Source organism: Vanellus vanellus (genome assembly GCF_965231255.1).
Source record: "Vanellus vanellus genome assembly, chromosome: Z".
Taxonomy (NCBI): domain Eukaryota; kingdom Metazoa; phylum Chordata; class Aves; order Charadriiformes; family Charadriidae; genus Vanellus; species Vanellus vanellus.
Genome location: NC_138908.1, coordinates 45067421 through 45211599, shown reverse-complemented (window position 1 = coordinate 45211599; position 144179 = coordinate 45067421). Strand labels below are relative to the sequence as shown.

The window sequence follows — 144179 nt, the reverse complement described above, 5'->3', positions numbered from 1 at the left end:
AATCACAGGACCATGCTACTGCTTTACCGTTCTCTCACCTTTACTTTGTGTCTTTTTTGCATAGGTTATGAAATAGTAATTCTTTTTCTTCTCTGAAGTAAACAACTCTCATCTGTGATTATTTAACAGTTTCATTAAACTTCGAGAATTTCATCAATATTTGACTTGTGTGAGTTTTCACACTGATTGGAATTCCCCCTTTAAAAAATAATCCCTGAGTCTCTCATTTGCCACTTTCATTTTAATTTCATTTTAATTAGAGAATTAATGTCCTGACAACACACCAATATATCTCCTTTGCCATGACTGAAATATATGATATAGTCTAGAAGCATATTGTATCATATCAGAAGCATATTGTATCAACTATGCTAGAAGTATAATGCATTTTCGTTATACGAAAAACAATGATAATTTGTATACCACCACTTCTGTACCATGGCTCACAATTTTGCTAGTCTTCTAAGCAGACATCTTCATAACAATTTCTAATATCCAAACTAGAGGAATTACAGTCCCATTTTTTGGTTTGTTCTGACATAATTTTTGTTGCTATGAAAGTTTAAATTCTATGTCTAGTGACTGTAAAACATTTTGCAGCCTCTCACAGGTAACTCTTGAAATTACCTCCAGCTGAATACTAACATTTTCAAGTAATGTAAAAAGCAGTGTCCTATATTTCTTTGCTTTTGCTATTAAAGTAGTGACCAATAATTACTCAGAATGCAAATCACCCAATGCACCATGTCAGAATTGTCAGAAGACTGCATTGTTTTGACAAGGGACTGAAACAGCACTTGGTTCTAGACCAGCGTGGCTTGATTATCGTGCACTCACCAGAATCTTGTACCAAGTTCCTCACTCACCTTGTATAAGACATTTCACTATTTTAAAAAGCAAAAAGAAACAGTTGTAGACTTCCAGTTAAAAGCAAGGAAAAAAATAATAACAAATAACTAGCGGTTCCAAGATGGGAAATAAATCAAGTACAGCTTGTCAAACATCAGTATAACTTGCCATTTGCTTGACTGGTTCATCCTGATTTGTCTCTGAAGAACCCAGACAACATGGAAGAGCAGTCCATTTTGAAAGAGCTGGTCTGGGAAAGTTAGTCTTACTACCATGGGAGGTAGAAAGATGAAATAAGCAGGATAAGGTCAACACATTAACATTTACATGAATTCAGATCCCATATAACTTTAATCCTCTTCAGTGACAGGCAAACCATCAGAGGGGTGGAAATTAGACTTCAACATTAATTCAAAATGCCTGGTTTAACCTTTAGAAAATAATTCAATTTTCTCTTTCTTTCCCTTTCGCATTCCCCTGTTTCCATACACCATGAAGGCACTTTTCTGTTTCTTCAAAATTATCTACGTCTTTTTCAGGCTTTCAATTAAAATTTGGTGAAACTGCCCATGCACACTTTATGAGACCTAGAGCACACATGAGGGACTTAAAGTCCTTTCAAACTCTCCTTGCTTCTTTCCTGTAGATTTAACTAACAAAGAAGAATGAGTCAGGATTAGCTTCTATTCAACCAAAATACCAGTGGACAAATGTTAGCAGTCACTGCCTGCGAGTTCCAGGTGAACTTTTCAGTAACAAATCACCTGACAACAGTCAAATGAGACTAAAGTTACAAAGAAGGGCACTCACAAATTATTTTCGAAAGAAGCATTATGAATGGAGGAACACAAAGCGGGGCGGGGGCAGGATCCCAAATCTTAAGTAAATGGGACTTGAAAATATTTAAAAACAGTAAGAAACTAAACCTTTAGAAAGTATTTTATTTTGTATGGTTCCACAGGGCTACCTAGGGCAACAGTTGTCCTTCTCACAGGGATCCTTCACGTTTCCCCAGGCAGGTGGGCTGCAGCTTGCAATGTCTAGAAAACTGCAGCTCTTAAAAGGATCAGTTTAAGTAATCTGGCTGTCCTAGATCAGCAGGATCATGATGAGATAACACAGTGTCTTTGTCTCAGGCAGCATATCAAAGAAGGTAAAATATACTGCCCAAAAGGACTGAACACGCTCAGACCCAGACCCAAGCTGGTAGAAGCCAGCTTGTCTTGCTGAGAGATAGTCTGCAAAGATGAAAATTTCTCCAATACAGTGATATCACTATACCTGACAACATCAGCACAGGTCCTTCTTCTTTTCTAGAAAGGATTTCTGTTTACCATCACGTGGGTTAGTGTGAGAGTGCATATTAGAGTCTCTCATCAACATAAAACACCTTAATAGCTTCAAAACAACAAAACTTTTGTTAAAGACAAACGTCTGCTATTTCTTTTCAGATAAGGCACTGAAATTTTACCTACAGACAAAAGCAAGGACAGCCAATCCCCACACAGGATGAGACACAGGAACATTACTGAAGTCAAATACGTGCAGAAGCTCTGGAAATGTGATCATGCTCCCTAAAGACACTAAACACTTCATGCAGGTCCTTCAGAGAATTCTCTCTCTTTACTCCTCTGTGCTCCCAAGGGGAAAGTGAACTTACCCGTGTGGTGAGGGCCCCATGAACACAAGTGGCAGTGAGCTCCAGGCTACTCCCTGGAAAAATCACAAGTGCTTTTGTATTTTTGTCTACCTGGCATCACCCCTGGGTGATGTTGAATGTCATGTGAAGCAGGACAACACTAGAGAAGTGGTTCTTAAACTCAAAGTTGCATGACAAGAAAAAAAAAACACAACCCCACAGAAAACAGTTCTTGAACAGTAAATAAAATTATCTGTTTATTCCACTTAATTTCTATTACATTTCTATTACAAAAGGAAAAAAAAAAAAAGCCTGAATCAAAGCAATCTTTCTTATTTTATTTGCTTCCATCGTCACTGTGGTCAAAGAAGTTCCACTCTTCTCATTTCTTGCCTGGCCCCGACTTACTTTATTTTAAATACAAACCACTACTGTACTCAGTTGCCAATTGCTGCATTTTTAAACATTCTAAATAGGACATTAGTTCATAGCATGAATGTTTTGAAATCTGATCAACAAGCCGTTTCTCAATACATTAAGCAAAGCAAGCAAAATTAGGCTGTTTTATGTCAGGTACTTAGCACAAATCCCTTAATAATGTGTTTGAGTGCAGAAACCATTAATAAATGCATAATTCCCTAAGACAGGCTTGATTAATTAAGTCATATGTGTATCCTTCTAATTAAAAAAAGAACATTAGGCAGATGAGTGGAATTTCTGAGTACAGAATTCAAAGGCTGTTTTCCTTTTATTTGAACAACGAAAGAAAAGCTGCTCGTTAATATAGCTGCCAAAAAAGCAGCAAGAGTGCTGACACAACCCCCCCAAACTCTGACTTATTCAAAACAACTAAGTATTTATTTGCTCATTTGTAGTCCAATTTTTAATCAGGTAGCTGCTTGATTAATCCAGGCAGTTCAGATTACAATGGCAGCTGGTGCTAATATATACATAAGTAGATGATATGTTGGTTGCATTTCTTCTCAAACAAATTGTGTAAAACCAAAGCCTTAGAGGTTTTTGAACTCTCAGGGAGAATTATTTTATGAAAAAATAACAGTCTAATGTTATGCTTGCTTCCCAAGCACTTACTTTACTGTTATGTGGACTGCAAATTTTGGTATATACCATAATTTGCAGCAACATTGAAGTAGTAACTATTTTTAAATGCATAGCTCTTCTGTTAAAACAATTAGCTTTTTGAGGTTCCTCTTTAAAACAAGTTAAAAGAAAAGAACAGAAAACATAATGTTCTAAGGCATAACAGGAACATAAAAAATTCTGCTAAGCTAACAGATACTGCTAAGCATAACAATTTTGCCAAGGTTATTTTCACAGATATGTAGGATTGATAACAGTCAGCACAATTTGTTATAACAATGCTAGTGGATAAGCCACACGTGGTAAGGTCTGAGTCTCAGAAACAGGAACCTGTTGAAGCCAAAAGGGTAAAGTTAGTGGCCTGTAGGTAGGCGAGGCTGGTACCTGTCAGGCCCCAGTACCTGTCGGCACAGAAAACAGACTGATCTGTGGGATTTGTCCCAGCTGGGGAAAGGACTCCACTGCTTTGAACAGGGGATTGAAGTAGATGATCTCCAGAGATCACTTCAAACCTAAATCATTCTGTGACGTGGGCCTGTAAGGCACTGACCTACTTACAGGAACACAATGTCCTATGTCTGTTTAATTACAGGGAAGTGCTTTGATTTTGATGAGAAAACAACCAGGTGTCTGAGAGCAAGAGTGAAAACAGTAGGCAACAATGAGTAAGCAGCAGCAACTGATAGACTTGATACAAGTTTGACAAGATACACTGCACTCATGGAACAGGGAGGGGAGAGGAAAGCAGAAACAAGGGCACAAGAGTGATTTGACTAAGATTTGTCAGCCTACCAAGAAACGCTTCCGGGGCTCAAAATATCTGACAAAGTTCGCCTGAATCTGCTGACCTGAAAGAGGCTAAAAGTCAGACACCAGATCCATTTATAAAGCCACTGAATTGGTTTCTCCAAAACCAACTGATGAGTCAAAGGCATTATGTCTTTCAATTCTTCAGCTGCCATATCCTAGACCATCAACATAAGCAACACTCCACAATAACAAGCAAACCAGCTGAACATAAAACCAGCCAGACAGCTGCTGTATGTAGTCCTAATTGGTTGGGGCAGCCAGATTTCCAGGCCTTATGCCTAGGCAATTGAATAACTCCCAACAAGAGTGACAAGAGCAAAAAAAGCCCCACTATGACTGCTAGTCTTTCCCCTGGGTCTCCATCTAAAAGAGAGTTGGCTCCAACCACCGAGTGGTCTGAAGCTTAGTCAGACAGGCTGAGTCTGTAGCTATGAAGCCAGTACATTAGTACCACATCAACAAGTGCAGATGACTTGCTGCATTGGATGTGTGAATGAAGTCACATGAGGGCACAACTTTGGTGCAATCTGGAACGCAACTTTGAATTAAGCAGCAATCCACTTTATTAGACAAGTAAGAACTGCATACAGCTCATCATTTCAGTCCCAGCTCCCAAATTTGGTTTACATAGCACCTGTGGAGAGGCACAGGAGGAGAGGAAAAAGATTTATCTGCTGTACCACTTCTTTGGGATGGCTGTTTATCTGAATCCATGAGACTTCCAGAAACAATTCAAGGACTTTAAAGCACTAAATTCCAAGACAATGCAATTGGCACCAGCGGTCTTCTTGACTTGAGGGGAAGTCTGAGATCTTCACATAGAGAGAGATGCTTAAGTACCTCTATCCAGAAAGACGCACAGCACTGCCCTTACCCTTATCCTCTTTTGCCCTAACATACATGCAGGCATCTACCAGACTGTCTGCTTAGTAGACTGATAAAAGGCTACCACTCTTCAAAAGCCAAGTAAAGAAAACTTAAGCCAACAAGACATCCAGCATGAGAGAACAAATCCTGTTCCTAAAAGGTTAGACAATTATGGTGGATCTACAGAGACAAGATGCTGGAAGGGACCAAGAAGAACACGTACAGTAACAGTCTGGTTGGAAAATGTTTAAATCAGGAGATAGGGAGTGTTGTTAGAAGAATCAGACTTGGAAGTTTCTTGCCCAATGGCAAGGTCAATAAATATGATAGGAATGACAGAGAAAACAAAGACAATCAGTCTGGATTTAAGCGTTTAATACTAAATACTGAAAAAAAAAGGCTCCAGATTGGCCCCAGCTGGAGACAAGAAAGAGAAAATAAGGTTTGCATATTCTAAAATGGCCTGAGTTTAATGGAATGGATTTTTAGCATGGGAGGAAGAAATGTCCATCCTACAAATCAGCCACCTTTTCCACCAGTCTTGTTTTCCAACACAAACTCAGGGTGCCTTCCTGGACTGCAATTAATTCCATGCAATCATTTCTTTCTTCTAGGAAAACTGTCTTCTTTCTAAAGGTTAGTTACAAGTATAGTTTCTCCTGTTATTCTGAGCCCTCAAGCTTGTTCTTGTGCTGTCTGCCATCTCCCATGCCCTTTGTCTGCTGCCCTCCACCCAAGAAGATTTGCCAAACTTATTATACTCTCAGGAAGACACAGTCTGTCTCATCCCCCACTCATCAAACTCCTCCTTTCCTCTCTTTCTTTCTACTGTTCCATACACAACCTTGTCAAAAGCCTACATATTATATTTTGATGGTTTGGGCTGTGGGAGTTTTGTTTGAGTTTGTTTTCGAGAAAAAAAACATATTAATCAGTTATACTGTGTATTGTACGCATGAAAATGAGAGCTGGAATGGTCTGGAACTGGACAGTTTGACTGATGAGGCTATTCCTGATTTAAATGATTTCAGAATGTGATTGAAGTCATCCTGATATCTAAATGGAAATCAAAATCAGGCCTTGCTCTGAAAACAGGCATTGCAAAATTTCCAGTAGGTTAATTTGTGTCAATATTGTTAGTTTTCCCTGAGCATTTGTTTTCTGTTGTTGCATGCCTTTGGCTCCTGGTTGCCAATACACTGGAGTGCATGTATATTGCCTGAAGATCAGCATTGTATCACAGCTCATCTTTCCTTGGGACTCAAGTCAGATGAACATCTAGGTCTGTATAGTTTAATCGTTGAAGGTTAAGCATCACATCCCACTAATTCTGTAATTAAAAAACCAAAATTACAATTGTTGATATACATAAGTTTTCCTCACCTTCAAAACCTTCCTCCCTCCACTGTTTCTCTCTCTCCTGGATCAAAAAGCTAAGAAATCTGGAGAATATGAGCACACATCTTACAAGATGCTTTTTCTTCTCTTATTTTTTTAAATCTTATTTCTCGGTTTTGTAGAAAATACTTACAGTCCAAATATACACTCCAGGAGACCAAACTGGCTCTTGTTTTTCCATTTCCTATAAACATATAGTGAACCAGCATTTAGACTACGTGTGCTGACATACGTCAAAAACAAGGGAAAAACATTTGGCAGTTATAAACTTTACTAAGAATACCACCTCTGTCTTTGTAAGGCCTCACTCTGGTGGATCTCAGGGACAGACGATAGAGCATGGCCTTCTAGAGACATGTTTCCTCCACAATCACATTTTCCTCCCTTGTACACAATCCCAGTGTTATTAAATGTTTGCAGACCATTCGCTGCAGGAGACAAGGGCACAGCCAATTCAGACCGAAGCCTGGAACAGAGATAAACACTGAAAATCTGGAACCCACCTAACGGCCGAGGGTCTGGAGCCAGGGCCAGGATATAAGCCAAGGCTGAAGCCAAAGACAGGAACCGAACAAGCTGCCAAGAGGCAGGAACCAGAGCCAGGATATGATCTGAGGGTTGGGAGCCAGAGCCAAGATACAAACCAAAGGTCAGAAACAGCTGCCAGGGGCTTGGATCAACAACAGACTTCAACCGTTCAACAGCTGAAGAGCAAATGCAGACACTGCTTTAACACCCAGCAACTAACTACATGGGATGACCACACGTGTGACTGTGCTGCTGAAAAGCACCAGGCCTCCCTCACCCAGCAATTTCTAACAAGCCCCAGCTCGCACTGAACTCAGGCCAAATCCAGCAGTCCAGACCCAAATAAGCTGCAAACTATTGCATCACAGCTAAGCATCAGTACTGGGACACCAGGTAAGGTCTGAAAGGAGCATCACAGTTTTCTTGCTCCCATAGGCCTGAACCAGCCCGATAACATGGTTCATTACATGTAACACATGCCTGTGGTGCTGTATCCTTGTGCCTCTGGCAGGGTGAGCTACAACATAAATTACTGCCACTGTGCATCAGGAAATGGGATGACTAGATGACCAAAGTGGAGCTCGAAACACAGAAAAGTTACAGGTACAAAGCTACTTTTGAGGTCAGTTTCACCAACAAACTTGTGGTTGTGAAAACAGATATTCCAATAAAGCCAGTTGGAAAGTTAACCCCTTAATCAATAATCAGGCTGTCATACTTGAGAAAACAAAACTTAAAAAAAAAGCCAATGTATAAATACATCCTCATGCGCAGCCACCGACAAATAGCCACGGAGTCATAATTAACTCACTCTCTCCTATAAAGTCTGTAAAGTCTGAACTGAGAACTAGAAGCTTCAGAAATGAGAGCAGAAGAACAGCATGAAATATCTTATCACAATCTTTGGCTAGCCAAGGGAAAGGAAAACCATTAATTGCATCCAAGCTGTAGATGTAACAAGAGGGCTTATCTAACCAGTAAGATAATAAGCCCAAGTGGTGGAGAAATGAACCAAGACAGATAATCAGAGCCCACTGAACTGACGCATCCAAAGCTCATTCAATTAGAATTAGAAGCACTGATAAATATAGTTGCCTAATTTGCCTTGATTAAATACATGGCATGTCCCAAAATCCTCTCTGTATCATGTTTGAAACAAGTTTTAGTGAGATACAAACATTTTTCCTTTAAAATAGTCTTTGATTTTATTTCTGCAGATGCCAAATTACAGGATGCATAGCAAGAAACAAGTTTTACATTATCAGCATCCAAAATCATCAAGAGTCATGGTCTTCATTCTCTTCCACATTTACATCTTACATCCTGCTGACCCAGGTCAGGTAAATACCTGCTTATAAAGGAAAAAAGTGATGTTTTCACTCCATTGTTTTTTACAGAGAGTTTGTAAATGCATGAAAAGCTGAATTAAGTTTGGGCTAGAGTTTATATTAGCTTCTGATCTTTGCACTCATTATAAACACATACATGCATGTGAAATTATAAACATGTACATGCTTGTGAAAAGCTGTAAGAGGTGGAGGACAGGAAAGGGTTCCCTGGGTAGGAACAAGGTGAGTGGTGGGGTTGTGCACTGGGATTCATAACAAAGACAAGTCCAACAAACCTGATTCATCTCAGTTATTTGACATGGCCCTTCTTTGTCCTAGGTACTACACATGATGTCCCTATGTTGTCATATGATGTCATCAAATGCAAACTCATCTACAGACATTCTTCTAAGAGTGTGTGTCACTGGTTTTGGTGGAGGACAGGAATAAGAGGGCAAAAGTGAAGAAGAAAGACATTTTGTTCAGCTTTGTTTGCAAAGAACCACACTGCCAAAATATCAATGAGCTTCTTTTCTATGTGAAATAACAGTTTGTGATACTAATATTTTCCTTTGCCAGAATCTCTGTAGGTGCATCTACTCCTAGTTAAATTCCAAAGACATTATTTTTTAAATAAAAATCTATTTTTGGAAAACATCAACATTCCTGTGGGATTACAAAATCTGCGCCTTGGTATTTGAGCCCACCTCAATTTCCCTTGGACTGGAAGAGTGGAACATGAGTCAATGATCCCAATGAACTGCATATTCAAGTTGCAGGCTAAGAGAAGGGGAAACCAAAATAACATAGATGTGTAGATTGATCTAGAAAAACCTCATTGCTGACACACTGAGATCAAGAAATAGCAGACTTCAATGAGCTTAGAGATTGCCCCATTTTATTGTGTTTAAGTTTACCACATTATTTTTAAGAGGTAGGATAAGGAGAAAAAAAAAAAAGAAAAGCTTGATACATGGTTTCTAAATGTTTTCAAATATTAACAAGTGCAAGTGATAGGGCCATATCAATCCAAACCTCTCAAAAATGACGGTTTCTCTAGTCTGTTAAAGAAACCAGTAGTCAGGCTCCAGGACATTTAAAGCTTTAGGCTTTCCTATGGCTGTCCTCACCAGGAAATCAGCACACACTCTAAGAGAAGCTTTCCTCAGCAAAAGAGGCTGTGAATTAATATCAGAGAGGGTTCCAGCTAAAAGCCTTGGGGGGAGGGGAGAGGGGAAGGGCAGAGAAAAAGAGCAATAATTTCTCTGATTTCTGTGGAGATCTGCTGAGGAGATGGATGTAATATTTCTCAGCACTGCTCAGATACCATTACTGAAGTCCCTTTCTTTTCTTTCCATGAAGGTCTAAATCTTTCTAGTTGAATGTTGAAAAATATCTACTATCAGTAGTGGTTATATAATAATTCATAATGCATTTGTTACGTAGGTGTCAAGCATCTCCCAAAGAAGATTGTTAAAACTTAAAATGTGATTTTTTCACAGACTAAATAAACAGCTAGTCATTGATAGGGACAAGTCCTATGGAGTAGTTAATATACTTTAGAACAGCTAGAAACCATTCACTTAGACCACCCCTAAAGCCAAGAAGAGTAAAAATAGCTTTCAGTCTGTTATTTAGCCTGAGGACTAAAAATACTTTGTGACAAGGTTTTGACATATGTCCTACAAGTAGAAGCTCACTTCTCTACAGGGGAAGTACCTGGCTGCTATTAAAGCTGGATGAGTTGTTAACAACGCAGGTGTCCCTGTAATTTCACAGCTGCCTGGAGGGTTCATCAGGTATCTCTTCACTTAAACATCAGCCAGTGCCCGGAGGCAAAACCATATGGGATGAAAAGGACTTTCCCAGTAAAGTAACTTCTTACTTGTAAATCCTACTAATTTATGACCCTATGTTAATGCCTCAAGCTCTTTGAAGAACTATTACATAAATCTTTTTTAACTGCATTATCATCTCTTGCACACAAACCATAATTTATTCTAAGGACTTCAAAGGTCATCAGTTATCCTGGCTGCAGCTCCAGCCTGACATAGCAATCCATTAAAAACAGAGACTTTTCCCAACAAAGTTTTTCACTTTAAATTGCCAGATGACTGAAACTGTTAAGTGCTTACTCTCAGACAAATAGTCATCATATTTTTATCATCTTTAAGAGCTTCTGTTCAACTCTGCAGTCTATTAAGACATCAGCCGTCTTCCCCATGGCCTGTATTTTTCAAGGATTACTCAATATCCTCACTATTATATGTTAATCTATATTTGACCTTGACGAGTTCCATCCCCAGTATTATCCCAAATAAACTCTTAGCAGAGAACAAGCTTCTGCTTTGTAAATGTATTCAGAAGAAAGGCACACTTTTCCAAGTATTTCAAGCAAGATTTCTTTCGTGTTCAATAAAGACCTGCCTGCTTCATATCAGTTTATACTCATGGTTTGAATATCCTCTCTGTATCAAAAGGATAAAAGTTCTGTAAAAATATTTTGAGTGTTTATCATAGAAAGACCAAAAAACACCTCCAGAGGAACTGCAGAAATATACAACTAAAAAAAAAAACCAACCCAAAACAACAAACCCAAAACAAATTAAAAAGGCTTGAAAGCAACTCAAACAAAGAGGGATTTACCAAATGGAAAAGGCAGCTGTAATGGCTGAACTCTCTTTATCAGTATTCTAACAAATAACACCTCCTGTGCTTTAAATATTTAATGTGAAATCCATGGATTTATATAGCTTACAAAATGCCGGAGGCTTATTATCTTTACAGATTGCATGACAGGAATATTCATATCATTTGATTCCACTGTTTAAGACAACAGGAATTCCTCCAGGTGCTAATGGTAGATAACTTATGTGCTGTTTCAATAATCTACTAATTATAGAATCCCTCAGGTAGAACAATGTCATTAATCTGATTAAATTATTTATATTTCTGGAAAGCAAAATCTTATTAGGCCCTTCGCATTTGACTGTGTATGTTATGTAGCTGTGTTTGTAGTTCATGGTGTAGAGGAAAAGGTCTGTATTTTACCTAGCCATTACCATAGCTGGAAGAGGACCAGAGTGTCTTATCCTAACTTACAGTGCCATTCATAAATTCCAGAGCACACTCTGCATTGCATAGGTTGTCCGTTTTGAGCACTATAACACTTCTGAACGCGAAGGTTTGTTGTGAGGAATTTATCAAGCACCTCGTCTTCTCAAGAGCAATAAAGCAACAGACATGGATGGATTCTCGTTCACCCTCTACAGGGCAACCACATTCACCTAGTGAAATTATCAGACACACTAATGTAGATCAGAATCAAACCAATTGCCAGAATTAAAGTGACAGTTGTTTTCTATTACATACAGCAGGCAAAACACAAATGCAACATATGTTTGCATAAAGCCCAGTGAGATCCCACTTCAGTAGCTATGATTTTAAAAACAGGAGGGAGCATAGAGGATCAGGAACTGACATCTACCTGAAATTGTAAATTAACACATAATAGTGGCACAAAAACTAGACGCATCATGAGTTAGCAAAACCTGAAATTTTGCTAAGTACTTGCAGCACAGAAGATATTTTCTGCAGCACCGTCACATCGTATGGGGTAATGAGTTGATTGTTTGTAGATAAGTGACAAATTTCGCTGTCATTTCTGTACGCCATTGTGCAGTATGTCTAACCTCTATTCTGCCACACAGCTCCATTTGAAACTTGTTTTCCTACATTTGCACGACAATTAGAACACCTGTAGTCAACATAAAGATGTTCCCATAGTAAAGAAATAAAACCAACAGTACATTTTTAGTCATTTAAATATTAAGGTATTTAGAGAACTCTTAAGGTATGACTTGATGTTGTACCTGTTTCAACTGCCACATCAGACAGCTTATGTGTACAATAATTTACGGAACAGTATCAAGCTGTCTCTGTAGATCATGATTCTGATAACATCTATTTACAGGTATCCTAAATTCACATCCATTTAGGGCTAAGAACAGGATTAAATGTTAGTAGTATCCCTTCAAGCAAAAGATTGCTGTTCTGCTTTTTAAAAAACAACAACGGATATGAACATCCAGCTTTTTGCCCTTCTAAACATCTAGAACATTTAAGTACAAAATGGACAGCATAGAAAAAGTTGAGAACACCAGTGTCCCATTGGGTGCATAGTAAAATACACGATCTAACAGTCTTTTCTTTGAAAACCTATGAACTTTTACATTTCAGATTTTTGGTATAATATTCAGATTTAAGACTAGAAGTAACTCATAGCGTACATACTGTATGTAGTCAGCCACTCTAAATGTTATAAAGCATTACAAGTATTAACATCACTAGATAAGCTACAGCTTTTTATTCCTTTATACAAATTACCAAAGACTCCTTCCGGTACATTACTGGCCATCTATCAAACACCAAGGAAATTAGGAAAAGGATTAGAAGGAGCAGTTTCACATATTCAGCTGATTCTGCTAACCAAAAGTAATTTTGTTTTGTGAGTCATCTTACTTTCTGGCAACAACAACAAAAAAAGCGAAAACACATTTCACCTCTGTCCTACGCAAATCTGGTCATATAAGACGTAGGATGTTCATCACAGTGAAAGTGAGAAAGAATAGTCCTCTCCACCCTCCAGTAACAGCTCCTGCAATGAGTCATAGCAAAAAGTCACCTTGTATAAAACACAGTATCTCTGTCGGGCCAAACTCTCTGCTAGTTGATCTGGCACAGTATAACTGAAATTAACCAGCAATGATTTGTACCATAAGAAAGTTCAGTGCTCTTTTTATCAACAGGTTTCTGATGTGCTTCTTGAGAACAGACTTTCCCAGGGAATCCTGGTTTGCATAGCACAGATCTGAATGACAACACATGCCTGCTGATACCACCATGTCAGCAGACATCCTTAAAGCCTCTTAAGTGAGAGAAATGTCCATTCTTTCAGACACATCCACTTGAGTCATTGCCAGAAGAAATTTACAGGCCATCCTGGAGATGTGTAAGTGGTGATTCTTCCATCTGCCTTGAATCAGAGGGGTACTAAGCATGCTCCCACAAGCAGTTCACTGCTCAGTTGGACAAAATGCTCAAGGTTCAAGGCTTTCTTATGTTTAAGGAAGTCCTCTGCGCAGAATGAGGTACGTAGATACAAGCACACTTTTCTTGTGACCAGCCTCAGGCCAGGCAGGTCTGATGCATGTTTGCTATATACGGTAAGCCAAGTTTACAGAGAAGAGAAAAAACATGCAATATCTTACCCTCAAGCTTAAAAACCTCATTTTCTCCTACTCTACAGCTACTGTCGTATCACAAGTCATTATCCAGCATATGTATTGTTCCAGCAAAGTAGTCTTTACCAGGTGATGAAAATCCAAGTGGGTGGAAAAATAACAAGATTATTCAATGTTGAAGGAGCAGTAAAGACCTATTACAAGCTCTATGCTGAAGGATTTTAGCATTTTCTCTGGAGGATATTCTGATTTGTTTCCCTATGTCCACTAGCCATCAAATCCCAAAACAATGACTTTTTTTCCCCACTGTAAAATGTTATATCACACGTCAGAAGACAAATCTAGATTCAGAAGGAAGTAAAAACAGCACTGGTTCCTATACCTGTTAGTGGGAAGGAGAAAATGAAAAGAAATTACAGCATCAGCTGTATGTAATGCTGCCACCTTATTAATAGTCCTCAGTGCACAAAGACTTTGTGCCCACATACATTCAGGGGACATTATGCTCTGCTCAGGGATGTGAGGGATAAGAAGTGGCTTAAACTATCATGTCTTCACATCTAATGTACTACAGCTCTCTTCCAGTCTTTTGAAGGAGAGAAAATGAACTTCACTAGGAGGGTAAATATGAGATTTCCAAAAAAATTCTTTCCAAAAGACTTCTACAGCTCCACTTTCAAAATCAAATTTGCTTTTGCCCTATACAAAGGACAGTTTCTACTTATCCTCAAAAACCAGAAAACTAGTCAGAAAAATTATTAAAGATTAAATTCCTATATAATATTCTTCTTTTTTTTTTTTTTACTGCAATTTAAATAGGTCCTAAGTTCTTATGCATGTGTACTCCTTTCCTGCATAAAATTAAACTGCAAAAGCAGATGAAGAGCTCTTCTGAACCAGATGCAAACAGAAACACTGGGAGAGCAGAGCAACTACTGGGCGTGAAAAAAGTAAGGGAATGCAAGATAGAACAGCTAAGGACAGGAGGAACAGATTATCTGTTGTTGTAAACTGCAGAAACTTCTCTGGCTCCAGTGGACTATGACAGTTTGCGCAGCTGAGAGCTGCCCTAGGGTGACAGACAGGGAAGACAGATCGGACAGAACAACAGCATGTCAGAAGACTGGGTCAAAACTGGATTATAGGTGTTAACCTTTGTATTAAGAGATCTTTTGTCTTCAGGCTATCCAAGATGGGAGTGGAATGGTGGTGATTAGGGAGGTGAACAGGTAAAAATGTCTGCCTAGCCAGAAATCTCCTTTTGTAATGCTAACTGTCTACTCATAGTGGGTGTTACAGATACACTCTTTGGCTGGGGGTGAAGGTTGCTATTTTGTTTTTTCTGCATGACTGCGTACTTGACTATGGTTTTGTGTTTACTATTATTTTTTGACAGATTAAATAATTGTATGTGTAAATAGAGGATATATAGAACTGTGCATTTTAAAAAATAACTATTCTTACAACATCAGCAACAGGCACATAATTCTTGTACCTCTTACTCATTCAAAATTATAACCTCAGGTACAAAATAATTCACATTTTAGTCATTGAAAAAAATATTAAAGAATCTGATTCTCAAAATTGGAATATTCTCAGGCAGCTCTGCTGCCTCCAGTGAAATGACACCTCATGTCCTTTATAGGATTTAACAACAAATATCTGCAAGCATGAATGAACTCATTAGATATCTGGCTGTGTTCTTTTCTCCTCCATCATTCTTCAGACTTCTTCTCCACCCAGAAAAACATTGATACCAGTATCACTCAGATTTGCTCTTAGGTTTTATGTGTTTTTTTTAATCCATAGTATATATTGTACTTCAGTCTACTTCATTGTTTCTTTAGATTAAACTGGTATGAAATGCACTAAACACATATATACTGGTAGCCCTAGCAAATGAAATCTGTGATCTCAGATAGCTATAGCCCATTACCTAAAAATCTACGAGGTTATAAATCCAATGACCATTTACAATGAAACCATTATATCACAGAATTATAGAATCGTATAATGCAGAGACAATGCATTGCCGTATGAGTTGTTATACACACTTGTGTATGGTGGGTAAGGTAGGAACACTTACCTTATTTCTAAAATCCATATGTGAAAACTTAGCTCAAAAACATTTCCCTAAACAAGCTTATAAATTAGAACAGCTTTGCTGACAATTGAGCTTCTATAGAAAATTTTGAAATACAAATATCTACCATGCTGAAAAAGATGTCATTTCATTATACCTTCCTCCAATTTACATACCTATCCAATTCACCTTTGGACTCAGAGTACAGCATTTAACCAAGAGCAGAAGAGCAGGCTTCATTTCACCGTTCTCTCAGCACAGGCACAATAACCTATATATACATCACCATGTAAACATACCATCCTAGCAACGTGCAATACTATAATTACAGCGCACAGAAAAATACACCTCTTATCTTTTTATTGCTTGGTTTAGACCCTACACGCTGGATGAATGTAACAGTTAGTAGATTTGGGGAAAATAGAGGGGCTAGTCTGCCCTATCTGCCAAAGGAAGGAGGCAACTCTGAAGCAGTTGAAATGTGGGCTACGTATATTCCTAGTAGTTCCTCTATCTCTAACTTTCATAGTGGGATGATCAACTATTGATAAATATTTTATTATCTCATAATGCCCTCAGCAACACGTAAATATAATTTTAATTGTATGGTTCATTCTTGGTGCTTCAGGCGATTCAGCAGTACTCCAAGCCCCAACTCCCCTTGTGTCACTCACAAACCTCCACCAGGGGATAGCAGTACGTACATGGCATACTGTAGAAAAGCTGAACTGCCTGCACTACCACCAAATACAAAGACCACCTTACCACCTGAGTTGTTTTCTAGTACTTCAACTGAAGTATAGAAACATAAATAAGGATGGCAAATGAAGCCGAGATAAGCAATGAGGTTTAATTCTCTGACATTAATGCTCCCCAAGGGTGCATTATCACCATTAAAAATAAGTGTAATTAATCCTGCTCAGAATTTGCATATCAGGAACAGGCCTAATCTACTCTGGAAAAATGTAACATACTGTGTATCTGTCGGTCACTCTGTGTCTAGCATTTGTCACACCCATGAACATTATTCTTCTTCAGAGTCCTGCGCTGTTTGGGATCATTTCTGAGCAAGTCAAATGCTATATGGTAGAACTAGTTCAGAAATTTCCTGATTAGTTTTCTGTTCCATAAACCAATTCCATAAACCAGCAAAAGACCTAAGAGTTTTCCTGACACTTTGTTAAAACTGATGGCTACCTCTGGTGGTAGCTGGTGAGTTTAGGCCTCAGGAATTCACTTCTCTAGCATAGTTCTGCCATGAAGGTGGGCTGGAGCATGGAGCTCCCAGTCTTCAAGCTCCCCTGTATTCTCACAGCTACTGCAAAACCACCAGTGAGTCATTTTGCAGATTGTGTGGCCAATGTGAACAGTCTGTAGAGGCCGAGGGCATCCCTTATCACTTGCTGCAGACCGAGAGGTCCATGTAAACCATCCAGCCATAACAAGCATTTTATGACTCTGCAGGAACCGAAGGCATGCAAGAATTTCAGCCAAGAAGATAACTAAGAGGTTCGGTGCTCTCACTCCATTTCATCTTGAAATTTTCCAAGTAAAGTCATCAGGTGTTTTCCAAGATCTTTACTTTTCCTTTCTGGGGGAAATTTTGGCATTTCTACTTCTGGGTCTAGAAAGCCAGAACTTTTGGCTGTTGGATCAGCTCTATCATCTTGTTGTCTATTAAAGCAGACAAATCATCATCACGGGAAAAGGGGCACCATGGAAAAGGGAGAGCACTTTCTGTGCAAACAACCTTCCTGTATTCTCTTATGGGTCCATTTGATGTTCTCAGGGTAAGAATTTTAACATAAAGGTCAGACCACATCTTTGCGATCTTCTTTACCTCCTTCTAACGGCTACCTGATTGCTAAAGGCAGCTAAGACCTCAGCAGGTGTTTGATACAAGGGGAAATTGGGACCTGTTCATCTGCCACCCTGTCTGAGGGAAGAGGCAGATTTTGCCCAGGCAACCTGGCTGAAGGCAGGCCAGCAGCAGCACGAGCTGCAGCTCAGGAAACCAGTGCTGGATGTGCCACCAGCACCATCAGAACCAGGAGGGACCCACAGACCATTCGTGCAGCTCAGCTCTCAGCAGAAGGCAATGTCTAGCTCGTTCAGCTGCCCTGCCAATTCCTCCCAGCTCCCTTGGGGCAAAGGTGGCACCCCTCCTCAAGACCTCCTATAGCTGCTCACACCAAACTGATGCAACCAGTATGCTCAACTTGAGAAGGGGCGTTTTAGGCAGCAGTCACCTCAGGGATGGGATCACCTCACTGTGGGATACAGAGACGCCCAGTTAAATACTCTGCTCCTGGTCTATTTCCTGCAAAATGTCTTTCCGCTGCTCCACTGCTGCTGTCCATTGCATATCCCAGAGGAGATGAGAGAGCTGCCAGCTGGCACTAAGCTGTCTTACAGCCAGTGGTGGCCATCTGGGGACACATGAAGATCCAGGGACAGCTAGATTTAGTCATAAGATAATTTTGGTGTTTATGACCATATGTCTGTGATGGGCATTACTCAGAGGTACAAGCAGTGCCAAAAGGAAAGAGATCAAGATTATTGTGAAGCCCAAAACAATAAAAATAAATCCAAGGTTGAGGCGGGAGATGCACACATTTCATCCTCGCCTAGACATGACTCATCAGTACTCTCCTCTTCATGCAACTCAAAGAGCTGCCCCAGCACTTCCCTCCCTCCTCCTCCACCCTCTCCACTGTTCACTTACAAACCACATCAAGTCACAGATTTACAGCTACATCACTTTCCCTGCACACAGCTGGCCATATTGCACATAATAATTCAAGGACTATCATTATGCTACTGTTAAATAACTTTTTGTCCGTTAATCAGGATGCAATTGAATTAGCTTTCACTGCCTGACCTCACAGCCACACTACCGGGCCACTTAGAAACATTGCTTCATTTTCATCACAACGTTGATGCAACAAGGAATTATTATAACCATTTTATAGAGGCACAGAGTGATTAAGCTGTTTGCTCAGAGTCAGCAGCAGAGTCCACAGCTGAAGTCATAAAACTTAAAATCCCACAACTTGAAAAACACTGAGTCATCTATCGTCTGTCTCCTTGATAACTCCGATGCTATATGGAAGAGTTTCCAGGGATGGTCATGTTCCACTGCTTCTCTCTGACCTTAATGACCGTGTCCCAGATTTGCAAATAGTAGAACAAGAGACAGGAATTATTATAGAACAAGTTTATCTTTCAGCTTAAGAAAAAACTGCAGACTAATTACACAATAAAACCTCAGGGGATTATACAAACAAGTACCACATTGTATACATTGAAGCAGAAAGGAAAATAGTCTCTGTACAAAGGAAAAAATACTTTAAAAGTACAGCTATGGCCAAAGAACTACAAATAAATTTATTTAAAGGCATTTATCGGAAATTTTCCTAAGAGATCATCCTGGAGACATCCTCTTAAGGGAATTTCCATACTCCTCTAGCCTTTAAAAGTAGTCTTGAGCAGGAATTTAAGAGAATGAGGCCTTTGAGTGTATTCCCATTGCTTCAGATTCACCCACCTCTCACTCCTGCCCTTGACAGTACATGTCTTCCTGTAAGGCATCTCCCCGTTCAGAAGAACAAGATGCTAACTCACTCTATGTCTTTCATCTCAAAAGAGCAAGTTTAAGCACCCAGACAACACCTAGTTGCCAAACAGAATCTCAAACCTGAAGAAGCTGTTTTCTGGAGAAATGCATTAAAAGCGGGCCAGAAGGATCAATTTTCTGGATATACAGGATCTAACTTGAAGAATCCTGCTGTTGTACCATGTCCAAGGAAAAAACACCTCTCTTCCTCCTGTTCCCTTTACAATTAGAAACTATATGAAATGAGGAGTTACACGTGAGCTACACAATTTCAAAGTAACTATAAGGTAAGCAGGAGAATTTCAATCCTCCTTTCCTCCCTTATTTTTAAGGGGCTAACCTGTTGTTGCAATATAGCTAGTATTTCAGAAACTTATTAAAAGTTTGCACCGTTTGATTGTGAAATAGCTACATGAGAGAAAAATATAGTCTTCTGGCTATTTATAGATTCTTTCTGCCATAAAAATAAGTAAATTGTTTTTATAGATCTGTCATTTTAAGGTAGTTATTATTGCACTTGTGTTGTATAAGGTGATGTGTTCAGTTAAACACTGTGTTACAGTGAATAGTGTCACTGTTGGATAGACTTCAATGTTGACAGTTTAGCCTGGCTGATCTCTAGTGATTCATGGAGGTAAGCTCATTATAACCTCAGTAAGAAAACTATACATCACATGAGCAAAGCAAAGGAAGATTTAGCTGGAGTGTCAGGAAAAATTGCTGTAAGAATACAGAATAACTGCATTACAAGAAAACAGCAAAGGAAAAATACTGTTCTCTAACAAAAGAAACACTCCTTTTAGGATATTTTGATGTGTTAAGGGCAAGAGGAAAAAAGGAAAAGGATTAGATAGATAAATATTGCATAAACTATATTTCAAGGCTAAGTGAAAATTTTGGCAAATAGGATAAAAGTTCATTATCCCTCTTCCCTGATTCTTTGTTTTTCTCTAGGTAGACAACTTTGAAATGCTTATGAACTGGAATCCAGAAACCTTTCTTTACATAAATCTCAATAGAATAATCTCAATAGAATAGCCTAGAAAGAACAATGGAAAAGACACCATAATCACTGTCCTGTTAGTGGGGCTTTTTCTATTATTCTTGTTCAGGGATGAAAAATGTCAAGGTACGAAATTTATGATTGGAAAGGAATCCCACTTACTGCACAGTTCCACTGCTCAGGAGGAGGTTCTGCAGTATCTGCAGAAATACATGCCTCAGATGGTGCAGCTTACATATCCCCAGTATAAGCTTCCTTCTTTTCCTGTGTGAAACAGTTTTCTCTGCAGTCTTTTCTGGCAGTTGTGCCTAAACCATATTGTAATCTGCAAACCCTTCGTAGCATAGCTGAGAGCCTGCCTCGCGGTTTGCAGGCTGCTCACTCACCTCTTGTCCTTTGTTTTCCTCTCAGTGCCCCATGCTTCTTCACAGCTGCACATTACTACCACCACCCCAAACACCTTCTGCTGTCTTTCATACAGGGCACTTTCACCTTCTTGGAGTCACCAACTCTAGCAAGGTACTTGTTTGCTCAGGGATTCTTCAGTACTTGGTCGACATCTTGCACTTTCTTGTAATCAGGCATTTCACTGTTTTTCCATCTTCCCACAGGTAAACCCAGGTAAATCCACAGGTAAAAGTCAGTTGAAAATGATGCTGTTTCTCCCTCTCTATATTTTTTTTTTTTACTTTAATCAGAATTTACAAATCCTGACAAATGCCACTGCTTACAATGGACGCTGATGGGCCCAGCTTTCAGCACTGTTGTGTACAGAACTTCCCACTCAAGCCAGAAAAGGGCATCACTTACTTCATTTTGGCAACGCATCAACCGAAGAACTGTTTTCTCTCCCTCCCTCCAGTTGACCTCTTTCTCACATGGGCACTTCTCTTGTCCATGTCACAGACTCATCAGGAAAATCTCATGGCAAGGAACACTCCAAAATGAAATTGTGCTAATGCACAGGTTTTGGTGCGTGGGCATTAGCTTGTTTCTTTTCCCATAGGGAGATAGACATATTCTTACCCTACTGTTTCCTTCACTTCCTCCAGAGAATAAAAAGTGTTCCCGGGGCTTGAACACATGCACAAGCATTTCTCCCCCAAGACCCTTTAAAACCACCGTTTGTCTTTTAGTCTTGGATCTTTAATGAAACTTTTTCATTTTCAGGTAAAAGCAGCCTGAGATGCTGTAACTATAGACCTCAGATGTCCTCAGGAAATTCAAAGTGCTTTAGCTAAGCTGTTCTCAGTTTCAGTAACGTGGGTGTTTGGAATTAGCACTTGTCACATTTATCTTATGTTAGAGTGGTTACAAATGCATCACTGAAACCATGACACTTTAACAAGCTGCCAGCATAGATTAGTACTACCTAGCTTTTACATGGCATTTTAGCTGTGAATCTCAAAGCACGCTACAGAAGATAGTAAGCACAATGCCATTTAGCAGACAGAAAAGACTGAGAGACAGCGTGGTGAAACAGCCTGCCAGAAGAGGCTCAGGAAAGCAGTTCCTGGCCACTGAAAACGGGGTTGGTAACATCCTGAACAAGGGTGCGCCCTGCCTGCCTGCCGGCAAACCTTCAGGAACACCATGCGGCCATGCATCTGAAGAGCAGGGTTTCCACGCCACATTATGGATGTCGAGCTCTGGTTGCTGTAAAAGAGAAAAGGCAAGTCATAAGGCTCCCTACAGGAATCCATTTCCACAGATTGGCCTTCTCCTAAAATGTGTTTTCAGTCGATTGTTCACCAGGAGCGCTTTTCTGTTTTAGCACAGGCCAGTGCCATATTTTGAGACTCTATTCAAACCCAATCCTACTGCTGAAACCACTAGAAACCTTCCCTTCAAACCGAAGTAATATTCTAACCAAAATGTGCTCCCATATGAAAATGCCAGTAACCATTTTAAACTGCAATATGTTTATTTAGCAGATGATTACAGATGATGCACCAAACTGGCTTCCTTCACTAGAGCTTATTGAGTTTTTTTTTTTTACTAATCATGCAGTCTCCAGCACTGATGAAAGACAGGTTAAGTAGCAGGAAAAAAAAAAAAAAAAAGACACCACACCCAAACATATTTAAAAATCCTTTTGACAGAATGCAGCAAACTTAGTTTATGCCAATTTAGACATAAGGTGGCAAACCCAGCAGGACCCTAGTTTTCAAAAGTCAACACCTTTTTCAAATGTTTATTTCAAAACATCCTGGTGAGAAGGCTGTGGCTTGAACAAACAAAATTCCAAATACAGCTTTCAGAAAAGAGAAATAAGTGAAGCAGAACTAGATATCCAGAGCTGAAGTTCTTGCCTACTTATAGTAGGAAGCAAATGCACAGCATGCGTAGAGAACCATGCTTAAGCAGCTTTGAATCCCTATACATCTGACATCTTTGAAGAATACTCAAAAGGCATCTCAGAGGGGACCACAGCACTAACATCTTTACATAGGTGTGTGAGTGTCTCAGCACCACCTCTTCTATCTCAGCAACACCTAAACAATTGCTAAGGTTGGAGAAGGGATTGGTGTGTCACAGTATAGGCAAATTTCTGGAATTAATCATTATAACAACAAATAACAAATTATCTAGTTAGGTACTGATACGGAAGTAATATACACGTCTAAAGGAATTACTTTGAAAATGAGCAGGTTAATATATTTTCTGTACTATAATTTTCAATTTAGCAGCTTGACAGACAATGCACACAGAGAATATTATCAATTCTGGTGTCCAAGAAATTCTGTCCCCCCCTTGATACTTACTGTATATACACACAAGTGCACGGACTCATTCAGTAAATCATGCTTAAACTTCATAGCCAGAGTATCCAGTATTTAATTTTAAGCACTAGCTGTCAAAGAAGTAGTGAAAATATCTGTTGATGTTTGTATCTGTGCTTTGGTAAATTTATGCATTTGCTGCTGGGAGAAGGGTTTTTGTTTTGATTTACATCATGTAATTTTTTAATTATTTTTTTTTCCCCAAAACTTTGAGAAACTGGCAATAATGCTAACCTTTTTGGCTAAGAAAAGAAATCTCCATATTGTCTAGAGGAAGAGCTGAAAATAAACAAAAGATAAAAGGAAGAATGTGGTATACAAAGGCACATAAGATGGTACTCAAGCCATCCCACTCAACTTTATAAAAAAAAAAAAAAGAGAGAGAATGGAAAAAACAATAAAAGTATTCACAAGGACTGTGTAGGATTATTTATTCCAGCAAACATGGGAGTTCACAGCCATGTTATTCCCTGAGCTAATATTTGGAAAACACTGTATTCTAGAAGCAATTCCTAAAGCCCTCTACATCTTCTTAAGACAGAGGAGGAGGAGGGAAGGGAAATTTAAGCCAGCATCATGACCCATATAAATGAAATACAGTAAGTAGAATTACTAAAATGATGCTCCAGGGATTACTATACTGAATAGATGCTCGCATAGGCAAATGTTGGATTTTTGTCTTAGAGGACAAGGGTTAAGAAAAAGTGGTTCCAGGCTCACAGGGTAACATTCACACTACTTTGAGTTACAAGTTCCATTTTCCTTTCTATGCCCCAAATCCAGTCCTATCAAAAGGCTCAACTTTTTGTTTCTAGTTTCTTCATACTTTCAAGGCTACTTTCCTCTTTCTCATCTTTTTTCCTTACCAATTTCTTCAAATCCTATTGGAGATGGGTAGGAAGAAATTATTTTTCTCAGCTAAACTAAAAGTTGGAAGCATTTTTTTCATAGAGGAATGACAAATTTACTCTACATCACAAATGGAAAAAAAAAAAGAGGAAATTCAAACATAATTATGTGCACTTGGTTTGCAAAAATATCTTTTTTCCTATGCTTTCTTTAAAAAAAATAAAAAAGTTTCAGTGGAAAGTATGTACTGAACTTAATTTTTTAAACAACAAGAAACTCAATCAGTTCCTACCAATCTCAAAAAGTCTCAAGGCATAAAAGACTAAAAAAAAAAGCTAACGCAATCCCACAAAAAAACATGAATCCAAGAGCTTGCCTTCATGAGAACATAACCATCTAAAACAACAAAGTAGCCAACAGGAATCACTCTCCTGCAGTTTCTTCCTTCTGACTGCATAAAGAAACCTCGTTTTTTTGTCGAGTGTCCTTTCTTCTTCCCCAGCTCTCTCCTCATTGCCTTTCTTTTCCAGAGCTGTTTAGTTTCAGCTCAAACCCGTTTAAACAGAGCTGGGGGTAGGCTGCAGGGAGTCATACCTGAGGCTCACTGCCTTCAGATACATAGCTTGGACAAGGTGAGCCTCTTTCTTGTTTAGAATTATGTTCAAACCTCTGACTCTTGCTGGAAATGAGGATTGAGGATGGGTGGCAACAATAAGGGTGGCACTTCATACATCTTTTTCCCTTTTTTTTTTTTTTTTTTTTTTTTTTAAGTCCTTCCCCAGCCATGGTGAAGGGATGCATATAGGGAAGGAATATTTGTGCCACGTACCTTTGCTCCCTGGGTAGGCAGCAGCTCAAAGCCAATGCAATCACCAGAAGTGGCAGACACTGAATTTTGGCTTTCTGGCCTTTCTGGTCTCTGGGAAGGGGCGTTCAGCAGGATTCTGGTAACGTCCACAGCCCCTGCTCCTCGCCCACTTCCCAGCAAGCTCTTCCCATTTGCAGAAGAGCAGTCTCTAGGCCCTGGAACTTTCTACTGTTCTTTCATCTGCCGAATGAGGCAGCAGCAGGCACAAAACAACTATGTCAAAAACAATTGCCAGATTAGGAAGAGTCAATTGAAGCAAGCGTTTACACTGTCCACACTCCTGTCAATGCTGGGAGTGCCACCTTGCTTTCAGATATCATTAAATAAGGTCATTTTTGTATTGGCTGAAACAATGAAATTTTAATAAGTATTTCCACTATTAAAAATGTCACATATATTTCCAGTGTTATTTATCTTTGGTTTTGCTAAACACAGCTAAAATAATATACACGATCACTATCATATCCTTGTTCCCAAATTATTACATATATATTTGACAATAACAGTTCTTGCCTTTTGCCTTATGTTATCTTCAATGAGAACTATGGTTGCAATTAGCAAAAGCCTTGTGAAAGCAGAGCCATATGCATGCAGCTTTTGCAAAACAAAGCTAAAGTAGTGCTGATGCACTTCAGCTTCCCTTCTGGAGGCTGACAGCTGTGTAAGATGCCTTTCAACACAGTGAGAACAAGTATTTCCCCTCCTCACTCGTACTGAGTAACCTGGAGATGTAATTTATGATGGATTCACAAACAAAATGGTCAATGGTTCAGTACAAACCAAACATAAGCAGACACATTTCTAAACCCGTCCGTCATGCTGCTTACACAATCTGTTGATCCATTGAACAAATATATGTTGAAAGATTAGTCGGGAGTTGTCTGCCATTCAGTAAGATAAATGTATACTAGACTCATTTTCTGCCTGACTTAACACTTAAGGATTTGTATTAAAGGGGAGGGGGAGGGAATTCCAGCCACCTAGATCTTTGGAATGAGATTACCCTGCCAAAGACCTCACACAGAGGTCCCTACCAGCCCTCTTTCACATACTGAACCATCTGTTTTGTGAATAAAATTGCTAGGCAAGTGAACTGGTACTCAAGGAGCACTAATTCTGGCTATTCAGTTTTTCTCCTGGCAAAGAGAAAAAAGGCAGAAGGATGAAGTTGTATGGGGTACAGTTGTAAGTTAAAAGCGCTAGCTGTGCTGTCATGGTCTTTGTTATACTGTTGTTTCACAAAAGAGTTGCAGGCTATCGAGCCAGAGAGAAAACTGAAGACCATTGAGTGGGGAAAAGCATTCATGCTGCCTAGGGTCATCCCCTGGCATATAGTAAACCTAGTCTTTACTCGGCTTCTTCTTAGTGACAGCCTCTCTGAAAGCAGCAGCTTTCCTAGCAGAAGACTCCTTGGGTTTTGCCAGAAAAATCCTTCATCAAAAGAGACACTGCTTTTTGGAAGTTGGGTCCATCAAGATTTTGTTTAAAGCATGGTTTGTTGAGATTAGAAGTAGCACCTGGTGGGAAAAGAGCTTGTTTTATGACTCACATTTCCCATGAGAGCTGGGAAACACTGCCATCCTCAGCAAAAAGGGCTACTGACAGTTTAGATGGGCGAGTTGACAAGTCTAACAGGTTTAAACCATCTCAGGTAATTCATCATCATGAAGCATTTCCTTTTCTGACAAACCAAAAGATTCCAACGATAGAAGAAAGGTTCTCATGTCTCTTCATAAACTTCTGACACACAACCCTGAATATTTCAGGCAGGTCTGCAACAGACCCCTGAAGACACTGTCAAGAGATGGTTGATACAGCTGTTTTGTCAGGCAGACCCGGCTTTTCAAAACATGGCATAGAAAATGTGGTAAAATTCCAGGTTCACTGAAGTCTTTGGAAACATTTCCGCAAGTTTCAATCTTTGCATGTTTCCACAAGCTTACAAAACCCATCTCTCTATCAGGTGTCCAAAGTTTGAATCCCACATGCTTCTGGGAATGTGCCTGTAATGATCCCAGCAACCTATACCAGGTGCCTATCTTGTGCTCCTAGATCTCCCGGCAGAGATAAGTTACTCAGCATCTCAGAGCTTTCCATCCCATGACAACTGAAATGCACTTGTAAAGATTTTGTGATAAGTGACAATTTTCTAAGCATCTTGATTCTAACCTCTAACTCTTGCTCCATTTCTCACACAAGACAAGGTTTGTCAGAAGCAGGCTGGATACGTATATCATTACACAACCCCTTGTCCCACAACACTATCTTGGACTGACACTGGCGTGTTCCACTTGGGTATTTTATTATGTCACAAGTAAGAACAAACATCTTGCCTGCATCAGTGCTTTTTTTCCTTGTGTTATAGAGAAGCTATTCTTCCAATTTTTTTTTTTTTTTTTCCAGAAGGAAGCACTTGTGGTATTAAAATACGCTTAACTTAGGCCACCTCTCCACCTTTTTCAGAGTTTGTTTAATTTACTCTTTCTAAAGCAGATCCTGTGGTCTTTATTATAGGATGCCTTTCTGTTTGTTTGTGTCAACAAGTGGAGGCTAATGGAGTGCTGATCCCTACTGGACACTACAGTAACACTGAAAGCAGCACCTCAGAAAAATAAGCAAGCCCATTGTATCAGATGATACAGCAAACACTGTTCAAGCATTACTATGGTTAATGGAAGCTCACTGTCTCTCTCCTGTGCAAACACTAGTCTCTGCCTATTTAAGTTCAAATTCAAATTTACTGTAGAAAATGAAGTATTCTAAATTAGAGATGGTTTTGCTTAATAATCACCTAATACATATAATAACAAAACCAAGCATACTCACTTTTCTAATACATTTGATGGTACTATGGTAGTCCCACTCCACTCATAATCTGTTCATCCTTTGATCTTTGACTCGCTGTTGTAGTACCATGTACACGGCAGATGGTTTATGTGGTCCTGGGTACTACTGTGCTTTATTGTCCAGCTGTGTTGTTACCACAACACAATGCAATTCTGCAACAGAAATAGACCAGACTTTGGCCCATTACTGGGCTGTGAACAGTCCTGAGATGATGCTCTGCTGCATGACTGTTATGATGCATATGGGGCACAGTAACTTTGCACCTGGTATATTCAAGGGCATTCAGCATGAAAAAATAGCAGACAGTGGCCGATAGCCAGAGTCTGAACTGGACTGACAGACACCTTCAAAGAGGACGTGTTATACAGCTGCTGCATGTGTTTTGAGAGGGTGAAAGCAACTCTGTTTCCAGCACTGAACACCTTTTGTTAGAGTCTGATCTACTAAAGTAAACAAATGGAAACATCATCCTATGACTTCCAGTTTATATATACTTATTTGATGTTTTGTCAATGAATTAATTAATTCAAATTGGGTAGTTCATGGCATACCCCTTTCCAGAATTACTTCCTTATAACTAAACAAAGATCAGGACGAAAACAACATACAACCTATTCCTTTTGGTTCCTTGTCATCCTGCATTAGACAACATCAGTTGACTTGTTCATGTCAGCACTTCTCCCCTACATCCAGGGAATAGTCATGCTATTTACTGTAAGCAACTTCGACAATAAGTTCCCAAAAGAAATGAAGGGCTACAATACTATTTACATACTGAGAACTGCCCTCTGCAGGAGCTCTTCTCATTGTAAATGGACAGAGTTCAGCTCGTTCATCTTTTGGGAGGGATGAAAGCTAGTTTTATTTTAAAAGTGTTTAAAAAAAAAAAGAGAAAACCTACAAGGTAGGGATACCTAGAACTATCTTTACTGCATAGTTCTTTCCCAAGTTTAAAAATAAACACTGTCCCTTTACAGATGAGTAAATAGGATAGATCCTATTATCATCCCAGTATATGCTTGTTTTGTTGCATTAGACATTTGATTTCCCGGTTTCTCAGTAAAGTCTCTGTCAGAAAATATCAGTAAATAATAGCTAGTGCTCTTCCATGAGATATTTGGGTGCAAAGAGCTCATGGGTTTGTGTTTTCTTGTTTTTTTACTCAGATGGAATTTTTTTTGACATCACTAGTAGTAGAGTTTCTTTAAGGATCTAATTCTATCAGAATTGTTGTGTATAAAAACATTTATTTAGGTTCTTAGAATTGCTTCAGCTTTATCCCACTTGGATTAAACAACTCAATAAGAACACCAGTCCCAAATTTTGTGTACTTTTGAAAAATTTAAAAAACAAATTAAAAAGAAAATTCAAAACAACAAAAAGGTATAGGAAGAGACAGTCTGGAAACATGGGTAGACAAAGACATCTAGCATATTTGGGACTAATGTTTCTTATTCAATAAGAGAGCCAACCATGGTAAGAACAAGGCAGACACCCTGGCTGAATACATTACAATTACAGCTCCCTGTTATTCAAACATCTAGACTAATTCCAGACAAAACCAATGTATTAGCTATCTTTAGATACCCCAAACCAATGATTCACAGGGTTGTACACTTGTTCAATTAAGAAAAATAAAATAAAAAAAAACATAGGGGGAAAGGACAGGGAAAGAATGATTTGCTGAACAGTTTAAAGCTTTTAGAAAGAAAATAATCAGGCACTTGAGATTAGTTTGGCAGTCCCAGGCTTTTTAACCTAGCTGCTAAAATTATACTAGAAAAGAAAGCTACAATATGGTTCTAATGAATTCACTGGAGACAGTTTGCATTTTAAAGAAAACATAAACTTGACCATCTGGATTAAGTTATGGCAGATTGCTGAGTATTTTTCTTCCTTCAGTCCCACATATATGTCTAGCAACATCATATTTGGCACAGCAGTAACCTGTGATAGGCTCCATGGCTCTTTTGAAAGCCTGCTGGTACCTGCTCCAAACTTGTAAAGTCAAATGGTAGTCTTTGTGATAAATGACAGTCAAGGAAAGCCTCATTTTATATTTCTTTTGCTTAAGATAGCCACTACTATTGCTCTTTCTTTTCTTGATGCCATAACATATACTCAGCAAGTAGCACGTACAGACAGCCAAGTCAGTATATCAGACCAGTTAGTGTCTAAAATGAGTGCTTTACACCAAGAAAAAAAAAAAAAAAACAAGATAAAATTAGTACCTGCCCATAAGACCCCTGTTATTCATGAGCTCCCAGGAGTGCAAAACATGCATAGTTCAGAAGAACTTATTTAAATTCATCACGCTTTCTCCACTCTCCTCAAGACAGATGCATGTTCCAGTTTTTATCCCTACCCAGCTAAAAGGAGGAACCGACAAGCTGTTTTTTATATTAGAATTAACAAGCAACAGCACAGAAACCAACAAATAAAAGTACCCAGACAGCACATAGGAAGTAATGGGGAGGGGAAGGTTCAACAGCTACTGAAGTAGCTCAGCACAAGGTACTTGTTCTTCATCAAACTCAACAAAATTTTGTACAGCTTACAGTCAGATCAAGCTCATTTCTCTAAAAAGCCTCTAATTTTCCTTCCTGGAACTGGCAGACGGATTTGCCAGCTGCCAAAAGCAGGAATTTTACAGGCAGACCCTTACACTGTACTACACAAAGACTTTGAAGCTTCAAACACACTGAAATGCAACTTTTCAAGGATAACAAAAAGAAATCCTGTTTGAAACACAGGAAGTACATACTCAAAGTTTTGCCCAGAGAAGGAATCCCACAGTGTTTTAAAATACTTGATTCAGCAGAAGGTAAGCAGCAGCATGAAGAATGTATTTATTATGTCTTGAGAACACAGCACAGGTCACCCCTGCTTTCTGTTTACACTGCAGTGACCCCTGAAGCTTCTGGAGCAATTTGTTCAGCTGTGTCTACAAGCCACATTATGTGCTGCATTTCATCTTGTAGGCCACATTTTATCTTACCATCAATATCCACACATAGTTTTTGATCTATGGTCATTACACTAGAAAAACACGGTTTCTGCCTCACAGGAACTTTGCCTTACAATTGATAACCAGCAAATATAATCTGTGTATCTCAATGCCATGGTTGTCTAAACGGACAAGAACACAGTGAGGCTTTTACAATAGCTGAAGCTGCAAGTAGCTGAATAAGGAGTAGGAGGAGAGCAGCTCTCTTAGGATGTCCTCTAGTCCATCATACATGGAGAGACATACATATCAGACTGCACCAACAGTAGAGCTGAATCCTCCCAGGTCTTCCCCAATAAGTATGCCCAGAGGAAGATGGTTACACAAAGATTGCTATCTTTTTGAATCCACGTTTTGTATTATTATCACTAGCCAAGCTCATTCCAGCGCATACGACGTTCCTTTGACTGCTCAGGTTATACATAGAGCTTTTAGGACAACTTGGACAATAAAAGCACATAACAGCTTTCTAGTGCTTTTGCAGTTCACCCAAGAATAAGTCCTTCTCCATAAAGTCAGTGCTGCATGCAAGTGCTGTGCTTGCAGTTAAGGAGAAGTCATCTCAGCTACTGCATGGGAGGAAGTGAATTATATACAGAAGAGCTTTAACAGTTCTCAAGGATGGAAGCCACAATGGTATTTTTAAGGTATAAATTCCTTCTTCGTGTAACGAAAGGGGGAAAGAAACATGACAAGATTTTACAGCCCACTCAAGACTGAGTCATACCCATGGAGGAGTTAAAATTACCATTTCTTTTTTCCCCTACATAAGGTTGTCTTTTCCAGCTCCTCTCATCCCAGCTGGCTGCCACCTTCACTGCTGTTTCCCCATGCTCATCTAATCTTCTCTCCTTCTACTTCATCCCATTTATCTCCCACCACTCATGATGGCAGGTGATACACCTTGCCATCGCTAGTGAATGCAAGTTACCACTTGTCTCATTCAAGCAGATGAGAAATACATAAAAATTGCACAAGAACTACAAGTGGAACAATGAAGAGGAGTAATACAGTCTCTCTCTTCTCTCAAAGAGTCCTAGGGAGAAAGAATAGTCCACTGATCATTCTGCCCCATCAAACTATTTCTGCCTGTCAGAACAGTGCACATCTCTCTGGACTACACAGCCAAAGAAGCAGAGGCAGCAGTACTTATTCCAACCGAATTAAAATAAAAAAAAAAGTCATAATGAAAATGGTTGCGCACTGAAAGCTGTTCGAGAAACTTGTGGTATCTCCATTCTTAAGTTATGCAAAACTCAACTGGACAGGTCCTAAGCAACCCAGATTAACTTTGAAGCTGGGCCTGATTGAGCAAGTGTTGTGCAAGACATACAGATATCCCTTCCAACCTAAATTTTATTCAGTGATCCTATGACAGACAGACTGCCTGAGACTTTCCTAGCTAAACCAGTAACTTTGGTAAGAACCAGCTTTGTGGGAAAAGATGCTAACAGGAGGTCAGAAGACCTTATTATAAACTACAATATAAGGATTGTTTCCTCCTTGGTTTTACTGAAGCGCTCATGAATAGACACTAGGAAGCAAGAAAGAGATATGAATCTAGAGACCTACACCAAATAAATGGGGTAGTTTTGTGGGACAAATGCAAGTGAAGTGGCTGAAAAATAACTAGATTTTAGCAAAGGTTGTCATAAATGTATAACTGAGGAGACCCATGGTGGTTATGCATGTGTCATGCTCCTCTCGGTAAAGCAAGTAGGTCCACTATCCTAAGAGAAGGGCTTTTTTCCAGCTGGTTGTTGGTTTTGGGGTGTTTGGTTTGTGGTTTGTTTTTTTTTTTTTTTTTCTAATAGATTTCCTGCTGGATGCCTGAATTGGTAGTTATGGGACGACCTCCCTCCACCCTCAGCAGGAAATCAAGCACATATTGATTGCACAACACGACATTCATTGCAAAGCTAACAGAAATAACAAAACAGCTCCTTCTTCCAGTACAACAAGATACTAAAACACTGCAGCCTCCTAAGCTGCCAAAACCCAGCAGATCGGGATTTAATACCACTTCTAACTAGCTTCCTCTAAAGAGGTCAGTCCCGATTTATGAATTCGTGCAGAATAGTCCAGCAGCCCAACCCACTCATCACACTGGTTCCCCAGGACTGGATAAGACAGAAATGGATATTTTGCTTGTGTGCAATCCCAAGACAAACAAAAATCAAGGGGAAAAATTATTAGAAAAGTTACAGATGTTAGACAGGCTTTTCAAATCATCCCCATCTCTGATTAGACACGTTCAAAAAGGAAATTCTTCTTTTAAAAAGCTCAAAACTGCAACAGAAAATAAATCAGTGAAAGTAAGATCAAATTAGAGTTCTTCTAGAAGGAAAAACTTGATTGCTGTGGGATACTCAGACAATTGCTCAGAGCTGAAGCTGTTCTTATTGTTTAATTTCTGTTTTCTTTCATTTTGCTTTTGTAACATGAGTTTCTTCACATTGGCGTAGCAGCAAGCTACCTCCCAAGGAGCTGGAGAGACAGTCAAATAACTGGCAATGTTTTACTTTTGATTGAATGTCTTGCTTGAGGCATATTTTCAGGCTTTGGATAAAAGCATGGGAAATTGCTATGATAAGCCTCAGACTTTAAAGTAGTAGTGTAGTGGGGAAGACACTTTGCTATAGCACATATTGTGGAACATTTCAAAGCAACACAGCAGAACACTATTCTGTTACTAACAGAAGAAGATTCTGTCACTATATCTGAGATTAACAGAACCCACACAAATATAAAACCCACTTTTAAGGATTTCTATAGTACTAGCCCTAGAAAAGCAACAGTGATTTTAAACAATTTGATGCAATTTTCTGTATTATTTGTCAGTTTGAAAAGATTAGAGAGCAAAGAATTTTCAGTAGGATTGCCAAAGGATATTTTTTTTTTTGGAGGTAAATGCCATACAATGTTCAGCACTTTGTGACACTGGCCTCTATTAGTTCTGAAACAGGAGCTATTAACGTCACATTATAGTTGCCCATGCTGCAAAAGGCAAAGGCTTCACCTAGGCAAATACCTCATCCGTTTCCTGCCCTAGATCCAGGTTCCAAAGTCTCCAGCATGACTGATCAAGAGTTAATCATCAACATATTTGCACTGAGAATTTTCAGTCTTTTCTAGATACTGTCTTCCTGAACAGAAAGAAAAAATTCCTTACAAGTAAGACGTTTTCCTGTGAACAGAGAGGAGGACCTCTAATAGTACCTATATACAGCCTATATTTGTTATAACTCCAAGTATGCTGGCTCAAACCAGAATGTCGAGGTCTCTGCCAAAAGCACATTACACTTTAACCACAGTGGTTAGCCATCGCCTGGTTGGATAAAACCATTTCTCAGGAACTTATCAAACATGCAGATAAACATTTGCTTGGATATTTGCTCTTCCACTGCCTTCTTTCCCAAGGGTACTAAGTAAAAAAAACAGAATAACCAACAGTGTGTCCTGGCTTTGCTGTATTTGGTTCGGTAACACAAACATAATATTCCACCCAGATCTCTTCAATTAAGTATAAAGTCTTGGCTTACCTTTCTGGTGTTACATCTTCATTGCTGCTCAAGTGCGCTATTTCTAACGTATCTCCATTTCCTCTGTAAATGGAAAAGTCTTCCCTGCTGGCAGAAAAATTATGTTCCTTTCCAATCCAATCCACAGTCACCTTCCTTTCCAGTAAACAAGCCCCAGATAAAGCAGTTCTTCGCCCTGGCTGGAGAGAGGCAGCAGTGCCAGGGTGTGCAATTCCTTCCCCTCAGGTGCTTCAAATCCGCTGCAGAGCAGCTTGCTGCAGGGAGGCGAGGGAGATGATAAGTTCGCTGTTAATTTATTGGACAATTCCCAAGTGGAAGCAGCCACAACAAGCCAAACACTTGAGGCCACCCCACAAACCCCTTTTCTTCCAAGTCTTTTTCTTCATTTGCCCCTGGACGATCTTGGACAAGCCTGGACCCCAAACGACACTTAGTGATGGGGCCATAAATTATTTATTCATGAATTTGTTAGCTCGTCCTCTTCCATAAGAGATTGATTTATATTGCATCTTTTGACTCCAATTTCCCACTGCCCACAGCCTCCTCCCTTAAATCTCCTCTGGCAACCATTGTTCCAGCAGGCCCCAAACTCCAGTCCCCCTCCTTCAGCTCCCTATCCCTCAGCTCCTTGCTCAGCACCCCAGCCCCAGCCCCTTCCCCACACAGTACTGGGGCTGGCTGGGCAAGCTGGAGGCCACGCTATACCCCACCACCTTTGCTCAATGCCATTTCTCAGTAACCCCCTCCCCTACATTACAGGGGGTCCACTAGAACATGGCACCTGGGCCCCTGCAAACCCTTGCTGGCCTTGTCCTTGGGGCCAAGCACTTCACCAGCCTCTCCCACCTCATGGCTGAGTTCTAATGAGAAAAAAAATGGTTAAAAGGGAGACTTTGCTCTTCGTCTCCCCCTGCCCCGAATCCCTGTTTCATCCTGTCCCTCACTCTGTCCTGGCGCCAAAAGCCTTAAGAAGGGCTGTGGTCATGCTACAGGCCTGCTCAGTGCCGCCTTCTAAGCAGAGAGCTGAATCTATATTAAAGTATAAAGAAAAGCTTTGGTATAGTTCATATAAAAATAAGCTCTTTGGCTAACTGGACCAAGCACTATTGGATTTTGTCTCATAGTGTTGGGCTCTTAGAGCAAATGGTGGGGACTAGGTCAGTCTGCTCTCAGCTGGAGTGTCAGAAAGGTATGGTGCAAAAGGTATGTATTGTTTGGTACAGCCCAGGAATGCTCAGATCAACTATTTCATAAAAATTAAACACCCAGTGGAAGCCATCGATGGAGAACTTGAAAAGAAATTGTAAATTGTTTCAATGAATGACCGTGAACATGATTCTGGGTACAATGAACTATTCCTAGTTATTTTTTTTTGCTGGAGCTAGGAAAAATGACGCCAGCAAAACATTTGACATTCAACAGGATACTGCAGTAAATTAGAACCATTTCATGACATTTGGAATATTGGAAATTTGAATAGACAGGAAAAAAAAGCTGCATTTTCCCAGTGTGGCAAGTGAGAAGTGTTACACAGAAAGGCATCATTAAAAAAAAAAAAAAAAAAAAATCAAGTCAGGCTGATCAAAGAACTCTGATTTTGTTTTTTCTCATGTGCTTTGACTGTATTTATGCAATATGAAAAACATGGCCTGACCAAACTCAGACTGACCAGAGTTTAGATTATCAACAAACTCTCTATGAACTAATTAAAAAGAAAGCAAGCACAGTTTAGTGTCCTGTTTTTTGCTGAAGCTCATAAGCCATTACAGGATGAAGGGTGCTACTTATGGCTTGCACATCTTTTCCAGTTATTAAGTGTTGGCTGAGAACTGTTTTGTCTGAATTGGTTTTTCCCCACGAACCCTCTCTTAAACCATCTGACTATCCAGAGCAGCATTTGGTGCACACCAAATTCCTCACAGCCCAGTCTGAATTTTTCTTCTTTCCATAACAAAGCAAGAGCTTGCAACTTTGAATTTATGACAAGAAGCTTCTGCTTTTCATACCAGAATGATTTGTTACCTCCTTGCTCTGTGTATTATAATGGGCTTGGCCTCATTAAAGCCAGAATAGGCATGCAGGTAACAGCGTTCATAATCCCATCAGCCAAGAGAAATTAATTTCTGGATACTATTTCACTCATTTTAGTTTGTTTGTTACAAGAGAAGGCAAATTCAGTGATTAGCCAGGGTAGACTTTCTATGTCCTATAAACGGGGCAGATTTTGTGTGTCCTCTAAATGTGCTTTGCTCAGTCCAATATAGGTATTGCACTATACAAAAAACCCACATTTGTTACTAAATGGCAAGATTTATTTTGAGAATGCAATTAGTATGTAATACCTTGGAAGATGAACAGCTATTGTAAATACAGAATAAAAGCTCAAGCACCATAGCTCTTCTGTTCCTGTATTTGTGTTTTACAAGAAAAGACACACAGCACTAAATTGCATAACTTCCATAAAAGGTGCTATAACTAATTTAGAAAGACAATGCCTCAACAAATTAGCATTTCAGATCAACATACATGTGCATGCATGATCATAAGAATTCAAAACAGGGGCCCAGAGAGCCCCATAACATGAAGTGCTCTTAATCCCCTTCAGCTGTGCTTTGAACTACAGGCAGTACCTGTTTTGTCATGCTTACCCCTATGCTCAGCTCCTCTGCCTCAACTCCATAAGGCAGGCTGCTAATTTTCTCTAATCAGTCGTGTGAGTGTTAGTAAGCCTTGTCAGCTCATTTACATCAGTGGACACTAATACAATAGGAAATGAACATATTGATTTCACTCAGATCCCTGGGAAGCCGCCAGTTACCAACATATCTCAGCTGAGTTTGAAAACAGCGATGCTCTTGATTGCAAAATGACTTTTTCCCTGCTGCTGCCCTCCCCATGCTCACTTCTGATCAATACAACATTCTGATTCACAGACACATCTTCCTCAGGAGGCTTTGAACCAACTAAGTACAATTGCAAGCTCAAAGAAAATGTTGGCATTTATTTTTTATGTTGCAAACTAATTCTACATATCCCCTCTCTCAGGATTCATGGAAAAGTCGACTCTTTTATTGAAAGGCCCTATAAAACTGAGGTAAAGTACAAGATTAGAAAGGTAGCTCTACTAGAAATGACAAGAGGATGAAACTCATTGCATATTGCACCATAAAGAACACATGGGAATTTGTTTAAACAAGACAGGGGTGAGTTTCCTAGCGGCAAGGAATTTAATGCTAAAATCTATCAGAACTAATGTGCGTCTCATGACTTTAACACTCAGCAGTTACAGTATAAATCAGCTCCATTTCACTGTAACTGCCCCAAAATCAAATGTTTGTTATGGATATACACTTAGAATGAAACAGCCAAAAAGTTGTTCCTGGTCTGACCAGGGCTAGAAAAAGCAGAGGCAATTATCAAGGTTTTTTGAGATTAGCTTCATAAATTATCTTTCAGTTTTGTCACTAAACCTTTGAATTTAATCAGTACTAACATCATTTAAATACACAGTGGCTTTTACCCATCTGTACAATGAAATTTCTGGATAAGACTTACGTCTCATCTCCCATCTTCCAATAGGAAGGAGTGGGGGGCAGCAAAACCTACCACTAATGCTTAAGCTTCCTGGAGCAGACTGGCTACAAGCATAGCCAAGATAATAATTTGTACCCTCCTTCAACCACACATAATACAGTCTTTATTCAGCAAATAGCAAAGTTGTTTCACACCATGCCAAAGGTCAGCTTTTGCTGTATTAATGGCTGCTCTGGGAGGATCAGTGTTGTGCTATCCTACATTTTTTCCAGGGCCTGGAGATGCAATTTCCTACAATCTGCAGGCAATTTCCCACCAATTTTCTCGGGGAGCTAATAGGCTGTGACAGGAGATGGAGCTAGCAAGCAGCAGGCGGCTTCAGAAAAGACAAATTGCATCTCTGCCACCTAACTGGGCAATCTAGAAAGACAGAGTTTATAGCTTTGTAGTGGTATTGGGCCCCATGCTAACAGCAAATCATTCAAGCTGCTATCTGAATTTCATATTCTTTTCCTTCTGAATTTGTTATCACCACATATCACTTTGTAGCACTTTTTCTACAAATGACAGTTAAACACAGATCATGTATGATTACTAGTTTAACTGCCTTTTAACTAGACAAGCCTTGCTAAATGCTATTCACACTCAGAAACAGAGAAACATACAGTCTCACTGTCAAATACAGTGATATTTTTGATTATTTTCATACTTGTCAAGGTACAAAGCAGATGCCTACAGGAAGGGATTGATTTGTAAGTTAAATTCAAATGAATCACGCAGTGCAAACTATGGGAACATTTAAAAAAGCCACTACAGTGAACGCACCTATTGTGGTAAGAAGTCCCACTGATCACATACAGTACAAAATGAAAGCATAAAAAAAACCCCAAATATGACCAGTAAGTTCTCCCTCTACTTTAGCAGTGCTTGAACCCTAAAAAGTTAAATTCAACAGTTCAAAACCATCCATACAACCATTTACCTTACAGATTAAAAATTATTTAAAGTTAGTAAAACTAGTAAAGCTCTAAGAATGTATCACCATATCCACTTTAATAGAAATGAAACTGATTTAAAGCTGTTAACCCTCACCTAAGATATAAAAAAAAAAAAAAAAGAATTAAAGAAAATTATTCAAAGGCACATAACACTAGCAACTATTGCAAGGTACATCTGTCACTGTACTTCCCCTTACTATTACAGCAAACCCAGGGGATAAATATTGTAAACACATTCTATTACAGAACCCTGTATATCTGTGGATTTTTCTTCAAAATATAGAAAAAGTTTCTGAAGGCATGGAGATTATTAAAAACAACCAACAATATTAATGAAATTATTATATTAGCAAAATTTGCAAGGTTAATATTTTCCTCTCCCCCCAATAAGATTAAATTAGGTAGAGTAAAAACAGTCCCATCTAAATTATTGCTGTCCACTGGGAAACAAAATTAGTACTGAGATGTATAAAATTTTACTATAATTCAACCCTAAGGATTTTTTTTAATTACGTAAGTAATGAAAAACGTAAAATTACAGTGAACAAAGTCTTGAAATATTCTAACGCGCATTTTGAAACTCTCACATTTAAACCACTTGTCATTAATATCCCCATTTCATATTTGTGGTTTTTAATAAGTTACAGCTAGATAAAATACTGAAGAACCAGGCAGAATTATAAATAGAGTACCAGGTCAATAACTTGCACTCAACAAAGAAGAATGTTTACATAAACAAATAAAAAAATGCTATGAAAACCATTCAAAAACCAGAAGTACTTCCTTAAACAGATTCACTGTTAAAAACACAAAAGAGTATGAAGACTTGAGAATCTTGAATTTAACAAATAAAAATTAATGATTTCTCTACACAAGTCTATAAACTCCTTGAAGTACACATTCAAAAACTCAGTTATATCACAGATTAGCGAATATTCACTCAACTGCTGTCAGAAATACACATCTCACATAATTAACAATCAGAAAGACAGAGAAAAGTAGAAGCATTATGTATGTATAACTCATTAAAACATCTCTAGAGGACTAATACATATTCAGGAAGAAACACAGGGAAGCACAGTAGTAAACTGGTCCCTGTATAAAAAGGAAACTTATTCCAGGAAGTAAATTTAATGTGGCCACAAAAGTTGAATCACTGAACTCCAAAGTTTTGTTGCATGCATGGCATGCTAAGCAAATACCAAACTGACATTGAGGTCATTTACATACTTAAAAGCAGTGCTTGGCTGATTCATCAACAATCAAAAATATTTTGAATTTGCAAAGCCATCATATTATATATTTACTTGAAACCTAATTAAGAAAATACCCAGGTCTGACAGCAAAAAATAACAATAGCTGGATTATTTTTTAAGAATAAAGAGAAGGAAGCTTCATTACTCTCCAAAATATCTTGCTACAGCAAACCACAAAATAAGAGTTATTAGCTTATCATAATCGCAGCCAATTTGTAAAGTAATGGAATAATCCACTGTGGATTGCTGTAAGGAAGTGGGACAAGCACTGTGAAATGAACAGATGGATTTTATTTTAAACAAATTAGGCTCACTACCAGGAAAGTAACAAGTGATTTTTAAGTTTCCCAATGCTATGGGTTAACAAGTGCCAAGTGCAAGGTCCTGCACGTGAGTCAGGGCAATCCCAAGCACAAATACAGGCTGGGTGGAGAATGGATTGAGAAAAGCCCTGAGGTGGACTTGGGGTGTTGGTTGATGAGAAGCTCAACATGAGCCAGCAGTGTGTGCCTGCAGCCCAGAAGGCCAACCATGTCCTGGCCTGCATCAAAAGGAGCATGGCCAGCAGGTCGAGGGAGGTGATTCTGCCCCTCTGCTCCACTCTTTTGAGACCCCACCTGGAGTACTGTGTCCAGCTCTGGAGCCCCCAGCATAAGAAGAACATGGACTTGTTGGAGTGAGTCCAGGGGAGGACCACAAAGATAATGAGAGGGCTGGAGCACCTCTCTTATGAAGACAAGCTGAGAGACTTGGGGTTCTTCAATCTGAAGAGAAGGCTCTGAGGAGACTGTATAGCAGCCTTCCTGTACTTAAAGGGGGCCTACACGAAAGATGGGGAGGGGCTCTTTATTGGGGAGCATAGCAATAGGATGAGGGGAAACAGTTTTAAACTGAATGAGTGTAGATTTCGATCAGATATTAGGAAGAAATTCTTTACTGTGAGTGTGGTAAGACACTGGAACAGGTTGCCCAGAGATGCTGTGGATGCCCCATCCGCAGAGGTGTTCAAGGCCGGGCTGGATGGGGCTTTGAGCAACTTGGTCTAGTGGAAGGTGTCCCTGCCCATGGCAGGGAGGTTGGAACTAGATGATCTTAACATCCCTTACAATCCAAACCATTCTGTAATTCTATAACTTCCATTTATGACTGCTTCATTCTGCTTGTTAACTTTTTTAAACTGCCACTAAAATGAGTCCTTGAAGAAAACCCAGCATTTATTATTTACAGTTACAACCTATCATCTACACTTTCTATGCTAATGACAGAGTATACAAAAAGGATAATGATAACAGTGTGTTTGAATACTTAATCTCCAAACTATGTGTTATCTTCACCTCTAACTCATTCTTGGCAGGAGACAGAGATAGAAACAAGGTTCAAGCGATACTGCACCTCTGTACTATGAACATAGTGAAGGCAATTTTTGCCAAGCTCTACGCAACAGCAACTGTCTAGTGCTCCTTGCAGCATCTCTTATATGAATCAACATAATCTTATTGTGGGCAAAATCACATGTAAAATTTTAAGAGAGGAAAGACCTCAGAATTTATATTTTACCTCAGAAGCCACCACAGAATTTTTCTATGGTGAGTCAACTACACCAACCAGCCATTCTGGCACCCTATCTCTGGGTGCTTGCTTTAGTAAGGGAAATTATTACAATATACACCGGCTGATACTATCTATGCCACTATCCACTAAAAGATTCCGTCAGATTCTCCTGTAGTCTGCATATTACCGATGGACTTGTTAGCAACAAAAGTCTTACTAATGCACGCGTCAGAAAGGGCACAGCCTGTTGTTCAGCTTCTAGGAGTGAGCTGTGGGTCCTGGCAATAAGGAATATGGGGAAAAAAAAAAAAACACAAACCAAAACTTCGTTCAGATTTGAAAATGGTAATTAGCACTGGTCCCCACACCACCAATTTTTTGGTACTCAGTTTTCTGAAAACAGCACTTGAGCTCAAAGGAAACACAAATCCAGCTCTCTGAAGAACTAATGTATCATAGAAGCAATAGGTTTTTTTTGTTTGTTTTTTTTTTTTTTTTTTTTGAGATATAGCATCTTTAAGAACATTCTGCCCTCTGAAAACAATTCATTCATTCTTATTTCCCTTCGAGTTTTCTTGTTGTATTCAATTTATAGGGATTTTTAAAAGTTATATAAGAAATAAAAAATGAAATAAATCAACAACAAAGGCAAAAAATACCCCACACCCATGTGCCTTAAATGTGTTCAAAGCACAGTTTGCTGGTTTAGAAAATATTTAATTGAGTGTTTGAGGTCTCCTATACAGCTCAACAGAAATTCTGAGTACATTTCTCAGAAATGTCAGTAAGCTAGACCCACCGGGCAGATTTTTAAAGCACCCAGTTCCTACATGTCTGGTTTCCCTAGCAAAATCTACCATGCTGCACTAAGTACTTAAGATGCAATGGGACATCTGGGAGCATGTTGCTGAAAATGGGATTATCAATTGCTGGAAAGCTGATCTTGAGCTACAGAAATATTAGGTAATGGGAAATGTTGAGAACTGGCTGTGATTTAATTCTCTTTCCTCTTAGGATTAGATGACTACTTATGGATGTCAAAGAAATGCCCGCTTCTAGTTCCAATACATAGCTCAGGTGTCCTTGAATTACTATGCAGAAACACCTGAATGACATGGAGAAATAGTAGTCAGTGAAATTGCATATTGGAATCTCATTCTAGGTGAATTTTGTAGATTACATGTTAGACAATCACTAAAACGTATGTGTGTGTATGTTCCCATTCTCCCTCATCCCTCCATGTATTCTCTGCCATGAACTCTTTCTTTCATTCTGGTGTTCATCAGGTCCTACTCTGAGCTGCCTCATCCTTCCCACTCTGTCATAAGAGACTTCTCTCTGTCAGGACACCATGACTCAAGTCTTGTATAGACCTACATTCTCACATTCTTTCTATGCACTTGTGGTAGGAAAAAAATAAAATCCTTCAAAGAGACAGTACAGTTGGAGCATGTCCAGCGTCTCCAGCGAAGCGGCTTACAGGGTAAACACTTAATCAGTAGTGCGAAATCTTAAATTCAGTACTCTTCCTTAGCCTGAAAACATTAAAATCCACCTTTCTTAATCACTAGAATGGTGGAACTTCCCCATTAACTCAAAATTGCACAAATATAATAGAAAATAAGAAGGACTACTCTAACTAGACTACATGATCCCACAGGCTCATAAGTGGGGCACAAAAACAATCAGTTTGTGAATCCGGGTTTAACTTAGACGTTTCTGAAAATTCTACCTGCATCACCAATGCAAAGATGTGACAGAAAAATTATGGTCAACTGTTTATACACATGTGACTAGATGATAGATTCTACTTCAATGTTTATATTGCAAAATAACACTATTATTTTAACTGTCTATGAACTTCATATTCATTTGGTGCTCCTTCTTCCCTTTAGAGGAACAAAAGCTTTTGAAATGCCAAACCAGTTTAAAAGAATTAACGCAGATGAAAATTCTCTCTCAAGGACCAGCAGCTTGTGGGTTGATATGGAACTATCATTGTTTGGCACTAAAATCAAAAGGAGGTACTCTGACACACTGACGAATGCATTGTGTGGAATAATATAATGATTTTCTGCACAATTGATTTATAAAAGGTTATGGATAATGCACATATACAAAATATACATAGTACGGCTGGCAAAGGATTTTGTTCAGTTGAATTGGTATTACCACAAATCTCCTCTTCATCAGTTATTGTTTGAACTGACATCCAATATGTCATTTGTAAGGACTCCCTGCTTCTATCTGGCACTAGTGTTTGCCAGAGTGGCATTCAGACATCTCTGAATACGGAGGGCCACCCAGCAAACAAAGACTGTCCCAGAAAGGGGCTAATCAACAGAATCTTTTAGGATTGTAATTAAATTGACAAAAAAAAAAAAAAAATATCAGTTACCTACACCATAGTACTGCTGTACCTCTTTTTTCCATGTGCTTTTCCCAGTGCCTTTTCTGTTACTGCTGGTCTGGGTTGGGCTGTTTCTTCATTCAATATGCCATTATTTCCACCCACTACTTTACAAAGGGCTATAAAAACTTATAGAAGTTTTAAGTTCTATAAGTTTTAAATCTTGTAGGTAATAGTGCAGACAGACATGCCAAGATTTCACCAAATGTATCTTTTAACAATTACATCTGCTGGTGGAATAGGCTTTACTGTTTGACAAATGAAAACAAAACCAAAAACAATTTCATAAACCATAAGTGAAACCTGGAAAAAAATTTAAGAGGACTATTGTATGATATGTCCTCAAGTTTTCAGACCCAATGCTTAAAGTAGATCTGATTGGGGGAAAAAAAGAAGTAATTTCTTAATTACATCCAAGAAACATATGGTACAAATATAATCAAATTCATTCACATGCATAAATGTCCAATTCTGTAACTGCTCTGACTCACTGGGCATTCTAGATGCTAACAAGAATAGACAAGGTATTTCATGATTTTCCTGACACTATGATTTTGTATCTTCTGATTGCCAAGAATGTGGTCTTACTAACAACCACTCTGTTGCAACTTAGAGCAGATCCATTACACACATGCCTATTTTTTTTTTTTTAAAAGTTACATGAATGTGTTGGAATAATTGTATTGTTGGTTCCTCTGATATAAACTTTAAAAAAAAAAAAAAAAAAGGCAAAATAACACCTATGAAGTAAAAGCCAAGGTGATAGTAGTTTGGAAGAAATCCAAATGATCCTAACTACAGCAAACAAAGTCAATGATCATTGGCAGAGTCAGACGTTCAGAAAAACTTCAATATGAAAACAGGGTCAGTGTAAAAATCAAGTAACCTAGTACATACTCTTTTTTTTTTTTTCCCCTCCAAACTTTCCATTTTTTAAAATGTCATAGCACTTCACAGTATTTCAATGTAAGAAATATAATTATTTCTTTGAAAAGCTTTATGATTCTGCTTTTTGCCTCACTCTGTGTGAAAGGAATATGACCACCACCTAAGCTGGTCTGTCATTTTCATACAGATAGATACTCACAACACAGCAACAGACAAAGATATAGATACATATGGATAGAACACTGATTTTAAATGTCTAGGAAACCAGATTATCCTGAATGGTTAACAATTTTACGTTCCAAATGCAAAGTTAATTATTAAGTATTAAGGCTATTACGATTGTAGATGCTATAAAACGGTTTCAGTAGAATGGTCATGTAAATTGAAAAGAAAACTGATGTCTCTTCAGACTATAAATTGAGAGAAAATTTGCCCCCAGATGAGAAATTCCCTATCCAGTCAATGCATCTGTCAGTCAAACTTGTTTCTTCCTAGTTATGTGCCTTTGAAAGCAGGGATATAGTTCATGGTCAAACGCTAGCAAAATGGGAAAGCGGCTCTTCACAGATGAGTCTTAACTTGTCTGCCAGTTTGTGTAATCTGAATTATTTGGTCAACGATATCCTTCTGTTCATCTGTAGTCTCCATTGGCAACAGAAATTCTAATTAAATTACAGAATGTAGAAACGAATAGCCCTCACTGGTGCAACAGCTAGGTTTGTCCAGCACACAGTGGTAGAACTTGTTAATCTGAAAATTAACACAGGCAGAATAACATGTACACATTCTCTCCTCATCCATTTCTCTTGAGTACACCACGAAAGCTTGATCTGAAGATGCATAGCTTTGGTAACTGGCTGCTTAGCATGGCTCTTCACAGATGTCACACACTGATGGGACATTGGAAAGCGCTCAAAGATTGCTCAGTATGAATACATAGAGCTTGTAGGCCGGTGTAACACGGGACACTCAGGAAAATTAATTCTAGTTAATTTGTACAGTGGATTAATTAAAAAAAAAAAATCAAAATATTCCTTTGTCAATATTCTCACAAGAAATTAAGAAGCGAGTTTAACTTAGTTTAGGTTAATCCACTTCACTTGCAGCCCTGCAAGTATTTAACATTGTTTAAGTGATCCCCTGTAAAACTCACACTTTTGGTGATCTAATTAAATTTACCTGAGTATCTAAGTATAGACAAGACATTAAAAAGGAAATGGTCATTAACTACCACTTCTCTGTAAAATACAAAGGATGCAATTTATCTAGCTTTGTTTAATCATAAACATCCTCAGTTAATGAATAAAGGCTCTGATGTACTTAGTTGAAATGTAGTCTCGCATGAATTCTGGTCAGCTGGGGGAGAAAGGAGATGGAAGTCACCTCTTCTTCTAGAGAAATGACCAAATGACTTATGATCAGGCACATATTACTGTATCTGCCAAAGAACATATACATGGGACATCAGAATAAACTTAAAATAAACTGCACAACTTTATGAAATGTTCAATTTTTATATTTACACTATAATTAGTACAAAATTGCCTTTTAAGTTTTCTTTAGCACAAGACAGTATCTACTGGACTTGATACCCTAATACGTCAAAACAACTACTTTGAAGTATGATAAAGGAATCTAGGAAGAGTTATAAAGAATAAGACACCATTTTCAAACTATACATAGTGTTTGCTTTTGCTTCTAAAAAGGTACTTATATCCCCAAAAGGTTTTTAATTTTAAATAAGCAGGGCAGGCAGAGAGGGGGGAGGGGGTGGGGGGGGGAAGACTGGTTGTTGGTACTAAAGCCTTTACTGTAATAAACTAAATATATTTACAATTTATACAAATGTTTGACCTTCAACAAAAATACAAAAACATATCACAAGATGCAAAACCAGCAAACAAGTTCATCTGAGACACCACTGCTCTACACAGGACAGAATGCAACTTGAACTGCAAGGAACAGAAAGGTATTTATCCCCCATATTCAGGCAATGAGAACAATTTGCATGAGGTCACAAAGAAAAAAAAAAAAAATAAAAGGCTCCAACATTCATCAGTAGACTTGGCTTTTAAAAACTATGTCAAAAACCTAGGCTACATCTGTCCATCTTGCCTCTGTGTTCCGTTTGGTCCACGCAGCCAATATTTAGTTGCTGGATGTTGCCTTCTATTTTGAAAAACCGGAGTAGTTTCATAGCAAGGTCTGGAACCTCAATACTTTTGTTCCTTTTTAGAAGGCAAAACCTTTCTACTTCTACAATTAAGAACAATTTTGGCCCAGTTCAACTTCTAAAAGTTATATCCCCATCATATTTTTCAGTAGATAACTTCATAGACTGTAGCCTTTTTGTCTCCAGAGCCCGTGACTATGTACTTATCATCCACAGAGATGTCACAGCTAAGCACTGACGAAGATTCTTTGGACTAGAAGAAAAATAGAAATATATTACATCATTAAAGAAAGTCTGTTACCCTCATCTCAGCATCCCATTTTGGGTAGATCACATAGGTGAAGATATCCGAGTCCATTCTTGGGACTCTGGGTGTTCTAGTTTTTTCTTTAAAAGCATTATCATCCTCACCTGGAAGATACTGGCTCCATAAGGAGTTCTCCATGCATTAAGAAGGTTATCTTTCCCAGTACTCACAAACCATTTACCTAGAATATAAAACAGAAGGACTATGAAAATACACGAAAAAGACATTTGACAGATTTTGGGTTTTCTACTCACATCTATGAAATCCGTTAACTAATTGCCATTATAAAAATTCTCACCACTGATCAACATAGCACTTTCGCTTAAAATCAATGTGGACACTCACACTTTTACATACTAGGAAATCCCTAGACTCTGTAAGGAGGAATAGCTTGTAACACACAAATCAACCCTCGCAGCAGCCTTTAGAAAAAGGGATGTTTTTTGTAGATAAGTATTTCTGAATTCAAAAAGCAGAGACATTTATTCATAACTTAAAAAACTGAGATAATAAATAAGTTTTGTTTGTCAAAATGAGCTATGACTATGTAATAATTAATCGCCAAAGCATGAATTAGATCCCTGACCTTCAATTCTGTCTTCAGGGCAACTTACCACAGTAAGCAAACTTGAGTGACAATACGCAGCTCTCATGAAGGTGCAGTTGATATTTGTCTGGTTTATTTACATGTAGCACTTCTACATTGCTGCTCTCCATTCCCACAGCTAGCCATTCACCAGTAGGACAATAACCAAGGGAAAATATCTGAAAATTAAACCACATTTACACTTTTTATTTTTTCCCTACAGATAGGCTTTTTATTTTCTTCTACCGTGGTTAAATTAATTAGGAGAGAGGGAGAAGGGCCAAAAAAACCTCACATAGCTCAATAGCAAGACTGCTGTTCAAAATTAAAGTGACTAAATAACCCCTCTTCTTACTTATTTACTTAGAGATAGGAAAAGAGAGCAGTGTCAGACTATCATTTTGTTCTGGAAGCTAAACATATGAAAGCTCCAAAATACTGTGTGTGAGCAGCCAAAAGGAAGAGCGGGAACAATCTGCCAGTTGCACTGGGCTCAATCTCAGCTTTCATACTAAATGTTTCCCCCCCACTGCACACACCACCGCCCCTCCAAGCTGTAGGAAAATCCAGTTACCTGCGACGTGAAGTCGTGCTGTTGTAGCTGTCTCCCCTCTCTCAAGTCCCAGGATCTGACAGTGTTATCCAAACCTCCTGTCCAGAGCTTGGTACCGTCATTAGAAATGTCAATACAGCTGGCTCCGTCTGTGTGGCCCTGGAATTGCCTGATAAAACAAACCAGATTGAATAATGATTTCCTGCCAGAGCTCAAGGTAAACACTGTTGTGGTGTTAGTTTTGGACCCTGTACGTGTGTGTCATCTCTTCTGTGTCTGCTGATGGGCAAAAATCAGCCCCTCCCTCTTACTGAGCATGAAATACAACAGTATTACAAAAACATTTTCCAGGTGCTACAGAAATGAATTGCATCATGGCTAGCTGAACAAACTCAAATACTTCCCATCAGGTTTTGAAAACCAAAAAAAAAAGAGCTTGTGAGAAAATTTAAGTACAGTAACTATAGTTAAAAGTACTAAGGACAAGTGTGATTAAAACAAGTGCTGAGGGAACAAAGCTCCCCCAGTTCCAGAAAACAGCTTCTGTATTTTAGTTTGGCTGCAAGTCAAGATGATAAATAATAAGCAGAGATATTAACAGGAAGTGATCCAGACAGAGATCCAGATAGTTCAATATGAAGCACTGCTGAGTCAGCAAAGTCGGATTCTCTGTGCCAGGAGATCATACAAATCTACACGGTGCATTTTGTTTTAAAATCTTCTCATTAGTAATTCTCAGCTTTCAGTACCCAGAAGGTCATCTCAAGTTTTCCTTAATCCTTTAGCAAAAGCCTTCTGAGGGTCCTGCATTTTTCATCAGCAATTAGATTTAGGAAAGTGCTATGCCTCAATGTGAAAGGTGGAGGGCGGGGGGGGGAGGGAGACAACTAGCTTGGGAATGAAGAGTATGAATCACCAAGAGCTGCCACACAAAGGTCACATGGCACGTTTTGTTTTGTAGCTCTGGTCTCAAAATTCCATGTGTTATCAATTAATGTGATCAAGCAGCAAGTAGAGGGAACACCTACAGCAAACATTCAAAAGGCAAGACAGTCATAGATGGAGAGAGAGCACCTTTACAGAGACTGAGCATGCACAGGGCAAACTGAAGATTTTATATAAAGAAAAAAAAAAAAAAATCTTCTTTGTTGACCTAAAAGTTCAACAGGAAGTAAAATTTGCATACATGTTAATATGACCCTCTGCATGTAAGTTTAAGCTAATTATTGATATACAGGAAATTTAACTGAAACACAGCAGACCAGTGTTTGTAACTTTTAAAATATCACTGCCTTTCCCAATTTAGGGTCTCTCTTCTTGTGATACTGTAAGCCACCACTACTCTGGTAAGCATAAACCGAAATTTATCTTCTAGTAAACCACACAGCTAGTTGCTATGAGCCATTTCACACTTGGCCCTATTTTAATTTCTGTCATAACACTAATGCCGAATACTGACCTGCCAGACACTTTAATCTTTTACTAATATATTAATTAACCAAAGATCTAACAAAAGATTTGAAAAGTGATTTACATGGTAATCCATTTATTATACTCTTTGCAACCCATTCTAAAAGTTTTAGAGATCAAACTCCCCCAGAAAACTCAAATACCTTTCTCTCATGAATAACCAAACATCAGTCCTTTATGCTTTCCTAAAGAACTGAGGGGATCCACACTTTCAACCACTTTTGTAAGATTGATTTTATTACTTATCACTGCTAAATAAAAACTGAAAATTCTCTTTATTACTTAACAAGGCTTACGACAAAGAAAAAGAACAAAGCTCAAAAGAGTTCCCTAAAAGGCATGTTCAGTCTACATCAATCACAAACCAGCAGAAATGCTGCTTGTAGAAACGTGCAGACAAATCCCAACTAACTGAAACCAACAGGAACTTTTACACTGACTTCAGTAAGGTTATGGACCAACTCTTTAGGCCCCGAAAGTGCATCTTCCAAGACTAGGCTGAAGCTACCAAAACTAGTTTCTGCCCAACTCGGGTGCAAACTGCATTCTTCGGATAAGAAACACTATTTTATTTACTTTGCTGTCCTGAACCACCACTCAGGGAGATAAATATTTATGTAGCTGTCCAATGAGTAACTTCTATTAAAGTTTTCTGTAAACAATTAATGACTCACCTGACCAATGTCTGATTGTGCAGATCCCACACTGCGATGTTACCATCACTGCAGCAGGAAAAGCACACCTTGGAATCAGGGCTGATAGCCAGAGCGTAGCAGGCAGGGGCTGAGGATGTCAGCTCTGCTTTTATACGAGGAGTTGGTGCTGCCAGGTCCCATATGGATAATGTGCTGGCTTCCCCGCCAACTATGAGGGTGCATCCATCAGGCAGCAATTTACAAGAGCGGATGTAGTTATCTCTGTTCTGTACGACACAAATCACCTCAGTTATGTTAATACATGCCTGCCAATAATGACCACTAATATGATTCTGACTGCATCCAAGTTTTAAACAGTAGGCTATTTTTTCCGTTACCGAAGTACTGAAGAGGAACCAGCAGATCCTAAAAGGTTTCAAACGCCCACTTCTCATCACTAACCAGAGACTGCAGCTGCAGAAATTAGAACTGCAGAATCCTGTTGCCACAGTCTACTCTGTTTTAAACCTGATGAATGGCAAGTCTTCCGTCTCATTACACAAAACCAGAGCCAAAGTAAGCTTGCATTTCTGCAAGTGCACTCCATCAGCTCAGGTCACCAACAATAGAAATATTAAAGCAAATGACCTTTCATTTGGCATTTCGGCAACCCTATATGAAAATGCAGTTCAGGTCTCATGCCTTTCAGGTTTTGGAGTTTCCTTTCAAATACTATTTTGCATTCACCATTTTAAAGTTAAAATATTAAGGATTCCCATACTGGTCCTGGAGATATGCTGGTCCTTTGTTGTTCAACATGATTCTTATTGTACTTATATTATTAGTTTCACATTTGTGATACTATTGCTGTTTGAGAGGTACTACAGGGGCTGTACAGGTGGAAAACATTTCAACTTTCACTTATTACAAGCTTGACTCCTTAAGTGTATTGGATGTCCATTTCTCCGTAACAACTGCCAAATTAACATGGTGACAGTTCTTTAGGAAATGGAGGGTTAAGATCTGCAACTCAGAACATAACAGCATTTCTACTACTGCTGCTACTTTTTTTTTTTTTTTTTATTCACAGCAAAGGAGCAGTAAATAGCACAGTGGAAATGTTGGCTTAGTTAGTCAGCCACTACTGTTCCATAACTAAAATGGAGGCAGCTAGGACTGTGCATCCAGACACGTACCTGTCACAGAACAGAATACATATTCAACCATACTTTTACTACTAGACAACTAACATACGGGTAGCAGTAAATATAGGATAAAGGCTAAAAAAACCAAACCAAAACAAAAAAAAAACACGTTTAATTGAATCAACATTGAAGCTAGAATTATTTTCATTCAGAATATACATTATTGTGCTTTATAACAATAAGTCTTCTTAGTTAACGTTTCACAAATGCCTATGCTGCTTCTAATACAATAGGCATCTTTTATCCAGGCGTTAACTTTTTTGAGTTCGCATTTCAGCTACCTATACTACCATGCTTGGTCCCTTTTGTATCCTGCAAAAGTGTAAACAAACAACAAAAACATAACTTGTGGATCACCAACAAAATCACAGCAAGACTGAAAGTGACCTTGGTACCTTGCCACATTATTTCATTATGTGGTCGCTACCCTCGTACAGAAAAAAAGAGGTTGTCACTCCTGGTGTAAGTGAAACTCCTAGTAAGGTTCTGTGTAGCCCTGCATAAGCCAGGCTACACTCCTTTTAAACTCATGCACAAAAGTCATCAGCATGACTAGAAGCAAGGGGGGGGAAGAAAAGAGAGACAAAAAAAAAAAACAAAACAGGTACACTGCCTACTCAGAAATCTTATCTAATCTGTTATTTGACCCTTAGTGATGATATTTATCCCTAAATAAAGCAGCACTCTTCTCTGTAACTCCACCTGTTATGTGTTTAAAAAAAAAAAGACAGCTAAATACATAAAGCAGGAAACAGAACTGCTTGCTATTTCCTGGTTACATGAACAAAATCCAGACAAGGACAGCTATTTCCTCACTGAGTCTCCAAGGAGAAGCTACCCTTGTGAACAAGTTCCTGCTCACTCACCAGGCAGTCCAGCTGAGAGACAGGGCTCTTGTTGCCAGGCTGGCTGATGTCCCAGACTTTGACGCAGCCCTTCCCACCCGTGTACACGTGTCTCGTGGGGTTGCTGATGGTAACTGCACACACAACTTCCCCGTGGTTCAGAGTGTTGATCTGACGGGCATGGCGAGGGATTCCTGGACCGATGAGGGCATCAGGAGGGAAAGGAACCGGCTGCATCTGACCATCTGCAGTAACGTGAAAGGAGTAGGCTCTTTTGGGGAAGAGAAAGAAGAGAGAAGAAAAAAAAAAAAAAAAAAAAAAATCAGCTAGATACAGTGCTATAGCACAAGAAAAACACAGTATTTTTTAATTTGATTTCTCTCCCAATCTTTTTCCTATGAAAATCGCAGCTACAGTGCCAAGTAATGCAGGCACACAAAACCTCAGAGGGGGACAAGGATTCACAATAGTAATTTCCAGCTTGCCTCATCTAAAGTATTCGTGAAGTGGGGAAGCACTTAAATTCCACCCTTAACTCTACAGACCAAGGTCACAGCTTCTATCCCCCAGCCACCTGGATTAATTAAAAGATCTTTCAGCCCCTGGTTTCTAGCCAGCAGTTCCAAGTCTCAGCACCACAAGTCCTGCAGCAGCAGCAATCCATCACCAGGCACTACTCTTTCAGACTTCTTCCATGAGCCTTGCACCTGTTGCCTTGCAGTAGCACTAGTCAAAGTTCAACCTTTGCGCCGTCTCTAGACCTCATCTTTAACATCAGCACCAGCTGTGCTCATGTGCCTCTCTTTCCAGCTGGTAACTAGTGCTTTAAGCCGAAAATAGAAACATGCAGAGTGGTTAAACACACCTTTTATTGGAAAGCTGGTACAATCTTCTCATAATTATGTTTTCTTGAGTCAGTATTTCAGAAAAGCCAAAAGGCTTAGTTTCCCAAGTAGTTTTGGCACTTCTGTAACACCTTTTATTTGTATTCAGTGCATAATTTCAAGTATATGGAAACTTAGGGTTGAGGAAGTGAATCCCAGCACTGAATAAAAATACTCCTCCTTGGGGAAAGTAAATAAAATTATTTCTTCAAATTCACTGTAATGTTTAAAGTCAGCTCTACTCAAGGACCAGGGCCAAATAGAAGCTAATAAAGGTTTCAGGTGCAGGAGATTTTGTTTGTTTGTTTAAAATAATAATGAAAATACTACTGCACAAGGCTGCTTTTTGTTATACTGGTGAGCTTCTTTTTTTGCTTCTTCTGTCTCAAGCACATCCACAGCTCCGGGTTGTGATGCTGCTGTTACATTAACAGCATTCTTCAAGAGGCCAAAGTGGATAAAAAGTGATGAAGCAAGTATGCTTTTTTTTTTTTTTACACTAATAAGCCTAGTGATACCTTTATTTTTCTAATACATTCTTGTGCTCATAATTTCCCTTTCTTTTCCAAATGTACCTTCTTCCTCAGAAACCTTCACTCACTATAGCTCAAGTATTAGTATTGAATCCCCCTACCAAGGGCCCAACAACAGATATTCAATTTAATCTTCTGTTCTGGGCTCTGAGCTAGTACTTTCAAAGTATTTTATTGCCTGTTTCCAAGTATTTCACAGTTTGAAAGGAAGGAACAAGCAAGATACCTGAATCTGTAACAGGCATCACAAAGCAACTGAATATGCCCAGGAGCAGAGCAGATCATAATCCTTTAAAACAAAGTGAGAACTGGAGAGGTGAAACAACTCTATAGTTCTTTCATACAGAAGGTAAGAGTGGAAACAGTCACCTCATGCAATATGACAGTTTTCTCAGAAGGGAAGCGTAAAAACTGGTTAATGGTAACTGCTATTAAACAAAGAAGACATTAATAGTGCCTATACATGCAAATTGCTGTACCTCATTCATGCTTCATGGTTGGACATGCGAGTTGAAAGCCTGCTCAGAGAACACACAGAAATGGAAGATGAGCAAGTGCAAAAGATGACATATTTTTTGTCATGGAAATGTCAGGAGTGGGAAATGCAAGATAAGAAAGGAAGTGCAGGGTTCACTCCCTTACATGTATACAAAATGCAAAGTATATCAAATTTATTTCTTCCCATGGGACGCTTTCTTTGTTTGTACGAAGAATTACGGTAATGATACAGGCTTAACTAGAAATCTGCATCATTTCTGTGAAGAAAAGTAGAGAAACGACTGTCCCCAAGTAGTTATTCACTAAACCGATGAGACACAGGATGGGAGAGGAAGAAGAGGAGGAGTGGCAACAAGACTGCTCGAGGCTGAACAACTGCTCAGGTTCAGGTACAGAATCCAATTAAAGAGTCCTAGCATTTAAGAGGCTGAAAAGCTGGGCCCCATCCTGGGCTCTAGATCAAAGCCAGTTGCAGAATACTTGTTAGCAACAACAGTACACAGAGCAGCACAACTTTGAAGTCTCAGCCTGCCCTTGCTTTTATCACGAACAGAAGAAAAACAATTAAGCAAGTATTAAGAAATTTTTTCCAGCATGTTTAAGATGAATAATCCACTTGTATGTGACTTTATTTTTTTTAAAAATGGAAGGTTACAGCTTAAGTGTTCTGTTCGATTCAAAATACCTAAATAATTGGTGTTTTGAAGTGCTTCTGCGCATATACACAGCTTCTCAGGTCTTAGTGAGATGGGTGGGAGGAAGACAATAGGAACATTTTTCAAGTGCTTCAGGCATACGATGACTCTTCTATTCTGAAACACCAGAGACTTACCCAGTGCACTGTTAATCATGTAGAATTTTACCAGTACGCCCGTGTTTAAAGTGCAGTTACATAGATCATAAGAATGGCCTCTTTTTTTTAATCATCATGAGCTGGCATTTGCTTCCAAGACCGGCTGGGACTCAGGATGACTGAGTTTGATGGCCTAACAAACAGAGCAGTGATAGTTTCTTACAAGCCAAGACAGCTTGTTCTGCAGTGCAAGTTATCAGCAATCCACTGTGTAAAGAAATGGCTTCACATTGCCAAATCCCTCTGCCCCTGCCAAGACAAGCGCACAAAAAAGCAAATGCTCCTATTTGCTCGAAGATGTGTGGCACGTCATGCTAACATCACCACTGTCAGCACATTTATGTGGTCTAGTGACTTCTATCTACCAGGTATTACGGTATAACTTTTCATTACACATACCTTTTTGGAAGAAAAAAAAAACCAAAACCACAAAACAAACAAACAAAAAAAAAACTCACATCATTTGCAAGACTGACACTCCCTAGACAAGGAAAGTGTCTGTCTGCAGAAGAACACAGCACAGGAGACCGCAGTGAGAACAACTATTTGCAGCTTGGTCACTGTTGTCCTTGGGTACCCCTGCATCAAATCACCACGACAGAGAGCCCACTCGGCTACTTCAGGGGAGGACTGTACTTCTAGCGCTACACCTACATACAAAGCTGTAGGTGTACTTACATACGTTTAAGAATTGACTCAATTTTTAATGCACCAGATATATTCATAGGCCTGAAGTCTTGAAGCTGACAAGCATTTTGGTTGTCCAGCCTTAGAAGAGTCAACATTTAGTCAAATTTGGTAAATTCTTGAGTTCTCTAAAGCTCAAGGTGTTTCTTGACAGGCATCCCTTCCCCACCCATCTTTCTCCTCAACTAGTTGCTCTTGGTATCTGAATTCCGTAACACTGCAAAAATGTCATGTGCATTTTTGTCCTGGTATGATGATCGTTCAGAACTGGCAGTGTACGCCAGAAACAGCTGTTCAGCTTCGTGATGATCGTGGATTTCTGTCTCGCTCACAGCATTCTGCCTCTATGAAATGACCGGGTTCCATGACTATCCATTTTTGGTCAAATCACTGTTAGCAGTAAGACAGCCCTTCCTTATGTTGGGCTAACAACCACAGTGAACAAAGAAAAAGTTCTTACACAATGTAACTACAACTTAATATAAAACAAAGTACATCTCCATTAATATGTAAATATACACTTGTAATTAATTGTGTATTACGAAAAGAACAAGCCAAACTTACATGCCTTTTATTTAGGAAAGAGTTCTGCAAAAACAGTATAGTGTCACTTATGATTGTATTCTTTCTAACAGAAATATTCTTCTGATCCAAAGATTCCTCCTCATCTGTGTCAAAGCAGCACTGAGAACCTGCAGAGTTCCTACACATTACAACACAGTAGGTGACACTAACACAACCCAGTTTCTCAGCTTAAATCCAGTTATTATGGTCCTCCAATTTCCAAATAAGTATCAAATAAGTATATAGTAAGTAAGTAAGTATCATCTGACATGCTGAGGAGGGTTCAGAATAGTTTTTTCCTCTTCAAGGAAATATTTAACAAAACAGGCTCCCACATTAATTCACTGCTCAGGAACATGGCAAATCAACTAAACTACCTAAATTCCAGGTACTCTAAGTACTCAGATTGACATAACGCATGCGATTCCTGCCTACTTAAAAGTACCATGCATTTACAAGAAAAAACAAATAAAAATAAGTGCTTCCACATCATCCCTCCAATTCAAACAGAATTCCTTAACTAGCACCAAAATACCCCAACTGCAAAACACAAAAGCAGACAGTTCCTTCTACTGATGACTGCATTTTACTTTGAGCTCTTCTTTGTACTCCAGCTTATTTTTAGTTGTAGTTATCACAACAAACGGTAAATATCTGAGTGTGAAGTTTCACTGTATAGGACAAAATGCCAAGAAATAAGGACAAGGGTATTTGTATAGAAATAACAAAATCTTTAACCTCATATGTGTCATCAAATAATTCTATCTAGAGGTACATGAGGGGAGGGGGAACCACCTGTTATTCTAGAATATAGTGAAATTAGCCTTCCTTTAAAATATTCTCATTGTACGCTCACCGAACAAACGTGAAGAATAGGAGAACTGAAATCTTTTTAATTTTTGCCTAGAGCAATTCCAGAGCAGTATACTATTCCTTTCCAAAAACAAAAAGTCAACTTATAACTAGAAGCTGAGTTAACATTTACCACATAAAATTTCCATTTCCCACTAAAATGAGAAACATATTTCAACTTCTTTCTGGTGTCTGTGTTTAACACCTTGTGCTTCAATTAAAACCACATTTAAAAAAATACTGAGAAATGCATTTGTCCTCAATGCTACCATTAATTCACAGTTTTAGACACCAGGGAAGCAATACTGCGGACATAAATCTTACCACTGAGCTTGAAAATCTGTGTTCAGTGCACAAGCCAACTATTAGAAGGTATGGTTCACATCAAGGAGAAATCCGCAAGAACATTAAATTAGCAGCTATAGAAGACTAAAAGCTAAATAAGTACCTTGCTAGAAAGGCTATGCAAAGAAAAAAACATGATCACAGCAACATACCAAGAACTTACAGTCCAGGGCATAGTTAAACGTATCAAAACGACAGGGTGCAAGACTCAAGACACCACATGTCCATGCCCAAAACTAGTATTGATTTCCTACCCCCAGCATAAGACAAACATAATTATTGATTAGGTGATGGCTCAATGCAATCTGCAAGGAAAACACACCACCCCTGCCCCACCCCACCTGCCTGAAAAAAAAAACAAAACAAAACAAACAAACAAAAAAAAACCACCCCAAACCAGAAGAGCTGCTAAAAAAACGCTAATCTACTGATGGGAATCAACTTTGAAACCAAGAAATTTATTTTATGCACAATCATACCCACATATAGATATCAAGTTCTTGTCCATAAAATTAATTATTGAACTACAAACAGCTGAAGAGAGAAAACAACTAATGAGATGACATGTTTGTACACCAAGATATCAAAGTAATATGAAAAACCTGAGGCTGAAAAGCCTCATAGGAAATAATTAAAAATAAAAATAAAAAAAAAACATCAACAAAACAACCTGCTACCAAATGCAAAGACTAGCTCATTTGTATAATTAAGAAATTGCTGAAGACACTTTGACTTTCTAGATTGCTACCCAAATGCCCAAGTACATCTGTACCACTGCTAACAAGGTTACACTCTGCAAAGAGCAAAACTGAAGGATTCACATTCAGGAACATAAAAAGATGTTAGTAAAGACTTACATTTAAACAAGTTACAAAACAAGGCAAGCAGAAGACAAGCTTTCCAGACAACAGTCCCTTGATAAAAGCAGATAGACAAGTAGGAGTGGGTTCTTAAGAGGCTACTATTTTATATTTTTTTTTTTAAACAAGCTAGTCATTACCAGATCTCAGAATACACAGGGGTTAAAAGAAAACGGTGCTATCAGAAATGTCATTCCTTTGGAAAGAAAGAAACTTAATTTTCTCCTGGAAGCAGAGCTGTGTGAAAAAAAAAAAAAAAAAAACAAAAAAAACCCAAACCACAAAAACAAAAAACAGTCTCAGTATAACCACTGATAAAAATGTGCAGCCATGAGCATACACATATGGATGGGGATTCAACAGCTCCATTTGAAAATTCTCTGTATTGCTTGCAACAACACTCAGACTAAAACTCCATATCTCATAAACCAAATTCAATGTGGCACCTTAATTGCACTCTAGGAAAAAGCAGATTTTGAAAACAAATCAGGAGTACTCCACTAGTTTGCATGATCATAACACCCATGTAGTTTGTACAGAAAATAAATGGAGACTTGCCTAATGTAGGTAAGAGATACGCAAAGATGCTGCAGGTAGCTGATGGCATCTAGCTAGCTGCAGCCAATCAAAATTAAAACAAGAGATCATTCTAAAACTGTCAATGAAAACATAACAGATCAGTTTATGGAATTTCAGGTTTGCCTCACTTACAATAAAGATAAGCAAAGAAGTCACTTCAGAGGAAATGACTGACTCAGTCCAAGTAACTCGACCACAAAAAACATTACAGGTCACATCAAGTGGAGAGTAGGGAGCGTGTACCAAAGTAGGTGATCTACAAAGCAGTGTGAATAAAGTGATGAAAACACTCAATAAAAATATTTAAAAGAAAACCACACAGGTTGTGATTTAGCTATGAAATACCAGGATACAAAGTACAGCAGCATACATGCCTGGCTTTTGTGCCTTGAATAGAGCAACAACTCAGCCACAGAAAATTTCCAACTGACCAAAAATAGGTTTTCATAGCTCATAAGATAACATACTGCCAGGCATTACTGATGGAATAAGCCATTGAAAACTTACGAATATACTTGTTTAAAAGTAAAAACTTACAGCCACTGGATTGTGCGCTCTCCAGAAATATTTTATATAAGTATGCCAAATTCTCCTAAAGTCAGCAAGAATGAGTCTGACCCTTCGTCAAAGAATGTTTTGAGAACAAAGCCTGTTCCTTACTGTACTAAATTTAAATACACCACCATCTGATACATAACACCAACTCACTGAGCCCTCACTTCAGTAATCTTGTCAACATACCACCAACTTTTCTTTAAGTAAATCCAAGATTTAATAGGTTTCTCACACTGCCAACAGATAACTAAGTCTGTTCTCAGAAGCACAGTGGATAACAACGAAAACACATTCAGGATGGCTCTCCTAATCTAAGCCTGCTGCTTTTCTACTGTTATGGGAAAAGAGTAGAAGAAAATACACACTTTTTTGCCAGTAATCTGGTGTACTTTTAAGGATGTTTGCACGACTAGCATTACAATACATCACTAGCTATTAACAGGAGTTCAAAATGAAGGCAAACAGAAATACGTGTGTATATAGCTTTCACCACAGTGTGTCTTATAACTTATACAGTATCCTAAAAGTAACAGTTTCTGAATTCTTCTGAAGCTGCAAAAGGAAAAATTAAACCATGACAGATTATTAAAGACAGTATGTACCTAGCACAGGAAGTGCAAAGTGCTAAGTGAGTTTCAAAATTATGTAAGTACCTAGACAGAGAGAAACTACTGTAACTGCAACTTTCTGTTGAAAGAGGAGACAGGACTGATTGCCAAGCGTTAAGGGACAAAGAACAGGTTCTAAGAGTGTCAAAAACCCCGTTATAATTCTCTCTGCCCTACTCTCCCCAAGAAAACAGATTAGTCAAATTTGCAGTCTATGCTCTGTTTGTGCCTGCATAGACTAGTTTTCCAGAAATACTTTAAAAAATACGTTTTTTAAGATGTCATATATGCTCATGACTCAACTGCATACGGATAAACTCGGTCCCAACAGTTTACCAAAGCCAAATTACTGAAAAATTTGTTATATGTTGTTTTGGTGAATGTATTTTATTGTAACATCAATAAGTCAAAGCATCACAGAACTATTTTACTTAACCACCTCTTCATCAGTAAAATAAAGCTTTTAAATAAAAAGAACCTGTTGTGGAAGTTATCCTACATCTATGCACCACCTGCTGCGCGCAACTGCTTCATCATCCTTTTGCTCTCCCAACTGCACGCTTGCACAAGCATTTGAAAGAGCTTGCTCCATTACTCAAGGTGTGCATCGGTTGCTGAAGTAACTGCTTTAGATACCCACTGTGATCAACAGTTGCAAACTCTCAGGCCTGATAAAACAGGTGCCGGACAAGGAGTCCGCAAATTCAAACTACACATTTATGCTCAGTATAGTACAAAGTTTAGTTTCAATACGTTTTTATCTTACACATTTTACCACTGTCTACCAGTTTGTAGTCCCCTTAACTTCCCCCAGAAAGGAGGAAATAAAAAACCTTACAGTTCAACACCTTCAACAGCTTTTCATCGGAAATAGGTGTATGCACACCTGTTTTGGGATATGACAACTACAGTTTGAGAATTTATATGCTGCACCTCTTACAAGGAGAAGTCTAAAACAATCTCTTGGGAACAGCCAGAACTAACCCCTTTGGAATTCTTGTTTATCGACACAAGATAACTTTATTCTCTCTAGATATTGCATATGTTAACAAAACGTTAAAAGTTACTTACGGTTTTCCCCCAGGAATCCCTGCTAGATTTGGAGGGATTCCAGGTACTCTCATGTGAGGAGGAGGATCAAACCCAACCTGACAATGAAAAATGAATTAATTCTCACACTTGCAATTTCTCATTTGGCAAGCCCCTTTTCTTCACCCCCAAAATATTATGCTTTTAACCAAAACGTGGCTTTTACCCACAGCATTAGCTAAGCGCAAGTCCTTTCATAGAGGGAAGGGAAAATAAGACGCTTTCCCGAGGCATGCTTCTGCTGGAAGTATTTGTATGTGAACAGAAAACCAATAACGCATATCATGTATTCACACTACTGAGCGTAACACAAATACCTGGGTCTTAGCACAGAGCTAGCCCTGTAATTAAGAGTCCGCGGTGTGTCGGCACGTAGCCACACCAGCACTCTTCAGCTCTGCGACAGCTTGCGCGTACCCAGTGCCGGCGCAGCACAGGGCTGGAAAGCAGCTTCAGGCCCCAGCTAGCATCTCTGCGTGGCTTCACGCCGCTCTGTGTGGACACATCGGCCGAGACATCTCTCACAGAGGTGCGCCGTAGGATGCAGCCAAGTTTGCCTACAGCTTAAATGCACTGTGCTCCCTTTACATGCTGCAGTTCGGCTAAACTTTTACATCCTCAATAAATACATACGTCAAATAATCCAAACAGAAAATCTGGACTAAAGAGGCTTAGTTTTTCTTCTGAACGCTATACCCGAGTTAAAATCCTTATTGCTTTAAGGAGCGCATATGCTATTTAGAATTTCCACATTGTCACATAAAAGGCCGGTTTACCAGTTTGGAAAAGGTAGCTGTATCTATAGCAATGAGACAATTACAAGGTTAAGTCCAATCTTGCAAATTCACAAGCGGGTAAGTCTGTCTATGCATAAAACTGCCATCAAGATCGTGTTTGCAGAATCGGGCCCCTAGGTTATTCTGCTCCACAGCAGCTATAACTACCATGCTCCATTTACTTACTACACCCACAACAGCAACTATTCTTAACACACCTTACCACAGAGCTCCAAGAAATGTACCGACCAACTTCTCATGTTGATTTCCACAAAAAAAAAAAACAAAAAAAACCAAAAAAAACAAAAAAAAACCAAAAAAAACAAAACAAAAAAAAAAAAAACAACAAGGACAGAGACATAGATAAAAAAAGACTTCTACATGCTTCAAGATCAATTTGGTGTGTCTGTACGGAACATAAATCTGGTTGAGCAAGAGAAAAGCAGATGTCCATAGCACCAATGAAAAGCTTTGTAGCTACCAAAACTACCTTTTCATTTAAAGCACAAAATTTTGGGGGGCATTTATTAATCCGTCAAAGCACCGATGAAGGTATGGAAAAAAAGAAACACACGCAAGTACACTGAGATTCTTTGTTTTCAAGGTGCAAATTTGTTTCTCCAGCCACGCAGCAAAGTGAAACGCACAGTGAAGCTGTCAAGCTTCTGGCACCGTTATAAGTTGGGAATTCAACAGTGCTAAATGAAGCAAGTAGCTCTTCTCAGTGAACCACAACTCACACGACTGAGATTGCATGCAACGTATGGCCTACCATAGGAGATCTTCCATAGGCAACCACAGCAGCTGCCGCAGCAGCAGCACTCATCTGTGGTGACATATTGTGCAGACTGGCATAGGCTGCCCCTGGACTGGTTAACTCTCCATTCATGCCAGCATGAGGGACCATCCCAAATGGAGCAGGGTATGGTCCTGGTACTGCCAACGGTGTCCGCAAACCTGCAGCTACGAAATAATGAAACCAAGTAGTTTTATTTATATACTCCTGCATACAGGGAAGAAAACAACGCTTTTTTTCCCCCTACAATAATACCTAACCTTCCCCTCTCTCTCACACACACACACACAGAGCCAGGAAACATTGCCATAATTTACCTACCACCTCTTTTCAGTCAGTGTAAATAAGATTTACTGAAGTCTGAACTTGCTGATTACTTCTAACAATCTCTTCTAGCATTACCTATTTCCATTTCTGTAATATTTCCTGTTTACATTAATCTCTCCTTTGCCAAATTAAGCAGTAAAGCTGACAGACATAGTTTACACAGCTCGTGTCTGAAGCAACTGTGCTGTACCAGCCTGAATAGCAAAAGTAAACTTTCCCCTGCATTTGTCAAGATTTACATTGCAGCAAATATTAGTAGACTCAGACAAAGAGCTGGAGAAGAGATTGCGTTCAGAATAAGTACCAGAAACTTCTGAGAAGTCTTTTTATATTGCATTCAGTCTCTGGATTATTTGCAAAAAAAAAAAAAAGACAAAAGTAAACAAAGAAGGATAAGAGATAGAGAGATATTCAAACTCTTGATAATCCAAACATCTGCTTCTCATCAAGCCCTCTCTTGATATCAAGAACAAAGCAATACATTTAGTTAACATTCACACAGAACTACATACATTAAAAAAAAAAAAAAAGAGACTAATTTTGATACCATAAAAACACGTGAGGTAATGCATTACCAGCTTGGTTAACCAGAGGGTCCATTGTTGGAGGCTTGCCAAGGCCTGGACGAAGTCCTGGCGTTGCACTAGTGCCTGGGGTTGGCACATCACTGCGAGGAGTTGGTGTGCTGGATTTCAGAACAGGCGTGCTGGCTTTTTCATGCTGGTATCATTAAACAAATTAAATGAGTATTATTTTTAATCCAGTCCATATTATACAATTTATCACAACAGCAGCTGGGATGCTGGGCACCTACTACCTAGTCCCTCAGCCAATTTTCATAAATCTACGCAATGCTGACAACATTAACTTGTGAAAGAGAAATGCTGACCTTATTGATTGCTCCCAAAATTAAAATAAGAAAAGAAACATAGAAAGTTATTTTTCCTTCTTCCACTGGCATGAAAAAAAAAAAAATGCCTGAGCTATTTTTTTTTTTTAGGACGATACAGTATCCATCACCAAATTATTTTAGCTTGAAATCATTACTGTCTCAATTATTACTGGACACAGCAAATCTAAGTACAAAACCAAAGTACCACCACAGTTGATCAAAATATTGTGATGAAAAATCTAAAGAGAATCTGATCAAATTATTACTGATACAGCAGGAAACGTTTTCAAAAAGTAACAGCTTATTTAGAAGGGTCTAACAAAAGCCTAGAGAACTTCTTAGTGACTATATACAGATTGTGTTAAACCATAAGCTATTGCTCAACAAAAAATAAAAACCGCTTAAGTGACTCTTGTACTTTGTAATAAGTTTGCAACTCATTTGACAGAAATGCAGGAAATACAAAAAAATCAAAATGAAGCAGAAAATATTGCTGGGGAGGGAAGTTGAGTACTACTATAAAGGTCTGGAAAAACAGTCTATTTCGGCTTCAAATGTTTAAAGTCATGTACTTTCTGCCACCAGTAATTGAAGGAAAATGGAGCGTTTGCAAGAAAGAACAACACTTATCTGGACAACAGATTGGTACCCACCAGACTCATTTCTTTGGATTTGAGGGAAGTGGAACTTCCTGAAGAGGCTGTAGATGCTGGACTGCTAGAGGCGTCTTTCTTCAGCAGGCGGGTTTTATCTATACCGTTTTCACGTGGTGAATGAGTGGGACTTGCCCTTGGGGAGGAAGGGTCCTAAAATAATGGGAAGGGAAGAACAGCGCAGAACTGCGTCATGGGTTGGTACACAAAGACCACTAAGGAGTCTATGGGGGGAAAAAAAAAAACAAACTAGGAGAATTTAAGCAATAAGTTCAAAAGACATTTTGCTACCTCTTTAGAAAAAAAAAAAGGAAATCCCTTCATCAGTTTAGAGACATAAGTAAGTTCATATAGTAAGAAATCTTGTTTTATTTTACATTACATGTAATCATAAACTGTTTCCAAGCATAGAGCTTGCATTCTTAAGTATACCCAAGTACAAACTAAGGCAAGCACGTACAACACGTGACAACAGCAAAAAAGACCAACAGTAACTGCAGTATGTTTACACTGTTTTTTCCCTGTACGTTCTCCACACGGTGCTAGTGACAACAAACATTTCAATAATCTCTTAAGGCCATACAAACCTTGCTCATCCCTATCTTCAGAAGAAGAGATAAAGATGCATGCTGTATATGCAATAATATGTCACTTCTTTCTAAACACCATCTGCAATTGCCTCACTACTTAAATCTACAGTAAAACTGAAATCACCTCTCAGGTGATCATCTTTCTCTCTTCCAGAGGCACTCTCTGCATTTACTTTAGCTTGAAATAGCCAGACCAGCGAGCTACAATGCCGTCAGAGCAGAGCTCTGCAGGTTCTCCGTGTTCCTTTGGCTCATGAGAACAGGAGCAGGGAGGAAGCAGTCCTCACAAGAAGGCATGAAGTCTACTGATTGATTACTGAGCAGTTTCGTTGTAAGTAAGGCTTCTGAAATGATTACTAAAATTCCTAGTTGGATACCCATTTTTCTACTTGGCTGACATCATTTGGGCGCTTGGAGCGGCTTCAGACACTTCTTTGTCAGCTTCTCTCCCTGTGCTTTTCACAGAGCAGAAGAATCTCACTGCCATATTCAGGCTTCCCAGTTCTCTTTGTTGTACAAAATACAAGATGAAGGAAAGGGAAGGCCTGTCCCTTCACCTTGATGCCACTGCCAAATCTCTGCCCTGGAGAAAAAAAAAGTGGCTACAGTCTCTGGAAAATTTTGTGAATTGGCTGACTTAATTCTGACTTTAGCTGACTTCATTCTAAAATGCAAATACTTCTGGAAAATGCTGTCTTTAATGTAGGACGTTACAATACCAGTCATTTTTGAGGTACCAAAAATGTTTTTAATAGTACTCCTACTACTACGTACAAGGTTAGGTATTGTCTTTCTTTTTCATTTGAAGACAGCTGTTTGAAAACCCCAGCCCTCCACCTGCATCTCACCACAACTCTCTCCACTACAGAGCAGCTGTGTAGCATCAGAACGGAACTGTGGAGAGAACAGACGTGGACAAAGCAGTAGAAGAGAAAAAGGCGAGAGGGCAACCAGATAAAGCTTGGAGGAAGACACAGTAACTGCGGTACTAACAAAAAGGAGAAGTTGTGAATATTTTAACATATCCACACAGGGGATTCTTTTTCTTCTAGCATCTAAATGCACTTTTCCTTTAACCTTTGGGCAAACGTCAAGACTACAAAAATGAAAAAAGTTACCTCATTGGAAACATCTACAACCAAGTTATCGTCACTCTTGTCCCCATCACTGTCCTATTAAAAATAAATAAATATAGTGTTCATTTCAATTAGTACATTAAGACCCCAGAGAGAAAGACTACGCATCTACTCAGACATTTTTTGTTTTTCCTAAACAAAAAGCAAAACAGCCTTTCATTACTTAATAGCAATAGGGAAAACAATGAAAATAGGAACACAACACCTTATTTCTGCTTCAGTAATAAAACCGAAATAGGATAGAACTAGTTGAAAGGTGGTGGTCTCACCATCACTGCAAGGTAATCCAAAACCCCTCCTTATTACCTTCATAAACAGTGTTATCACTACTCCTACAAGAAACTCATTCCGTTCATATGCTGATCTTACATGTTAATCTTGTGGAAATTACTGCTTGTGCATACCTAAAAAAACCAACAGGTTGCAGAAAACTTGAGGTTTTCAGCATTTGTTTCATGAATCAACTCCCTCAAAGTGATAGGACAATTTTTCTCTTTTTCCAGAAAGGAAAGTTTTGAAATGGAAAGTTCTGGGGAAGAAAAAGCTTCAGAAATGCCATGGCATTTCAACAGTTCTGCCTAAAAAAAAACCAAAATACTTTGTCATTCCCAAACTGAAATGTTTTATTGTGGCTTGTCAAGCTGCATTTTGACTGTTTCACGTAAATCTGTGTTCACCTGAGCTACTCTAGTGCCTCATGGTAACTGTTACTCAAGTGCCTCCAGGTCCCTATCTCCAAAACAGGCTGGGATGCCCCAGTAGACACATCCTGTGATACACAGTGGTCTAGCGATTTCCACACAGTGCCTCATCGTGGTTCAACCAGAAGGTGAGTTTTGACTCAAAAACAAAACAAACAAACAAAAAAATCACACCTAAAAAAAACCCAAACAAAAAACACACACACAAAAAAAAAAATCAAGTGAATGACAAAACTTAAAATTTTCATGTGGGCAAGTTTGACATTTCCAACAACAATACTTTTAGGTAAAAACTTTCTAAGCAAACAAATCAGACATATAAACAAAATAGACATGTTCAAACTGTCCCCCATCTCTTGCTTTCAAAGTGTCTGGGCTATTGCACTTAACACTGGCAGACAGAAAGTAAAACACCAGTTCCCTCCTCTCACTCCAGGACATAAATATTTAAAACAACAACAACAACAATAACAAAAAAAACCACAACCCCCCAATGGGTAGTTTCAACCCTTTCTGCTTTAGCAGCTGAATATTGCTGCAAGAAATACTACATAGTCGGGACCCAGGAGTGTCACTGAAGACAGAATGGTGGCTCAATTTGCCACTCAGGAACCTGTCCAACCAAAGGGTGCAAGAGGCGAAGGAAGAGGAAAGCTTCAGCCCCAGTTATCTGCCACCTCTTAAAAGTATGAAGCACCCTGAAGGCAAGAATAGGTTAGAACACATTTGAGCATGTGGGAGAACAGTAGGCGGGACACTTATTTACCAGAAATACCGCCCTTGAGGAGGGCAAAATAGCTGCCAAGCAATGATTAAGTGCACTCCACTGACTTTATCATCTTGAGAAATAGAAATTTACTGGGACTATCAAAGGCATCTCCTATCAGTACTATTAATATATATCTGTATATATATACACTCATATATATATATACACATCAGAAGATTCTCCTCACTAACAAACCCACAGGCTGAAACTATACAGGTCCTAATATGAAAATTAGTCAGAAGTTAAAAATAAAAAAAAATTTAAAAATTGCATTTTGCATCTTATTTCCCAAAAGAACAATTCCTACAACTCATTTATCTCTCTTCTGACAAAAAGCAGTACTTCCTTATATTTACAGAGGCCTCATCTAAAATGAGCTCGAAATCAGCAGCTTTGTGTTTGCAGGATCGGGGAACCTTTAAAAAGAAAGATCTTCTTCCAGATTAGAGTAAATCTGGAACTTTCAAATATCCTTGTTTTGCTCAATTCTTTATTTTGATGCTGCTTTTATCTGTAAAATCCATTTCAAGCCAACAGCAAACAGAACCACACATTTAAAATGTGGATTAAAATACACTGCTTCTACAGTGCAATAATATCCTTTCCATTTCTTCCCAGTAGAAAATACAAGAAAAACAAGCAAGTTAAGCTTTTTCTCTCTTTTTTTTTTTTAATATCAAATGTGGCTTAAGAATGCTTATTCTTTAAATGTTTAAAATGAAAAATGCCCATAGAGTATCAAACCCTCAAAGTTGAGGGACTAACATGGGGAAGTTTGCCAAATTCTTCTGTAATCAAAACAAGATTATTAGAAAGGGGTGGAAATACAACTTGCAAAATCATAACAGTCCTGCAACACCACAATGTGCAAAGGGGAAAATAGCCCCATTTGCTACTACTGTCAGTAGGCCCAGGGATATCCAATAGATGCTCAGAGATATTTGGGTCCAAGTGGAAAGAAATACCAAATACTGAGGAAAAAGTAACACCCAATTTTATCTTGGGTTTCAGTAACCAGGAAGTAACTAGTAATTAGTGACTGGATTCATATAAACCAGACAATTTGCCACATTATTGCTATGTCACAAATAATATCTTCTGTTAGATTTAAGTTTTGCTTTTCAGTACTCTTTTCACACCAGTCCTAGTCTCTAAAGCCCGTTCAAGCATCATCCTGTGATTTGGCTGAGCATTTAGCCTTCAAGCTGAAAGCCTATATGAACCTCTTGTGGTTCAGGTACACCACACTGTTGTACTGAAGTGCCTCTTCAAAACCAAGAAACAAGCAAGCTAGTCAAAAATGCAGAACGCAACCTGTGAACTTCTTTATATTTCAATTTGCTTTCTGCCGAAACTGCCACGTCAACCAAAAGCAAACTTCAGTTGGTCGGTACAGCTTCGTAACCTTTGCAATTTGCAACGGTAATTATTACTCAGAGCGGTAACAGGCAGTATCAGAAAAATGTACTAAAACCCCCCAGATCAACAAAATCCTCCATTTCAAACAAACCTGCAGGTTTTACAGCAGTCCAGAAAGGATCTCTTGCTCAAAGTCTGAGAAATGTCCCAGAATACTTATGAATCCCAAACAGCTTCTCCTGGCTCATTATTCCCTGTTGAGGAGTATTACTTGACAATAGCCCAAACTATTGAGTCACTGCTCTTCCCACAATATGAATAATGGTCTCTCTGGCACATATATTCCTGTACTATGTCAACCATAGGAAACACATCGCCTTGTTCCTTGTTCTTCACAGCTCTTTTACTCCTCATACAAGCACGGTATGTTCAAATAAATTAATCATTTCTTAGACACAGATTTGCTTACATAGTGGCTGGAATCCTTATCATCCACCTTTCTCTTTTTGATGTCATTGGTATATTCAGGGCCATTCCTGCGTTTATCTGTGCTTCGCAGACTGTCCGGGACCAACAGAGAATTACTCTGTAAAGACAAAAACCAAGGTAAATCAAAAATTCCTTTCAAGATTCCTTCACATATGCTTAAAAACTCAAATTGGATGTGATCAGTGCTTTAGAAATGTGATACCTACATAGCCTTTCATTTCATTTAATTCAACTCAAAGTCCTCCAGGCAAACATGTACAGCTTCATGCATTCTAAGAAGCTTTGCTTTTCATTGTTCAACTCATCAAAAGTTTAGTTCACTTGTCAGTCACCATCTATTTAACTACTTCATTCAAGTGAATTTATTGTTTAGGAGAAGCAGTTTGCTGTTTATTCATGAGCAGGTAACAATGATTTTTTTTTTTTTTTAATATACAGAACCCATATAATAAAACGGACTTACTAAATATAATCTGATTGATTCCTCACTTCTAGACCATCATAAATAGATAAGGCTTTGGTATGGTTAGGTATATGTATACATAGGTACATGGCAACTTGCCTTTCTTTCACTCTTAAAATAACAAATATTTACCAAATATACCAGTTATGCAGTACTCATTTGTTAGCTGCGGTGAACGCCAGTTGGATGCCCTCAACAAATGTATTGCAAACAAAGATCAAATATTTTTACTTCCAGCATAACATTCACTACTAGTGTGAAATTAAGGCTAAAGTGTTGTTTAATCAGACTTGGTCTGAAAAACTGAGGCAAACGCACACACACAAAAGACAAAAGCAAAGACTAATCTTTTCCTCAAACTACATGGACCTGCTTTCATTCATGCTAAGTTATGCTAAGTACAAACTGTTGACCCAAAGGGAAAGGCATTTTAGACATTTTTCAGTCACATGACAATTTGACATGCCTGCGATTCCCATCTCCATCTCCGTTCCAGCTAAAGCATTAAAACGAGTTACAATGAGTTCTTTTAAGTGCAGGATTAGCATATGCAAGAGGGCAATTTGTTCAGTGATGTGTTAATGCTGTGAACAATACTGAATGAGTTGAGAAAAAAATCTCCTTTCACAAAGACCTGGTAAGCCTAGTTCCTAAAAGCCAAGTACATGCTTACATAAATAAATATATGCTCACATAAATATATAAGTAAATACGTATTTACACGCATACACGTATCTCTCACAACAGAAAAGCCTAATACCGACATATATACCATGATATAAGTGTCAGCCCTCAAAGGAAATACTTAGGTCTACCCAAGAGACAGGAATATTTACTCTTAATATATCATAAGCATATACTAATAGCCAGTGAACTGTGCTCTGGCTATTGGCTTGCCCTTTAAAACCCGAGGACACCATGGTAGTTTTGCTCAGACATTAATGTTTAGTCCCAAGGAGAAGGAAAACAAAACGGTACATAAGGCAATCTGAATCCTCTTTTTCCTACTTCAGAAGCTGCACTTTAAAGCCAACTCTAAGCTCTTTTATTCATGACTATTCAAGCTAAACAAATGCCAAGAGGCTTACATAAAGCATATAGGAGGGTGTAATGAAATTCAGTATAAAGAAGCTCAAAATAACGTCTTTACTGCAATGTTTTGCAGCTAAAAGGTGGGCTTGTTGGATCACTGAACTAATTGCCTTCACAAATACAGTCCGAATTTAACCCCTCATCTCCTCCCAGATGCACACAAACTCAGGGATTCACTAGTTCGAAAAACATTAAAACCCATCTTCAATATTTTAATATTGAATCCATCAAGTCTGCAGAAGTAGACACATCTTAAGAACCAAGCTGTCAATTCAAACTTGACCACGGATTTGAGTTCTGCTAATGTCTTTTGATAAGGAGGAAAGTCTTTTATACTTCCTGGAACAAAAATCATTTAAAAAAAAAAAAAATCTGTTTTACTTCTAAAGAGCTTAGAATAAAATAATAAAGGCAAATGTAGTAAAGTGAATAAACTCAGTTTGTCATTTTATCTTGCCAAAATTAAGCGTGAATAATGGCAATGTGGCAAAGGGGCAGCAGCTGGAAAAAAATTTAGCAGCCCTGCTATTTGAAGTTACTACACAGAAGTGTAGAGAACTGCTTGCAAATGCTGGCATCAAATACATGTAACTACAACGACTGGTATTTTTTTCTGGTTTAACGTAAAGTCTACCTAGACAATGCTGACAATATTCTGTACGGTTTGTCTTGTAGAATTTCAATACTGTGAAACATACCTAGGAACTCCTAGGTATACCCAGCTCCCACTGTCTCCTAAATGCCAAACAAAGATTATTAGATTTGTTTTTTCCCCAGAAGACTGATGGCTTGCTTATCACAAACATAACAATAACCTACAGTCCTCACAAGCCTATTCTGCAAAATGTCTCCCCTATGGTCATATTTACACTGCCTTTCTCTAACTTAACCACATTTATTTAAAGCCCTGTTCTCTGGAATCACAGCATCCCCGCTAGAAGCTGCTGCAGAGCGGCTTATTTCACAATAGCTATACTGGCAGTTGCACGTAAGATCGTGCTATTACTCCGGCGAAATTTACCAGTAAACTCAATAATTCAAAAGTTACTGTTTTGGTTCCCTTCGGAGTACAAGGAGGTTCTAATAACTGGAACTAAAATCAGGTAAAGTATTACTTTTGATGAAAAGAATAGCTTGCTACTGTAAACTACTACCATAATTCAAACTACCAATTGTGTAATATTTCGTTCAATGATATAGAAAATATGCATCTATTTAAGCAGTGCATATGGTATATATCCAGAACACTAAAGTAACAAAGGAAATAAATGAAAATACAAACAAGATCTGGGAAAGACATGATCGTGTAAGCCCTGGGCTATTGACATCTCTTAACGATGTAACTTTAAGGTTCGGGGAACAGTGAGGACAGCCTACTAAAAGCTACCTTTCCTCCTTTCAGCTCTGGTAGAGCTTGCATTTGCCTTATATTCACTATCAAGCATAGGGCAGCTAGGAGACAGAAGCAACAGCTTCACGAAGATAAGAGTTCTCCTTATCTTCTCTTTAAAAATAAATAATCTGTTTAGTTCTTCTACCAGGCCTACTAACATCTGACTTATCTGCAAAAGTAGGACAAGCATTTTTATTTTATGTATAATATTTATACTTTTTTTTTTTAATAAAGCTACAGAAATTTTCAGTTGGAGTTGTTCTTCAGTAATAACCAGTTTGTACAAAAAGGGCAAAAAGATATTGTGTTGTCTTAATTTGAACAGACTGGACGCATAATTGAGGATAATCCTTGCTTTCATACTAGGAGTTCAATTTATTAGGGATTACCAATGCAACATCTGTAAATCATGAATCTCAGATGAGAACAAAACCAATTTTATGTAAATGTTTTATTTTTCTTCAGATAATTTAAAATTTATTCACATGAATCCCTTTTCTTCAAATAAGTCTCAAAAGAAGAAGAGCCTAACGTACCACTACGTCCTGTAATAGTTACCAGACTGCCTAAGGGCTGCGTAACGGGCAACTTGGGATCCTAAAGCAACTTTGCTGCCAGCAGAAGTTAAACACCGAAATCACCAGCAGCAAACGTGAAATGAAAACCTCGTCATGACGTACAGAGAGAAGGCAGATTCCCTGTTAGGAATATAACGTGTATTATTCAAATGCGCTTCTTCAACTGCCATGCCGCTCCCCTTAGGAACGACTTCCAAACCACAAGCACGTGTGCCAGAGGTACAGGCCGAGAGCCCGCAGCGTCTCATTTAGCCCCAGTTGTAACACAGCACAGGCAGCTCACAAGAACATAGAGAACTGACAATTAACTTTATGCTACTCATTACAGCGATTAAATAACAGTATTTACATCACATCTGTGTTCATGGTTCAGCTACACCTGGTCCCAATTAAGATCCTCTCCAGTGCTGGGCTCCTTATCTATCCCACTCCCCCCTCCCCAAAACACACACACACATGCTTGCTCTGGGCTTGGCCATTCACTGACTCTCTGTACACCCCAACCAACGGCACCCACCTGCGATTACAGCTCACAACTCGCTCTTGCCCGCATCGCCAAGCAGGGCCACCGAGTTTATTTAACCATTACACTGGACCTGCGCTGCTGCACCACACACAAGCGCTCTCTACAGATACCCGTACGGAGACGGGAACAAGTGTTGAGTGAGCAAAACAGAATGAAGTCTAACACCTACAACCAAAACACCAGTTACGCAGCAATCCCACTGCTCATTGTCAGCACTCACTGACAGGAATACAGTGGACATTGGAAGAGGGACTAGGGCTTCACCGTCCCCCAGCAAGGCACAAGAAGATTGCACTTGAGAGTTACTCAAGAATCATTAACATTCATTTGTTGAATATGCTTCTGGCAAACACACACGTCAACAACCCAAAAGTTGACTTATAAAGTCAGTAGGTTTTGTTTTAAGTTACCAGTGACAGAAAGCTACTGACTTCGCCCTCTTTTTGCCCACCATTTTAAGTTATATTTATACTAGTATGTTCATACTAGGAACAAGGAAATCTAGAGGTCTAACTGGATTATAATCACTCTCCACATTGATTCAATAATTGGGAGACTTTAACAGAGAATAAGGCTTCTGTTGATTTCAGTATTTTCTAGTTAGTGCTTGTAAGAATCAGGGTATCCACAACAATTCATACCAGACCACCCAAATCCTCTTGTCCTTTCGTCATCAGCCTTGTGCTGCCTTTTATCAGCTACAAGCTAAACTGTAACGCAGCATCCCACAGCTATTCTGTGTGAGCAACTCCTGCTGAAGCCAATTCATGGTTTGCATCCATAAAGATACTAAGATTTGACTTATTTTTAAGTTGACAGAGCCAATAAAAATAAAAGATATAACTGATTAAAGAAATTCAAGTTTTTATATTACAAGCTATATAACGGAAGATACTTTCTTCACAAAGGCCAAGAAATGTACATGTGCTACACCAATTTTCATGTAACTCCTTTTATGATTTCCCTCCCCCAATGAAAAGAATTAAACCACAAAACAAAACCAGCTTGCATATAATATCGACCACAAAGTAGCATTCAATTGTGCATACCCCCTTCCTCCAAGACTAGGAGGGGAAGAATAGGACAGAGAGCTAAGGACACAAAATACTTTCTGCTGTAAGAAAAGAGCATTTACTTAACAAAACAATAGCAACACTTATGCTTTACAACAAAAGCTAAAAAACTTCTTGCAAAATTTATGAGTGCTTCCTGAGCCTTAGAAAACAAGCTCAATGTTTTTCTTGAGGACAAAAGATAAACACCAAACTTAAATCCCAAGCACATAATGAAGTCAGATTTCACTGTCTACAAATTATTACTGATACAATAGAGCGCTTCAGAACATTTGGATTTCTATGCTGTCCGAGCAGGATACTAGAACAGGGGGAAGACAAGTGATAAACAAACACCTAAGGTTAGTTTGAAAAATGTTGCCAGTACGTTCCCTAGAGAAAAAATTGTTGACCTCAAAGTTCTTTTGTATTACTGTCTCCCAAATCTTTATTAAGCTTCAGTTGCAAAACTTGCTTACTTTGCCTGGTTTACTACCTGCAGCCAGACTCTGTCACAACTGTGGGGATGCCTGCGTTCCCACAGTAACATGACACAGTTTTGGATGGTTAGAACTACATCAGCCAAAATGTACCTGCCATTATCCATGTAGTCCTATAATTTAATTTTGACCAAATAATTTTAGCAGTTCATGTATGAAGTGTAGTATTATTACTAACTTAAATGTTACATATTTCAAATGTGCATTTACAAAGAACTTCCTTTCATTTTACTCCCCAAAACTTTTAAGTAATATAAAAAGAAAAATCTAGCCCTTGCCATTTAGAGATATCAAAAACAGGTAACATGGACACTAATCACAATCACAAATAATGAAATCACTACATCTTTATATTCCTCTATAAATATATGAATCTCACTGCATTATGAAGCATTTCTAAGCATACAATACATAAAAGCTTATGACTGCTTATTTGCCTAAGGAGACTTTAAAAAAAAAAAAAAATCTTACTTAAAAATGAATATGCCCAAATAATATGCCACAATAAGCTTTAACTCAAAGTTTTGTCAAAACCCCCTCAATTTAAAACCAAACAGGGAAGCACCAAATTGTAATCTTTCAAACTTGCACATTTAAAGCTGTCAGCTTCTACTGATGGTACTGGAAGGTCACACTAGACATATTTGATGGAAATCATACTGTAGAACTGCACAGTAATGCCAAATAACACGGTAAATTTAGGTAACTAACAGACAGCATAAGTTTTGGTGTCTTGGATAATGAAAACAAGCCTTTGAGAGGATTTCTGGCAGCACCGTTACACTTAATATGTTACTCTGAAAATCAAATTGATCTTACCTTGCTGACCCAGATTTTATAAAGTAATTTGCAAAATAAGAGCTTACTGCTCAGCTGGAACCATATGTAATAATTAAACAGAGCTGCTGGTATGCCTTGTGTACTTGTGACCAATTTTATATTATCCTTAAAAACATATTTTATAGTAAAAAGAAATCCATTAAAAAGTCAAGAGAATGAGAGAAGTTCAAAGAGCAAATCATTCCCAGCTGATCATTTTAGCCACAAATTCGAACTTTATCGCTTGAATTATAATTCTTTCACTGAAGACATCATTTACTCTTAAGCCAAGATTCTAATGCAACACTGTATTTAAACAACTTGAAGTTCAAGTTCACCTTCATTCAGCTATTAAAGTTAAATTTAATTACAAAGTATTATTCTCCACTGGGACCAAACCCAAACTATGGCCACCACAGTGTAGCAGCCTGGACTCAATATATCCACAGGGCAAAGTTCTTTTATGAAATCAAGACTTTTGCTGTTTAAAGATTACTTAGTGGTAAACACAGCATAAAAAAGCCTACTACAGATAATAACCAAGCAATCATGAGTTACACATATGGAGAAAGAAGTAACTGCAGTGACAATTTTATGTACTTTAATTAAATAAAATTGACATACAGAGCAAACTAAGCAAGTGATATCGCACATCTCCCACAACACAAAAGCCAGGTTTAATTTTTGACAGTTCTTCCATAGGCAAGAACTATTCTCAGCTACATGATGAATTCAGACTTCAAATTTCACAACACTGTGAAGCATCTGATTTTAAACTCAAAACCCCTTTAGCAGAGTACATGATGGAGAGGGGGTAGGGGAAGATGGGAAGAGGGCAAGGACAGGAAACATAACAACCAAAGCAAAACACAAAGCCATCACTCCCACGTGTGCGTGCGAACGGACACAGACACACAAACCTCCTTCCTTAGTTCTTAAGAAAAGTTGTTGAGAATCCTGCACTTAACTCGCATCACTTAAAGAAATCTGTCCCACTCAAAGAAATATTTCCTTAATAAGACTGAGGCTTCAGGAAAACCCATATTAAAATTATTTCCATAGTTACACTGTCATTAATAGCATCAAGCAAGAGGAAATGAATGCTTCTTACTTAGTAATCTAAAAAAAAATAATAGACTGTTGCAAAAGATATGCGGATATCTTCCAATAAATAATTGGCAAGCCCTAGTATTAAGAAAGACAAAAAAAGGCAGCAATAAAAATCAGAAGTTTACGACCATAAAGATATCCATCAAATAACTTTTCCTAGCTCTTGTCTCTTCTAATTGAGAAAAAGAAACAAAATAGAGCTCAAATTCACCTATGGCATCATTAAGCAGAATTAGCTTTGTTACTTGAAATGACATGAAAGTCGTACATACCTATCTCCAACAAATTAATACAGCAATGTCACTTAAAACACAACAGTATAAAAAGCTGTAACAGAGTAGTACTTTGGTTGGTTTTCAGATAAGATTGTCTTAGACCAATTCTATTACAGCTGATCTCTAAAGGGAAAAAAAAGTATTGCTATGGAAGTTATACCTGAAGCACAAATTGAGCAGTAAAGACATTTGTAGGGCTTAAACAGATTCAGTTAGAGAAACTCCTAGGGCCAAACACTGTCATGACACATGAATTTTAAATTTCTCCCCCATTCTGCAACTCTAATTCCTGAGACTCCTACAGGGAAAAATCTTAACTTTGACTAATAATGTTATACTTTAAGTTGCAGTCAACGTTCTGTTTGATTTGCAGCTTCTCCCCCACCCCCATTAAGCAAACTAAAATTCAAGCTTCCCCAAAATAATTTTGCTCAGAAACAAACCCTACTCATACAGTCCTCCAAACAAATGACTTGGTGTTCTGCTTAAGAGAGGTCTTAACAAAAAACACATACGTCTAGTATCATGAAAATGACTAAAAGGAAGACAAAACAGAAAAACAGTGCAAGGTCTGATTATTACATTATGTAGAAGTGGAAACTTAGCAGGAATGTTGGTACTTACTGTGCCTGGCTCTCTGTCTGCTCCCGCAGTAACCAAGAAATGCACAGACATGCCCGTTCAGACACAGAGGCAAGAACAGAAATAAAAAAGGGGGGAAAAAAAATTAGAACACAAGCCGCGAACAGTTTTAAAATGGCTTTTATTTATATAAGTCATTGCACATTCCTAATACAGTGATTTCCTGAAAATTACAGTATTTTGTAAACATGATTTACAGTTTAACCATACACAAAGCCTAGTTTTATTTCATGACAGAATAAATTATCTTCTTTTCAAAAATTAGTCAAGTGCAATTTTGCCCAATATTTAATTGTGTACTAGAATTTAAGCCTATGAAACTAAAGTAACAGATGCAATTATCTAAGTCTTTTGTTTGAACACATTCACTTCAAAATTTAACTTCTCGTCCCCCCTAACTTCCCACCCACCCATTTAACAACATTACTTTCTTTGAAAAAAAAATTACCCATTATGCAGTTTAACAGTTTTCCACAACATGGTGCAGGCCACTGGTGTTACAACTAAGCATTTACCAGGATGTCAAAATGCCCTTCAAACTACAGAGCAGGTGACACCTAGCGATCCCCATTTAAAATACTGAAAAATTCCAAGCTGAATTTTGCTTCAGTGGTATATATGCAGACATTTTTAAGTTTGCCAACAGTTTTTTTTTGTTTGTTTGTTTGTTTTTTTCTTATTCTATATAACTTGAATTCTTTAGAGATGCACATAATTTGCAGCAATGTGCAAATTTGACAAAGTCCTAATCAGGCCTGCCATGCCTCTCACCTCTGTGGTGTTCTGCATCGTGATGCTTCTTGTCATCTTTTATTGCCAAGTGAGACTGCCCACCCAAAGCACTAGATAGGGCAAGAAGGCCAGCGCTGCTTCCGAGTGGAGGGATCCCAGGAGGCTGAAGTCCTGACGGATGCGGCGTTAGAGGCACTGGAGGTCCATGGCCATGGGAGAGATGTTGAGCCTGCAACTGCTGCTGCTGTTCCCAGCGGTACCATCATCCCCAGAAGAACAATGCGTAGCACATAGTTTGGGAAGGAAAAGGGAGAAGTTTGGTTAATTTTTGAGAATGAACACTGGAATTTTTTCATCTGTTTGTTCGTTTTAAATCTAGCCTCTCCTCTTTGTCCCACCATACTACGCATACTGCATTATGTCATGCTGCCTATGGACACCTCTGCTCATGTCCCATAAACCAAAAAAAGGCTAGTTGGATACTTGTTCTGCAGCTGGAGCAATACATTCAACTACTTTAGGTTGTTTTGGGCAGCTACTGCCTGCCACAGTGTCACTGGTGACAAACAAAGAGCAGCAGCAGAAGGCCCAAATATCTATCCCTTTCTATAGAAAGGAGTATTGGTGCGCTGGGAAAAATCCAAGTTTCACTGGAAAGACTGATTTAAACTCACAATCTCCCATCCCCCAGTTTGGAAACAGTAAATAGGTTTCTATTTTGAATATTAGAAAAAAAAAACTCTAAAAGACACTGCTCATTTTCATACTTACTGTAGTTAAATTTATATTTTATTCTAGCCAAGCTTTTGGAAAAAAAAAAAATTAAAAAAATCATGAAGTAACACTGTGTTTAGGAACCAACTCTGAGCTTAAAATCCAGGTATTCCAGATTCCAATAAGGTCATGGGATTCCCAACTAGAAACATAATATTAATGAATTAGAATACCTCCATCTGTTTCAAAAGCCGCTGGCAAGATTAGTATCATAATGAGCGGACGTACAACCCCGTAACCAATTTGGCAAAATAACCTGTAAGCAGGTTTAGAAACAGAGTCCTTCTAATGGAATGACTTCCCCATAGTTTAGATATTAAGATATTTTCTAGTTAAAGCTGTTACGGTTTTATTAATATTTTCCAAGTGCAGCTAACCATTTAATTTCTCCAAAATGCTCAGCTTTATTTGGAAAATAAAGCTTCAAAACCGTCTTTAGCTTAGTCATAGCTCCCCTTTAGTCTGCTACAGGTAAACAGATTTTCTGCCTCTTTCCTGCTTCCTTATGCCTGGGCACATGAACAGAAGACAGAACAAACCTCTCCAGTTTGGCCACGCTCCACCATCCTTCTGCTGAAGGCACACACCATGAAAAAAGCTAAAGTACCATCCAATTCATGGGATCAAAGAGAAGAAGACAGATAAGCAAATGCCTAAACAGGATGAGCTCAGCGAGACATGAGAGTTTGACCTGGTGAATGCCAGTAGTCATGTAAGAGCAGGCAAAATTGTTACAGTACTGCTGGCAGCTACTGAAATCATACCTAGACTCAAGCTCACAATATTTCATAAGTTACTCCAAAATAACTCAACCCCAAATAACCCAAAAAATATTTTATCTGCTTCCATAGGTCCCAACACTCTTCAAGAGAAGTAACATCTACTGGCACATGAATGACTTTATTACTACATGAATTAAGTTATTACTATTTAGGTAACTACTGTGCCGCTACGCTTTTATTTCTCATAACCCCATCCCAAAGACATGCCTTGAGCTCTTTATAAATTTATGTGGACACAAGTGACTGACACTGAAGAAGTCTGGACTGGACCTGCTAATCTTTTGCTTTTCTGCTGTCCCATCTGTAAAGCAGCTATCATTTACTTATTTTTGATATACAAGACATATCTTAAAAATTTACCACAAGTTTACCAAATCTTCCTCACACCACGTATCAGGAATTTCTTTTCACATGCTGCATAAAAAGACACACTAGTCTTCACTGTAATACATACATCTGATCACTATTCTTGCCAACTTTTCATTATGTTTAAAAAGCAAGATGAGAGGTAGTTCTTATTCTTCTGTTTTAATGTGTTTACAACAACTCAAAAACTAACATTTTGAAGGAAGTATTATTTTTATTTGAAGGAGTTAAAGCAGTAGACCACCTTCTACAAAATCAAGCAGCTACTGCTAGTGGAAGTTCATTTAAGTGAAGAAGCATTAGTAAACAGCACTGTAAAGTCTGAAGGGTTTTTTGTTTGGGTTTTTGGTTGTTTGGGGTTTTTTTGTTTGTTTGTTTTGGATTGGTTTTTTGATCCAGCCTCTAAAGAACAAGAGGACATCTCTCTTCTCACAGACTTTATCAAGACTTTAGTAGTTTCCAGCATGTTTCCTCAAATCAGGAGACAACCTGATGTTTTGGCAGCCTCTTTCAGAGAGATGGTATCTTAGTTGTTCCCTTACTCGTTGACCACTTGTAAGCCAGGTCAGCCATCTGCACTCTACCCAAGAGACAACATGTACTGTACTGTACTGTATTCATGACATTGGTCTTACTTGTCCCCAGCTGCACTATCGAGTTGGATTACCTAGTTGTGGTGTGCAATTGGCTAAGAACGAAAAGTGATTTATCCCTTCCAAATTGGTTCTGTGGAGAAAAACCTGGTCCCTTCTCCAACAGTGAGCTCAAATTAACTTCTTTTGCACTGTGGGAGTGGGAAGGTCAAAACACGGAAATTAAGTTAAATTGTTTCCATTCTTGTCCCTATCCCTTCAGGAAGCCTATGAAGATTGCCTTTATTCATGCCTCTCTTACCTGGTTTAATTAGCAAACAAGTTAACCCGAATAATTTCAGGAAGCACAGGTTAACATCTTTAGAAATCTAACTGTTAGGGACACGTTACCTACCATTTCCCTGCCTCTGCTTTGTAGCCTACACACAGGATAGTTACAGAAATGAGGAACAGATTAATCCCTTCTAACGGATTCTGAAGCTGAAAGCATGTGACAAGAAAAGCCACGTCCTGTTTCTCTGACGGGACTGCACATGAAGGGTGGGGAGCAATGCCCAGTGTAAGGTGTAGAACGAAACACCAGAGCGGTAAGTGGAAACGCATCGCTCTGCGTAACACCTCAGCAATTTTGCAAAACAGTTACTGGGGACAGCAGAGGAAAACAGTACCCAAAGATGCTTAAATATCCAACTATGTTCAACAGACTTAAGACTGAAAATCTGATCATGGTCTTTTAAGCCAACAAAGGTATATTGTGGTTTTATGTTTATTATCTGAGGCTAACTACTGTTTAAGAGTGAAGCGTATTGATTTATTGTTTAAGTATTACCCATTCATAATATGTTTAAAGTTCTCCCTAACACATACAGATGATCCTTACCAGCAGTTCATGCACTTTCTATTTAAAAAACTTGAATCGTTACAAATATACTGTATTCTTTTTCTAGAAGGGGAAAAGGGAATATGTGCTGCAGACAAAGGAAGAAACTAAAGACCAAGACGGATCACAGCAGCACTGACCAGATGTATTTAGTAACTGGACATTTGCCATAGTAGATCCGGAAACAATTATGTTATGCATATAATCACTTTCCCATCACTTCAAAGACACTAATGCCTGCTCTGTCACCTTTTAAGAGGTTAGCAGCAGTGAGATATAAAACGGAGTAAGTTGGCAGGAGTATCATGGTCTACTAGGCATGTTCATTAGTGCTTAATTAAAAACTAGACACCTGCCATAAGAAATGTGCTCAAAAAAGGATGAGTAACAGGTCTGTCTTACTAGCAATTATTATCATTACTTGCAGAGCAAGGGCTGTGTCCACTTTCAGAGGGAAGTGGAAAGGTAGAGAAGAGTGCAATGATGCATACGTAAGTGACTGCACTGCAATAATTAGCCATAGCATTGATTTTAAAAGTATCAGTAGTTCACCTACCATTTTGTTGCAAAAACAGAAGTTCTTCATATTTGCAAAGGGAGAAAAGAAATGGCAAAATCGGCTTAGTGTACTGTCTAGATTCAGGTTTTATCACCTGGAATTTTTTGCCAGAATACCCCTAACCACACCACAAAGACCCCAAAATCAACACATGAAAAGCACAGCACTTGTTTCTCTGAGCAAGCACCTCCTCAGAATTTTAAAGGCAGTAAGATTTTTCCCCTGCAACACCCTAGGCAAGTTCCAGCTTTAAAGAGCTCTTTAACTAGGACATATTTGGAATTAATTTTCAACCTCTGACAGAGACTTCCAGAGACAGAGTTAGGAAATCTGTTTCACAAAGACTTACTATACAGAAACAATGGCATGGCTCCTTTAGGCTCCTTGCTTATCAAGATAGAATATGAGCTCCTACAATCCCACTTCCCACCTTAAAGTAGCTCTGCTGAGGTCATGAACACCCGCGGCTTAGTTAAAAACCTAGTTTTGAATTCCTAGCTTCAAATAGTTAGAGCATTTTTCTGTTCTTAAACAGATCTATGATGTGCTACTCAGTATCTGGAGTGTGTCCAGAAGAGAGCCATGAGGATGATCTGAGGGCTGCACCACCTCTCCTATGAGGAGAGACTGAAGAGGTGGGGCTGTTCAGCCTGGAGAAGAGAAAGCTCCAAGGAGATCTTATTGCGGCCTTCCAGTACCTAAAGGAGGCCTACAGGAGAGCTGGGGAAGGACTTTTTACTAAGGCATGTAGCGATAGGACGAGGGGGAATGGTTTTAAACTGGAAGAGGACAGGTTCAGATGAAACATTAGGAAGAAGTTTTTCACTTTGTGGGTGGTGAGGCACTGGAGCAGGTTGCCCAGAGAGGCTGTTGAGGCCCCATCCCTGGAGGTGTTCAAGGCCAGGCTGGATGTGGCCTTGGGCAACCTGGTCTAGTGGGAGGTGTCCCTGCCTATGGCAGGGGGGTTGGAACTCAATGATCTTCAAGGTCCTTTCCAACCCAAACCATTCTATGATCTGTTGAAAAGCACTGAATTAAGAATTCAGATATGATCGGACATCAACAGTGGATAAAAGGTTATAGGTGGTCCCAAACTACAACTGCTGTCTTCTCTTGTGACTTTTTAAATGAACACCTGAGAGTAGAAAAAATTTTCAAAAACTTTATCAGCACTAGCACCCATAATACTACCAACAGATTCCCCCAAGCTCCACAGAGGTGTTCTGAAAAAATATCTGGCAAGCACAAGAGTCATTTAGAGACCTAAAATGTAAAGGGCACTATTTCATGTCAACTTCTGTAACCTGAAGAAAAGTGATTTTGTTAAACTCAAGCAGGCAGAAAGACATAAGAGAAAAACATGTATTACTGTGTCCAATTTCATTGCCATCATCTCTCACTTCCCAAAGGGAAAGCTTCAGTTTTTTTATTTGCTTGCTTAAGTAGCAGAAGGAAGTGAGAGCCTGTATCAAACGTCTAAGGCCAATGAACATATAAGGGCCACTGTCTGAGCACATACAGCCAGCCGACCAAGCGATAACTTCTCCCTCACTGTTTGGAAAGGTTCTTAAAACCAACATTGCAAACATAACCTTCCAAGACAAGGAAACAACTCAAGGTTTTGCTCCTGTCAGATTCAGTCTTCTCTCTCATTCTAAAAAAAATCCAAAAAATCCCTGCACACACAACCCACGCTACCAACAGTCAAATCTAGCAGGAGTAAACTCAGATAGTCTAAGCCATTCATTCATACTTGCATTTAAGTTTCTGCAGGTACTTCAAAAGAGTATTTCAGCTACAGTGAAGAACATACGGGATGCTGTTTGTCATCTTGCAGTCAGAATATATCCACATTATTCTACAATGGAGTTACTGCATCAGTGAAAAAGGGACGAGCTATAGAAGTCACTTACCTAGACTTCTGGGAAGCCTTTGATGTGGTCCCACACAACATCCTTGCCACTCAATTGGAAAGATATGGGTTTGATGGATGGGTTGTTATATGGATGAGGAACTGGCTGGATGACCACATCCAAAGACTCAATGAGACTCAATCTAAGAAGAGTCAATGGCTCAATGTACCAGCAGTAACCAGTAACTAGTGGTGTCCCTCAAGGGTCCATAACAGGACCAATGCTATTGAATATCTTCATCGATGACACAGCTAATGGGATTGAGTGCACCCTCAGCAAGTTTGCTGAGTGGTGCAATTGATTCACTTAAGGGATGGGATGCCATCCAGAGGTACCTGGACAAACTTGAGAAGTGGACATGTGCGAACCACATCAGGTTCAACAAGGCCACATGCAAGGTCCTGTTCCTGCACTGGTGCAATCCCTGGTATCAGTACAGACTGGAGGATGAATGGATTGAGAGCAGGCTTACTGAGGAGGCCTAGGGATACTGGTGTATAAAAAAATTGGACATGAGCCAGCAATGTGTACTTCCAGCCCAGAAAGCAAATAATTTCCTGAGCTGCATCAAAAGAAGGATGGACAGCAGTGCGAGGGAGCAGATTCTCCCCCTCTACTCTACTGTCGTGAGACCCCACCTGGAACACTGCATCTAGTTCTGGGGTCTCCAACACAAGACAGACATGGACATATTAGAGCAGGTCGAGATGAGCATGACAAAAATTATCAGAGAGCTGGAACACCTCTCCTGCAAAGAAAGGCTGAGAGAGTTGGGGTCGTTCAGCCTGGAGAAGGCTCCAGGGAAACCTTATTGCAGCCTTTCAATATACAAAGGGGGCCTATAAGAAAGACGGAGAGAGACTTTTTGCCAGGGCCTGTAGTGACAGGACAAGGGCAACAGTTTTAAACTGAAAATGGTCAGTTTAGACTGGATATAAGGAATAAACTTTTTACAATGAGGGTGGTGAGACACTGGAACAGGTTGCCCAGAGAAGTTGTGGGTGCTCCATCATTTGAAGTGTCCAAAGTCAGGTCAGGCAGGGCTTCGCGCAACATGATCTAGTGAGAGATGTCCCTGCCCTTGGCAGGGGCGGGGTGGACTTGATCTCCTCCAATCCAAACCATTCAATGAGTCTATGATAGGTTAACAGACTGATGTACAAGCTACCCAACATGGATTGCTTACTACTCTATTTTCTAACTTTGTTTCAGAAGCGGAAGCTGTCTTTCTTCTTCATTGCTTTTGGATGTTTCTTTTTCCTTGACAACACCACCACTATAGTAACCAACCACAAAATATGTTAGCAGTCCCTGTAAGACGCTTCTTTCTGATCTATTTAACCCTGATCTTCAGTACCACAGCATCAATCTGCAAACCAAGCTCCAAGTTTGCTTTTTTTGCTGATGACAAAACTGGGAGGAGTGGCTGATACACCACATGGCTGTGCTACCATTCACAGGGACCTCAGCAGGCTGGAAAAATGGGCTGACGGGAATCTCGTTAAGTTCAACAAGGGGAATGGCAAAGTCCTGCACCTGGGGAGGAACAGTCTCACACACCAAAATATGCTGGGGTCACCCACCTGGAAAGCAGCTTTGTAGAAAAGGACCTGGGAGTCCTGGCAGACACCAACTTAAACATGAACTAGCAATGTGCCCTTGTAGCAGAGCAGGTGAACAGTATCCTGGGGTGCATTAGACAAAGTATTACCAGCAGGTCAAGGGAAGTGATCCTTCCCCTCTACTGATCACTGTTGAGGCCACACCTGGAGTACTGTCTACAGTTCTGGGCTCCCCGATACAAGAGAGACATGGACATACTGGAGAGCATCCAATGAAGGGCCAACAAGATGATTACAGGACTAGAGCAGCTAACATATGAGGACAGGTTGAGAGAGCTGGGACTGTTTAGCCTAGAGAAGAGAAGGCTCAGGAGGGATTTTACCAATGTATACAAATACCTGAAGGGAAGGTGTAAAGAAGACAGAGCCAGGCTCTTTACAGTGGTGCCCAATAACAGGGCAAGAGGCAACGGGCACAAACTGAAACACAGGAGGCCTCCCAAACATAAACACTGTTTTACTGTGATGGTGGCTGAGCACTGGCAGAGGTTGCCCAGGGCGGTTGTGGAGTCTCCACCCTTGGAGATACCCAAAGAAACATACAGACATGGTCTTGCACATCTGCATCTAAGTGGTCCTGCTTGAGTAGGGGAGGTAGACCAGATGACCTTCAGGGGTCCCATCTAACCTCAGGCATTCTGTATTTCTTCTATTTTTACTGCTTACTGTTTCTCCCTGTTTAAATGCCTTTTAGAAAAATGAGTCAGCTACTACTATCATTGCTTAATTTTCTACCTAATTCCTTTGAAACATCTGTGTTTATTTTGGTTCATTTGGTTTTCTTACTTCCTCTTCTTCTAAATGCACAGATTTTATTCTGACAGATAGGAAGCTACACTATACCACAGTAAACAAACTTGAAAGTGCCCACCACTGCATCTCTGGCTAGTGAGCCCAGAATGGAGCCTTTGTAGTTTTGTAGAAGTTATTTGAAAACTATCCATTATGTGAACAAGCCACAGTGCCTTGGGTGCAGGAAGACAATGTCCCTTCAGAACAAAGAAACAGTGTCTTCAGCAAGCTTCTTCCATCTATAAACCACATGAAATGTCATTGTACTAGAGATGTAAGTCCACAGAAGGACAGTATTAGCAAAAGCTATCCAAAGCCGCACATTTCATATCTAAAATTTGTGTGGCAGTGGCATGTTTAAAGACCCAACTGACTCATGGGAAAAATCCTGTTCCTTTTTCATGCTTTATTACAGAAGATGCATAGGATAGCATCTTTGTGTCTTACCATTTGTTTTCCATTCCCACAAAAAAAAAAAAAAGAAAACTTATTACCATATAGAGAATTGATGTCAGAAAGCAAAATCTAATTCAGAAAACAGATGAAAAAGTTATCTTAAATTTGTTCTTTGTTATCATTTTCTACTACGGGAATCTGCTTTAAGCTAATCTTAACATTTCTGAAAAGAAGGTTCTTCAAAGTTTTTCACAGTTCCCAGTTCCACTTGTTCAAACAACACAAACCACACTAATAAGTCTCAATTGCACATCAACTTTTTTTAAGCAGTAAAGGATCACATAAATTGCCTCACATAAACCAGAAAACTGATGCTATACTGTGATAAAGGCAGTTCCTCCTCCACGCATGCCTTCCTCAAGCAGTCCTTTTCTCACAAATTAACTTCGTCTCTAAGGTAACTGAACTAAGGCTGAGATGTTGTGTTTCACTGCTTTGCTGATACAGCGATTATAAACATACTAACAAACTAAGCCCTTCTGCCACCTTTATGTATTATTAATAAAAAAACAAACAAACAAAAAACAAACAAATAGATACAAGACCTTCAGAATTTCCAAAGTACTCCATGAAGCTATTGCAAAACAAGATGAAGTTTATGGTTCTCAGTTAGAGTCTTTCATCTCTTTTCCTTTCTTAACTCCTTTTTCTATTTGGTCCTTTGATTCCTTCCTCCCTGTGTTATTTCCCTCCTTTTCAGAATTCATTTTCAGCCCTCTGCTATGGGATCCTCCTTTAGGAATCAAGTCTTGTGTCCTCTTTGTTCTTCAGAAAACTCAAAATAAGAGAAGCAACGCTGATTTCAACTGGGTCATGAAGATTAAAAAAGCGTTTCATGCTCTGGCACTTTCACTACATTTTTACACTGATGCATACCTGTTTCACTATTTCTTCTACAGATTCATGCTACACTGTATTGCCATAGAATACCATGCCTGGCCAGCACTAGAATCTGGCCTGTTGTTTTCTCCTTGTATTAGAGATTAAACTACAGTCTTGAATCTTGCTAAAGAAAGGAAAGTTAGCATAAACACTTAGAAGCATAATTCCCCACACACTTGCTCTATAAGGCTAAAAGTGCTTCTCTATCTAAAGAAAGAAAATAAAAACTAGTTGCAGTCATGAAGCTGCGACACTAACTTCTCTGAAACAAAAATAAGTCTTTATTGATTGGTGGTGTAGTTCAAGAGAAAAAAGATTCCACAGAAAAATTACAACACAGGAGAAGAACAAAGATCTAACATGGGGCCAGCAAACGTACAAGTACGTCTGTCACCGCCAAAAAGCCCACAGAAGGCAACCGAGACAGCTGACAAGTGTCAAAACAGTTATACCGAAGCCTGAACCTACCTAGCAAAATTCTGAATTCAATTTTTCACTACAAGAGGAAATTTTTTTTGAGGGCTCCTTAAAATCCTTATATAAGACATAAATACTAAATATATTCTTTAGCTTATATTTTAGAATATGTTCTTTATTTCATTAGGATTTTTTCTTTTTATAAAATGAGAAAAACGGAGTCTCTCAACACAAGAAAGGCTTGGGTTGCTATCAATTTGAACTACATAGCCAGTACCAGCCTACCTACAAGTACACACACAGTACTTCTGTCAAATCACAAGATCCCATTTTCAGATTTTAACATCGTAGTTCGCTTTATACCTATAGAACTGAGAAACAGGTCTTCAGTGCCCTCCCATATAATGCAAACATCAAATATAAGAGTAATTTCCAAGGGTAGCTTATTAACCACTGATGAGTCCCCACATCACCATTACAGAACACAGACATATGAACTGCAAGAAAGCAAGCAGCGCCCCATCCTCAACATTATGGTGAGCAGCAACTCTAATCTTTGCTGCGCCTTTTCGTCTCACCTTAAAACAGCTAGGTTTCTCTGCCCTTCCTTCTAGCATTTTGGCCGGCAAGCCCAGGCCCCAGAATTAGGAAGATAAAAGAGATACTACACTTCAGGGCCCTTCAGAAAGATTGCTCTTGTAAACAGTAGTGACAGATGTGGGTGACCCCACCCAAATGATTTGTTGTCACCGCACCCAGTGAATGAGCACATCAGCTGTTTAACCGCTAAAGTGATCAGCAATTAACTATTTAACAAAAGTTTAGTGATAATTGTTAAATGTCAAGATTTTTAACATCCCATTGACATAGAGGGAATAATTATATAGTACTGCCAGCATGACTGGCACTTTCACAAGATTAGATCTGCATCAGCAGCCTAGCTACGCTGCCGAGCCTCTGCGGATCGTCCCACGCCGGCACAGCCCCGCTGCGAGGATGCGGGATATTGCCAGCAGATGGAATTCTTCCAGTTCAGCGACATCTTCTCCCCAAGGTGCATCAACACTCCACTGGTCTAGCTGCATTCACATAAGGTCTTTTGCCAACAGGAAAAAAAAAAAAAAAAGGGGGTTGCTTCCCTCCTCCATGCTTTTAGGCGCTCTAAGTCAACCTAAAACTTAGTAGCTTGCACCTAGGACAGACCCATTGAGGCACAGCTACTGCTTGTATCAGCAGCTATGCTTGGCAACACGACAAGCAGCCCGTGAACTAAAAAAGCCCTTTTGCTAGCATAACCTTATACGTATATACACACACAACGTTTTACATATCGTGTATACACAATGATATATTTTATATCTTAATATATCATTAATATATTGTTGTACACTACATGTACTGTATAATTTATACAGGCTAGTATACATAACAAATAGATAGATATTGGTTGTTAATACTTTTATATACAATTCTAGAAGTTCTTTTGTGTGTTCGTATATATAGCTTTTTCACTGATAAAAATATGTATTAGAGGGCTGGCTTAAGAACAGTTCCTGTCCCAGTTTATAGCCAAAAAAAAAAAAAAAAGGAAATAGAAACAAGCCAGAAGAGCAAGTTCTAAGTGTCCTTGTATTAATAATGGTTGTTTTGTTTGTTTTTTTTTTTCCTTAGGTTAAATAATGTTGGTTTTTTCCCCCTTGGGCAAAATTCTGAAGAAATAAAGGACAAACAGCTGAAGTCACATTGGAGGAAAAGACTCTGCAACGATGGAAGAACCAGAGAAGTCTTTGTAAAGGACAGATGCCACAGGGCAGGAGGGAGTGAAGGGGTAGAGTCAGAGTGAAAATGGAAAAAGTGATCCTTGTGCAGGAAAATATGTCTTCACCAAAGGACTTCCTAGACTCTAAAGGAAAGTAACAAATTCAAAGCCACAGAAGACGACCTTAAATTCTCTTGGTCCAGACGAGACAAAGGCTGGTTTTCTGAAACCAGTTACATTCTTTTGATCACTGTCAGTGTAAGTCAGTTCCCAAACAAAGCTTTTCTTTATAAAAGTACATACTGCTTTCTCTGAAGACTCAAGAGGCAAGCCCTAAGTCTCTAGAATGGACCTGTCAGCACACATTGCTTCTGGTTTGCAGAAACTGCCAGCACTTTTTTTTTTTTCTGGGGCAACCATAAATTCCTGCTATTACTCACCTTGTAACCTCAAATCTACGTATTTGCCTTTTTAAGCTGCTGTTAGCATGCCACTACCATCCAACAACACTTCAAAGGCATGTTCTGGCTCCCACAGCAGCCCAAACCAACTAGTTCAAGCATGCACGAATTTAGAAATGACTTAAAAGATATTACTCTAGGGGGGGTTTATTACTGACATATGATTATCTTAAAAAGTATTTATTTTCCTTCCAGGCTTTTTTTAGTCTCCAGAAATGTAATCTTGCTGAATATGAAGACAGTAATGATGGAGTAGAAATGCTTTTTGGTAAATTAAAATCCAGAAGTTAAATAGTATTTTAAATCATGCTCATCACCCTTTTGTCCCAGCTACTACTAACTACAAAAACATTTCAGTGATATCAAAGAATGACAAATACAACAGTGATGAGAAAACCATCGCGTTGATTTTCATTTACTGTTCCAAGCCACAGACCAGATTCTTGGAAATTCCCTACACATTCTAATAATGACTTCCACATACCAAATGACCACCACTTCTGAACATGCATTTGAGCAATCCACTTTTGCTAATCCTTGCTTTTACTACCTCAATACTACTGCTTTTAAGTACCTAAAGAGCTACGGTTCACCAGTAACTTTAGAAACAGTACTGGACATTCTCAGGAAATCAAATGTTAAATGAGATAGCAGCCTTAGTAGTTCAGCAAGTACTCCGAACAAAAGAAAAAAAATAACGCAGTTACCAGATACCAGGAATCCTGCAGTTGACACAAACTCCTCAGCATATTGAAGAGGTAGAGCGAACTGCTGTACAAGCTACGTCTTCTCCCTGCCTTTAATATTTCCAAAAGTTATCCTAAATGCCTATACCAGTCTTGCTCTGTGCATAAACAAGGAAAGCAAGCTTCTCTCCCTTCTCTTCCAGTACTCCTGCACAGTCCCCTGTCTCAACAGTATGTCTTGCCCTTCGTCCCATGAAAAACACAGTGGGTTGGTGTTTTCTTGCACATTTCCAGTGTTTAATATTTACAATACTTGTGTCCACCTGTATCTTCCTCCAGCCCCTCTGCACCTATCTCTCTGCACTTTCCTACTCCCACTGACTCCATCTTTGCCACAGGCACACATTTACAGGTGTATTTTGCCTCTGCAGTCCACACTAAGAATTCACCCTTTCCCCATCAGCACACTGACAGTTCACCTCAGTGCACCAGTGTTCACTTCTCAAAACCAGAACTTAATTCCTTTCTGATCCGTATGCTTCATTCTTTGCACCTCTCTCCCTCCTACCGCAAAGTAGTCCAACTTACAGCTTTACACTCAACATGTGAACTCCCAACACCCTTCTCTATTCCTACTCATGTTCCAGGACAACTCCATGATGATACTCTGCTTGACTGCACCTCATGTGCAGTCCCAGCTGAATTTCTCTTTTGTCTGGGCCAACCAATTCATTCTTCCCATCCAACTCCTTCCTCCTCCAAACCTACCATATGTCAGACTTCTTTCAAGAGAAGCACTGAAGGTCACATCACATTTTTATCTCAGCCTACTGACTCTTCACCTGCTCCAATTCACCAACTTGTCTCACTTCAAGTATGAATGCAAAGCAGACATTTGTGAGAGGAAAAAGATATGCCCATCTCTTCAGTCTGTCTCCTTTTACTTCCTTGCTAACTTAGGGAAAAAGTGGATAATATTCACAGAAACTATCTTCAAACATGGAAAGCTATTCTGCCTGCATATGCTTCAATCAAGAGAGGTGCCCTGAATCGCCCTCTGGAGGAAGCAATCCATTTCTCTGGCATTAAATAACCTACCCTTCTGTGCCAATGAATTTTATATATATATATATACATATATATATATATACATATACACACACACACATATATATATATATATACATACACACACGCTCCTCTGTCTCAACCACTTTCAAAAGCAAACACATCCCTAACCCCCATTTTGTCTTTCTGGTAGCTCTTCCATACTCTCTTTACTAAAGCTCACTCAACACACTTTCTATAAATCCTTGCCTTGAACTGTACTCTTCCAGCATTTTGACCCAACTTTAGCCCTTTCCATTCCACCCTAACTACTCCTTCCAAACCAATCTGTTTAAAAGAACCATTTGGAGTCAAGGTCACAAAACCGAGTCATCTCTTCTAGCACATCATTCTCCTCCACTTCTATCTACCTAATCCTTCCTGAAACCACATTCTCCATTGAATTTTCTGGTCTTCTCTTTGCTATTGCCACATACATGGGTTTTTCTAATCTTACCAATCCCTCTGCACCTCTGTCCTGCTGCAAAACAGACCATCTTACAGCTCCACACTATTCAACATGTACATCCCATATACACAACTTCTGCTCAGTAGACAGTAATCTAGCAAGTGGTACCAACTCACTGTTGGTACTTCACATGCTCATCTCTTCACAATCTACTTTCTCTCCACATTCACAGTCACAGCTGGGTTATCTTCAGGTCTGAGCTCTAGCTAACCACATTTTTTTCCAACCATCTCCCTTTCGCTCCTTTCCTGAAAGCTGTTTATCTTCACAAATTTGTAACCATACACTTGGTCTCTACCTCTGACTTGTAACTTCGACATTAGATCCAGACAAGAGAGCCACCTAAAGATCTTTCGTTTTTCTTTTTTGGACAAGATTCAAGACGAAGCTTTCTCTATCCACCCACATGTGAAATCCTGCAAGACAAGGGAGGTCTGGCCTGCAGCTCAATTACATTTGACTTTTGGACTCATTTGACTTCCCTCTTCACAATGACAGAGAATATCATCTTCTCCAGGAAATTACTGTCTCGATTAGACACGATCCTCCTCTTTATTGCTGCTCCAAGGTTCACTATTGTGCTATCGGTCCAGAATGCAGGGGGGAAGGGGAGGGAGGGTGTCAAGCAGAAACCAAGTTTGGTTAACACTATCTATTCGTTCACATTTTGCACACCTGTTCCCAGGTTTTCTCTTCTGAGTAGGACAAACTACCAACACACATCAATAACACTTTCTTATTTTTCCTCAAAATTTAGTGGCACTAACAATAAAAATCTGACCATTGTGTGAGGATTGGTATTTTAAGAATACCAATTGTCATGCTGACAGATACCTTTTTCCTTTGACACCTATTTTAAACTTAGTTACCAGTCTGGAGCCTTTGTATTCTAAAAGTACCTACCGTGACAGAATACTAGCATGCAGTTAAGGTTTCTACATTTTTTTTAAAAAGCAAAATATGGAGAATAGCCCAGAATGTGGTCACACAATAGAGTTCCTATTGACAGAGTTTAGTAATTTAGACTTGGGGTTAGCTAGTTTATGTTGAAAGTGAGGACACAGTGTCTTATGCTCACTAGATCTCATTTTATTTAATTTAAAAGAACTAGGCAGTTTCCCCTCCCTCGGCACATAATGCAGATCATGGCTGAGGAGGATCTAAAGTAATGCTACAGCTGCTTAGCTCTTCCCTTGCACTAAGTTCTGCATTCATTTCTGCTCTAGTCTGTATTTCTATTTTATAATGAAACATACAGCCTAGTTATTTATAGGCTTTCTAAGGATTAACTACACACTCATAAGAATAAACCCTCAAGAGGTTAACCTCATCCTCTTAAGCTTCACACACTACAATCCCAGAGATAGCTGGCAACCACAGGCAAGAGAGAAAAAATAATCCCACATCTTGCTAATCCTTTAGCCAATCAGCTCACGCAACAGTGGAGAGGCCTCTCGGAGGCCTACAACTCAATCTGTCTCAAGAGAACTGTCAATCCAAGAGATACGTATTTCATGGCACCATTAGCAACCCATCTCAAAAGGCAAAATAAGACATACCTGGCTACTCAGTGGTACGCTGAAATCATGCAACTAAAATGCAATCCTAAAAAAGATCCCAGTTTGTGTTTATATTTCCCATACAGTTATTTGCATATTCTACTCATAAAACTACCTAGTTTATTATTTTGAAAATAAATCTAACACATTTTGCATCGTTTACATCTAGGTAGACTAATTTAACTGGCCCTTATACTTTCTAGAACAAACTTTGAGTACTTTTGATTTTCCAGCCAGGTCATATCTCTCTCTGGGGAAAAAAAAAATATATTAATAAATCCCGTCATGGTAATCTACCTAATTCTTTCATACCATGATCTGGATTCACCCTTAACCCCAAATATGAACACTGCCTACAGCTGCAGTAGTGCCAAGGAGTTAACAGGTGCACTTATATTTTAAGTCAAAGTTTTCTGTATTGTTTATTATTTATCTAGTAAAGTTGCTACTTAATTCAACTTTAATACAAAAAAAAATTAAATGATGTTGTTTAAAAAAATTGGCAAGGAGGCTGTTTAGGCACACTGCTACCCCATGGCTGGAAGCTAAAGCTTTCAAGAATATGAAGGAAAAGTATAAGGCCAGATATGACTGTTAGTAACCAAGTATCACCCACAGTTCTTCCTGAAGTAAGAATTTTTAATCAACACAGAGGATTAGCACTGCTTACAAGCTCACTGAGTTCAACCATATTACTTTTTTTTCTTTAAAATTTGTCAATTCATTCATTCCCTTTTGAATGTGCTTAAGATACACTGAGTCCAAAGCCTGGGTTTTGACTTTGCAGGTAAACTCTCTGAAAAATCTGAGTCCCATGCGACTATAAGTCCCCATCCTCACAGTCTGTCCTCTAACAGGCATCCACTTTTTCAATCGGAAATAAAAAAAAAAAAAAAGGTATAAAATAAAGATAGTTCAAAATCATCTTGTACTCCAAAAAGTTGTTCCCGCTAATTAAAGGCTTTGTTCCCTTCCAGAATTTGCATATGGCCCAGCAGTGACAGGAATTGCTCTAACTCTGGCAAACCAACTGGGAAGCCCTTGAATCATCTAGTGTCAGGAAACAATGGCACGTAAAGAGAGAAAGGAAAGAGGGGAAAGAAGTCAGACCCCGAAAAAAATGCAGATTTTATCTAATCAACAGAACCTACACAAGTGAACACCAGCTAGGAAAACTAAACTTTCCTCCTATCTTCAAAATTTATTGTACGCAAGAATCCTTGCTAGCACGAGGCCAGAGGCCACTCGATTGCATCTTCTACTGTTACAGATTGCTCCAGCCTATTTGCATTCTGAAAAGAAGTTTCGTGATCTTTCATGCTCATAATAGATGCCTAAACCGTTAAATTGCTATTTCTTTTCTTATCTTGAAAGACACTGCACTTGAACAGCATGGCCCTTCCATTGCTCTTTACACCAAGTCGGGTCCCCGAACAATACTGACAGCTGCTATCAAACTGGGCTGTGCTCCCTCTCGGTGCAGCTGCCGCTTGTAGGAACCGACAGGCTTCTGATGTCTCCTCCCCTCTGGGGAAAGGGCTTGACATGCTGCGTGCTCACTGAGGGGGAGCAAAGGTCCACTGAATTGTCAACCCAATTTTATGCTATTCAGCTTTTCCAGGATGCACACCGCCCCTTTCAAAAAAAAAAAAAAATCAAGCATATGTCAGGGCATGAAACTTATTGTGCCGCACAAGGTAATTATTGATCACCTAAGACTGTGACATACATCTAATTTTAGCATTATGTATATGCAAGCATCTACATGGTCAAAGAAATTTTGTGCCCAACATGTTCATTTCCTCATTCACAGCTTTGGATTTTATGGCATCGTTCAGAAGTCTTACAGAAGACACAGGAAAGCACCTCTTCTGGTGAATCTTAGATAACTTAAAACCAAAAAAGGTGGAGGTTTCTATTCCTGCTTCAAAAGAGCTTTCCCCCCAAAAAAAGTTCTTAATTGCATGTGGTACTTGTAGATCATACTGCTTTTAAAACACTATGTTATGTAGACTTTAAACACATGCTTGAGATAGCAAAATTTGGTTTGTCCAAGTAGCACTATCCTAAGTCCAGCAAAAATATTTTTAAATATATTCTAACATATATTTCCCTTTACTGCATAAAATATTCTTTAACACTAGTTCATTAAAAAGGGTTTTCCATTCCATTTTCATCCTAAAGTGATTCATTTTAAAAAATGCAAGAAAATACAGTTCTCTAATCTTTGCTAATCAAATACCACAAATGTACATGTGCTGTATTTCAAAGATCAAATCAGGTATTCATAAAGTAATTCATTACACAAGCAAAGCACAGAGGAGATTGTGACAAATACAGATGTAATTGTGTGGGCTTCTAAGATGTGATTAGCAAATCAACTAAATAACAGTCAAAATTTGATACGAAGGGAAAAAACAGCTCAGATTTGAAGGGGGGGTATGTTTATGCAAAGCTAATCTGTCAAGTGTAATAAAGCAGCTTGAATAAAATTTAAGCTGAAAATCCACTGAAGCTCCCCATTTCAGGGAGGAAAAGCTATTAAAAGGAAATGAAGGTCACCCTCCCAGTTTATTTCACCTAATTGACTGCCAATAGCTTACCACAGGCAAACCGACTGCAGATCTGCAATTGAGAAACTGATGAAAGGAGAGTTTTCAAGCTGAGGCTCATTCTTTTAATCCTCCCTTACTCCTATTTTTTTTTTTTTCCATCTCCAGTTAGGATGTAATTTTAAGCACAGATGGATTAACTGGTTCCATTGTCTGTAGACGTCATTGGACTATGGCACTGTTAATCCGTACAGCAGCATGTCTAATTATCATTACAAAGTGTCTGAGGGAACTATAAAGACCAGCAGGGCATCTTCTCACAAGCAATTAACATAAATTGATAAATGAGTAATTTGAATCCGCTCAAGGCGCTCACATATGAATAAAATCAGAAAGGACGGCTTCTTGTTTCGGCTACTTCTTTCACTTAGTCTGGAAGGGCAGAAAACATGAGAAATATTCTAGACTTAGTGGCGGGGGAAATGAACTCATGCAGTGGAAGGAATGTATGGTTCAGAAAGTTCATTAGTACAAAGTAAATGACTTGTGATTGACAACCAGTCACAAGCAAGTAGCATTAACTTATTTCAGCATATATAGAAGCACAAACTTGGTGAAAGGCTAATAGAACACTGTGTCAGACAATTAATACTACTTCAAAAGCTAGTGAAGTTTCTTTTCAATAGCTTCCTAATTTAAAATTCATGAAAGATTCACAATAAAGGGAAAAGAAAGAAGAATGAATAGTTGTACAGGCTCCAAGAACTCAAGTGTCACAAAAAGCATGAGGCAAAGGTAACTAGATCAACTGACGTACAATACCTACAAATAAACAAGCAACTCTCCTCATAGTTATATTTCTTGCAGGAAAAGTGTCATTACTCACAGCGTTGCTGCACAAAATTATGTTCTGACAAAGTAAACTATTAACTTTATCCCTGCTAAAATCCGTATGATGCAAGGCAAACACTTCAGCAACATTGGGCATCAAAACAGTGTTAGATATCAAAACATTAAGCTTATATTAAAAACAGCAAAGCAGTAAGATATGAAAGCAAGTTATACACACTGTAGGAGGTAGACCTGGAAGGCCACGTACCCCGATGATGGCATTCAGTTCAGCCATGGTCACTTGTTTGGCACGTTCTACAGCTTGGGCCACTTGCTGCTGATGCTATTAAAAGAAGAAGGGGTATGGGGAGGAATTTGTGTTAAGGTATTGACCACACCAAAAATCAAACCAGGATGACAAGCACCTGAATAACTGCTTTGCCTGCAGAAGACCAAGCTACCTATTGCAAGACATCTGATGCAAGTTAAAAATAACAGTGCCCTATTCCTCACCTGTTCAAAAGCAAACAAGAGCCCTGAAGGCAGCCAGCTCATGCCACTTAAATATTAATTTTCCGGCAAATGAATAATCAGTTTGTGATTGAGTTGACACGACGATAATGTCAACTTCACATTAGTGTCAATTTTAACATTTATGTACTCTGTGCCCACACAGCAAAACCTACTGAAATTTCAAACAGGGAAAAGAAGTGCTTCACTGAACTCCATGAGAATTACAAATGCTCCTTGTAAACTATAGAGTTTGAAAAGGCATATCCAAAATAACAAGCTTCAAAATGTAACAGCAGCTGCCCACAATATGCTACAAACGCAGTCATTCAGACCAGATGCAGGCTTGTAACCTTAAACAAGTGTTTTGCATCTGAGTTAACAACTCACCTTTTACATTAAAATTTGATACAAATTACATAGACAAGATAAGCATGTTTATTTCACTAGATTCACATTTGATAACTGAATATCAAATAAGCAGTCACCATGATTCGAAATTAAAGCTTTTTTTTTTTTTGCGCATTGGTAATATTTTGCAGACTCCCACTCTCCTCAGGCAATGAATGAGGCTGAGCCATTGTCACTAGTTTGAACTCAGATTTGTTAGACCGAATTAGCAGGGGGTTTGCACACTTCAGCTATAACAGATGTTCCTTACACTTGTGTATTGTGATAAAATTAACATCTTAAAACTAGCTAATTTGCAAACAGAAAAGCAACATAATTGCACTTTAACAGCTGAACAGTTTTACTTACTTCCTGAGACAAAAATGGGATGACTTGTGCACAAATTGTATTCAATCTCTTGGCGATTTCTGTCTATAGAGGAAAAGTATTTTGATTAAAACTGTGTTTTAGTTTTGTTGCCATATATCAACTAGTGTACAGGATTATATCAAGTTCCCACAGTGAAGAGAGTAACAAAAAATCCACATCTTCATACTACTGCAAATACAAATAGTTAATATTTAGGGAGACAGAGATTTAGTTAGCTACTCTAGGACATCTGCCATGTCTAAAGCACCTAATCTGTATACACATTCAGGCACAAATCTGGTCCTTGTACATAGCTCATTAACAAGTAAAGCATTTTTGAAATCCATTAAATCCAAGATAAAGCCTTTTAAAAGGTAGATTTATTATTACTCAAATTATCAAGCAGCATAACATGAAGGTGACAGGCATGGAAGAAAAATGTTTCTTTCACGATCAATTTTATCTGCTTATTAAAAGGTAAAATTAGTTTTGCTGACAGAAACACACCATCAGGAGTACAAAAGAAATACCAAAACAGAAGCAAGGCAGAACGGAGACAAAAGGAGACTTCTAAAACATCCATATTGAGAGATAATTAAAATAATACAGAAAAAGAGTCAGATCAGAAAATGTGATAGTCAGTAACAACAAATTAGTGAAACCATGAGTAACAGGAGGCTAGGAACCAGCAGAGAACAGAACAATCCTTCACTGAAAGCAGCAGAGAAGACAGCAGAACAAAGCGTTTGCGTCCCACTTTTCAACAGCTTTATGTATCTCCCACTTTTGTATCTCCCACTTCCAGCAGCATGTCAACCTGAGCACAGGATTTCTGGTGGGGCACGGGGATCTTTTTCTCTCATTACTCAGTCTTACCTCAGAAACTTATCTTTTCAGACCTATACATTTGTCCACCATTGAGAAGCACCATTATAATTAACCCTCAATTATTAAAGGTACTTGCACAACTCCTACAGTTTTCCTTAAAAAATCTCCTGCAGCACAGATGCACAAAATCAAAATCAGTGTCCAGTTGTGAACACAGCCTATATTCAAGACACTCTGAACAGCTCTTGTCAGTCTGTCATATCATTAAGCCATGTAGATATTTCCTGGTTTGTTTGTTGGGTTGTTTGGTTGGTTTTTGTTTGGTTGGGGTTTTTTTTGTTTGTTTGCTTGTTGGGTTTTTTGTTTTGTTTTGTTTTTTTTTTAAGAGACAAGAATCAAGACATCCCTGCTGAGAATCGTTAGGCTTTCCATGAGATGATGTGCATAAACCAGAGCAAAGATAAACTCTGTGGAAGAAGTCAGATGAAAACATTGCTAACTCATCTGCCAAGCCTTTCCCTGAGCCGTCCCACCATCGTGAGTTTCTTAGGAAAACACTGCAACGTGCATCAGTCAAGCAGTCATTAGGATACGAAAGCCACACCCAGCTTTTGTGCCTCAGCAGACAGGTGATTTGGGATCTAAATACAGCTGGCAAGCTTTAACACCTCTTTCCTCACCTCTGACAGACAGGGGAAAATAGCTGATAGCACCAGGACTTGTAAAACACCACGTCTCTCTGACCTAAGCTGAACTACGCCACCTGACCGGAGCCTGGCGTTTGGCACATCCACGCTAAAGTTTTGCGGAGACAAAAGTCTGCGAAGCAGTTCTGGGATGGTTTCTTCCGAAGACAAAAAGGTTCCCCCTTAAACACGGGCAGTGAAGTGATAGCGGCTTTCCAGCAAACCTCTCTCCTCCTGCAACAAGGGGAACAGATTTCTATTCTCAGCAGAAACAGCTGCCATTTCACACAGTACCACAGCTGCCTGTTTCCATTTTGTTTGGGCCGCGACCATAAAATATCCATCATTCTGTGCATCATTCTGTGCATCACCTTTAGTACATACATACCAGCAAAGCCAATACAAGGAAGTTACCAGCTTAACTTGTACCAATTATGAGACTTAACTATTACCAAATCTGTTGGTAACCTCAGTGCCTGTCAACAAAGACCCCACACGATTATATAAATTGGTGTACTAAAGGGTATTTTTCCACATACCTAGTAGGTCTCTTCAGTAAGCAAGGGGTGTCAGCTACGGAAAGAAAGTCTGTCACACAACAGTCTGACTGGCTCATATTTAGCCAAGATGTTTAGGGTTTGAGAAGTTAATTGCCGTAGACCAACGGGAGTACCTTTGTTTTCAAGATAGAAGCCAGGATAAATCACAGCAGGTGATAACAGCAAAAAGAAAAAAGTAAAAGAAGAAACTCATTTGGTTTCTACTGAAAGTTGTTTTGGCCTGTATGGCCTACATAAAGTCTCCCTATTCAGCAATACAGAGATAGGTATCCTTACTGTAGTTGTAAAAAAAAAAAAAATATAAATAAATCTATTTTGAGTAGGATCTATAAAACATGCGAGTTGTCTGCGTTACTGGGTTTTTCTGCACAGGTCCCAAATATCTAAGCTTCACTGTGATAACGTAGCATATAGGATGGTACACAGTAAGACAAGAGAATGCAAGATCAGGCGATAATTACCAGTCCCAACACAGGTCGATTAGATTTTTAAAAAATTCTTATTTATTTTCAAAAAAAAAAAAAAAAGGGGGGGCATAATCAACTTTCCCCATTTCCCAGTCAAGCTTACTTTAAAATGATTGCCTAAATACTATCATACCTAACCTAATATCAGAACTGAAAAAAAAAAATGTATCCTTCTACATTTGTTTTACCAAAGCAGGGCATCGTTCATGATCGTACATCAACAGCATCCTTAACATTCATCCACAGTGCTAGGTAAACTTACACGCCATAAATAAGTTTACCTGGAGATTTCTTGCTGCTGTTACAAGCACCAGTTAAGAGATATTCACACCAAAAGGAAACCGAAAAGACTATTCCACACTTCCTAACAAAAGTTTGCTTATATTTAAAAGGCATTTTGCCTTACTAGCGCTGTTTCCCACACACAGTTAAATAAAGTACTTAAAGTTATTTATCCTCTGTGAGATCTCATACATCTCCTGCATGCTGCCCTCAAATATTTAGTAAAAACTATTCTTGTTCATAAACATGTTAAAAAAATATTTTTCTTCTCCTGTGAGTTGCAAAAGTCAGGTTTTAATGTACAATTGACCTAATCTCGCCCATCAGAGTTGTTTTCAGAATTGAGAAAAAAGGAACTTTCATTACTTTAAATATAAATCTAGCTGTTCAAAGGGCAGTGTATGTTCACTTTTCAAGGTGAAATAACTTTAAGTATATATGTGCGTGTGTGTATATATATTCATTCTTGAAAGCAAAACCTATTTTTGAAGGAGTCTACGAAAGCTTCATTAATCAAGACTACACATCAGTAATCGGTGGCATTAGAGTAAGCTATAGATTCCAGATTTGGAGCTCACACGTTTGAAAGTCTTAAAAGAAAGGTACTTATCAGTTACTTCTAGAGGCCTCCCAACACAACATAGCTATCATCTAACCGCTGAACTTGAGACTCGTAGGGCAGTCAGAAGAATATGTAAACAAAGAAAATTCTGCAGAAAGCTGCTCGAGCATAGACAAACATGACTAATTGCCTATGTTCTTTGGCTCCTTGTTAAAGCAGACTGTAGAAGCCCTCCTAGCTCTGTGGCAGCTCTTAGCAAAGCATCTGAAGTGCCCTTAATTGTTTGTGTTCTTAATGCAGAGACTCTTGAATACATTCATTTTTAATAGAGGACTTGAGTGTGGGGCCCATCAAAGAATGACAAAACTACATCATTGACTGGTTCTTGCTGTTGTAATGACTGTCTTTTGATTTATTTGCAAATGACAAGCTTGTCAGACCCCTGACTGAAGTGCTACCCTCCTTTCTGAAGTATCATTAAAAATTAACATGAAGGAATTCAGCTGCATTTTGTAAAATTAAGTTGAGCCGACAGATTTTTTTCTTCACTCATGTAATTTTTTGCCTCTGCTCCATCTAATTAAGGACTTAAATGTTTTTGACCTAACCATTGCCAAACTCAAGTGTTTATACTTAAGTTTGTCTCTTGCTAAAGTGAATTCTTAACATAATGACAAAGAACAAAGCAGCCAGACTACTTACTAAATATAATACTCATTTAAATAAGTCAATTTACTAAGCAGTTAAGAAAGAGCTTGTATATACAATTGTCATTTTTTTTCCTTTTGCATTGTTAAAAAAAGTATTGAAGTGTTTTCCTCTACAGTAGTCTATTCCAGATCATTTTGCATTTTGACAACCTGTACTTTCTAAAGTACCATGAAAGATATCATACTTAAATCAACGTGATTTCTTAAACAACTACAGATATTTACACTGCAATAAAAAGGAGGAAGTATAATACAAGCATCGAAACTCTAACTGTATTTCCCACCACGCCTAACACCCATGTGTACTTTATCACTAATGCTGGAAGCTCTTGCCTCCAGAAGCCACCGCTCTCACTTCTGAGTGAAGAATGCAGTCTTTCTCTGAGGAGAATTAGTTAATCACCTTTCAGCTTCAGAGGTTTCAGCAATAATAATTTTGGTTTTGCTCTAATCAGTGTCTGCCAAACATTTCCTAGTAGTGACTTTAGCTATAGCATCCTCGGTGATCTAAAGCAAAAATTAAATCTCACAACAGGTTATTTGTAACAATCAGCTGTATTGTGACAACTGCTCTGTTATATTCGTGCTGAGACTCCTCAAAGCTGTCCAGGCCTACCTTTACAAAACAATGCTCAGCTAAAAATGTCCTTTGTATGTCAGAAGCTTGTTATTCTTTCTTGCAAACCACACTTCTTATATCACAAAGTTAGATCAGTATTTGAAAGCACCTAATCAACACTTCTTAAGGACAGGCTTATGTGTTCTAGTAATTAGTTTTTTATTTACTTTAGTTATTTCAACACAATTTTCAGAATTACATGTGTCTTTAAATTGGAAGGAATACAGTTTAGGAGCAACATGCTTAAAAGTAAAGCAAAAAACCCCACAAAGTTCTGATGATACCAAAAACAGCGTGTCCTAATCCATTCCTTAAAAGCAAAAGAATCAGAGAATCAGCCTTTAATGCACAGAAAAGAATATACTGTCAAATCACATTCACAAAAGCTTTAGAAGGTAATTCTGAAGTACTCTGCCTCCACTTACACTTTTAACACATAGAAAGCCAAGAACAACACTGAACTCCTCCTGGAAGAACAAAATGGACTTCCTGCCATTTACAGCATGTAACACAGTAATCCACTAGAGAGTAAAGGTCAATGTTGCACTTTGGGTCATTACTGAATCATTTGAGATTATCTGTGGTGGGGATGAGAAGAAAATCGAAGGCTATGAGAATGCTGCAAATGGCTTGACCTCAGACCAATTTTCATCTCCATCTGTCTAACAGACATGTGGATAAAAGTCCTCTTTATGTACATGCTTGACCATTTTTTTAAGCCAAAAATCAGTTAAATACTACATTTCAGAAGTCCACAGGAAAATAAATGCATGTTTATCTTAGTCTTGAGCTAAAGTTTAGTACCCATTTAGTATTTTCAATTTTCCAGCAGAATCACTGAAACAAACAGTACACTTAAACAATGTAGCCTTAATTCTTTTTGTGATCAAGATATTCGAAGACAACACACACATATTCATAGACCAAATACAAAAAGGAAACATTTTACCATGCTTAGCTCTCTGCGTGCTTTGTTAGAACTTTGCTACAGAAAGACCCAAGCACTTCCAAAAATTTGTTGCTAAAACTTGGTGGGGTGAGGGGATGTTGGAGGTATAATTAAAACTCGAAACTTAAATATTCAGAAGCCTCAAACGATTAAGGTTAGCATTCTGTGAACTTTGCTGTTCGTGAGTTAGTGAATCCATGTTGAGCACTGAGATATGCATGTATTATTTAATGCCCTTTTATTTAGAACTAATACAATACACAATCTCTTTTGGTGATGGCTGCAAAAGGAAAAAAAAAAATAAAGGCAACATGCCATTTAAAAGTTTAGGCCCCCATAGTATATCAATGTCAAACAACAGCGTGTCAAGCTAAGATTCAATTCAGGTAAGTGCCACTGCCAAATTTTCTTGTTCCCAGACGTGCTTTAAGATTATTTTATTGCTTAAAATTTAATTTGTTCCAACTCGCATCTCCATGACAACGTTGGCTAACCCTGCAAATCATTTGGGTAATTGGATATCTTATCTTTCTATTGCTCTCAAATCGAATGATTCTGCTAGAACTGCAGCAGCCAATCAAATTTACAGGCCTCCTGAGTAATAGACTCGCACAAGTAGCCACATTCATCTCCCCTTTACCGCCGTATTAACCACCCTGCAACAAACTGTGGAAGTTGGCCTTCAAACTCTATTTTAAATTATAAACACTGTCATTACTAATATTCTCACCAATAGGAGGGGGTGGGAAGGTTTATTCTCAACAGATACTTGAAATTCAATCTGACAAGCGGCAAAGGGTAGCGCTCATTTCAGCGACAGGAACAATCTCTGTATTTTGGGCGTAAGCTGTCAGTTTAACATGACATATCGTTAACAAATACAGCTTTCCCTCTGCCCCACATTTGTGCTACTCATTTTAATTGCGAGATCAGCCACCCACAAGATGATGATATTAAAACCCCAGAAGACTGGCACGAAAAATCTTTAGCTATGAAAAAAACCAAAACATCACCATATTGCAAGTGGGAGTGGGGGAGGAAGAAGTAACAGAAATATTAACAGAATAAAAACTCAAAATGATAGAGCCACAGAATGCTAGATAGTTTCCAAAGTGAAATTCACTTTTTTTTTTTTTTATTTTGGTACCTAAACTACATTTATCTGAATCCTCTTAGATGTCAGTTTAAATTACAGAAAGGTCATATTAATTTAAACATAAGCTACATATGATGCACAAGTCAACAGCTACACTTGCCAAACATCTACTACAGGTTTGGACCTCGTTCAACTGTAAAGTGAAGTGACTGGATATATTTCAGATGTCTAATTTCAATGCTTTCTATAATAATAGAGAGTGGCTGCTATGTAGCTCTCAATGAACCACTGTAAACAACGGCCCATCCCATTTGCAGCTGTAAATCCTGTTGAACCCAAGCCAACTGGCAACAAAGAAGCTGTTGTCAGGATGTTAAAGTGCTCCTTTCACACATCTTCACTATGTCAAGACTCTTCTTAGACTTGACTAAACAGGACAGTTATCACATTTGTCCCTTAATCCAACCTTAGCCATTCTTGCTCAAGCACTCACAACTACTAAAGGGGTGTTTATCCAAATTTTAGTTCCACAGCTTAGTTTCCACGCCTAAGCTAACCTTCAACACGCACATAAGTATTCAAATCTCAAAGTGAGCACACAGCTTTATTTCACTTTCAAGTGGCTTCCCAGCACACACAGTTCCCACTTTTATTTAGATTCCATAAGATGCTGACTCCAATCCAAAAGAGAAGGTCTTACTACCTTTGCTTCCAGAGGCACGCTTTCTTCAAACCATGCTGGAGCCATTTGGACTTGTACAACATCTCAACTAACTAGTCAAGCAGAGAAACACCACTATAGGAGGACAGAAAAGGCCAGCTTAGTAGACCACCACATCAGCAAGTCAAACAGGCTCACAAGAAGCATCCATCAGGTAGCAGAGCAGCCCAAGGTATCAGGAGAACCAAGCTGGGAGCAGAGGGTTTTGGGGAGAACAGTACGCTGTTGGATGAGGTCCCCTCTTCCCACAGGACTGCACTCTCGTGTGCTCTTACAGTGCTCTAGAAGAGGCAGTCTCCAAATTTACCCAGCGTGCTTTGCATTATTACCCTTAAGGACATTAAGAACTTAATTTACTTTGGACAACTGAGCAGCACTACACTATACAATAACAAGGAGGAGACAAAAAGAAGAGAAAAAGAAAAGAGGCATAGAAAAGCAGTATATCTGTAACCACTACACTCCTATCAGAAAAGAGTCCTTTTGGCTTTTTCTTTAGTTTAGAGCATTATTTTAAAACTACCTCCTGTTTTTGCTCTCACTCCCACAAGCTACATCCAAATTTCTGCATATATACTTGCAGCACTTGCCACACTAAGCCACCTTATTGGGATGGCAGGAGAAAGAGCTCTTGCATAGCTGGAGAAGAGCCTAGAAACACACACCTTCTAAAAATTAGAGCATAAAGTCCCTCAAACAAAGCATATATGTTTACAGTATGCAAGTCAGTAATAAAACTCCAAGTGAGGACTTAGTCCTTATCAACATTAAAGCGAGACTATAATAGCAGTAGAATATGGACTTGACTAGAACCATAAGCATGCCAAGTGACAATAAACAAGACTCAGCAAGACAAGGACCTGAAATATGGCAGGGGGGGAATCAATAAGCTGGACTTTAGAAATAGCTGACAAATGAAACTTACTTGGTAAGTCACATGCACTGTTGTCTCTTAAATGTCATTTATTTCACCATTTTAAGGTGTTCATATCAATGCTTCAGGTGCCATCAGGTGACTCACCAACGAATAACAAGTTAAGAGGATTGACAACTCTTTTGTTAGCAGCTATCAGAATTATCCACCACACAGCATTTGGAAGGAAGATTAAACTAATGGAGATTTTCACTACATGAGAAAAAGGGTTGGAAATCTTTCAGCAAAACCTTGGGAATACGTCAGTAAGTTTCTTCCTTGGGTTTTTTTGTTTTGTTTTGTTAATATATATTCTGTTGCTTACAAAATAGAAAAAACTAGTGGAGATACCATCTAGATTACATTCTAATAGAGAAGAACCAATTGAAACTGTCCAAAGAAAAAACAATTTGGTTGAGACTGAATCACTGCAGGGTTTACAGTCATCGAGACAGGAAGGAAGAGTGAAAAAGCCTGTAAGACTTCAGGAAGGCACAGGCCAACCGGCAAAGTCAGCTTTATAGGTCCTGTTACTGAGAGGGAGATAAAATGGCATTACGGAGAGCTGATATTTTCTTATGAAACAATATTAAGGACACGGATGACAGTTAATACACCCGAGAATGGGAGAAGGGACAGAGGAAAAAGGGGAGGGATGGAATTGCGCCAAGAGACTAAATCCCAAATTCTTAACTGACTTCATACAAACAGGAAAGTATACGGGAAGTGGAAACTAGGTCAGGTGAGGCAGTACGAACATATACAGCACAAACACGTATTTTTGTAACTATATGCCACTAGTAAGCAACAGCTAAAGTAAAGCTAGTGCTTTACAGGTTAGAATACTCGGGAGGAGAAAAAAAAACCCACAGCTTGATCCCCTCAATTAGAAAAGGAAAGATGTGGTCAAGGGACACCGAGAAGGCCAAAAAGTCTATACTTTTTTGCATGTCTTAACTATACAAGAATCATCACCAACCACATAATTTTGTATTAATTACTATTTATATGAGGTCAACGCAGCAGCTTAAATTGGAAAGGAACAGATCAGAGCATTCCAAGTAAAGTGTCTTCAAATTGACTAGGCCTGATGAAATAAAAAGAGGACACTAGTGAAGACTGAGCAGCTGGTGGACACCTTGCAGAGCTTGCAAATGTCAAGTGGACAGGAAACTATGAAAGGACACTGCCTAACAGGTGGAAAACTGCACATGAAGGAGCAAAGACACTCCAGCTTAATTACTATTCCTTAAGTTTGGGGCATTAAAAAGTCTCTTATCCATAAACACCTAGGTGAAACAGGGATATAAATTACAACTTAGAATCATTTTTCAGCAGTAAACAACACCAAAATTATGCAACGTTCAAAACAGTAAAGTAACTATGGTTAAGAGAAGCAGATGGTGTTAACATCCTCACTAAGAATTTGACACTTGTAGCACTCTCAGGAGCAATACAAACAGCTCAGCCCAGCTAAAACTTCACGGGAACCAGTACAAAACTCCTTGATGAGTAAACCGTATATGAATACATCCTTCTCTTCTGCAAATTAAGAAGGTCTGCATGCATGATAGGCCCAGTATTTTTCAGTATTTCCCACTAACAAGCATGAAGATCTCTTCATTTGCCCTAATCCTTAATTTGCAGAGAGCTTCAAGCTGAGAATATGCCAGAGAATAGCTTCAGAACTCACTTTGCAGTGAATGGAAAAATGGACTACAAAGGAAAAGGAAGGATAGGGATAAATGGGGATAAAGGACCATAGCATGCCTAGACAGGAACATAAAGGAAAAGGAAATAATGGGCCAGGAAGGAATCTCTCGGTCACAGCGGATCAGAAGTTGAACCTAAGTCAATAGGATGCCGTTGCAATAAAGGCTGCCACTGCAGTAAGCCGTACGCTAAGTAAACCTTCTATGCTACTCAGCACGGCATTTCCTCCCCTGGAGCACTGCACTTATTTGGGGAACTGTACTTCTGCTGGGCAACAACGTTCAGGGAACGAATGTTAGTTTGTAGAGGTATACGAAATGGTTCTGGAAGGCCGGGGAAGAAAACGCTTAGTAAAGAGCTGAGGCTGCAACAGAAAAAAGTGAAGTTGTGACTGAAGAAGCACTTCAACAGCAAGGACATAGAAGCATTCTGCTACCTGGAGAGCTTGCGAGTCACTGCTGCTGTTAAGTCTCTGCGAACGGATAGGACGAGCACCCGGTCAGGAACGACACTGGCATGGCCCATCCCGCTAGGACACAGGGAGGCACTAGGTCCCTTCTAGTGCTGCGACTCTGCTCTTCCTATCTCAGTTTAAAGAAACAACCTAAGAGCTTCCCACAGGTCTTGTTAATTAAAGATTTCGTTTGCTCAACTGGCAATTTACATCCATCATTTGAGGCCACAGACTGCTAGCCGTCTGCAAAGTAGCAGCTGGAAGCCCTATAACCGGTTACAAAAATAGAAAATTAGAATGACCTCACACCCAAACTCACACATGAAGAGTAGCGATAAACATTTCAGCTTTTTTTTTTTTTAAAAACAAACAAACAAACAAAAGACTTTGTTGTAAATGGAAACTGTTGTGGCAACACCGCAAAAGAATGATCTTTCTATTAGGGTGTTTTTTTGGTGTGTGTTCCCCAAGAAATTGTGGGTTTTTCATCCCATCCCCCCAGGGATTTAATTCAAATTTCTACATTTAAAAAAGTTGAGCTCATCATACCAGAAAGCAGAGACCACAGCAATTCAGGGGTTTTAGAATACTTTAAAACAATTTCATAAATAGGCAGATTTCCACATATCATAAAAAACACCCAGTTTCAGATGTCCTTTCCTTTTCTTGACCTAACAAAAGCAGGTTTCCTCATAGACTTAATATCTAAACCAGATGCAGCTGAACAAGCATACCCATTCTTGCTTCCCTTCTCCAAAATTGAAAGCTATCTTTTTGGTTTTGCTTGCTAATCTATAGAAGCCTTTAAAATGGCACAAATAAAGGCAGCAGCATTTTGTTCTCTAAATCAATTTCATCCTCAGCCATCAACTAGATGTTCCAGCACAGAGAAAGAACAGTCCTTCCCTTCTAATTCAAAAATCCATACTACCATTGCCCTTGCAAACTGCTAAACAAGCAGTATCGGCAATTCACTTGTGTTCTGTAATATATTTACTGCAAATCCCAACGGCTTGCCTCCTAATGCAGTTTTCTATTGTGTCTGTTCTTGTCAATACACTGACTGGTCACCTTACAAGTAACTTGCTTTGACCGACTGTTTACACAAACATCAAAAAGCTTCAAGAGGAATAAAAAAAAAGACTGAACAGGAAAAAAGAACACCCATGCTGCTGCAGGAAGGGGACAAACAAAACAACAACAAAAAAAAAAAAAAAAAACAAAACAAACAACAACCCTACACCAAACCACAAATTAACCTCAGTTCTCTGTTTTGCCATCATATAGCCTAGAAGGCTAGTTAGCTCCTCAGATCACCTGAGAAGTACAAGATATTTCCAGATAAGCAGCCCTGACACAAAGCTTACCCAACACCCCTCAAAGAACTTTAATTTGTAATTTAATCATCTGTGCTAATTTGTTCACATGTCTGAAGAATGTGAAGAAAAGGTGAGAGCAACTCAGCCAATCCCCAATTAGTGATCAGTCTTCTTTAACACTGTGCAATTTATCATTAGCCACAGAACGCTATTATCATTATAAAAAGTTCAGTGAAACCTACCAAACTGATTAATTTCCTGAACTGCTTTCCCCATACTAGAAAGCATATTTTATAACTACGCTTGCTAACGACTAAAGTAATCCTCAACACTTACAAATTTTAAATACTACTGCCCTATGAAATAATGCTATAAACCTTTTTCTATCCAATTTTACTTAAACCTACCATGATTATAGTTCCAAGTGAGAGAATTCAACATTGTTTCCACTTGATTATATGAAGCCACACAGCAACAGGGCAGGCTATTTAAGTACCAAAAACAGTGCATCTCCAGGCCTTCTTTTAAAAGAGACGAGCTCAGGAAATAACTGATTTTTAAACCTAGTCAGACTTAAACTAGAGTTCAGTTAAGAATAAACTCAATTTCGGCAAGCTCTAATCTACTCTTCAATCATCTCCAGCACTATGCCATAAACAGGTCACCGGTGGATTTTCACAGGGGCCCTTATTGCAATCTGCTTCATGAATATGCTCAGCAGTGCAGCCTGGAAACGACAGCAAGCAGTGAGCAAGAAAGCTTGCTCCGTTAAGAGATTCCATTCAAAGTAAAAACAGCGGCTGAAGAACTGCAAAGAGACCTCACAGGTCAGAGTGGTCAACGTAAAGAATTGTACATAAAATCTATACACACTAGGAGTAGCCATCCCTAGCCTTAACGTAAAGTGATGGCTCTTGAGCTTACAACCATTGTTCATGAGCAAGAACTCAAATACAAAATGTGACTCCAGCAGTTCAGCATTTCACGGCAGCCAAAAGAGAAATCCAATATTGGGAACTTTACTAAAGAAAAGACAAGACAAAAAAAAAAAAAAGAAACAAAGAAAAAGAAAACATCCAGAAAGCAGAATTATATTATAATAAAAATCTCTGGTTCACAGCACCCTGAGAACTGCATGTAGTTTTAGTACCCTCATTTCAACAGGCTAAGTTAAAAATAAAAAAGGTTGAGGGAAAAGAGAGGAAGATGACCAAAGAAAGTTACACAACTATAGACTGGGACTGCCCAACCTGAAAAGGAGTCAACACATATGGGTTACAACAGAGATAGAAAGTTTTGACTGCATTGAAAAAGCAGCTAGGCATCAACCACTCATCTGTTCTGAGAATGAGGGGCCATGAAATAAAGATAGTGGAAACCACGTTCAAAGCAAACGCAGGTTGTTTTTTGTCCTGCAGCTGGGACAACCTCCTCCCCACACCAGCACTGCCAGGGTAGAAGCCCACTAGAAAGCAGTTTTGCATTAGTGGGCATGGGGGTGTCCTGCAGGACAAGTTCAATACGCATCAGGCCCCACACCCTTGTGTTGATGAAGGCCACACCTCTCACTAGGATGCAATAGTACAACCGTAACCAGCTGGTTGAATGAAGTAAAATGTTCCCCTTTTTGTTCCCCTTCTTTGGCAAGAAGGAGGATAGAGCAAGTCACTAAGTGACACAAGTCAGATGACCAGGGAATCGGAGCACACAACATACCAGGCAGAAGTTAGATTCCTGCCCGTTTCAACAAGAGAAGGATTAGTGGGATGGGAGATCTGATTGCTGACAAAGAGGTGATTATGGAGAAGACTAAGCCAGCCGCGTCTCAGAGGTGAACAGCAGAAGAACAAAAGGCAGGCAATGGTCACCAGTGCAGAGAGGAAAAGTCCCAGCTAGTGAGGAAACAATTCTTCGCAATGAGGGTGGGGTCAAACACTGGAAAGTGTTGCCCAGGGATGTCACACAAGATTACCTCCACAAAATACTTGAGGTGGAAATTTGATACTTGCAAAAGCACAGGTTGCAAGTTCAGGTTGAACATGGGACCAATTTGCAAGTATTTTAAAAGCCATGGCTCACCAAAAATCATAAGGACTGATCTGTTACACTAGCTGTTCTGACTAACACATGCTGAAAAATCGGGAATTCTCCATCACCTGTTATTTTTCTCCTTTCTGAAAGGAACTATGTGAACAACTACTATTGCTCAAATAGCTACATCCAGAGTCCAACTAAGAAGTCTTATGCAGAAGATGAAAATAGTAGTGTTTGACATAATTGCCATTAGATATCTCTAAATCTTACTTCAAGTGGAAAGATAACCTCATTAGTTCTACTCAAAGCTGTTATCATTTTAAAATAACAGTACCGTGCTGTCTTCTGATAAGTGCTAGTTAACCTAAAACTGTTTTTAAAGGCTTTTACTGCATGCCAGTGGTGACCTACTATCAAATCTAGAAGATCCTATCTTCCATTTTGCACAGGAGGCACAATGCAATTTTACTGCTTTGCTACAAACACTTAAGTGCTGTAGTAGGGTGGGAGGAAAGGCAATTCATCAAACGCTCATCTTGATTTGGTACAACAACCAGCAGAAGGAGAAAAAGCGTTAAGCTTTTTCAATGGAATCTGTTGTGACAGAAGGGGTACTACAAATTCACAAAGCATCTTCCCTCTTACTCTTCTCTCCCTGCCCCCCAAAAACACCAGGAAGTTTTGTTTTGTCCATTTGAGCCAATCCATCCACTACATCAACAGACATTCGGCAACCTAAGTTCTAGCAATGCAAGGGAGACTCAACAATGCAGCTGGTGGGAACACGTTTCCTCTCTCCCTCTGTGGTTCCGTGAGGAACCTGAAATCTGGTAGACAAGTCTAAAATGCGAGATGATCAGGCAGTATTTAACATAGGTACAGTGTTTACACTGCAGCATACTTTCGGATTAAGTTGCATATGGAGTTGGCATAATAGATGGTATCTGAAAATATGGTTATCTAAAAGCTGCACAAAGACATATTTCACACAGTGCCCTGGATCTGTCAGGTAACTTCTTAACAGTAGTGCTGGTCTCGAGCTTGCACGTGGCTCAACAGTCAAAAAAACTGAGGTCATTACTCTAGTCTTTTCTCCCCATTCAAACTGGCAACTCTAGTTGTGGTTGAAAGGGGTCCACGGGTGATATAACTGTACTCATTTAGAAACACAGTATTTGTAGAATAAGTACATTTTTTTGAGTGAAAAATATCACATCCCAATCAACCTTATCATTTTCTCTTTTAAATAAAAACAGGTTTAGCATGTCTTATGTGGCAGTGCCAACTGTAAAATGCTCTTGAAACACTCACCGCATACCACCAAAACCTTAAGGATTCATGAAGTTTTTCATTCCAATAATTAAAATGCCAAGTAGGAAAAAAGAAAAAAAAAATTAATTTATCTTTAAATCCCTTTCAATAGCACAGCCATCCTACTCAGGAGCTGTAGAGAGCTAACTAAGCTCCTTAATTCTCTTCTATTTAACCCACTCCTGAAGACTGATGTTCTAATGAGATATCAGTAGAAGATTCTGTCCTTCGCCGTAGAGCATTAGAAACGATTCCACAATACAGTCCAGGCTAAAACAGGCATTTTAAACTCTTGTACAGTCGGTTAACATAACGCAGTTTGGGACTCTGCGTACTCCGCTACAAGAGGGAAGGCACTGAATGACAGGTCTGCCTCCAGGCAGGTCACAGAGATCACAATAACCCACCCAAAGAGAAGGAAACCTAGCTGTCACCGGTGGGACAGCAGAAACCCACATACTATAGTAGTTTATATAGTCTGTCAGTTGGTTCAGCAGTGATGAATTTTTCTTTCTTTGGCTGCCTGCCACCGAACAAGACCTAATCTTGCACCTAAACAATGTAGGCATTAAACGCACAGGAAGCCTTATCTTCTGACTTATGACAGAAGATGACAGACAGAGCTGCTGAAAATAAAGAGGCACTGCCCTAATAGCCAAGGGCAGCAACCCTTTAAGTGCGGCGTGATTTTTAACACTCAACCAACTCTGCATCTTGGCACTAACGGTTGATGCATCTGCTTTGCCAGCCATGGATGTCACACTGGGAAAAATCTGACTTGGATGGTATAAACACAGAAGAGAAACTTAAGACCACACAAAAGTCCTTATTCATTCTGTCTTCTTGACACATACGAAAATGATATCTGAATCAAGTACGTCTATCCTAAACAAATCCTCAGGTGCTTGCTTCCATTTCAGGTATGCAAACCTTTGACAGTAACTATTCACATTAAAATAATTATCTCTGAAAACAGTATGAGAATACACATACAACATCCTCTTAAGAAATAACCTTTGACGTTCATAAAAAAAAAGAAAGCACACAGAAACAAGACAAAAAAAATGCAAACTAGCCACAAATATGCCAAAAATATTATTTCCCAACTCCTGTCCAGCCAGCAGGTTGAAATGTAGCAGCAGTACCTGGATTTAAGTACACAATTATGCAATTAAACACCACAAAGTGCCAAAGCTAAAGTTGTGAAGGAAGCCTTACAACTGCCATTTCTGGACCCAAATGCAACATACTCAAGCGGAAAGCTCTGCAGTACAGCTGTTTGTGTACAGAAAGTTCACCTCAGTTAAGTCTGTTTATAGCAACATTTGAGTCTGGACTAACTTTGTTTTAGTCAAATTGTAATAGATTACGGAACCAAGAGGTAACTGCTGCTGCAACTGCATCAGTACAAGAAATCAACCCTTTCTCACGCAGGGAAACTGCAACTACTTCATTTTATCAGAGCGACTCTACCTTAACAGTGATGTATGCACTGCGCTGCATAAAGGAACACTGCTGCAGTGTAATTTGGGGTTTTTTTTTTGGGTGGGTTTTTTTTTTTTTTTCCCAATCAGCAGCCCAAGCACTCTGAAGGGCCTCACACAGAGCGAGTGCAGCATCCACGCAGGAGGCAGGCCTTAAAAACATTAAAGCTTGTTCAGCGGAAAGTTTCCCCATCACTGCATTTTTCAGTAACAAAGATGTTGTCAGAAATGACAATTTTTCGTGTCCCCTGATGATGCCTTGCTAGCATTTGGTTATAAGCCATAAAGCAGGAATAATTTCAGCCTGTCAGGAGTCTAGCTAATGCCCAGTTTCCCCCTAGAGAGAATTCCTGTCAAACGTAATGAGAGCTCCAAAGGCCCTCTCTACAACATAATGAGCACTTAGGCCACGCTGGTGATCAGCCAGCAAAAAGCATCAATTTGAGCCTGGCTACACCCTTGGGGCTAGACGTCACCAGTTTTAATAAGAATTATGATTACTATCTGCCAAAAGCCTCCTCAGAACTTATCGTTAGCGGTGGAAATGCAGAAGAATGTCATTGGCAGATTACAGAAAACAAAAAACACTAAGACCACCTACATACCGAACTGTAACACCATTTGGCATCCTCCTTGCAGGCATCTAAATCAAGAGTCTTTAACAAGAAGCTGCTACTTTTACTGGAAATTAGAATTACTTAACATGTAAATGCATAGTATCAGAGACTCATATCCAGCAAAACATATTTATGCCTTCAAAAGCTTACTCTCCTCTTAACAGCATACACAGCACAAGTGTGTTCTACCCTCCCCAGCTAGAACCAACATACATATAATGCTCTGTCATAAATCTTAAAAGCTTACAAAGTATCACTGCCTACCGGGTATGTAATTATAGTTGCCATATATACAGAACATTAAACCCTTGCGGTACACAGATGTTAAGGTCAAAGTGGAAACCGTAGTTCTGACACTCTTTAATCTTGTGGGCTTAATTGATTTTATCTAAAGTTAATTCCTAGTACATTTACTGAAGTTGCACGTTCTCTTCAAAGGTGTTCTGAAAACAACATCCATTTCACACTAAATGAGGCTCCTATACAGATGTTGGCTTCCGCACAGGTTACTGTGTGCCAAAAAGTTGGTTAGGAGAAGACAAAAAACAATCCCAGAAAGAAGGAAATCTCCAAATCGCAAAGCCTGAAAAAGTCACCTCACAGAAAAACTGACATTCTTCTAAAACACAAGACACAAGAAGACTATTGCAGCTACAGTACAGAACCAAGTCAAACACTACTCTGGTTATTTCTACCTATTCAGTGCATTACTTAAAAAAAAAAAAAAATTAGGTTGTCATAATATTTTTTTTCTTTTACTAGCATTTTGGATTCAAACAAGTGTACCTCTAAAAACCAAGAGAATACCTACCCAGCCTTGCAGACATAAAGTTATCATGGAATTACAATACCACCTTATCAAATATAACATTTTTAGGGGAAAACAAAACAAAAATCAAAGAGTTCAGAGTTACAAAAGCAAAATTCAACTCTGCTATTCACTTGCTTAATGAAAGTCTTTGAATATACTGAAGATCCAAAGCCTGAACTAATCAATTTCTTCGCTGTGCCCTAGCCGGTCAGCCATGCTCTTTAATTTAATGAAACAAGAGTTTTAGATGAAATGGCACATACACATCACGAAAGAATTGTATTGTTGCACTTTGAAATGTGTCCAACTGTGCAACTTCATCTAATGATAATTTTTTGTAAGAGGCCATCGATTTCTGAAAGACTTATTGTACCAGCATCTTGATGAAAAAGTGAATGTCAGCATATCTACAGAATACTTACACCCTGCCATTAATGCTTTATTTGGCAGACAATGACTACTCAATTGAGGGTCCTCTGGGCTGAGCAATCATTTAGCTTTTCTTCTCTTATGAGGTCCTTAGTGTCTTGTTCCAGTTCAATACTCTTTTTATTCACCATTATAGTGGCCATAAGTGTGAATTTTATGGGAACTTGCAAACTCATAGTCATAACTACAGCTTTCCAAGTCACTAATCTTTTCATACCTTTAAATGGCAAGGATTTGAGCAACTACTCCTACATATGCTACAGACACATAAGACCAGTTCTACTTATCAAAGGCTCTACCACCAACAAAAGAAAACCACGTAAAACATTGAATTATATTTTTGAAACCACAGACACAAGACCTTTCCCATTTTTGCCAGTGTCTTTCAGGACCAATACCAAGAAAGCCTTGTCGCTCAACCTAATCTATACCTCATTTGACAGCAGGTAGGCAAAGGTTTACTAATCACGGCTACAAGTCAGCCTATTGATTCAGACACACGATACAGTCATCCGAACATAAACAGAACAGCTACACTTAAATGCACTAGACAGACTGCAGATTTTGTGGTTTAGAAAATAAAATGCCTTACCTGTTTGTGCATTTCAATGTTTAATCCATACGACATTTCATAATACTGCAAATAAAGGAGCATACATTATTTTCATATGCTGGCTTACATTGCATTAGGAGGTATAGGCTGAAATAAAGAAAAAACAAATACACTTACCATCACATAGTGCCTCTGCATTTCTGTCTTTTCGCTTGCCAGTTTCTCACATTCCAATTTAAGGCTACAAAATAGATCACACTTTAATGTAACTGTTATGTCATTCGTTTTGACATCTACCCACTTAATTTGTATTTTCACAGAAGCAGCTAATTAAAAAAAAAACTCATAAACTAACACGCAAACACAGAAAGACTTAAATTTCCTGTTCAGCCTTTGTACTCAAAGTATGAATGAAAAGGTATTTCATGGGTGCTGTATGACACTCAAACTGTCTCCGGAACCCAAACGTATCCAATCCTCATGCTTTGACAAAGAGCTGCTATGAAGTGCTACAACTTTCAAGCTATAACAGGATCTTAATATCTCCAAAGTACTTTCTCAGTAGTAAAATAGAGGTATTTCTTTGTATACGACATCTAGTAAATACCTGCTAAAGCAACACCACTCATGTCCACAATTATAACTTAAGTATGTCTATAATTCTTAACCTTAAGTACTCTCTAATATTATCTTGACCGCGGGTTGAAAAATCAGTAACTTTTGATTATAATCTATTAGAAAGTCTTCTATTTTTGCTTTTATAAGTGAAAAGCAGTTGCATTTGGTACTTGTATAGCTCACCATTAACAGGCGTACAATTCTGACTACTTTCACTGAGGGCAAATGCCTCAACATTCCTTTTGTTCTCTAGTACACTGATTTTTTTTTTTTTTCTAATTACACCAGTAAGCATCCTAGGGAATAGTTAGTGTGTGAGCCAGCATTTTTCACTTACGGCTGTGATATTGAATGTTTATAGTTTACACTACATTTCTAAACTAATAAATGACTTAAGCTAACCATTTTAGGTTAAGACTAAGACTACAATATCACAGGTAAGAAAGAGGAAGCCTAATCAAAACCAAGCAGTTTCTAACTGGGAAAACTTTATCCCTATCCGGGCCTTGCAGGTGCACACATCACAAAATTTAGGAAGAATAAATGCCCCTTAACGCCCTGTGTACGGAAGATCCCATATCCTAAATCTCTGCAGGGACCTGAGCAGGAAGCACAAATGCAACAAGAACGTCTGAAGGACAGCGCAGCAATAAGAAACGCCCGCCACAGCTTCAGCAGGTTCACGGCAACTTTGTGTGAGTGCTCCCGTACTTGTGTGTACTTTTAACAGCCCTTCTTGGCCCTTTAAGCACCGCACGTTAGCATTTTATTAATCTCTGCATTAACACCACGCACAAATGAGCAAACACAAGAATTAGCCTCCTTAATGCTCCATGCCACAGAGCCAGCGCTGGTCTTCTCCCGATATACTTTAAAAAAGTCGTCCACAAGGATCCCCAGCAAATACTATTTTTTTTTTCTTTCGGTTTTTTTTTTTTTTTTTTTTTTTTTAACGCATAAAACCTCCGAACCGCTCCAGTTTCGACAATACCGCCCCTTCGCGGGTGCCCGGGCCACCCATCGGCAGGAGGACCTGCGCAGGGCAGGGCAGGGTTGCCTCCTCCCGACCTTCCCCATCCTCCGGACACCACCACCCGCGGGGAGACCGGAGCGGGGCTCCCCGCGCCGCCCCGAACCGAACCGGCCGCCGCCGCCGGGTCCCGCGGCGGGGCTCAACCGCGACGCCGCACGCCACCGCCTGGACGCGGCGTTCAGTGCAGCCCCCCCCCCCCCCTAAAATCACCACCACCACCCCCCTCACCTTCCCCCTGCGCCCGGCCGGGCACGGGGCAAAGACCCCCCCCCCACCCGGTGCCCGAGGCGGCCCCGCCGGCGCTCACCTGTGGTACTGCGCCTGGAGGAACTGGAACTCCTCCTTGATGCGGTCCAGCGACTCCGGGATGGTGAATTTGAAAGGCTGTCCCGCAGCCTGGTGCGGGGTCTGGCGCGGCGGCGGCCGGCACCGGGAGAGAGAGGCACGTTGAGACACGGCGCGGCCGCCCCGCGGGCAGGGATGGGGATGGCGGGGCAGGAGGGGGGGCGGGAATGATGGGGGGGAGGGGGGGTCGGCACCGCCCGCGGCGGCCGACCCCGGGAGGGATGGAGGGAAGAAGAGGGAGAAGCAAAGGTAGAGCACGGCCCGCCCCGGAGCGCTGCGCACTCGTTACCCACCTTCCCGTCCCTCATCTGCGGGGGGGGAGGACGGGCACGGAGGGGGGGCCGAGGCCAACCGCGCTCCGGGAGCCGCTCCGGCCCCGACCCACCCGCTCCTGCCGCCGCCGTCTACCCGAAAGCGGGGCGTGCCGGCTCCTCCCCGCCGACCCCCGCCGCCGGGGGCACGGCCGGCCCCGGCCCGGGCGCCGCGCTCGGCAGGGAGGGGTACGCTGCCCGGCCCGGCAGCCACCTCCCGCCGTCATCCCCAAAGTTGCCGACGAAACAAAAGGGGTCGAGGGAGGGGGCGCGTCGTGTCCCCCCCGCCCCGTCCGCGCCGCTCCTCCCAGGAGGGGACAAACTTGGGAGGGCTCCCGCCCCCCCGTCCCCAACCCGGGGGGGGGGTGGGGTGGGTGGAGGGTGGGGGGCGGGAGTGTAGTGCCGGTAGCGAGCGGGGGGCGCCGCCCGGGCCAGCGCCATCCCCCGCCTCGGTCTCCGGGCGGCCCCGCGCCCCCACCCCCCCCGAGCGGCGTCCCGGGCCGTACTTACGGGGTGCCGGCTCTGGGGGAACATGGCTCCGGCCGCGGCGGGGCTCCCTCGCAGCGCGGTTCTCGCGGCGAGTCCCCCCCGCCTTGCCCCGGCTTCACGCCCCGGGGCGCCGCGGGGGCAGGAGCGGCGACAGCCGCCGGCTGCCTTCCCTCCGCCGCCGCGGGCAGGAGCGGGGCGAGGCGCCGCTCAGTGCCCCCGCCGCGGGGACATCCTCCGGCCGCGGCGTCCTTTGTTGCTGTTGTTCCGGGGAGGGCTGGGGGTGCCCGGGGCGGGGGGGACACGGGACGGAGGGGCCGCGCTCCGGACGGTCACCGCCGCTCCGCGCTCCTCCGGCGGCGCCCACAGCAGCCGGGCGCGGCGGGACGGGACGGGACGGGACCCGACGGAAAGGCGGCGGTGGTGGGGCGGGGGCGGTGGTGCGGCGGCCGCCCCGCCGCTCTCCTGGAGCCAACGATCCCCCTTTTCTCGGGCTCGCGAGTTGCCGATGCAATTGTAAGGCCGGAAAACCCCGGGCGGAGGCGACTCCTCTCCCCACTTCTGCCTCTTGCCAAGCGGGGGAAAATCCAGGCGGAGGGAGCGGGACGCGGCGTCAGCGGCGGGACCGTCGCAAGCCGGCGGGGAGAGAGAAAGTCTGCGGGGAGGGCCGCGCTGCTCCCGGGCGTCGGCGGAGGGGCCAGGTCATCGGCAAGACACGGAGCGACGACGAAGGCGAAGGGAGGAAGGCGGGAGGAGGAGGAGGAAGGGGGCGGGGGGGGGCTCTGCACAGCCGGCCCCGGTGGGAGCAGCTCCAGTAGCACATGCACGAAGACGCCGGGAGGGCAGAGCCGAGGAGGGGGAACCACACACGCAGCAGAGGCTCCCCCCGTTAGTCGCAGTGAGGTCCCTGGGACAAAAGAACAACAAAACTCCTCCGAAAATGCCCGCTGGCTGGCCCGGCCGGCCAACCCGCCCGCCCCGTCAGCGCGGGGGGGAGGGGGGGGTGGGGAGGAGGATTAAAAAAAAAAAAAAAGAAGCGGAGGAGGGGGGGAAAAAAATAATAAAAAGATAAAAGCGTCCGTATCGGGGCTAAATCAGACGGGAAGGTCCTTCGTGCCACGGCACCACTGCAGCCTCCTGCGGGCGGGCGGGCGCGCACCGGGGCGCTGCGCGGCTCAGCAGGGCCCGCCGAGCGCGGTACATCGCGGCGGCATCGGTATCACCATCGTCACCATCATCATCATCATCCTCAGCAGCAGCATCCTCAGCAGCAGCATCCCCACCGCCCCTCGCCGACCGGGGGGTAAACTTCTCCCCGCCTAAAAAAAAAAAAAAAAAAAAAAAAGAACCAAACAAACAAAAAAAAAAAAAAAACAACGGACCCCGGCGGCCGGGAACGCACCGGCCTCCTCTCCTTTTTTTTTTTTTTTTTTTCCTCCTTTTTCCCCCGCTTCAACCTTTTCAACCCCCGCGGCCGGGACCGACACCGGCACCGGGACCGGGACGGGCCGCGCTCGCCCGCCCGCCCCGCTTACATTAGCACGCGGTTTCACACTCCGCCAGCTAACCAGCCGCCCGGCCCCGCCCACCCCGCCGCGCGGGGCCGGGGGCGGGGAGGGGGTGGTTGGGGGGTGGGTGGGAGCAGCCGCCGCCGCCGCCCAATCGCCGGCCCCGGCACCAACGTGGTACCGTGATGCGGCCCCCTCGCCGCCGACCAATGGCGGGAGGGCGAGTCGCGGCCGCCTCTCAGCCTTTCGCTGGGAACCGTTTTCTGGCGGAGCGGCAGGAGCGCTCCCAGCTGGCCAATGGGAGGGCGCCGAGCCGCGGGGGGGGGGGGGGGGCGGGGGGAAGGGAGGGAAGGAGGAGGAGGAGGAGGGGAAGGTCGGTGGGAAGGCGCGTTGGAGAGGCTGAGCTGTCAATCAAAGTAACGTGGGGCTGCCGGGCGTGGAGTGGAGGGGCGGGGTGGCGGCGGGTGCGGGGGGGGGGAGGGAGCTGCCGGCGAGCCCTGCGCGCGGCGCCTGCGCGCGCCCGCTCGCCCGCCCGTCGCCGGGTCCGGCGGCTCTACAGCGGTGCGGAGCTTCCTCCGCTCCCCTCAGGCGGCCGGCGGTGCCGTTCCACTGGGGCTCGGCGGCGAGGGGAGGCGGCTTGCCCCGCTGGTGAGGGGCAGAGGGTCGCCGTGCGTTTTGCCTGGGCGGGCGGGCGGGCGGGTGTTGGATGTAGAGCGCCCGAGGCCTGCCCCCGCCTCGCCGGGCGGTTGGCGGCGGGGGGTGCGCGATTCCTGCGGAGGAAGCGGCCCCGCAGGCCGGGCCGGTGCCCAGGCGGGGCCTGGCCCGGGGCTGAGCTCTTCCCCTCCCGAGAATCTGCTTTGTACCTCAGGCAACCAGATAACGCCCTGCCCCCTAACCCCCCGCTTTGGGTAACGAGGCCGGTGCGTGCGGTGGCACCTGCTGACAACGCTCTCGGCTGCACAGAAAACACCGCAGGGAAGGGTAAAACGCTCAGGCTGGTTTGCGTCACGGCTACACCAACGAAAACCTTGGTCGGAGTGACCTCTCTGGTCTGTCCTTTGGGGAAAATTGGCTTTCCCCCTCCCCCTTCCCCCCCCTTCCTTTTTTATAAGAGGGGTCTGCTGGAGGGAAGCTGTCAAGAACTTTCTTGTTGTAAATGCAATGTTTATAGGCCCACTTGAGGTAGATGAGGGTCAAACAAATTCCACGGACTCTGCGTGTGACTGCTGAGATGACAAATGGTGACACAGCTTGCAGTGGGAAGTAAACTTCAGAACATGGCCTCTATTAACAACCACCTTATTCATAGCAGAATTACACAATAAAGTGTGAAATACTGCTACCTTCGGACTTAAAACAATGCCTTAAGACATACTTACACTGGCTTACTGCATACCTCTATACTCCCTAAAAAAGTGCCTTAAAATGTTGGTTTGCATCATTTAAACACAGTCATTTTGTAATTTGCATTTACTTACAATTCCCCATTAATGTTTACATTTATTTAGGATTGTATTACACTTCATTTTGTATCCTAAGAAAGAGCAGTCTATGTTTAAAATCTGATATGTTGCAATATCAAGGTACAGCTTTACTCATTCAGCGTGCTGAGTTCCATACTACATTATTCCCAGTTTTACATAGAAACGACCAAAGAAAAAGAAAATGAAACACCCTCAGTCTTCTGCAGTGAAGTTTGGACTTCATTCCAGGACTACAGAGTTTTGATGCTGAAAACTGATGTCTGTATGTCTCTGTGCATGTGCCTGTGTGCATGTATATGTGTACATGTAATATTGTCTGTATGTATAGGTGTCTGTACCTATACATATGTATGTGTTCATATTTATATGTACGTAACATGTATGTGCATACATCCTTGTGAATACATAAATAAATGTGAGGACTTTTAATGGTTTTTTTTTAAGACATGAGGCAAAATACCCTTGACAGTGACCTATGTTAGACTGTGGTTCCCAGGACAGGAATGTAAACTTGTCTGCTGTTCCGCGTGCATAAGGAAAGCTAAAAATCTTGCATTCTGTTCCCAGCTCTTCCCTTGTAGCCTTGGACAAGCCAACTCACTGTTCTGTTCATGGCATTAGAAAGCTTAATTAATTAATGCTTATAAAGTACTTAGATCTTCGGATGAAAGATGCCATAAAAATGCAAGCTATTATTATATACTTTGTGTGTGTACCTAGTAGCTATGGAGTCTGTAATAACGTAACACTTACCTAACTTTGGTTGTACTTTGCTTAACCTGCTGGCACAAGTTGTTGATGAGATATTAACAGATATGACATTAAATCAACACTGTGTTTTGGAACATAAACAAAAGCATTTTTTTTTAATTGCTCGCCTACATGAAAGTTGAAATGTCTTGTAACCTTTATTTGTCATCATTAAAATGTCCAAGACATGTTTTAACAGGAACAGAAAAGCTCTGTTTTCCTGATTTTTTTTTTAAACAAGTGCTTTTAACCTACTTAGATTCTGGAATCAGGCACTTAAGGGCATTTTGAATCTTCTCCATTATAATTGAGATAGAAGAGTTGTAAAAGCAGTAGTAGAGTCAAATATGATGATTTTTTTTTTTTCAAATGGGAGCCACTGACATTACATAGTATGAACACTAACTGACATGACCTGATATTTAACTAATTTATAATGCATCATCATTGGCTGTTTAGAGCATAAAAATGTCCTTATTGCTAGATGGGTATAAATCTGAATTAATCTCAGAAAAATGAACATCCTCATTCTATGTCAATACTCATTGTTTGCACCACTGAAAGACAGGCCAAAATATGGCTGTGTGGTAAAGAGCTGTATTCAACTCAGGGTAGTATTTTATACCAGATTGTTATGCCACAATACTGTATATACTCAACACAACTCTCAAACTGGGTTAAAAATAATTGCATTTAAACCTTTCTCTCGTGTTTTAAAAATACAATAAAAAGATTGCCTTCAGTATTAATCCCCCCCCCCCAACCCATTCTGTTTAATCATCCATTTGACTCTGCTGTTTGAAATCAATTGTTTTTCACCGTAAGCATTTTAAGTTAGTGTTCCTACCTTGTGTAGCAAAGGGCCTGCATTGACTATATGCTGAAAGCTCACACTGGAAGCAGTTGGAGCTTTGAGTCGAAAACAGCAGTGTCGGGTCCAAAATGTAGTTTGAATATACTGAAAGGGTTTCAGTTGTAGCATCTGTTCTTTAGGGAAATGATGTATTGTATGATGTTCTGTTTACCATACTGTTTATATTTTTGCCTTTACTGTTAACAGTACTATTTACAAGCAGTATTTTTTAACTTCCCACTAACTGGCACATATAACAAAAATGTTGATGATGTTAATCACTAGGAGTTTGCTGCAAGTGGGCAGGAAACAATTTAGCAAATTTGTGATTTATCCTACTGTTCTACTACCTATGTAGTGAGAGGAAATCAGTGGAGGATGCAATTATAGAATTCAATAGATTTTACGCTTTCAGAGTTTTAGATTGAGAGATCAATGGATTTTCAACTGAAAGAGAAACAGAGTACGTTTAAAAATTATGTATAAGTGGATGGGGGGAGGGGGCTCTATTTTAGTTTTTTTTTTTTTAATGGCAGGATGGCACAGGTGGAATAGAGAAAAAGCACAGTATCTGTGTCATACAGTGCATGTGGTATGGTAGTGACTACCTATACAGCTGCAAGAATGATAATTATTATGAGGGCATGCAAAATAATATCGCTTTTTAAATATTTTTTATTTATGAAGTGCAAATGATGTGAGCAGGGTAAAGCAATTACAATTCTAATTATTCGCTATCTTTTGGCTAATAGCCATTGCATACCCTCTTTGTAATTTGATTTCTTTTTAATTAGTAGCTTTCCTTGTAGGCAAGAATGTTCAAAAGTTGCACTAGGTCATTTTACCATCGTGTATGTATTCCCTTCCCCCGTTCTTTCACCCTTAAAAATTCCCTGAGTTGAATTCAAAAAAACATCAGTAGCAGATCGTGCAGCAGTAAAACCTCAAATAAAATCAGATCCAAAGAATCCCTTGTGGTTTCACACAATATGGTAAAATTAGAGATTGCAGGAAACCAACAAAATTAAACTGGGAACATTTGAAGAGAAATGACCGAGCTTTATGAAAATGACACATTGACTGGCCAGTGTGTTTTTTTATCGACAATTTCTTTGTTGAGGCGTAGATCAAAGAAACCTGCATATGTTTTCGTTTTGTTCGAAGTCTAACTAGAAAATTACATCCAGATGTTTAATAGGCATTCTGTTGGTTTTTCTGCATTGATTAGATATGTTGGTACTGTTTGCTTACAAGTGTAGCCGGATCATTAGCTAATGCAAAGAAATGTTTGCAGCGAGTTGCTAATTAGGTCTTTTGGAAACTCTCCATACTCAGGAACAATTTGTACAGTGGCCAGAAAAACTTGCGGTACTTGAGAAGTCGCTTTCCCTTCTGTGTCTGGGAAAAAACAGTCAGTCGCTTTCCCTAATCTTCTTTTGCCTACAGGGATTGCAGCTTGATCCCAATGGGTTGAAGTGCAAATAAATTAGGAAGAGACCACACACATGCACGCGCGCACGCACACACACACACCCTCCACACACACACACACACACACACACACATCCCCACCCCAATCTGCTCCTTCAGTCAAAATGCAGTTGTACAATCTTACAAAAAGCTAACCGAAATGGAGTGTTTGAAACTAAAATGTGTTAAATTCTCAACCTTCATGTTATCAAATACACAGAATTTTTGAGCATACTTTAGAGACAGATGGGGAAGCCCTTTATGATAAATGAGTGTACTTGAATTCATTACTGTGGTACTTATAATTAAAGTAGCTCTTTCACAACTTCACTACTTGTGCAGGGTACTTCAAGACAAAGCTTAGAGGAAGCGTATACGTGGGTGACAGAGGGGTGAAAGAGGCGCAGAAGAACTTTTAATCTCCTGTCTTTTGTTCAGTCTAAAAAGGGGTCAGAGATATTACCTGTTTACAGTATTGTCAGAGAAATTGTTGTGGACTCCATGGCTCTGGCCCGATAACCTTCTAGGTGCAATGTCACCTTTCAAATGATGCTTGGCAATGTCAATGACCTTTCTAATAAAGGACCACCTGCCAGTATATCACACTTCAGTCTGCTGCAGGAATGAGGTCTCCACCACAGGAGATGACAGCAAAAGGAGCAATGTGCGTCTGTTTTGTACGGTCAATGGGGACGCACACTCATACCAGCTCCCTGATCCTGTAGTCACACACATGACTAAGTTCACTCCTGGAAATAGCCCCTTTGAAGTCAATGACAATACTTGCATGAAGAAGGATATCTCTGTGTCAGGCTTTACCAGATCGGGGCCGCACACGCAGAATGCATAGGTTGTGGGTGACATACATACGCAAAACACATGCATTTTTACCAATGAGGTTACGCAAGTTTAGAAGACTAGGTTTAAACTCCTTTTTTGGGAGTTACCTAACAGGTAAGGGTGTCGCAGAAGTACAGTTAACCATTTCACCTCAGTGGACTAGTTGCGGTCGCTATTTTTCCTTGACTTGCAAAATACTAAAACATTTCCAGCCTGTTTTGGCTCCCTATATATTGTCTTTTGACATGAATAGTAGAATTTTTTAATTTTTTTTTTCCTTAAGCTGTCAATAACATCTTGGAAAGAGTCTAAAGATCACCAGAGATACTTGGACTTAAACAACAGGGGAAACAGCACTGAGAGAAATGGTATTGTGGAAATGCTGCTTCCACAACATTTGTGGAAATAAGTGAAGGAAGTTTCATTTTGGAAAGAAAGGGCTTATCTGAGAGGGAGAGATGGTGCCAAGTGCACTGGCATTTCAGGATTAGGAACAGCAACTGCTTGCTGCTGCAAAGGTACATGAAGCCCTGTTCTTTACCCTAGCATCTGTTCTCCATGTATGAAAGCAACAGCCTTGAAGAACCTTTTAAGTACAGATGTGATACAGAAATATTGTATGCAAAATTGTGACTCTGTCAGCCAACAGGAGTTAGGTTCAACTGGAAGTTAGCTAGAGTCTCTACTACTTCTGCCTCTCAATTCTTCAGAATTTGAGTTCTTGCCTACAGTGAGGTTATAAACCCCATATGAGCTGCTTTCATACCGACCTTCTACTCCAAACCTCAGATTTCAGTCTGGTAGAGTCTAGATGAGAGCAGATTGTGCTGTCCTGCTGTCTCTTCATAATGCAGATGCTGTAATGCGCTGGCATGCTACAGCTGCAACATCTGCAGGGATGCTCTTCCAGCACTGGTGGCACAGAGGCGCTAGGTCTGTTTCCAACTTTCCCCATTCCATAAAAGCTCTGGGCTCCCATATTCTTGAGGGAATGAAATTACCAATATGTCTTTTAGGATCCAATGGCAAATGGAGAAGGAAGTTGCTGGACAGGGATAGTGATGGGGAGGGGGAATGGGATTATATTGGGAGGGAACATTTCAGTACCAACACGATGCAATTCTTAACAAATGTGGAAACTTCCTTAGAAAGACACCATTGAACTTCAGGCAAGATTGTAAACAGTTACAGTTGCTCACAATATAAATAGAAAATAATTAAATGTCCCCATCATCCAGCACTGTCCACTTCTCTGTTTTTATTCTCACTCCGATCTTACTACCCTTCCACTACTTTCAATGCAGGTGTCTCAGTTTATATCCTGAAGGGCTAATATGTAGTGGCAACTGTGATTATTAATAGCACATATCCATCCTCCAAAATATGAAATCATAAATTCCATAGTTTGACATACACATAGAACTATCACTAACACAGATCATCTACTCAGCCCTCAAGTGAAGGCTCAAATGAAGCATCCCATCAAAAAGACACGTCTTGCAACTATTGATCTTTTCTGATATACACTGGTATGCTTATAGTCAGTGGCATCACCCCCCTATAAAATTGGTATAAAGAAGAGGAAAAATAGATCCACCTCATATAATTCCACTTATATTTTAAAATACCAATAAACCTTCTACTGCAGAAACCCATGGTATGATTACACAAACGGTAGAGTAGCCATGCACTAATAATCCAAATATCTGAATATTTAGCAATTAGAAAGCACAATGAAGGGTTAAGATTAATACTGGTTGTTGAGCAGAGAGCATCCGAAGTCACAGAAAGGACATTTTTGTGAAAACAGAAGCAAACAGTATAGATGGGATATTGTATTGCTTGGGTAGGGAGGGGATGGTCGCGGGGGGGTGGGGGAAGGGAGGACTTTTTTTTTTTTTTTTTTTTGGTTGGCAGTAGAATGGATTGCTATCTAACCACCTGAGCTCTGAGCTGAAAAGCAGTGAGAAGTAGGCACATATCCATAATTTACCATTATAAATTCAACAGTTGGTAGTAAGATATTTTCTATCCAGCCTCTCACATTTTCTGCTCTAGCTTTACTGTCTGTTAGTGTGCTTACGCACACTCAGGTGCTCAACTGTCTGAGTTAAGTAGCACCCATGCAGGAGAAAATCTCAATGTTACATGACTCCAGAGCGTAGCTCAGGAGAATGTCTACGCCCTAAAACTGGGAGTAGGTTGTGCTTTGGGAACAGACTGGATCACATAAGTGAAATCACTATATCTTAATTTTGCAACAAAATAGTTTGCAAATCTCACCAACGCAAACCATGAAAAGCAGGGAGTGAGCAGCACAAGGCATCCAGATGTGCATATACACCATTTAGCATTATACATTGGACTAAATGTTCTCATATTGCCCCTATGGACAGATAAGTGTCAGTATTTTGCTTTTGAGCTAAGATCTTTCACTTAAATGAGAGAGATACATTATTAGTCTTCTGAAGGTGTTTCAATACAAGAGCACTTTTAACAGTGCTCTTCACATCTGCAAGTGAGATGTCCTTGAAAGACAAGAACAGTATTTGGGGATTTCTAGAAAGCCACTGGTTGCATACACCATTATTAATGGGATCCTATGAAGTCAGGCACCTTTTCTGAAAACATTCTATTATGTGGTAACATACCGACAATACTTTACTTTTTTTTTTTCTTCTTGCACCCCCCGATTTTGCTTCTCACTCAACAAAGACGGAGAATATTTGTCTAACAAGAGGAAGAGGTGGGTAAGCTTTTAGGGATATTTTCTACATGCATTTTGCATGGCAAATTCTGCAGTTTTGCCAAACAATTCAAAATATGGCATTTAATTTTCAAGAGAAACATACTACCTGCAGTGAAGGGCAGTTACTTTGATGCAACTCCTCTAAAAGAGTGGAGGTGTTTCATCCAATTAATTAATCTGGTAAAGCTTCACCCATTTTGTCTTTATTTACATGCATTTCTTAGGAGCTTGATTTTGCCTGTGTTTCTCATAAATTGTGGTACATGTGAATGTAGAAAGACACTTGAACATCTGTCACAGTTTGCCATTTAAGTAAGTAGGTATATTTATTTTGAAATCACACACTCTAGTTTGAATTAGATGATTGTAAAGTTTCTTTTCATATCCTATCAGTTCCACTGACAAAAAAAAAATGCAAATAAATGTGGGGAGTAAAAACAAATCACAGGTAATTGTTCAACTTTAGGTCTGTCATAGGCCAAGATGCTATGGAAAGAGAAAAAGCCATGTTCCAAACCAGTTTTCTTTAAGTGGTTCACATAGGGCTCCTGCTGAACTGGCCAGATGGTGCAGACAAGGTCACACATGTTTTTAAATAATTTTTGAATATTGGTTGGTTCTCTCCAAACTCGCCAGCCAAACCACAAGACAACTTCTGAATCCTCAATTGAGCAAAAGTCCCACAAGCAAATTGCTCAACAAAGCCTGGCATATTTTGCCCCTGTGTTTGAAAACAATAGGAATGGGAAGCATATTTCCTGACTTACTTCTATCCCAAGCTGTGAGACACCTCGCAGAAGGCCCTGGGAGGGAAACAGGTCACAGATAGAAGAAGGGGTATAGCACTGGGATGGCTGTCTTCTAATGGTTTCCCTTGAATACGGGCTGCCAGTTGCAGCACAGCTAGACACCCGGTCTCCTTTTCTCTGCCCCACACATCACCCTACCTTGCTTAATATCATAAATCAAGCTGATGTGTGTCCCTGTCCCCCGGGTCACAGAGCATGAGAGACTCAGTGCGTGAGGTACAGGGCTAACTGAAGGCATATCAGCTATATGGGTATCTTGCTCTCTGCATTCAGCAGGTCCCATTCACTTCAGCTGGGGTAGGATTTCATCCCGGGTACCTGACATGTCTGGTAAAATACACTGGATGTCCTAAGGCACGCTGAGAGTTTTCCTGCTTGGGTTGTCTAAGGAGAGATAAAAGCAACCATCCATAATCACCTATCTTAACCTCATTGTCAAGCATAGCTTTCTTCTCAAGAAACCTGTGCAACTGCAGAAATGTTGCTGGGTGTAGTTTGCGGAATTTTACTGTAGGGAATATTTGTCCCTCTTTGTCCACTCTTTCTTATTTTAAGGTCTTTCATAATTTTGCTGCCCTGCATGAATGCCGCCTTCTTTTGCCTGCAAAGTACATCTGGGACTTGTTACTTACTTGCACAGAGAAATGCTAGAATACAGTTTATCTGGAGTACAGTACTGGAAAATATTTTATCAATGGCTGATGAGTTCAGGAAAAAAAATACATCTTTCTCTGGATAGCCTTCTATCACTTTTGTATTTTTTTTTTAGTTCTACAGAATTTTTAACTTCTAATGGAATTGTAGTGGAACTTTAAAAATAGAAGTCTTCAAATCAATCAGCTTATTATGTTGGCGGTCCCCTGGAACATTGTTATATCATTGCAAGAAGTTGAAACTCCGCAGTAAATCTCCAGTAAAAGTGAAGAACACATTTATCTGGATAATAAGTATTTGAAAGGCATGAGAGGGTGGAAAATAAAGTTTAATTTATTTTTAAGTGCTACTTTAGATATTTGCTTTGCTGGATTATTATTTTTTTTAATTGAAAACATTTGAGAAATTACATGAAGTCTTGGGCCTAGTTAGATATTTTCTTAAACGGTGGAAGACTATTACAAAAAGGCTAGACTACGAGCACCTAGCCCCAGTCAGAAAGATTATTCTTTTATAGAAGGTAGACTATTGCCTGAAGCCTCTGACTGAATTCCATTTTCTATCTGGTATGTGACTACTAGCTGCCCACTTGTGAATAAGATGTATCGCTTTTAAAGTGTTACTTGAATGAAAAAGTGAGTGTTATGCTTTCCAAAATTTTCTGGAAAAGCACAATTTTGTAAGCATCCTGTACAGATAAAACAATAGAAAAGATGTATAAATGGTATTCCCATATTTCTCTCACATGGGCTAAGAAGCAAAGGAGACTCACAGGCACTATTGAGGGCACTAAGTGTGGTATATACTAAATGGTACATATGATACAATAGTATTGCACAATATAAGGTATAATTTTGTGTTTCTCGATTGTTGTGAAAAATAGAGAGGTATGTTCTGCAGTAAATTGGGAAGTTATTTATGCAGACATACATATATATTGGTAATATACATACATGTACACGTACATGTATACATGTACAACAGCACGGGGTAGCAACTGTTCCGTTCAATTCCCAGCAGGGCGTTCAGTGAACCCAAAGGGTTGGGAAGAGAGAACTTGATCCAGAGGTACAAAACTTCCAGTTCATGCCATGATTAATTGAAAGTCAAACCAAAGTAACCTCACTTTTTTTTTTTTTTTCCCCAATCCCTGTTCCAAACAGTTATTCAAAATGAATACAGAATGCTTAAAAATGTCCCTGTTAGGGCGTCAGATGCCAGGGAATGCTGTTGTAGTCTGCTTTCACCATTTTATACCTTCTGCTCCTCAGTATAAATGGCAAACTGCAACTGGCACCTGAGAAAGTGTTAAAACACTGGAAGTATCGGAGTGATGTTGATAAATGCAAACAGCCTGCCTGAAGGAATACCACCTTCATTTAGATCATCTGTTTTCAAATGTGTATATCTGTGAAAACAGACATATTAGTGTAGCTTTTACCACCAAATCAGTACCTGTAGAATAATTTAAATGAAATCCTAAGTATTTGTTGATAGCTTAAGAAGAAAAAAAAGGTCCTTAAGATAATTCTGTAATTTAGAGTCCAAAAGACCTTAACTTTTTATCATACGATAAAAAAATGTGAAACGTTCTTCTTGCAGTGTAAGAGTTCCCGTTTCTTTTTTTTTTTTTGTCTCCAAAGTTTTATACAAAATTAAGACAAAGTATATTTCTCCCTTTTCAGTAACGAATCTGGTTTTATTAAATGCAAACTCAGCTGTAAAAGTGCTACCATATTAACTGATTCAAAGTGGTGCTTTAGACTATTTTGTTTCAGTGTTGCACTTTCCTTCAAGCCAGTCTGTCCTTTTCTGTGGCAATATGCTTCATTCAGCTGGGATTTAATGTGCACATTTTTTAAATACTAGAATGTGTTGTTTAGCTTTTTCTCTCCCTTCACATGCACACGTGTGCACACTCACACACATTCATATATTCACACGAGCAAATACAAAGCTAATCAAAAGATGCTTCGTGATTGTGGAGATGGAAAGCCACTGGGATTTGTGATCAATTTATGCAGAATAGAAGAAATTATGAAAAGTATTTGATTGTGTATTGGTGGAAAGGATGTTCTAGCTGATACGTGTGCTTGGTCCTTTAGCTTATTAGATGGAGGCTGACATGATGTTTTACATTTATAGGTAGGAAGCAAAAAAACTGTGAATTTACCTTCATCCTTGAGCCTTGTTAAAGGAGAGCATGAGAATAGATGTACCTTTCATCTGCATACAAAGGTTAAGCAGTGAGGCCATGTAGCTAGCTTATGTATGGTTCATACAGGGTCTGGTAGGCAGGAGCAAAGTGACTGTCTGCTGTACTCAGTCCCAGGCTGAGATTTTAGCATAGTGAAGAATGACATATTAGAGCTCATATGGGATGGTGATATATTTCCTTCGTTAATTTTAAACCTTCAGATATTGTTTTTAGAATCCATGATGCTTTTTCTGAGATGACACTTTCTGTTCCACACACCATTCCCTCACTTCCCATTTGCACTACTCCTGCTGCCTACTGGTGAAAGGGGAAAAAGAAGTGTCTTGCAAGACTGCAGAGGATTGCAACAGGACATGCTCAAAAGTTACATCTTGCTCTCTGATTGCTGTACAACAACACAAGAGAGTCAATCACTCGTTAGGGGAAGCCAGCAACTTCCACTGTGGCATACTGCTCTGGTTTTATGAAAGAACACTAGAGCCCATCAATCTCAGAGGCTCCTGTGGTATTAAATGTATATAGTTGTGTTGGTTTGGCCCCACAAAAGCACTACCAGATGGCTTTTTTTTTTTTTTTTTAGCATGCATAACTAACGCCCCCAGGTTTCAGGGTAAAAACAGCCACAATTATGAAACCCTGTTTCATCCAGTCTTGTAAATCCAGATTGGAAAAAATGTTTGGCTTGGTGTCTAACCCATTTTCTTTAAAGAGAAATAAGAATGTTTCTGTGAAGCAAGAAAAAAATTAGTCAATTTTTTTTTCATGATATTAAAAATATTCTAATTCAAAATTTTGGTTTTGTCAGTCTAGATCAAGGTCTGTTGTTGTGTTACCACTTCAAACTTATCTTTTACTCAAATCTGCTGAATATTCATGTGACAGAGGTATTTAAGAAAGAGGATTTAGTCAAGTGGAGTTATTAATCATTTTGTTGCGAGTAGGTTGGGCCCAGTAATTTCCCTGCTTGTTGCAAACCCAGCCTTTTATCCATGGGTATCTGAAGCACTGAGGGGTTTCTGTTGCTGAGGGTAGGGCTGGTTATGTGTCTAGTGATTGTTTTCAGTTCAGTAAGGACTTACAGGTCCAGCTACAGCTCACTGCTAAAAAAGCTCTGCTTTCAGTTCAAAAGGAAGAAGTCTTTAGTTTGGGAATGAAGTACCAGGTTTCCAGTTACAACATCTGTAGGTGTTGAAGGTTATTAACCACAGATTGGGTTTTGTCCCTTTTGATTTTTCTTTTTACCAAAAAGAAATCACATAGAATTTAAATTTAGGGCTATATCTTTGGCAACTAGAATACATTAAAAATGTTGACTAAAAATTTAAGTACTTTTTTTAAAGTATTTCTTAACTTTGGAGTATTTTGCCAAGTGCCTAGGTTTTAGTTTTACCTATCTGATTATTGTGCCATCTCTGTAGGAACTGAAGATAGGGTTAAGAACAGTAAAAAATAAGTAATGCGTGCTTACTTTTTTCTTTTATGTCGCCAGACATGAGTTTTAAGGGGCAGAAACCAAGGTTCATGTGACCAAACTGTCCTTCACAAACCCTTTTTAAGATTCTGCTTCACAATATATGGATCTATGCTCATAGCAGCTGTGGAAAAAAAGGTCAAAAATGGAATAGGAAGCATGATAAAATATGGTAAAGAGGCACCATTCAGAACCTGCTTTGCAATTAGTGGTCACAGCTAGATCACTTCCAGTGTCCATGCTACCTCGCTTAGAGCTCGTTGTCAACCATGTACTGGGTAGTTTGGTGGAGACTAGTCCTGGGAGCTTTTGTGCAAGGAAAAAAGCTTTTGTGATGGGATGCAGTTTTGAAGTACACTGACTTACCTTGTGGAGTGAGGGTGAGGTGGTTTAAGCCATTGCAATGGGGTACAGGCTGGATTGACCACAAAACAACCTTGAAGAACTTAAGAAATCTGACTGGGTGCTAATGTTAATATATTCAAATAATTTCCAAAGATCACATTCAGGCATCAACTCAAAGAAAAAACAACAGTCAAAACATCGAACTTTTTGTTTGGCGTTTATACCTGCTGACATACAGGAACAGCAATACTACTTTACTGATTAACGCAAACTACTGGAGTGCCACCAACACAACATGATAATGTGCCAACATGAGAGAGGAGCAACAGCAGCCGTCGTGGGCCCTGTCTTACCTTTCCACAGAATATCAGGATAGCCAGGAGGCACAACAGCAAGAGGAGGAGCTTGCTTTTTCAAAACAGCATAGTGTCTGCATTCCTTTTAGGAACACTTCCCATGATTTCCTTCTCTTTGCATCACAGAGGGTGCTATTACCAGATACTTGGACTTGATAGATACATAACAGTGCTTTCTGATGTGGAAAGGTCCTCTGCAGGTCCTTCTGTACTAGCACAGTTTCATTCTACTTCTTGAAAATTTTTGGGTGCGTAGACAGGTATGATCGTGAAGATACCTCACTTTCCTTTTGGTTTTTATTTGTTTTTTTTTTTTGTTTTCATCAAATATTCGCTTTGACATTTTAGAGAGAAATTCGTGATAGAAACAAGACGCAACTGAAGTAATAGTAAAGGACAGCTGATGTACCCAGAGATACAGCAACAAAGCCAATATGAGAAGAAGGAACTCCAGGCACCATCGATGACAGCTTCATGCTCTTCTACATCTAGATCTATAGAGTTGCAGTAACTGCAAAGGGAAGGACCCATACCAGCAAACACACAGATTTCATGCTAGCAATCCCATGCTACATTGATAATGTGTGGTCTTAAGCCATGTTTTCTTTCTGGTGGAGTTTCTCCCAGTCTTTAGCCAAAAAGAACTTCAAGACAATCTTTTGTGGCAACCCATAGCAATATGGGGAATATAAGGAGATGTTTCTATAGAGTGCATGGTTTAGTCTATGTGTACTAAAAAGCACTCTTCTAAGTATACTTAAATGATAAAAATTATGGGAAGTATGAAAAAAATCAATCAATCTAGGTTTTAAATCATATATATGTTGAACTTTCTCATAAACAGCAAGTCACAGGCATTCCTACATGTTTATATCTATGATGTTTGAAATAATAAAGCTCATTTGATGTGAGTATGATTCTCTTTATGCTGTTGTTTAGGTCATGCATTATTGAACAAATGAAACTTCTGGCATTTTTTTTTTCATATTATCTGTTTTACAAGCATTGACTCAGGTCTCTCAAACCTGTGAATGAACCTTAATGGGGATTGATAAGGCTTGCTTAAATAGGAAAGAAACCTAATGGCTGTAAGTTGCTGTTATGTGGTAGAAGTCAAACTCAATTATCTTTTAATTCTACAATACTCTATCTGCCAAGACATTGTTTCGAACCTCTGCCGGGTGTCCTTCTTCATTTAGATTCTCACATCTGAAATCTAGCACAGTGAGGAAAAGCAAAGAGCTGCTACTGTCCCCAAGGAAGTCTGACTCTTTCTAATGGGAAAAAATACCTCTCTGTCAATCACAGATTATATTTCCTCAGGACTGAGACCTACGTTTTCATAGTACTCTCAGCTGGAATCAGTAGATTGATCAACAAAGTGGTACAGCTTTCAGTATTCAGTGACCTTGACTACACTTCCGGGCATATCATTACTATTACCTTAAATTTACTTCCTTGTCCTTCAGAAATCAACTATTTTCGTTCTTTTTATAAAAAAATATCAATGGCTTGTTATAGAAATGGAGGCGCATCCAAATTGCTTGAAAGAAGAGACACGCAATTTCTGCATCTTGTAATGTAATGTCACTGTTTTTTGATAACACATTCTCACTACACCTATCAGCAGATTTGCACATCATAGGGTTGAAAGCACTTACAAATTAAAACTCATATTTTAAAATATCACTTTTCCTAAAGGAAAAAAAAAATATTAAAGTGTTCTGGTAAACTTTTCAGAAATTTTTATGTTTCCTTGAGTCATCTGCTGTTCATTGCGTGCAAGCATCATATGTAGAAATACCCAAGAAGCACTTAGTAGCACTGAAAAATCACAGTGTTTGGTATGCAGTAGCCCAAGAAGGGCATTAACTGTTGAAAGATCTATAGCCTTTCATGGGCTAAGTCTTCTGGAAACAAATATTTTGTTTGAAAACACAGGTTACTTCCGAATCTTCTTTATCTCCATGAAGGATTTGTTGCCACTGTTCAAGGTTTCCAGTTGAAAAGAAGACCCACTTTCTTTAAACTTGAAAAAAAGGTCTTTTTTTTTTTTATTATTATGAGAGGAGTGAAGCATTAAGAAGCAACAAAAGAAGAGTAAAGTAAGGTATTTATGAGATAGCACACCATGTTTCTTTTGTAGCATGCTGTATTCAGTCTAACTCAGAGAATGGCAGATGCCCTTGAGACTCTTTATAAATTTAAAGGCGAGTTTTATAACTTTGGTAAGTGGAAAATACCAATTTGTTCCAATATGTCACCAGATGTGTCTTCTGTTGTACTGATAGACTCTCTGTACTCTAGTCACTGGAGAAGGGACTTTACCATAGTGTTATTTCTCTTTCTGTAACAGGTGATTTTGCTTGTAAAGAACTAATGTGTTTAGGATTCCAGAAGACCATAAAAAAAGGCTATAAAACTATTCACCCACAAAGAATCTAAAGCAACATCTGGGTGCTCCTATGAAGGACTCTACTTCTGCAGATCCCAATCTGCAGGACTCTTGAGTAAGCATGCTTCCTTGTCTCAGCCCCCTTGGAGGCAGACCTCTATAAGGATTTCAAAGCAGTGGCTGTCAAGGAAGGGGGCTATGCAAAATAAAATGCATTCCTAAAATCCATAGATATTTGGCTGCTGACTGGGCAAAGTGAGGCACACGGCTTCCACTTCTGTAGGCCTTGTCTGTTAGATGGAAGCACCCCCTTAAGAAGAAGTAGAAGGGTTTGTGCAGAGACAGTGGGCAAGTCCCAGAGTCAGACTGTGTGGGCAGGCCTCAAGAAGTAGAAATACAACAGGAAAATTTCTGGTCCAACATAAAAATAAAAAGTAATTGAGAAACTGCTCATTCTTCTGGGGAATATTTAGGAGCTGCATAAGCCACAGAGCCTCTGCTCAGGCACATGGCCGGCAGACAAATAGCCTTGGTTTCTTGTGGTAGATCTGTGAGATTAGAGCCACAGCCTTCAGAGCTCTGTAGAAAACTTCCAGTGGAACAGTATTTCATCTGAAAATGCTGATTCTGCAAAATAAAAAAATTCTGTGAGAACACATCTGACTCTGAGTGGATAAAAAGCAAACAGGTAGACCAGGGTTACTACTGGGTGGGGCAAAATGTTATGCAGAAGTTCAAGCTAGGTGAAAAGCAGAATTTCCATTTTGTGACTAAGATTCCTTAATCTATGGAGCTTAAGGTACACCCTTCCCTTGAAACAAAAGCGCATTGCATGCTTTGTGCCAAAATATTTTGCAAAATACTTCCTAAAACACACAAGAAGAGGTGAGAACAAAATTTATCTTCTGTTCAGTACTGATTGCTCTCAGTCAATGATTAACAAAATCTCTGCAAAAGGGTTCCAGTGGAGTTTCTTCTTTGCATCTCCTTTTGTAGGTATCTCCATGGATAGAAAAGGTATCAATTTCCATGTATGGATTAATCCCATGCCATTAAACCCACAGTTAATGGCAAAATATTGTATTAAGTAGGTGATGAGGAATCAGGCCTTCAATCGGTTAAAGCAGGTACAGTCCATGTAAGGTAGTTTTCAAACATTGACAGATAAGGTGTTGAGATTAAACCGACTAAACTTTTATTGTACATATTATGGACTAATGTTAACACATTCCATATTATATATCAGCCCTAGTTTGGTTGATAAGAAAGCAAGCACAAATTTCTGATAGCCTGGTTCAACTGATTTCAACAATTAATAAATCGTATCATGGTGAGTTTAAATAGCAAAAGAGCTTCTTCAGAGGTCTGATGCCTAAAAATTCTGGCTCAAATTCTTGGTTAGTGCAAGGGAAGTGATTAAATTTCGTTTAAAAGAGAAATGCCTGCCAGTAGGCAAGCAGGCAGATGTATGCCACTGCAAAACCAGGAGCATGGACTCCATTCCTTTTTAACCCGTAACTTAGCTGTAAGAATCTGTTTTATTAGCTAGACTATCACCTTTTATCCTTGTTTGTGGAACGTGTAATGTGCTGTTTAAATAGAATATTTTCTTTCAGATTTTCAGGTAGTGATAACTAGGGTATAATTTATCTTATTAATCCTCTCAGTTTCCCTTGTTTACATGACTAATGTTCCTGTGTCATGCAAGTCTGATGCCAACACATGGCTCCGTTGTCTCTTTGTCTTCTCCGCTAAGCTTAAAATCAACAACCAACTTTTCTATCTTTCCAATCCTGGATTTCACCTTACATGCCGTTCAGCTTTTAGAGGGCGTGTGAAACTCCTTTGGAAACAAAGTAGTAATTCATGTTTACCACTGAAAGAAACAATTACCTGTCTCTCATTTCCAGTAATCCACTTCTATGAGTAAACACTATTTAAAAAAAAAAAAAAAGTCTTCATAGAAAGTGAGTTAGCTTCCTTACTGCTCAAAGCCTTTTATTAGAAATAACCTGTCTCTGTTTATGTTCTTCATATCTATGCTGCCTTTTACTTCTGAAAAATACAGATACAGATATTTATTCTGCAGTGTGTAAAAGCAGGTGGCTAATGACATTTCCCTAAAGTCTGACTGTCTGGCAGGTTAGGAACCTTGCCGGAACAAAAGAGTAAGGCCACATTTATTGTCTGCCTGTGTGCTCCACCACTGAAACAACTGTGCTGAGACTCACTCCAGAGGAGGAGGAGGAGGAGGAAGAGGAGGAGGAGGAGGAGGATTATGAGGAGGATGAGGATGAGGATGAGGATGAGGAGGAGGAGGATGAGGAGGATAAGGAGGAGGAGGAGGAGGAGGATGAGGAGGAGGAGGAGGAGGAGGAGGAGAAGGAGAAGGAGAAGGAGAAGGAGAAGGAGGAGGAGGAGGAGGAGGAGGAGGAGAGGAGAGAAAACAAAAATGCCCACATGCATCTTTTGGTTCTGAGTATCACTTTTATAGTATGGGACTTCATTATGCTGTATTACAATTGAGTTTTGATTGATCCTTAAAGTAAGTTCAATTTACTTAAAGAAAAAGAAATTCTTTGAGACTGGAAGATGATTCAATTTAGAATTCAAATTTAATAACTAAAAAATTCCTTATGAGCCTTATATTTACCTTAAATATTTTTTTCCTAATTATATTATTTTAAATATTTTTCTTTTAAATATTGCAACTCAATTTTGGCTTCTGTTTGGAGATAATTGCTAGAGCATCACATTTGCCATTTCCATTACATGGAACCCATTTTTCATGGGTTTGCAATTTCTTATATTAATTTATACTGGAGTTATTCATATTTCAATTCACAGAGGTTGTGAAAATTTTTTAAGCTTTACTATGTTCCTGGACTACTTTTTTCTCTTGTTGTTTTCTAAAAATAGAAATTGTTTAATGCTGTAAAAAAAGTGCATTCTTACACATAAGATAATAATTTTATGCTGCAAAATCTATGCTCACATGATTGTGCTTCTATGTGCCTTTCGCAGAAAATCACTAACGTCTCCTTATTGTCGCAACCTCAGGTGAGGCTTGGGATCCCTTTGTGATACACACAACACAAAGGAAAAAAAAACAAGACACTTCCTGCCTCCGTGACTCTCAATTTGAAATAGACTTTACATTCACCCCTCCTGGAAGATGTTTTCTCTTCTAACAGATAAACAAAATCCAATCTACCTTCTTTGCAGACTGAGTCAGTGTGGAAGATGCAATGCGGGAAGAGAAAAGGGAAAGGTGGGTTCTCCTGAAGTGTCTTTCCATGAACTGCACAAAACAAATGCACACCAAAGTTCTGCATCCTGCTGTCATGGACAATTCAGAAATGCACATAGCAAATAAATGCTGGGTAAGCTCTTTAATTGAACTGACAGCACAATTAATGTCCCGATGAACCAATATTATGAAATCCAGTGGCAAAATATACAAGTGTCATCATCATCTAATTAGTGGATTATGTTTAAAGAACTTTATGGAGGAGTGGAATTATTTCTAGATGGAAAAAAAGTAGGAGAACAAAAGAGCTTCTGAATTATTCTTACGTCTGTTCTGACTTTGCCTTTTGCTGATTTTACAAAGTTGGTCAGCTCCTGCGTGAAGACTAAAGCCCTGCCCATCTTAAAATCATTGCTTTTTAACTCCAGCTTTTACTGTAGCAGATGCTGTGTTGGAAGTTCAAACCCTATACAGTCAAACATCTGATGAGTAGTATACTACCTGATGAATAATATTCTAAATTATTATTTCTATCACTACTTTTTATCTGTATAGGTATGCTCTTGCATTGTTTGGCCTACAAGAACTGCTTTAAGACTGTTAAGGAGATTTTCTTTTGTTTAGTTTTGATTTGAGTCAGCGTATAGAAGGGAAGCAGTTCCCCAATTTTAATCTTGCTTCTTCAGGGTTTAAAACAACTTTTGAAAGTCACTTTACATTAGAGAAAATGTGATGGTAGTCTTATGCAAGACGTACGGAGCAAACACCCACTTTCAATAGTAAACACTCATTCTGAATAGTATGATTATAAGGTCATTCAGGCAATGAGCGTGAGACTGAACATCATAATTTTCATTTCTGTTTGCATGTCAGCCTATCAGGGTCATGTCAGCAGCAGCGCTCGCCTTGCTGCGTGACATGTTCAGGAGAGGAGTGGCAAACGGAAATACTGCTCTGAGGCAGAAAGCTGACACCTGGGATTGAATTTCTGGCAGATACTAGATATTTTTTATAATTTTCTGCAGGCAAGGAGACTTT

General features: G+C 39.7%; 1 protein-coding gene across 2 annotated transcripts; it reads right to left on the bottom strand.

The window, feature by feature from the left end:
• Positions 1-46502: 46502 nt before the first annotated feature.
• On the bottom strand, positions 46503-122434 carry TLE1 (TLE family member 1, transcriptional corepressor). Of its 2 annotated transcripts, none has more exons than XM_082497544.1 (20): positions 122014-122434; positions 121155-121255; positions 119374-119437; positions 119236-119280; positions 100079-100141; positions 99048-99152; positions 79389-79593; positions 78600-78616; positions 70148-70264; positions 66832-66885; positions 65124-65276; positions 64154-64298; positions 63228-63418; positions 61662-61738; positions 52794-53043; positions 50762-51009; positions 48639-48786; positions 48093-48243; positions 47583-47659; positions 46503-47424 (listed from the first exon to the last, which is right to left on the bottom strand). In XM_082497544.1, the coding sequence occupies exons 1-20, from the start codon at positions 122035-122037 to the stop codon at positions 47317-47319; spliced, it is 2343 nt and encodes a 780-aa protein (XP_082353670.1). In that variant the 5' UTR covers positions 122038-122434; the 3' UTR covers positions 46503-47316. The 2 variants fall into 2 exon arrangements, with proteins under 2 accessions (XP_082353670.1, XP_082353671.1); XM_082497545.1 differs by having other exon boundaries at positions 99078-99152.
• Positions 122435-144179: the final 21745 nt, after the last annotated feature.

Excerpts from the sequence above, each read along its gene's own strand:
- TLE1 (XM_082497544.1), bottom strand. The coding sequence starts at position 122,037 with ATGTTCCCCCAGAGCCGGCACCCC. Across the intron at positions 99,153-100,078 it reads TCCCATTTTTGTCTCAGGAA|CATCAGCAGCAAGTGGCCCA; the intron begins GTAAGTAAAACT and ends TTCTTTTAATAG. Across the intron at positions 65,277-66,831 it reads TTGTAGATGTTTCCAATGAG|GACCCTTCCTCCCCAAGGGC; the intron begins GTAACTTTTTTC and ends CCATTATTTTAG.